This window comes from Gopherus flavomarginatus, chromosome 5, assembly GCF_025201925.1.
Source record: "Gopherus flavomarginatus isolate rGopFla2 chromosome 5, rGopFla2.mat.asm, whole genome shotgun sequence".
In the NCBI taxonomy this organism is placed as follows: domain Eukaryota; kingdom Metazoa; phylum Chordata; order Testudines; family Testudinidae; genus Gopherus; species Gopherus flavomarginatus.
Genome location: NC_066621.1, coordinates 132,440,691 through 132,584,869, shown reverse-complemented (window position 1 = coordinate 132,584,869; position 144,179 = coordinate 132,440,691). Strand labels below are relative to the sequence as shown.

At 41.9% G+C, this 144,179-nt stretch overlaps 1 protein-coding gene across 1 annotated transcript; it reads left to right on the top strand.

Moving 5' to 3' along the window:
• The first annotated feature begins 39,467 nt into the window (after positions 1-39,467).
• On the top strand, positions 39,468-139,535 carry CLMN (calmin). Its single transcript, XM_050954462.1, has 13 exons — positions 39,468-39,795; positions 107,360-107,421; positions 114,717-114,812; positions 117,059-117,142; positions 121,066-121,158; positions 125,566-125,756; positions 128,055-128,248; positions 129,140-129,222; positions 130,841-132,199; positions 133,398-133,579; positions 134,479-134,539; positions 135,698-135,765; positions 137,551-139,535. The coding sequence occupies exons 1-13, from the start codon at positions 39,714-39,716 to the stop codon at positions 137,702-137,704; spliced, it is 2,709 nt and encodes a 902-aa protein (XP_050810419.1). The 5' UTR covers positions 39,468-39,713; the 3' UTR covers positions 137,705-139,535.
• The last annotated feature ends 4,644 nt before the right edge of the window (positions 139,536-144,179 follow it).

Sequence of the window (144,179 nt, the reverse complement as noted above, 5' to 3'; positions counted from 1 at the left end):
AATTGAAAGCTCCACCCATAACACTTTTAAAGGAGGGGACCTTTTGGTTACCACAGAAGAGATTGTTGACTCTAACTAACCAAGTCTAATTATGGAGAAATAGAAACTTTATGTTTACCTTTGGTTTCTTTTATTTTTCCTTTTTAATTTAGGACTAGGTAGCGCAAACCTCGTTCTCCTTGGTGAGCGTGTATTTAGACTAATAATCACATTGACATCTCTGGGACTGCTCGTGTCACTAAGTACTCACCAACATGAGGAAGAGTTGTGCAACTGAGCCTTTGTTTATTCAGTGACATTGTTATGAATTGTTGTTGGTCTGGGTGCCAGAAGTGGCCTCTGTATTTGACCACTGTACCTTGAATTTCTCTGAAGAGCTCAACAGTAAACAAGAGCATGAGACACCTGCCAGAAAAACAAAAGAATCATTTCTAAGCTTACAGTAGCAAAGGCATGTTTGGCATATTAACTTCAGAGTTTAACTGCCTTTCCCTTTTTTGACAGTCATACAGGCAGAAAGAAGACCTTTTTGAAAACTGGTGAGGCAGTAACATTTTTCTGTTGTCCTAGGAAGAGAAGAAGGAACTTTTAAAAAGCCTCCCCAAAACAACCAGATCCTATGTCATGGGATGAGGGGACCCCCACATTACCTCTGGCAGGGATAAGTTATGTCAAGCCCCAGATGCCAACCATCCCTGCATTCCATTAGCTAGCAGGGATGAATTTGCATTCGATCCTCATTTGCAGCAGGCAGCTGATTTCCTAATCATTGGCCATCCACTGAAGGGGAAGATGTTATAGGAGACAGAGGGGCAGGGCTGTGTAGAGAACCAGTGGGAAGGGAAATTGGCTAATTCTTTTCCGGAACGTGGCTGATGTGAGCCTTATTTTATCTTTGCTTTGGGTTTGAAGTCAAGTCCCAGTTAAAAACCTTTAATTTGGACTATGGCTGAGGGAAGCCATCCGTACTATGTGTGTTTGGCCCTTATAGGGCCCAAGCAATCTTTATTTACTTTTCTATTCTACAATAAAAGCCCTACATCGCACATGTATATGAACTCCCTCATGTCATGCAGAACCCTTTCCATTCCAACTGGCCAGACACAGCTGCTATTTTTTTCTTTTCTTTTAAATAGCAAAACAAAACAAAAAATAGTATCGGAATGTTTTCTTTATAAGAATAAAAGATGTTGCAAATGATCTGTAGGATGGCGGTCTCATTTGCCATTTTCTGTGATATAAAAGAGCAAATGCAACTATGAGAACAGCTCTGTAGTATCTGACATCTTTCCCTCGCTTCTCTTGGTACCACAACAAATGAAATTAAGTCGCTCAACTCAGACATACAATTTTAGGCACATTTTATCATTACCAAAATTGAGGAAGAAGAGGGAGGAAGGAAATTTCTATATAAAAGAAGTGTGAAGGATTTAGAGATTCACAAGGGAATGAATCTGGAAACTGCAAGCAAGGAGAGATTTGTTACCTTCCCAAAGTGTGGGGATCTAGTTACTGCTTTTTCTTCATTATAAAACAACTATTGCAGAACTTTGATGACCTTGTAGACTTACTAGATATTCCTGCCAAAAGGATATCCATTATCAAGCAATACATTTTCTGCTTGTGTAGCTCCAATGTGCTCTTTGAACAATAATGGATTCCCTTTTTCCTTCCCTATCACATTTCAGGATGCATTTAGGCCAAGGAATCTGCTTATTTAGTATTTTGTGCAAAATCTACTCTAGTAGGCAGAAGTTGAAGTCCTTTTAGAACCACTTTCCTGTTCCAGAGTCAGAGGCCTTGGGTCTACTCCTGCTCCCAGCGGAATCAATGGGAAGTTTGCTATTGATTTCAGAACTATGGTCTCACCCTTACTACAATACACAAAATAAAACTTTCTGGGGGAGTTGCATTGTATGTAATAGAGGAGTATGACTGTTCAGAGCTCCGGTATGAAACTGCAGAAAAACCTGAGAGTCTCTGGATTAAGTTTAGAAGTGTGAGCAACAAGGGTGATGTTGTGGTGGGAGTCTGCTATAGACCACCAGACCAGGGGGATGAGGTGGGTGAGGCTTTCTTCCGGCAACTAGCAGAAGTTACTAGATCGCAGGCCCTGGTTCTCATGGGAGACTTTAATCACCCTGATATCTGTTGGGAGAGAAATACAGCAGTGCACAGACAATCAAGGAAGTTTTTGGAAAGTGTAGGGGACAATTTCCTGGTGCAAGTGCTGGAGAAACCAACTAGGTGCAGAGCTCTTCTAGACCTGCTGCTCACAAACAGGGACAAATTAGTAGAGGAAGCAAAAATGGATAGGAACTTGGGAGGCAGTGACCATGAGATGGTCGAGTTCAGGATCCTGACACAAGGAAGAAAGGCGAGCAGCATAATACAGACCCTGGACTTCAGAAAAGCAGACTTTGGCTCCCTCAGGGAATAAGGTGGAAAGGAGTCCACGAGAGCTGGCTGTATTTTAAAGAATCCTTATTGAGGTTGCAGGAAAAAACCATCCCGATGTGTAGGAAGAATAGTAAATATGGCAGATGACCAGCTTGGCTTACCAGTGAAATCCTTGCTGATCTTAAATGCAAAAAAAGGAAGCTTACAAGAAGTGGAAGATTGGACAAATGACCAGGGAGGAGTATAAAAATATTGCTTAGGCATGCAGGAGTGAAATCAGGAAAGGCAAATCATACTTGGAGTTGTAGCTAGCAAGACATGTTAAGAGTAACAAGACGGGTTTCTTCAGGTATGTTAGCAACAAGAGGAAAGTCAAGGAAAGTGTGGGCCCCTTACTGAATGAGGGTGGTAACCTAGTGTCAGAGGATGTGAAAAAAGCTAATGTACTCAATGATTTTTTTGCCTCTGTCTTCACAAACAAGGTCAGCCCCAAGACTGCTGCACTGGGCGGCACAGTATGGGGAGAAGGTGACCAGCCCTCTGTGGAGAAAGAAGTGGTTCAGGACTATTTAGAAAAACTGGTCTTGCACAAGTCCATGGGGCCGGATGCGCTGCATCCGAGGGTGCTAAAGGAGTTGGTGGATGTGATTGCAGAGCCATTGGCCATTATCTTTGAAAACTCATGGCAATCGGGGGAGGTCCCGGATGACTGGAAAAAGGCTAATGTAGTGCCCATCTTTAAAAAAGGGAAGAAGGAGGCTCCGGGGAACTACAGGCCAGTCAGCATCACCTCAGTCCCTGGAAAAATCATGGAGCAGGTCCTCAAGGAATCAATTCTGAAGCACTTAGAGGCAAGGAAAGTGATCAGGAACAGTCAACATGGATTCACCAAGGGCAAGTCATGCCTGACTAACCTAATTGCCTTCTATAAGGAGATAACTGGGTCCGTAGATGAGGGGAAAGCAGTGGATGTGTTATTCCTTGACTTTAGCAAAGCTTTTGATACTGTCTCCCACAGTATTCTTGCCAGCAAGTTAAAGAAGTATGGCCTGGATGAATGGACTATAAGGTGGATAGAAAGCTGGCTAGATCGTCGGGCTCAACAGGTAGTGATCAAAGGCTCCATGTCTAGTTGGCAGCCAGTTTCAAGCGGAGTGCCCCAAGGGTCGGTCCTGGGGCCAGTTTTGTTCAATATCTTCATTAATGATCTGGAAGATGGTGTGGACTGCTCCCTCAGCAAGTTTGCAGATGACACTAAACTGGGTGGAGAAGTAGATATGCTGGAGGGTAGGGATAGGATACAGAGGGACCTAGACAAATTAGAGGATTGGACCAAAAGAAACCTGATGAGGTTCAACAAGGACAAGTGCAGAGTCCTGCATTTAAGATGAAAGAATCCCATTCACTGTTACAGACTACAGGCTGAATAGCTAGGAAGCAGTTCTGCAGAAAAGGACCTAGGGGTTACAGTGGACAAGAAGCTGTATATGAGTCAACAGTGTGCCCTTGTTGCCAAGAAGGCTAACAGCATTTTGGGCTGTATAAGTAGGGGCATTGCCAGCAGATCGAGGGATGTGATCATTCCCCTCTATTCGTCATTGGTGAGGCCTCAACTGGAGTACTGTGTCCAGTTTTGGGCCCCACACTACAAGAAAGATGTGGACAAATTGAAAAGGGTCCAGCGGAGGGCAACAAAAATGATTAGGGGGCTGGAACACATGACTTATGAGGATAGGCTGACGGAATTGGGATTGTTTAGTCTGCAGAAGAGAAGAGTGAGGGGGGATTTGATAGCTGCTTTCAGCTACCTGAAAGGGGGTTCCGAAGAGGATGGATCTAGACTGTTCTCAGTAGTAGCAGATGACAGAACAAGGAATAATGGTCTCAAGTTGCAGTGGGGGAGGTTTAGGTTGGATATTAGGAAAAACTTTTTCACTAGGAGGGTGGTGAAGCATTGGAATGGGTTGCCTAGGGAGGTGGTGGAATCTCCTTCCTTAGAGGTTTTTAAGGTCAGGCTTGACAAAGCCGTGGCTGGGATGATTTAGTTGGGAATTTGTCCTGCTTTGAGCAGGGAGTTGGACTAGATGACCTCCTGAGGTCCCTTCCAACCCTGATATTCTATGATTCTATGATTCCAAGCCTCAATGGAGCAATGCTGATTTACCCTAATTGAGGATCTAGCCCCTTTGTCCAAGAAATCAGTAACAAAGACGAGGAAACCAGAGTCAATCTTTGGGGAAGAGGGCTAGAAGAATTAGAAACAACAAAGTGGATTTGTAAAACTCTTTTAAAGAAATCAAATAAATAAAAAAAATCATGACTAATTGTATAGCAATTCTGTTTTCTCCTCATGAAGCCCAACTCTCTAATAAGGGATGATTCTAGCATGCTGAGATGGCTTGTTTTTAAACAAACTTTTTATGAAGTACTGATTCACAGGTTTCAAATATAGGCAAATTTAGGGCCTTAGATAAATGGGCACTTACTGTAGGTGCTTAAATATCTGATGTAAGCACATAAATTGTCCATTGAGACATCTAAATATGGATTTAGGTGTTTCACTTTGGGTTAGTCGCATTTAAAATGTCACCTCTTTAGTGTTTTTACATGTCTGGAGAATTTCTTTGTCTACATTGTTATGGAATTATTGCCACTCCTGATATAGATTTATGGCTGCAACACCATAATGGCCTAAAGGGAAAGCTCTGCCATCATATTCAGACATGTTTATCTCTTAAAAACCATTTGCATAATTTCTTTCTGGCAAAAGGCTTTCTCTGGGAGCTCTGCCCATGAATCTCTTCATTTCTATTGGCACCTTTCAGCACTTAGCAGACCTCACCTGGAGTCCTCCTCCTCTGCCTGCCCTTCAATTTGGGTCTTGCAGCTCTAGCTGTGACTGTGCTTTGGAGATCCCAACTTTCTGTGGACTTGAGCAGTTCTAAACACATAGCTAGTCCCATATCTGGGGTGCATCTGTGAGTTCCCCATTTCTGTCTTGTTGATAAACTCCCTGGTTCCCCACATTGACACTTGAATATATGCAGATTACCATCCTACCAACACAACTGGACTCTGTGACACAGTTAGATGTACTGTTAAATAGCAGGGACAAATGAGATAGTCCAAGACATGGTGCCATGATGGATCATTAAACAGAAGACCCACACTAACCATTTATCGCACAATAGACAGTTATACAGCCATGGCAGGCTATCTATTAGGTCTGGATCACTGGAACCAATAGTTAGGTCTAATACTAAAAATACAACACAAAATAAAGGAATAAATTTCTACTGAAATCACAGCAACAAGACAAAATAACATATCAAGTGTTTCATAAGTTCAGTGACACTTTGTTTATACAATAATATTAAGCATTGCACCAGGAACAAACCACAGACACAAATGCATATAATATTGCCTACCAGAAGGCATTTCACTGGCAGGTATACTGCATACTCTGAAAGTAACAGGAAACCATCATAAAGTTAATGATATTTGAGAGGAAATTTGACAATGGCTCACCAGCCACTCTTCCACTTGGTACCTGTTGAGGTGTGACTATTTCAGTGATCATGCATAGTAATTTTCACCTGTATCCTTGCATAGGTTCAAGTTGAGAGGCAAATCTTTTGGAGATGTTAATGTGCAGAACCTAGGTACCTTTTCCCATTATGTAGCATGAGTTTCAGGGGAGACGGATGATACATTTCATAAGTTGCCAAGAAATGCGGTGGAGAATAATATAAAGAAAGTGGTGTATTCTGTTGATAGCCTATTATAAAATGGATGCCAGAGCCTCATGGATGTCAATGGAGCTCTGCCAGTTTGTCCTAGATGAAATGTGTCCAGAGTGTAGCACTTTTCTAACAATAGTCTGTTCAGGAAAAAAAATACTATTGACACCCAAATACAAAAGTAAATCCTACCCTAGAGAAACTTACAACTCTTGCCTCACCCTCAAAATAATAATAATATTAACTGTGGTGAAGGCATGAGCAATGTTACCACTGCAGTGACTCATCCTGGCCCCAGGAGCCTTTGTGGAGCCAGCACTGAGGGAATTGACACTTTCTCCTCTTCTCCATTCTCAATAGTCCCCTGGCTGCTGGGGAGGAGTGGAGATAGCAGGTGAGAGGGATGAAATGGCGTGAGGTACAGGGCCACAGGGGAATAGGGCTCAGTGGGAACAGGCTGTGGGACAGGAGTTCATAGGGGAACATTCCTGGGGGTAGAGGCTTGAAGTAGAATAGCCTGTGGAGACAGAATGAGAGGACAGGCTGTGGGGACAGAGGCCTGGGGGGCTTTGGGAGTAGTATCTCTTCTTGAGTCCCTACTCCTCCTTTATGTTGCCTCTTGAACCTCTGGTCCCCTGGCTGGGGAGATTTGCAGGTCACTCTCCAGTGTCAGTTTGGGTCATTCATTCTGCAGCTAGATGTGCTCTGTGCACTCAGCTCACTGAAATGTGGCTTGGTGAGACTGTTATAATTCCAGATGCTTTAGTATCCTCAGGTTTCATTAATAGTTGCCAGGTGTCTGCTTTTCAACTGGAAAGGCTGGTTGAAAAGAGGGCCTGGCTGCATCCTGTCAGCACCAGAGTAACTGCAATCAGGTTCCCTGCAGAGAGGTCAGGAAGAGCAGCAACTGCTGCTGGAGCCTGGAGGAGCTGCTCTCCGCTCAGCTGCTGAGGGATAGAAGTGGCAGGACGGCTCCTGGACACAGCTCCAACCTGTCCGGAAGTGCTGCCACCTCCCCTGCCCACCCCCTGGCTGTGCTCCCACCCCAGCCCCTCGCTCCAGGGACCAACCCCCACCACCACCCTGCTGTTCCCCTGCCCCAGCTCCTTGCTCCAGTGACCAACCCCCCCTCCCACTGTGCCTCCACCCCGGATCCTCACTTCGGGGACCGACCCCCTTCTGTGCCCCAATTCGGCAGGCAGGCAGGCTCCACATCAGCAGCTCCCAGCCCAGCTCTGCAGATGACAGAATATTGCAGTCTAGGGCACTGGAAGGTGAGGCCTGACCTATTTTTTTTTTTCTGTAGATCAATTCAAACATTTCTCCCTATTTGTAGTCAAGTATTAGTTATTATTGGCAAAATGGAAACTTTAAATCTATTGGAATGTCTTCCATTCTAGAAAGGCAACGTCTCAAAGAACGTAATTCCAGATGGTGGCCAACCTAATGAATCTGTATGGCCTTTGCTCAGAAATGGAGTCAAATAATTTCTGTCCACATGACACCAGTTCGCTTTGGACCAATTTGGCTGCTTCTGTGGTAGAAAAGCTCTAAGCCACTTGTAGGATAAATACATCATTTACGGTAGTATTGGGTAGTAGTTCAGCAACCCAGGGTTTCTCTCATGCTGAGTACAAAGTGTTTATTCTTCTTTGAATGTTTGCTCGTGTCGATTCTAATTAGGTGCGCGTGCGCTGCGTGCAGAGTAGCTGATAGGTTTTTCCCCTAGCAGTACTCGTCAGGTCAGCTAAGGTGACCCCAGGAGTCATGCCTCCATGGTGCTGTATATAAAATCCTTCAGTCCCAGTCTCGGTTTTGGTGAGTGCCCCCTGTCCAGCTTCTTCTTCTTGTGGGGGCACTGGGGACTGAGAATGATGCCGCATGCTGCCAAGCATGGAGCCTCTGCAGAGAACTCTGCCATTGCCAAGAGTCTCTATCCGAGTCCTTTCTCGGCCCCAAAGTTTCCTGTGTCAACATCAGAGCATTGCACACTGATGCTGAGGTGCTAGGCATCGGTTCGTCCAAACCCGGCTCCGAGTGGGGACGGAGGGTGGCCTCCATCAGAAGGATCTTCAAGCATTGGTCGAAGACCTGTGATGGAATCTCCTACAGATCTTGCAACAGTCCTTCTGGTTTGATTCCCCCAGACATTTCAAGCAGGAAGTGTGAGGGACGCTCCTGGGCATAGGCTTGTTACAAGCTGCTCAGGGTTTAAACCCCAGGGACCAAGGCATGCCTTGGGGTACCCCCAGAACAATTTCCTACCAGAATTCTAACTATATAATGACTAAACTAACTACAACTACTAACTATTGATCTAACTACAGAAAAAACAATCTGAAGACTTCTAAGGAGAATGCTTGCTGAAGCAAGAGAGAATGAGCATTCCAGCTAACCGTCACAGGTGGTAAGAAGGAATTGAAGTGGTGGCAGGTTGGCAGGGCCCTATATATGGTGCCATGGGTGTGCGACTCCAGGTGGCTCCTGAGCTGACCCAATGGGTACTGCTAGGGGAAAAAGCTAATTGGAATGGACATGAGCAACAGATCTTGAAAAACAACAGTTACAAAAGATAGATAACCATTTTTTCATTCATAGGTTCAGCACAATCGTCTGGGGCAGATTTTTAAAAGTATTTAGGTGCCTAAAGATGTCTCGGCTCAGATTTTTTTAAAAGTATTTAGAAGCCTAACTCCCACTGATTTTAAAATCTGGCCCCTAGCTATCAGCAATGATTACATCAACCCTGGCAACATGCCTCATTCTGGAGGAAGGATGGTCTTGTGGTTCAGGCAATAGACTAGCACTCAGAAGATAAAGGTTATAGTCTGTGTTCTCCCACCAATTTCCTGTGTGACTTAGAACAAGTCACATAATCTCTATCCCCATCCGTGAATCAGGGATATTAACACTTGCCTACCTCTGTGGGGTATTGTGAAGATAAATTAATTAATGTTTGTGAGACACACAGCTACTAAAATGATGAGCACCATAGAAAAGCCTATAACTAACTGATAAATACATTTTTTAAAAAGCCAAATAATAATAAAATCACCTTTAGAGACTGCTTCTAAGGTTGTGACAAAGGTCAGTCTCTATTCTTATTCAATATTTGGCCTGTCTGCTGAGGATAAACAAGGGTGCCAATTGATCCGTACTGTGGTGGTGTGTTTTTTTTAAATAATGTGGATACCAATCCAGTAGAAACTGATTGATACCCCCAATTGATTATATATCAGCCATCACATAGCTTTTAGAAATGAAAAATTTTCAGTTACTACTCTGCTTGGCTAGATTAAAATGGTCAAATCAGAGATGAAAGGCTGTCTGCCCAGAGTATTGCATTTGCCATCTACCCGCTAGGGATAGATAATAGATCAGAAAATGCCATAATACCACTATATAAATCCACAGTATGGCCACACCTTGAATCCCTCATGCTGTTCTGGTCACCTCATCGCAAAAAGATTATATTAGAATTGGGAAAAGTGCAGAGAAGGGCAACAAAAATTATTAGGTGTATGGAACAGTTTCTGTGCAAGGAAAGATTAAGAAGACTGGGACTGTTCAGCTTAGAAAAGAGATGACTAAGGGGGGGGATATTATAGAGGTCTATAAAATCATGACTAGTGTGGAGACAGTAAATAGGGAAGTGTTATTTGTCCCTTCACATAATAGAAGAACTAGGGGTCACCTGATGAAATTAATAGGCAGCTGATTTAAAGCAAACATAAGGAAGTGCTTCTTCACACAATGCAAAGTAAAACTGTGGAACTCATTGTCAGGGAATGTTATGAAGGCCAAAAGTATAACTTGGTTCAAAAAATAATGAGGTAAGTTCATGGAGGATAGGACCATCAATGGCTATTAGCCAAGATGATCAGGGATGCAGCCTCATACTCCAAGTGTCCCTAAACCTCCAACTGCCAGAATATCACATTTTATTTCTGATAGAGATGGGACCAAACTGAAATCCAGATCTGAATGCCTCTCAACTCTGTTGAATTTCGATTTGGATCTAGATCCAAATTTTGTGGCTCAAGCCTGCCTCTAAATGTTGAGAGCATGGGGTACGTCCAAGAAGAGTATTCTAATGTGAATGCTAGGCTAATCTGAGGTTTATCAATGCAAGATCTTCCTCTGAATATTAAAGCTGTCAGTTTATCAGATATTAAATCTGTCCTCTTTCTTTGCTACATGCACCCCTATGGAGCATGATGTAATTCTAGTGAAAGCCATCAGACTTACTTATCAAAGAGGTGAGTTTCCATGAGCATATTTATTATCTGCTTTTCTTTGCCTCCCTCAAATCTAGAACAAAAGCACCTAGGCTACCTCAACAACTAACAAAAGACCTGAACATGAGGGAAAAATCAAAGAAGCCAGGACATGTAGCTCAGCCAACTCAAACATGTAAGAAACTGTGCAAGAGAAACCAGATTGCTGTCAAAATAGCAGCATTAACATTGTGTCTGGAAGCACAGCTTCAATAAAATAGGTAAGGAAACCAGCTAAGGACCCCCAATGGCAAACACATATTTATTAAGAATTCAATAAAAGCCTCCGAACAAACAGCCTGAAGGACCTGTATATATAGCCTCTGCTGTAATAAAAATGCAATACAAGGCATCAGGGAAATGGTAAGGGGAAAGGACTGCTGCATGAGAAAATCAAACAAGGGTCCCAGAGCATAAAGCCTGGAGACACAGGCTGAGATGCAATAAAGTAACTGCCATTGGGGAGAGAGTAAGAAAAACAAAACATCTAACAAAAGCACAAAGAAGCCCCAGATACATAAACTAGTCTAGAAATTCAGCTCAGGTTGCCATAAAAGCACATGGGAAAATAGGAAAAGAATAATGACTGCAAAGCCATCAACTCCTGCAGGTACATAAAGAAAGCGTGTAGGAGAAAGTCCACAGGAAGCAATGTCAGCTGCAGTAAACTCCGAGGATACCTAAGAGACAAATCTGTAAAAGGTGACAAACTGAGGCCTCCCAGGGATCATGTGTGTATTAGAGAGAGAATTGTACTAATACAAAACCCCACATTGCTGACCTCTGATCTGTGTCTATGATGGGGATTTGTTTTTAGTTAGGCAACAAAGCAACTTTTCTAATAGGCGCAGAAAGAGATTAGAGAATTTCTGTTAAAAATGTGGCAGAAAAATTAATTACGGATGCAATCTGTATGCTTGTATTGCTGAATTTGTGCTTGGATAACGTGAATTTTAGCATATGGTAACAGCACCTAGGATGGCTTTTGATTATTGTTAAAAATTGGAACAAACAACAATAATAATAACAGAGAAATAAAGATCCTCCTTGCACTAAGGAGATGACACACAGGAATGCTGGTAAAAGGGTGAGCGTCATTTCTTGACCTCTATCATATGACCTGTGTCAGGGTTACAAGAGATTATATCGCTGACACTTGGCAGAAGTCAGTAATCAGTGATGTGACTGGCTACTGTAACATCTTCCCTTTTTTTGAAAATAAAATGCAAATATAATAATAACAACCAAATCTAGCAATCACAGAGCACATCACTGAGCACACTAATAATGTCTAGGATGGAGGAAGGGTATTTGGACATCTGACAGCAACTCGTGCACTTCAATGACTTTCTGATCACACAGCCACTTTTTGTTTTCAAAACGGCTCCATCTGCAGTGACTTCTTCTGGCTGTGTTTTGTCACTTGGCATCTGTAATTCCTGCTTCTGTTGTTTTTCGTTGTTCATAACTGGGTGGGCGTGTGCTAGTTCTGCCTCTGTGAGCTCTGTCAGTAGCATTATAGATAAGCAACAGGGTCCCTCTTGGTTTTGTTTAGATGTTTTCTGTTCCTCCTGAGAGCAGCCCCTCAGAGGTGGTAATAATATATACCATTGATAGAGATGGCATAGCTTTTACTTTGGCAAGTTGCCTGCCACCTTCTGTCTGAAATACAACGTTCTCTCCCCTTGGCAATTGGTCTGTTTGGCATTCTTGTCTACAGCTGTTTGAAAAAAGGGGTAATTGTGGGGGGGCGATGTCAAAATTGTTGAAAAAAATTGACATACCTCTGCTCTTGTCATAGTAGTTCTTGTAGTAAAATTCTCTTGTAACTATGACAGGGTGAATTTTATTTGGCTTGGAAATTTTTTAGAAGTTGGCAGTAAAGTTTTTATCCTTTTGCCTACAGCAGTGGTTCCCAAACTTGTTCTGTCACTTGTGCAGGGAAAGCCTCTGGTAGTTCGGGCTGGTTTGTGTACCTGCTACGTCCGCAGGTATGGCCGATCACAGCTCCCAGTGGCCGCAATTCGCTGCTCGAGGCCAATGGGAGCTGCTGGAAGATAAAAGCTTTACACAAACCAGCCTGAACCTTCAGGGGCTTTCCCTACACAAGTGGTGGAACAAGTCTGGGAACCACTGGACTACAGGTCTCTGAACTGGTGATTTCATAAAGCTATTGTGGTGGAGTGTCTGCCCTACACTGGCAGAAGAGGGTTAAAGCAGCCCAGGGAGGCTGCACAGGAGGTAGCTAATTAGGAAATGGCTTGTAGAGACAGCCAATAGGGAGAAGGTTTAGAGAGACAGCCAATCAGGGCCAGGTTGGGCCATATAAGAAAGGCTGCTGCACAGAGCCACTTGAGTCACTTCCTGGAGTTTGAGGAGGGAGGACTGGCTGCCCTGAAGGAGGGAGAAGAGCTAGCACCATGGTCTGAGCAGTGCTGGGTGGGGTGAGGGGAGCATGAGTAAGCTCCTGGCTGACTGCTGTCAGACTGAGGCCATGACACAAGGGTAGAGAAGGTGCTAGGGCTGGAGGTAAGTGGCCCAGGGAAACAGATGGTGGGGGCTGGATGCAGCGTGTGACTGATGATCCTATCTCCTCTTTATCCCCAGTCACCCTTGATGCAGGTGGCTAGACTCTGGACTGTAGCCTACCACTGAGGCAAGTGACTGGACAGAGGACTGCTGCCTCCTGGAAGTGGGGAGGGGAGAGAACTGAGTAGGGCACAGCTGGAGGGCTGTGTCCAGAAGAGGATACTGTGATTCTGAGGGTAACAGAGGTCCTGATGGCAGAAGCAATGGTGGTGAGCCACCACTAAATGAAGGCACAATGGTGAACCACAGCTAATTCCCAGGATGGCCAGCAGGCGGCACTGCAGTGGTGAGTTGCATGCCATCACAGCTGTGACTAGCATGTTGCAATGTTCTAACAATGCTAAGTAAGATCCCTTGAATCTACTTTTTTTTTCAAGTTATTTGCCTGATCAGATCTGTTTCTTGCAATAACCGTACTTTGACCCAGTGGTTAGTTACACTACACTAATTAGTCCATGTGTAACTGTTTAAAATCACATGGCTTCACTTTGTTAAGTTTGTTTGTAGCATAATGGTCAGTGGTGTCACCTTGCAAATGACTTCTTGAAAAGGAAATGTGACATGCTTGGTGGCTCACAGTATTTTTGAATTTGTTCATATTTCCTCTGAAATAGTCTGTAGCTTTTCAATGCCTCTGAGTCTGCCACATACAACAATGTGGAGGATTTTACCCTCTGCAATATTTCTGCAATACTACTTAGGTGTTGTCTATGTGGGGAATTATTCCAGAATAGGTATTCCTGATTAACTCCCTGTGCGGATACTCTTATTCTGGGATAAGAACAACTTTAGAAGTGACTTAAATTAATTTGGCAGTCTGATTCTAGAAAGAACATCCACACAGGGAGTTAATCAGGAATAGCTTTTCTGCTTTAAATTGACTCCCTACCTTAAACTGAAATCATTTCTCAGGGTAGTCAAAACTTTACTGTCTGGAAAAATGGAAGTGCTTCAACCTCCTTCTCCAGTTTTCTGCCATGTTCCCTCCTAGATTCAGGAGATTCTGGAGACTTATCTACATTTTGGCCATATATCTAGTTTTTATCTAACACCACATAGTAGCACCCAGAGGACATGCACATATAGTGGCGTCAACGGTATGTGGGGCAATGCATCTAGGGATACGAGAATGATTGACTGGAAAACATGATTTAGGGGTCCTGTCTGCACTCCAAAAAAAGCAGTGAATTGAACTGATTCCAGAAAGAGGATTGTTAGTCTGGGTCTCCAGCAGGTGTGAAGTATTATGAGCTGTAAGAGTTACTAACCGAGTTTTAACCAGGTAGCATGTGCACCAAAGCCAAGCTTAAAGCCAGCCATGCCATGTAGGACTAACAAAATCAGGTAAAGATTTCAACATGTGCAACATGCTTTTATCAAGTTAAGTTAAGTACATCTCCCTATATATCTAATAACTTATCTCATAGAACTGGAAAGGACCTTGAAAGGTCATCGAGTCCAGCCCCCTACTTTCACTAGCAGGACAAAGTACTGATTTTTGCCCCAGGTCCATAAGTGGCCCTTTCAAGGATGGAACTCACAACCCTGGATTTAGCATGGATGTTCTGTTTTCAGTTGGAATTCTTATATAATGTGTAATGGCCATGCCATCAAACTGACAGCTCAGGCAGATTGATATTTTTTTTTAATGTCAGCAAGAGGTTTCATTTAATCATAGGTGCTGAAACAGTTTGGTTCAATGGCTCTCTCCTGCTCTCCTCTAAAAACTGTTACAGCATCCCTGCATTTAATCATGTGATACTCCAGGAACACTAAACATGGAGCATCCTCCAACTGTGTCTCAGAGCCCTGAGTATTACCAGCTTTTTTCCATATTATCATCACTACCCCAAATCTGATGTTAACCTAACTCTCTGATAGGATATAGATACGTCCTTTGTATTGCTTTGAGCCCCTGTTGACATAAGAGTGAAAGTGAAGAATTAATTTTGAGTAGCCACCTCCAATCTCCTCTTGCAGAAGTGGCCAGATTTTCAAAGGTGGTAAACACCTGCAGCTCCTGTTGACGTCATTGGGAGCTATATGACATACTCAGCACCTTTGAAAACAAGGCTGGCTTCTATTTAGGTACTTAAATATGGATTTGGGAGCACAGTTTGAGGCACCTAGGTTGAACAATTTTGGCCAATAATAGCAATACTATATAGCAAAAGAACCCTTGCCAGGAAAAGATTCACAAGTTCCATTAGTGGAGTTAACTGAAAGTTTAGAATTCCAAAGGTACATTCAGGCTGAAAAGCTGTTACCCTCAGTACAAAGAAAGGTGAATAAATCTGTTCTCGACTAACAAGACAAATAACTTCATGGTAGGAAGTTTGATTTATACAAACCCACCTCTCATAGAAAATCAGTTTAAAGTTCTTATGACGCTGCAGCTCAACTGTATACAACCAACCCTGGTATTTATTTGTGCAATAATATGGAGAAGAACAATCAGTGTCTGCAGAATTATTAGTCTTCCAGTCAATGAAAATATTGATCAAGAAGGCACTTTTTCTACAGACTTCATCCTGTTTATAAAAAAAATAAACAAGTATAATCCATTAAGATGACTATTGATTTACCTTCAGATGTGTTTCGGGAAAAACCTTCTGATCATAAACCTCCTGGATGACCTTGGGTAAGTCATTTCACTACTCTATGCCTCAGTTTTCCCATCTGTAAAATGGGGATTATGATACCCACCTCCATAAAGTGCTTTGAGCTCTACTGTTGAAAAGTGTTCTGTAAGAAATAGGTATTATTATTATTACTAATTATTTATTATGCTGCAAGATTCCAAGCTATCAGAAATAAACTTTTGTCTACAGTATGTATCAGAGGTACCTTAAGGGATCAAGACAGGCTTCTTCAGCCTTCACTGCTGCAAAAAAGGTTTCACTGTAGTGAAGAGGCACTGAGAATACAACAAGCTCATTTATTTGTTGGTAACATGAGTTCTGAATGGACAGGCTGTTTTGAGCTCTCTTGTTTTCAACTTCTGGTAATAGATTTTACTGTTCCTTTCATTTTATTAAAGGAAGACAAGGCAATAATTTTTTTTAATTCTGACCTTTTGTGACAAACCAGAATAAAGAGAGCTTCATAAGGTACAGTGCAGTCTCCTTTGGTCAAAGGTGACATCCAAAACTAGTCAGTACAGTCTATAGTTTAGGGGTGCTCTTGGATTCCCCATGGACACTAAGCTCCCACGTAGCAGGATACGTGAGTAACACTTTCTATCACCTCGGGTAGGCAAGGAGACTCTGTCCCGTCCTGGCACACTGTGACCTGGCCTCAGTTATACATACCTTCATCACCTCCTGTTCAGCATAGACGCTGGCTTTTTCCTTTGCCCAGGGGTGCTCAACCCTCAGCTCAGTCATAGGCCCTGCCCCCACTCCACCCCTTCCCTCAAGGGCCTAGCCCTGCCCTACCTCTTCCCACCCAGTTTCACCCCTTCCCCGGAGCGTGTCCCATCCCCACTTCTCCCCCCTTCCTCCCAGCGCCTCGTGCACACCTATCATAACCTTAGTCCCAGATTTGGACCTTAGCGTCCAAAATATGGGGGTTAGCATGAAAACCTCCAAGCTTAGCTACCAGCTTGGACCTGGCACCTGCTGCCACCACCCAAAAAATTAGAGTGTTTTGGGGCACTCTGGTCCCCCTGAAAAACCTTCCCTGGGGACCCCAAGACCCAAATCCCTTGAGTCTCACAACAAAGGGAAATAATCCTTTTTCCCTTCCCCCCTCCAGGTGCTCCTGGAGAGATACACAGACACAAGCTCTGTGAATCCAAACAGAGTGACTCCCCCTCTCCGTTCCCAGTCCTGGAAACAAAAGCACTTTCCTCTTCACCCAGAGGAAATGCAAAATCAGGCTAGCAAATCCAACACACACAGATCTCCCCCTGATTTCTTCCTCCCACCAATTCCCTGGTGAGTACAGACTCAATTTCCCTGAAATTTCCCAGAAAAGAAAACTCCAACAGGTTTTAAAAGAAAGGAAAAATACATACAAATGGTCTCTCTGTATTAAGGTGACAAAATACAGGGTCAATTGCTTAAAAGAATATTGAATAAACAGCCTTATTCAAAAAGAATACAAATCAAAGCACTCCAGCACTTATATTCATGCAAATACCAAAGAAAAGAAACCATATAACTTACTATCTGATCTCTTTGTCCATACACTTAGAAACAGAAGATTAGAAAACAGAAACTACTTCTCCAAAGCTCAGAGACAGCAGGCAGACAGACAAAAGACTCAGACACAAACTTCCCTCCACCCAGAGTTGAAAAAATCCGGTTTCCTGATTGGTCCTCTGGTCAGGTGCTTCAGGTGAAAGAGACATTAACCCTTAGCTATCTGTTTATGACAACACCATAGAACAGCTGTTCCATGGTGTGCAGGAGGCACTGGGAGGGAGGGGGAGGAGTTGATTGCGGAGCTGCTGGTGGACAGGAGGCACTGGGGGGGCAGAGGGGAGCTGGGTGCCAATGGCTGCTAAGCATCTGCTAATTTTTTTCCATGGGTGCTCCAGCCCTGGAACACCAACGGAGTCTGCACCTATGCTGTTCATACTACAGCAGTATGATATACCTGGGCATGAAGCCATCAGCCCTTAGGAAACTCCAGTTAGCACAGAACACCACGGTGCATCTCTTCAACAACACAGTCTATGGCAAGAACATCTGGTGTGTCCTCCACTCTTTACACTGGCTTCCCATGGACTACTGAGTGAAGTTCAAGGTCCTGATCCTTATCTTCAAGGCACTCAATCCCTTTCCCCCAAGATACCTGAAAGATTACCTAAAGCTCCAGGATGAAGACCATGGTCAACAATTTCACTCCTCAGGCACAATGGAACTTTCTACCATATGGGAGCCCAGGAGAGAATCTGCAAAATAAACTCCCAAAAGATCTAAGGATCATCTCAAGCCTCACCACCTTCTGCTCCAAGTGCAAGGTGCACTTCTTTGACCTTGCCATTTCTAACATAGACAGTGCAGCATGTACATTTAAAAATCTGCCAAAACAAAACTCTGCACTGGATACACAAATCTTTCCTGGGGAGAGGATGAGAGACAGAGAACAGATCCAATGTGACAGATATTGGTCATGTCACTGAATGCACTACTGGAAAGTGCTCAGATACTACAGCGATGACGCAGTAACAGAATCTAGAACAGAATAGAATACTTAAGTAGGTTTATCTTACTCCTGAAGCTGACTGTGAAAACAGAGAATTACTATAGGTTAGGAACCTGATTCTGAGAGATGCCGAACATCACAATGAAGTCAGACTATTTACTATTTGTCATAGTCCTTGGAGGCCGCAGTCAAGACCAGGCCACAGTTGCACTAGGAACTATACAAACAGAGTAAAAACCAGTCCCTGCCTCCTTGCAAGAAGTCAACAATCTAAACAAAATCAACAGACAAATAGGTGCTCAGAAACTCTCAGGACCTTTCCTCATTTTCTTGTCATTGGAAACAAATCTGTAAATAATTTGGGGGCCTTGTCAGGAATGGGCTCAAATGGATTGCGTAGTGTCTCACAAGATTCCTGTATAATTTGGCAACCATCATGCACCTTGTTACCTTTCATTACAGTACACTGAATGCTCTTTTTTTTACAATTACTTTTCCATCTTTAATGACACGTTTTTTAATTTAAAAAAAAGCTAGTTTATTTCTTTAAGAATAACTTCAGTGCAAATTTCATTTAAAATTGCAACACCTGGAGAAAATCAACATCACATGACTTGTAAGCACTTCTAAACAGGAAATACTCCATTTATTTTTTTAGCTGTCTTGGTGTAATAAAGTTTAGCATCCAAGTGTGAGCAACACATTTTCTTGTTTTATTAAACAGCATGAAAGGATTTATTACTCCTCCACTGAATGCACTTCTGGCACTAAATGGAGCTGGATAATAATTGTCAGGCTCTGAGTTTAACATTATGAGAAAACACCTTTGGTGGAGTTCAGAGTTTAGTGGGTAATGAAAAATGCCCCTAGATGGGGAGGCTTCCTTTGAGACTTTGCTCGGTGAGTATAATCTCAGGTATTGCTGCTTAATAAATTGGATTCTTTTTGAAACAAAGGAGGATGAATGTGGTGTAATTTCAAAGATGGTTCTTTTTCTTGTCATCCTCCATCTATGTTAAGTTGTTTTAAAAGGAGTTGTACATTTAATGAATACTGACTTTTCTTCCTTTAGCAATAAGGGGCTGTCAAGATTCCCTGAAACAGGAGTGTTCCATATTTGGGGCATTTCTCCCACTCAGCCACCTGTAATCTCTCTCGACTGCACTAGCTCTCCCTACTCTTGCACTGTTTGCTACTACCTATTCCTCTCTTTTCTCCCGACTTCTGAAACCCAGGGCCGGAGAGCCAATTAAGGGAGTGTTGCTTTCTCTCAATCAGCACATGGCTCCATGCTCTGACTCCCTTGTGGATCAGGGCAGAGCAGGGAGCACTCGTGACTAGCCTGACTGAGGAAAAAGGGTGGCATGTCACTTGGCAGGTGTACAGCATTCCAGACCACCAGCAGAACTGGAGAGAGGTTTGGAATAGGGAGAGTCCAAAAACAAAAACAAATGATGTAAAGGGGGTGAAACAGAAGGTACAAACATGGAGGGCTCAGTTCTCCATTTCCCTGGACCTGGGTAGTCAACTGCATCAGTGCAAAGTGAGCATACAATGAGAATGGCAGAGTTTTACATTCATTTAGCAGTAGCACACATGACTGCACCAATTGCAGGACAAGGGAGAATCAGACCCCATATATCCCTGCAGATTGGTACTGGGAAATTCTCCCTGATGTCTCTCTGGAATTTGGCAGTTCTGAATATAGGATTAGTTTTCCATAGAGAGGAGGTTGGCAGCGTTATGTGCTAGGGGTTTCAAGTTAACTGCAGGAGTAGGGAAATGCTTCACCCCTTCACCAAATTAAGCTTTCTAAGCTGTGAAAAAGCCTTTCATTAAATGTGCTCAGATGTGAAAGACTCTAGGGTTTGAATGTATTCAGCTTGTCTTCTGCACGCCTCAGTTTATAGGATCCCCATCTAGACCTAGACTCCCCCAAAAATATTTGATTGCCTGGAGCAGTGCTGATTCATGCTCATCTCTAATTTACAGAGATGCTGTAAAGGTGCATTGATCAGAAAGTTACCTTACCCTTTTTTCTTACCTTTCGTTATTTGTAAATGACTAACCCATTTCATACGCTGGCAGCCATGTCTCTTAAAGCTATTAGTACATCCCTATGGGACTGTATTAATATAATGAATAATGTACTGCAGTTAAATGTTGGCAAAGATCATTCAAAGCAATTTGAGAGCAGGTCTAGTGATATATATTCCAACCAACAGAGGGCAGTGGTGCTCATAACTAAGGCAATTCATTTTTAAGGGATGTTCTGAGCATCCTCAGATTATCCTTGCGGTTACTTTGTTAGGGTCTGGCTGGAGTTGGATGGCATGGTGTTAGGAAGCAGGACTGACAAATCTGGCATTCTGCAACAGGAGTGTTATCTGCATAATCCATGAGGCCTGCATTTGTACTGGTGAATTTTTGCTGGATTAGGCTCTGTTTTCTTTGATGTGCGCTCTGAATATTAATCACTAACAATTTAGAAAGTATTAATAAAGGTGGGACTTCTGTGCTACAAGCTGCTCAGTAAAGGTCCATAGATTTTAATTTAGTTTTATTTTTTTTAAGGCTAGAAGGGGACAGCATGATCTAATCTGGTCTCTTGCCTAACATTAACATAAACCACAGATTGTCGTCACCATTCTTGGGGCTCTGTAGAAGCAGAGAGGTCTATCCATTCAGAGCAGCATACAGGATCAGAGCCTAAAACGGGGACATGACGATGAATGTTGTTGGGAAGATTGGCCAGGAATTTCTGTTCTTCCTGCCTCATATCACAAGAGCAAAGGGACATTCCATGAAATTGAAAGGTGGCAAATTCAAATTGTCGGACTAACCTGTAGCAAGCATTATGCGCAGCAATAAGAGTATGCAGGGTTGTGCCCATGATGACTATTTAATAAAGGTAAAGCAGCATTATAAAGCCCGTTATGTCAAACAACCCATTATGTCCAGCCATTGAGTGACCACTGAGGATAAGTTTCAATGTACTTGACTTTATAAGGGAAAAAATGGTAATGAAAACACAGGCAAATGTCTGGCTTTGGGCCCTGACGCGTTCAGTTTACTTTTTTATTTTAATTTTATATTTTAAGAATCGGCTCTGCCAAAGATATTCCTTAGAGCAAGAGAGCTGGAATTCTGCTGTTATTTATAATGCTTAAAGAGGCAGTGCCAGGTAGATTAGGCCCAAAAAACTTAGGTGTTGTGGGTCTTTTTTTTACACTTTTCATTTAAAAAAAACAAACTAGTGTTAATGGAAATGTTTTCAGAACCATTTATTTCAGGGACATTGGTTCTTTTACATGGATTTAAATATTCCCCTATAATGTTTGCAACCCCAGCATTGTGTTAATGCATGAGAATGCAAAGGTGAAACAGACTAGAAATTGGTTGTTAGTCTATCTATTGTCTAAGGGCTTGTCTACACTGGCAATTTACAGTGCTGCAATTTTCTTGCTCAGGGGTGTAACCCGCCCCCCACCCCCAGCGCAGCAAGTTTCAGAGCTGTAAAGCGCCAGTATAGACAGTGCACCAGCACTGGGAGAGCTCTCTCCCACACTCTGCCATGACTACACAAGCCACGTTAAAGCACTGCTGCAGCAGCACTCTAGCATTGCCAGTGTAGACAAGCCCTTAGCTGAAGGAAATGCAAAAAAAGCCAACAAAATATAATGTCAAGTAAGATAACTCTATAAATCTGTTTCAGTTCTAACAATCTAAGGCCCTGATCCTGCAAACTCCGACTCTCAGTTAACTTTATTACCCTGAGTAATCCTACTGGAATCGATGAAACACTCACTGTAGTAAAGTTAAGCATGTGCATGAGTGTTTGCAAGACTGGAGCCCAAGATATTAGCATTACCTCAATTCTACCAATAGTGGAGAAAGAGGGTATTGAATAAGCCTGGAGACTTGAGAGAATGTCCAACATAATAAACAGGTGTTGGGGCACACAACTATGCTCTGGGTAACGAAGTTCTAGCTGATGTCTATGCTGTGGAAATTTTCTAATTTTAAAATGATTTCAGCAAAAATAGAGCAGGTCACCTTAAACTACAAACCTGGATTTATGCTATGCCTCTAACTAGTTTTAAAATCAGTTTAGTTTTAAAACTGGTTCAAAAATTTACTAATGTAGACAGGTCCTTAAATCAATACGGTTGTACAGTGTATGATTTTAACCTGAATGAGTCCCTTTGAACTGTGATATCCAAGTTTAAAATGAGAACCCATCAAATCAAATGTAGGAAAGAAGAAAGGTGATCTGCTGAGTGCTTGTCATTAGACCTTGGCGACTGATCATCTATTTGATGTGTATATAAGAACTGGCTTTGGTTAATGTTCTGTGGTATCAATCTGAATGTAGCACAGCTGCTTTGTGACATCATCAGGCTTCTTTAAAGCTGCTTTGCAATTGGTTTATCACCCCCTCATAACACAGGCCTCTGCTGAGCAGGAAATAGGATTGCTGCAGCTGTTGGCCACGGAGGCTTTGCAAATTTTTGTCACATCACTTAGAGGGCTTAATAATCCTGACCCAAGACAGATCATAAATGTGAGCTTAGATTACAGGTGCTGGGTTCATTGATCCAGGGCATCGTGCTTTCATTTGGTTAGGAGACAATTCTCTTTGAGTACTATAATTACACAGAGATGTGTATACACTGTATGAGGTGCTTGTCCTTTGGAAAACATGTATCTGGAAGTAGAGCTGGTGTCTTATATTTAGAGTCACTCTGCTTTTGGTAATAGGCTTATATTGTATGATGCCAATGCTTACTTAAGGTGACCAGACAGCCCAGAATACCAAGGTTGTCCCAATCTGGAGGGACAATCCTGGTGCCCTAGCTGGTACTGGTGAAACTGAAGGTGTGCTATAAGAGTAAAAAACTCACTGTTTTCACCAAGCCTCAACACAAAAAATCCAAAGATTGGCATTTTCACCTCATTTTAATACATTGGACATTGTCTTATGTCTGAGGCCCCAAGTCAGCAAAGCACTTCTGTGTGATCTCTATCCTGTGCGCTTAAGTGCTTTGTTGAATCAGGGCTGGGTTGGGGAGAGGGATCGTGAAGTACAACATGATCTAGAGCAGTGACTTTTAGTCCAGGGATCATGACCCCCCCCCCTCCCTCGGGAGAGGGGTCACAGAAGGCAATAGGGGGGAGTTGTGAAGCATTGAAAATGTTATCAAATCTAAAGCAAAGAAACTTTTGCTCTCCCTGCTGCCCTCACACCCTTACCCTTCAAGGTCAAGTATTCTCTCTCAACCTCTGGAAATAAGCACATATATTCTGTAGGCTTCTCATTGGTACATTTACTCTTAGGTACGGGGGTTGTGATTTTTTTTTTTTAAACCTCAAATAAGAGACCACCAACCCGAAATGGTTGGGCGTTAGGAATGTCCAACTTTTAATCCTGCCTCAGGTAATGACTAGGTAAGTGGTTTCACCTCTCTGAAAGCTGAGGTGCAAAGGGCCAACAGCTGCTATTCCAGCCCAGAGGTTGCAATAGGAGCTCCAGAAGGTTTAAACTGCAGCCCTGTGCCTTGTCTGCAAATTGAAGGGATTAATTCCATCCTACTCCTACTCGCTGCTCTCAGAAAAGTCAGTTACTTGGGTTCTGTGCAGAGTAAATTTCTCTCTTTATCCTGACTGCCTGTTATTTTTGTTGTTTTTTTTAAATTGTGCTGGTCAAAGAGGCAGGCTTTAAATATTTGTGTAGGCTGCTTGGCAACAAATTGCATGTGATCTTTGTAAAAACAATGAGTTCTCATGGAATTTACATTTCATTTTAACAGGCTGCTAATGGCCACTGATCAATGCTCAATGGCTGTTTTGTCGGAAGAAATGTGCAGTGAGAGACATGTCATATTGTGCTTTGTTAGCGGCTTCTTCAATCTCTGGACAAAACTGAAATGTCAGAAGTTGAAGACCAGGACTTGAATAAAGCTTGTGCATTTTAAAATACAATATCTCTTCTGTGAAAGACTTGACACTATTTGGTTATAAATTTAGGGTCATTATGAGGAGTGTTTTCTCCCATAATCCAGTGTATGTTAATTTCAGGCATTTTGTATGCATTGTTTCTCTTACATTCATAAGAACACAAGAATGGCCGTACCGGGTCAGACCAAAGGTCCATCTAGCCCAGTATCCTGTCTACCGACAGTGGCCAATGCCAGGTGCCCCAAAGGGAGTGAAGCTAACAGGCAATGATCAAGTGATCTCTCTCCTACCATCCATCTCCATCCTCTGACAGACAGAGGCTAGGGACGCCATTCCTTACTCATCCTGGCTAATAGCCATTTATGGACTTAACCACCAAGAATTTATCCAGTTCCCTTTTAAATGCTGTTATAGTCCTAGCCTTCACAACCTCCTCAGGTAAGGAGTTCCACAAGTTGACTGTGCGCTGCATGAAGAAGAACTTCCTTTTATTTGTTTTACACCTGCTGCCTATTAATTTCATTTGGTGACCCCTAGTTCTTGTATTATGGGAATAAGTAAATAACTTTCTCCACATCACTCCAGAGGAATGAGATGCTCTTAATGTTTTTCATTCAAATAAAATCTAGTTATTTGTTAAAGCCACTGTTTTACTCAAATGCAGTGGTTCTTATCCTTTTCCATACTGGGATCCTCTCCTCATTCATCTGGGATTTAGCAGGCATCTCCCCTCTGATTCAGCAATATGGGAAGGGCAGGGGTGGAGGGTCACAGTATTGCCAGTTCCAAGTGTTCAAAAATCATGAGTGAAGACTCTCTAAAAAAAAAAAATAAAAAAATCATGATTTAAAAAAATATCTGGCTTATTTTCCCCACCTTCTGGTTTTGTAGACTCTAGGGTGCACCAAGTCTTGTTTTCTATCTATCCTCCCTCCGCCCCCTTAAGGGCTAGAAATGTACGTTTTAAAAAATTGAAAACAGACATTCTCATGGCTCCTATAGGTGGAGCTTTGAGAAAACATCAAATGTAGCAACCCTCATGATGGAATTGTGAGAAGTGACTACACCAGAGGTAGGCAACCTATGTCACGCATACCAAAGGTGGCACGCAATCTGATTTTTCAGTGGCACTCACACTGCCCAGGTCCTGGCCACCGGTCCAGACGGCTCTGCATTTTAATTTAATTTTAAATGAAGCTTCTTAAACATTTTAAAAACCTTATTTACTTTACTTACAACAATAGTTTAGTTATATATTATAGACTTACAGAAAGACCTTCTTAAAAACATTAAAATGTATTACTGGCACACAGAATCTTAAATTAGAGTGAATAAATGAAGACTCAGCACACCACTTGTGAAAGGTTGCCGACCCCTGGACTACATTGTCATTGTGACCTCCTGACCTGGAGGTCATGACCCCCATCAACCAGTGCTAATTGAATACAGTAGGATTAAGTAAATACTGTACACAGCGGATTCTAGAGGGAGTATGGAGAAGGGTTACAAGAAGGTGCAGCTATTATGTTTTAAATTTACTTAAATAAAGAATCCATGTAGTGACTACTACTTTAGTCAAAATCCAACAGTAACTTTGAATTTGCAGAGGTAATAATAATTGGCTCTCATGTAGCACATTCTATCTTGAGGACACATTAGTTTATTAAGCTTCACAATACCTCAGTCAAGTAGCTATCATAGAATCGTAGGACTGGAAGGGACCTTGAGAGGTCTTCTAGTCCAGTCCCTGCACTTAAGGCAGTATGGTAAGCAGTAATACCTTATTGTGTAATGGGGGAAACTTGAGTTCAGAGAAAATAAGTGACTTACCTGTGATCAAATACTTCTTTTCTTTTCTTTTTTTTTTTTAAAGCTTGGACTAGAATTCAGACCTTCTGAATCCCAGTCCAGTGCTCTATGGTAGACCACAGTGTCTCTTTCCCATAGGCTACTGTATATTGCAAAATATTTTCTTCAAAACATACCTGAAGATGCAGAGGGAGGCATATATGGCAGTTAGGTGCCTAATTTCCATTGGAAGTTAAACTGCCATATGTGCCTTTGAAAATCTCCCCACGCTGTATAGATACAGTCATAATATACTGATAAATCATAGAAATCAAGGACACGCTCTAGTAATTTTGAAGAAGTTCTACGGCTTGTGTTATACTTCAGACTAGATGATTACAGTGGTGCTGAATCTATGAATATGTATGACTTCACTGAAGTTATATCAAAGTTGAATCTGGACCAATAACCAGGACCAGTTGAAACAATGTTTACCATGACTTCTACACTGCCACCTACATTAGCTGCAAAGTCATGGTTAACATCATGTTAGTACGACCCCTCAAGATCATGCGCTAAAATGACAGCTTTCTGGTGAAAAGCCGTTTAAAAGCAAAATTCTCTATTAATTAGTTAGTTCTGTCTGAGGAGCAACTGCAGGATTTGTTCCCAGTTCTTTCTCTTTTTTAAAAAAAAAAAAATTGACACTGGTTTCCAGAAGAAAAGCTAAATTAAATACTGACTGAAATATAAGTATGGCTTGAAAATGCCTAACTCTGAAGGATATGGCGTCATTTCACAGTGTATCTTATGCTACAGAATCCCAATTTAGTAATATAGGTGTCAGAGTCCATCAGCTTTCACCTCTAACGTTCCTCACAAGACAGCACTGTTATCAGATAACGGGCACCTCCCGCAGCCATATCCGCATATATCATTGTTACAGGAACAGTTAATATTATGCTAATGGAAGAAAGAAGAAATTTTTCCTTACTCTTTTTTGCTCTTAAATGAATTGTTTTGACATTAGATGCAGAGTTGACCCCATATCTTGAAATAGAAATAACAAACAGGAGAGAGGTTTAGTTACTTCTGAAGTGAGATGAATGACAGGCAATTTGGAGAATATTTTACATTTTCAGTGTTGTTACAGAGGTCAGGCAGTTTAACAGGAACCTTCTTGTTTGTTTGCATACAATGCTATAGCATGCCAGTGCATGTTGCTGTATTACAATGAAGTGCCAAGCATAAATTACACACAACCTCCTTTCCTGCAGTCCGTTACTAAAATATACTGCGTTGTTTTCCATGACACAATATTGTTTCAGGGCTCATAGATTTTGTTTCAAACTGAATAAATGAAGAAATAGCACAAAACTGCAAGAAAAAGAAAGATTAGATTCTTTATGCCCTTTGAGATCTACTGACGAAAAGTGCTATATGTGCTATATATGAACTAGAGATTATTATTATTAGAATAGCATCTGCGGTTACACTAAACAGGTTATAAATTGTAATGCCTACCCACCCTCATGGATGAGATTGTAAGCTGTTCATGGAGGTCAGTAAGAAATACCCCATAAATGCATTGTGGGGCTTTTTCAGCATCCACGGAAGCATCCAGTTTTGGTCAGTGTTGGAGATTGGACTGTTCCAGCAGAACAAATCCTCTGATTTCATGAGTGACAATGAAGTTAAATATCTGGCTTGGTTTAAAAGATGACTAGAAACAGTATTTTCCAATGATACAGGTATTTCAGAGGCCTAAGTTACTGCTCTTCTCAGAAATATGAACCATAGCAAATCAAAAATATCTTTTTAAAATCCCTACTGTACGTTCTCTCTCCCACACCCCCACTTGTTTTCTATGTGTTGGTCACCCATTAGGCAGTCAAGGTTCTTTCACCTTCACACAGAGACAACATATAACTGCTGACAGTGGAGGGGCACTATTTAAAGGTTCTGATGGTATGCAGTGAGGTGCAGGGCATATAAACCCTGGCAGAAATCTGGGGGGACACAGTCATGTGCACTCTCCCGCCCATGCATTGCCTCTGTTTCCTCAATTATGTCAGCCTTCTGTTTTCTGCTGGGAGTGTCTCTGCCCCTTCAAGTTAAGATCAAGCAGGATAGATTAAGACATTGAAAATTACATGGTGGGAGCCAGTGGTTGAGGAATTTAAATATCACCTAGTAGACATCCAGCAACTCTCAAAATTGAGGCCTTATTTCCTATGCCTTTGTTATTTCTTGTGGATTTTAGGATAGCGGATAAGATATTATTCCTAAAAATATATATTTTAAAATGATCTCTCTTCCTTAAGCTTTGCAACCTTTGTCCTATTCCTAATGCCTATGCCATTCTAGAACATAAAGAAATAGACTTGCGGGTCATCAGGTCAGTCAGTCACATACGAGTGACAACAAAACTTAGGCCAAAGTTTAAACAGGTAAGTAAAGCCATTGTGTGGATCTGGCCAACTGCAGCTATCGCTAACAGATCCACAGGAAAAAAGGGTAATGGGCAAAATCCTGAACTCTTTAGACAGTTTTTATTCAGTCCAACTCTTGTTGAAGTCAGTGAGAAATTTTACCTAGGTAAAAGGTGCAGACTTCAGGATCTGGGCCAGTGAAAACAACTCCAGGTATATAGTGTTCAAATAAGTTTATACAACTAGCACTTATTGCCTTCCCCCTGTCCTCAAGTAACCTGAAAACTTCTGAGTATCAAAATAAACTGCATCCATGCTAGAGCAGAACTTCTTCCTCCCCATCACCCAGTGCTTTAAATAACACACACCTTAATGTAAATCACACCCAAAAGAAGATGAACCCTAGAGAAAGAACCAGCAGGAGAATGAGTAATAGCTGTAAAAAACACAGCCCTTATTCTAAACTCCAAGTTTGTCACCCCAGTCACATTTATGCATAATATCTGCAGAAATACCACCTTGCCCACATACAAGCCTGTTCAATAGGTCCTGTTATCCAGGTACAGAATATTTCCATCCGAAAATACTCAGTCCTGCAGCTGCTGCTGCCCACATGGGAGTTTAGCATTTGCTGTTAAATTGCTGCAAACTGGCTGTTTCTTTGCAGCAGTCTAGGAAGACAGGCACAGTTTTATATATTCAGAGTGGCAGCAACTCCTGACGCTTTTCTAGCAGTCCTGTAAAGAAACTTCCACATACACATGACAAGCAGAGACCTGTGGCAAACTCCACAAATGCTATCCAATTGTTATCAAACTAACAATTTGCATAAATGTTACCACAGTGTGGTTCATCCACATTGCCCGAATATTGAATTTCTGACCATGGGAGAAGGATGGTGGGATGGTGGAGTGGAATGGGGTGGAGACTAGATTCCACAAAGGGTTTGTGCCTTTCTACAGCATCATGTGGAGATGTGGGACAAAATATCATCCTGGGTGTAACTCCATTAACTTCTAAACTAAGGCACAGATCAGGAGAGGCCTTTGCTGCATTCAAGACCTGATGGGTATCTGTACTCACACAGAAGTTCCCCTTCAAGGATGTCATCGTTGCATGCTTGGCTTTGGCTGTAGGGGTATAACGGCCATCTTGCCTCACTTGGAAAAAAAGTCTTTAAAACATTTTTATTTCATAGCTCGTGTCAGGAATGAGGACTCCTGTGTCTGCCCTGTCTCCGGACAGTCTATGAGCACAGCTGAGCCACAGCAGGGACATCTGATTGACCACCACTCCTGAACTGGCCACGGAAACCAGCAAGTGTTCTCTAAAGCCCAACAATAACAACTGATCTTTTACTCGTCCACACACATGCCCACAGCTGTGATTTCTCTGTGTCTTGTCCGCTCCTAGGCTTGCTCTAGCCCTGCTCGGTTCCTTACTCTGGGTCTGACCCTTTGCTCTGGCTCCTGGTCCCTGACTCCAGCTCTGACCCCACTAGGCATGATTGCCTGTCTGTGACGTTGCTGTCCATATGATTTATGGAAATATGCTTATGAGTGTAAATATGATATAACTGGAATATGCTTTATGCAAAAGGTCTCTTGTAAGGTATCATAACAAAGGTTATAACCTACTGAATATATTCCTCCTGTTTGTATGCATGTGTCATTCTTGTATCTGAAACTAGAAATATGAAGTATAACGCTGAGGTCCTATTGTAATTATACAAAGTGTGGGATATTAATTGTGGTTTAGAATCTTGATGGCTCCCACTGACTAGGACAATTGGTTGTAAATGATTTATTTACCTGCAAGCCTTCCTGTGTATGTGTGGGCCAACTCAGGAAGAATGGAGACTAGGGGTCTTACAGTGACATGTACCCATGTCATCTGATAATGAAATCATTCTCAAAACTGGTACTTTTCCATTTAGAAGGAGGGATGGGGACCCAGCGAGACAAAAGATTTCCGCCTTGTGCCAAACCTATAAAAGGAGGTGAGCAGGACAAAGTGGGGCCAGTCATGAGAAAACCCCTGCTTACTACCTGAGAGGGCTGCTTGAACTAACAAGGACTGTATGAGGGGAAAGGATTGGGCCCAGACTAAGAAGGAGTCTAGTTTGTGAAAGAAGCTTATTGAAACATCTCTGAGGGTGCAATATTACCTGTAATCAGTTTCTTAATGTATTGGGCTTAGACCTGTGCGTTTTTGCTTTATTTTGCTTAGTGACTTACTTTGTTCTGTCTGTTACTACTTGAAACCACTTAAATCCTACTTTTTATACTTAAAGAAAAGTGATTTTATTATTAATAAACCTAGAATAAGTGATTAATACCTGGGGAAGCAAATAGCTGTGCATATCTCTCTATCAGTGATATAGAGAGCAAACAATTTATGAATTTACCCTGTATAAGCTTTATACAGAGTAAAATAGATTTAATTGGGGTTTGGATCCCATTGGGAACTGGATGTCTGGGTGCTCAAGATAGGTAACCTGCTGAGCTGTTTTCAGTTCAGTCTGCAGCTTTGGCGGCATGGACCAGACCTTGGGTCTGTGTTGCAGCAGGCTAGTGTGTCTGGCTCAACAAGATAGGATTCTGGAAGTCCCAAACTGGCAGGAAAAATGGGCTCAGAGGTAATTTCAGCACATTTTCGGCACAATTTCCAACCCCTAGGTCTGATCACCCAGATCCTAGTTCATGACAGTTTGAGCAGCCCAAAGAGACAGAAACAGGCTGTGCTGCTGGGATGGATCCATGAAGGTCAATGTCCCCATGACAGAGCTAGTGGAGGTTTTTCTGAGTCTGCAGACTCATATTAGTCCCTGTAGGCACAGACTGCAGCCTTGCATGTAAACGCCATACCACCAGCAGTACACACCCTTATGAACCAAAGCTCCTTATGCCTGACAAGTTTGATGGCAACTGCAGACATTTCTGTGGGTTATGAACCAATGCCAGCTCCTGTTCCTGCTGCATCCACAAACGTTCCCCACTGACTGTGCGAGGATGGCACTTATCTGTAGTCTGCTGTCTGGAGAAGCATTGCCATGTGCATCTCCTTTGCTTGAGAAGTCTAGTCTTCTCCTGGGACAGCTTGAGTTCATCCAGGCCATGTCAGTAGTTTTCGATGACCCAGACCATATGAAAACAGCCAAGCCCATAATCCTGACCTCGTAACGGGGAGTCCAGCTGGTGGCCAGCTATGCTGTGTTCTTTCGGCATTTTGTGGCAGATACCAAATGGAACAAGGCCACTCAGCGCTACCACTTCCAGCTTGGCCTGCATAAATACACCAACACAAGCTTGTGTGGGTAAAAACCCCACTAGCCTGGATGTGTTTATCGACCTATGCATTAAGATTGATGACTGGCTATCAGAGCAGTGGCAGGAAAGGAAGAGAAACACCCATTCTACACCTCTTCCCATGGCCTTGACCAGCTGACTGCCAGTATCCCCCACCTCCATAGCCTGAACCCATGCAGGTTGACGCAGCCTGGCCTCATCTCTTCAACAGTGAGAAGGCTCAGCACTGGGCATCAGGCATCTGTCTTTACTGTGGGGGGCCTTCTGTCTGGCAAATGGCCAGGTCTGCATCTTGGTCAGGAAACACCAGCTCACAGCCCGAATAGATGGGTCCAGCCTGGGCTGGTTATCTTCCCCTCAAGACCACATATGGTCTCCACATCTGTCCACTTGTACCCTAGCAGCAGCCCATCAACATCCAACACACCTTCTACTCCCTCTTTGTCTGTGATGTTCTGCCATGTCAGAGGTCCCTGACCTGGGCAAATCCATTGATGGGTCACTCCTGTTCTTGGGTCCTGTCATGCATGAGACAGCAAGAAACCCTGCAGTTTGGTCTGGTGCATCCCCACATTCTCTGGTCATCCTTGGGATCACCTGGCTTACCTCTCATGATTCATATCTTCTGTAAGGCTTGTGAGTTTGGTTCTGCTGATTGTTCTGCCAACAGTCCTGCCTCCCTGAACCCAGGTTCAAATTGGAAGCTATTCACAGTTTGATCCTGAGGATGCACTGCCCCTTTGGGGCTCTAGAATAATGGGAATAGACTGTGAAAACTCAAATATTGGCTACCCAAACAGTACCAGGAAATACCAGGACCTTGCAGGCATTTTTGACAAGGAGATCGTGGACATTTCCCCACTAACCCCTGTCGCTACGATTGCCTCATAGACCTCCAGCCAGGGCCCAAGATTCTATTTGGCTGTATTCACTCCCTATTGGGGCCCAAGTTGGAGGCACTTTGAGACTGAACTCTGAGGCATTCATTCGCACATCCCCACCCCACTCAGGTGCCCCAACTTTCTTCTCTGTTCCCTTGAGTGTACTGTCAAGCTCTGAATAAGGTTATCATTTGGAACCGATACACTTTGCCACTCACTAATGAACTTTTCACAAGACTTCATTCTGCAAGGATTTTCACCAAGCTGGACTTCTGTGGGGCCTACAACTTGCTCCGTACCCCAGTAGGGGATGAATGGAAGATGGCATTCCACAGCCTCTGTGGGCATTTTTAATACCTGGTGATGCCCTTTGATCTATGTAACACTCCAGCAACCTTTCAGCACTTTATCCACAATGCGTTTAGGGACACGTCAGACCAATTTGTAGTGATCTATCTAGATGACATTGGTATCTTTTCTGAGAGCCAGGTCCTTCATGACCAACATGTATGCTGGATTCTGGACGGGCTTTGCCAAAACCACCTCTATTGTAAATTAGAGAAATGTGAATTTGATCGTAACATGATTGAATTCCTTGAGTATGTAATATCTCCTTATGGGTAAACTATGGATCCATGGAAAGTGTCTGCCATCGTTGTTGCCTCAAACCCAGGCCCACAGGTCCCCAGGCAGCACACAGGCCATGACTGCCTGCCATCCAGCAGCTCACCTGAATAATCAGGAAAGGGTCCAGGGAGGGCTAGCGCAGAGAGCCCTCCCCCCCACTCCCCCAAGTTCCCGATTGGGAGGAAACATCCAGCCACTAGATTGGCTAAGGAGTACTATATAAACTATGAAGTAACAACAAGAAGTTGTCTGAGCAACTAGAGAAATCCTTGTCTGGATGCTATGGACCCCTCCTGCTTACCTGACTCTTGAGCCCTCCATTCCTGCTTGCTCCTGGATCCTGCTTCCCTGCCTATTCCTGGTTCCTATCCTCCCAGCCCATACCCCCATCTGCTCCCAGTTCCTGCTGTCCTGCCCTATTCCAGGCCCTTGCTCCTCCACTTTACCCCTGATGCTGTCTCCATCACTGAACTTCGATTTGGTACCTGATGGTGTCTCCATCTTTGACCCCTTGCTTGACACCTGACTTCACCTCAGCTCTGACCTTCAGCTTGGTACCTGATGCTGTCTTTGGTTTTGATCCTCTGCTCTGCCCATTAGGCCTGACTCCTGCTCCAGCCACTAGGCATGACCCCCGCCATGCCCTGGTCATTGCTGGTAGCTCCCATTACAGCAGTCCTCTGGAAGGGAAGCCAGTTCATCTGATCCCTGAGGCCCACTCCACCTTTGATCAGCTGAAGAAGGTCTTTACTACTGCTCCCATCCTGACCCTACCAAGCCTTTCATCATGAAGGCCAATGCACTGAACTTCAGTATAAGAGCAGTGTTATCCCAACAAGTGAGACCCAGTAGCCAGTTCCTCCCTTCTGCTTTCTAATCCAGAAAACTAAGCCAAGCCAAGTGGCACTATGGCATCTGGGGCAAGAAGCTGCTTGCAGTTAAGACAACTTTTGAGGAATAGCTTCATTTTTGTGAAGGAGCCCAATTTCCAGTCCAGGTCCTTATGTACCATAAAAATCTGGAGTACTTCCATATGGCCCAAAACCTAAACCAGTGGCAGACCTGATGTGATTTCATTGTGACCTACTGCCCAGGTGCAAGGAATAGCATGGTAGATGGCCTGTCACACAAGGATAAACTTGCTGACTCCTGCATGATACCATGTTCAACCATCTTTAAGCCATCTAACTTGAACAGTGGACATGGACCTAACTCATTCAATCCCTGCTGCCATGCGACCCTCACCACTCAAACCTGCCAGACCTTGGATGATGCAGACACCCAGCCTGCTTCGGAGTTTTCAAATGCGGGATGGAATTTTCCACCGTGAGAGTGCATTTATGTTCCAGATGGCCAGCCCAGACTCACAGTTCTCGAATAATGGCATAATTCCCAGCTTGCTGGCCATTTGGGCCAAACTAAAGCCAGGTCTCCTTTAGCTCCTATGCACCCCTTCTTACCCCGGTCTACTATAACCCGGGATTTCATAGTCAAACTACCTCACTCCTATGGATGTATAGTTGTTTTGGTCGCCGTCAATCTCTGACCAAGATGGCACACTTTATCCCCTCTTGCATCGTTCCCACTGCTCTGGAAACTGCCTGTTTCTTGAACATATCTTTCAGCTCCATGGACTACTGACTGGCATAGTGTTGGATTGAGGCCTAATGCTTGTCTCCCCTTTCTGGCAAGAGCTCTTCAAATTTTTGGAGGTAGAACTCCTCACCTCCTCTCCATATCATCCATAGACCAATAAGCAGGTGGATTCTCAAACAGTACATCCTGTGCTTCCTGAATTGCCACCAGGAGGACTGTGTCTCCCTGCTTCCATGTGCCAAATTCACTTACAACAAGGTGGTCCACAACCACACCTCCATTTGGCTGAGTCCATTCTGCCCAATTATGGCTTCCACCCTCTGCTGCCCACAAGCTCCTGGGGTTCCTGCATCAGTGGACCTCGTCACCCATATGTGTCACATACAACAGGAGCTCATAGAACACGCAGAAACCACTAAACAGCTCTATTAGCAGTCTGCAGACAAGCCACCTCCAAACTAGCTATCAGGGATATAGTCTGTATGTCAGCGAGGGAAGTGTACCAATACAAATATAGCGGTTTAACTATGCCAATATCATTCTATTGAAATAACTTTCCAAGTAAACAAGTGTTTAGACACCCCTGCCCCAGAGATGACTATATTACAGCAGGAGCTATAGAGCAGCCCAGAACTGGGAAGGCACAAAGGGGGTTTAAACCACCTTAGACCTCTCCCCCTTCTATACTCTGGGCTATGAGTTCTCTGCTTCTTTTTCCTTATCAGGCCACCTTTAAATATTGACAATTATCTTTAACTCAGAATATAATCCACCAATTCATCCACAGGTAACCGATATTAAGCAAATAAACTTTACAGATATCTGAATTATGCATAGATACAGACTGCAGAATAAATTGAAAAGAGGTTCTGTAACATCAGTTCACCTAGAACACCCTGTTGTTGTTGTTGTTGTTAATATTATTTATCATAGTTCCTAGGAGCCCCAGTCAGGGATCAGGCCCCCGTTGTGCAAGGTGCGGTACAAACTGATAGACTCCCCACCTTCCAGTGTGCCATCTTTTTTTAAAATAAACCTGACATTATCCTTCAGATTCTTCCCCGGGTGTTTACAGTGTTGCCCGGCCAATCAGCAAAAGCCAAGGGATTTAATTAAACAGTAAACTGTTACCTTTAAAAATCAAAAGGAAATCAAGCTTATTATCTAAAAACATCATCAGTTATTTGCCTAAAAGAAATATTCCAGTCCTTATTGCATGTTATCACTTTACTTGTTTAGTAAGCATGTAGTGCATTCATAGACTTTCTCTCCCACAAGTTCAATGATTTTGAGTGTGAGTCTCACAGTATTTGGAGTGGTAATTACGGAAGACACACTGCTTTTATATTTTTTAAAAAATAAGTGCAACACTGACCCACTCAGGGGAATCAGCAGTGGGGATCAAACCTGGGATCTTTGGAACTTAATGCACAAATCTCTACTGCATGAGCTAAAAGATGCATGAGTTATAAAATGCGTGTCTCTTAGCCAAAGCTGTAGCAGGCTCATAAATCTCTAGAGCAGGGGTTCTCAAACTGGGGGTCGTGACCCCTTGGGGTCGCAAGGTCATTACATGGGGGGTTGCGAGCAGTTAGCCTCCACCCCAAACTCCACGTAACCTCCAGCATTTATAAAAGTGTTAAATATTAAAAAATAATTTATAAGAGGGGTTCCACTGTGTGAAAGGGATCACCAGCACGAAAGTTTGAGAAACACTGCTCTAGAGAGCCTAGCCACCACTAGAGGGGGACGGAGTGCCACTTTGAGGAAGCAGGGGTTAAATAAGTTTCTAGCCCTCATGGTTGTTGGAGAAAATATGACCCTTAAAGGATTAAAAGCAAAAGGCAAATAAGAAGCCAACATTTTTTTTAATCTCATTATTTTTTTAAGCCTCTCTCACAATTTTTCGGGACCTGACTCATGATTTTTCAGTACTTGGGATTGGCAATACTGTTTTTTGTCTCCTATCTGAATGGAACATACTTTCTGGTGCTAAATATCAGGGTCTTTAGTGACCATGTTGCTCTGAATCTTGCTTCCCTGAGCTTCCATATCAGGAGTAAGTATCTTATCCTTGAAGACCCCACCTAGCTCTGACTCTTCCAATTTATCTGACCATGTCCCTTAATGTGTCACTCTCTATCCTCGCCCCGAACAATCTACTGCTCTCACAACCATCTCTGCTCCACTTTCAGTTGCATCCCTAACAGGGCTGCCCAGAGGATTCAGGGAGCCTGGGGCAAAGCAATTTTGGGGGCCTCTTCCATTAAAAAAAGTTGCAAAACTATAGAATATTATATTCTCATGGAGGCCCCTGCGGGGCCCGGGGCCTGGGGCAAATAGCCCCATTTCCGCCCCCTCCCTCCCTCCCTCCCTCCCTCCCACTGGGCGGCCCTGATCCCTAAACACTGTGTATTTTGCCAGAGCTGTTATGCCAGGCCACTACCATGATCCTTCCCGAAGAGCCCCTTCTGCCTGATGCCTACAAGAAATAAGTCAGATGTTTAATTAATTAAAAATGGAACTAACATAAGATATGTATCCCTTTCCCTATTACACTACTTCTGTTCTTTGTCCTTTTCATTTGTGAACTCCTCAGGGTAGGCTGTGTCATTACCAGGGGCGGCTCCAGGCACCAGCGCGCCAAGTGCGTGCTTGGGGCTGCAAGCCACTGGGGGCGCTCTGCCAGTTGCCGTGAGGGTTGCAGGCAGGCTGCTGTCGGCGGCATGCCTGCGGAGGGTCTGCTGGTCCCGCGGCTTCGGCGGACCTCCTGCAGGCATCCCTGCGGAGGGTCCGCCAGTGCCGCAGGACCAGCGGACCCTCCGACGGCAGCCTGCCTGCCGTGCTTGGGGCAGCAAAATGCCTAGAGCCGCCCCTGGTCTTTACTTACTCTAATCTAAATAATAATTATGCTAGTAGTCAGAGCTGATTCTAGGCCCAAGTGTTGAGTGATTTCTTGGTATTTTCTTGTGATAAATAGCTTGCTTACTGGTTGCTGTGCTCATAAGTTAGCTTCCCCCTTCTCCCCATCTGATTTTTACTTAGGATAGGAAAAGTTGTTAGACCGGCTCTGGGAACAGTATGAGTCCATTCCAGAACTGGGTGAAACAGCCTGAGAGCATGGCGTCAATTTCTATCTGGCATCTCACAAGCACTTTAAAGTATTAAGTGATACAACCTGCAGATCCCAGTTCAATTATACTTAAATTTGCAAGTTCCAATACACTGATATTAAAATTTACAGATCCCAAGTCATTTATTAGTCCAACTAATCATACTCTACTAGTAGTAATTGATTGTATTAGTAATTTCTTTTTTAAATTATTTAATGTGGATTTGCAAGGAAAGCATAATAATAAAAACAATTCAATGTACAGATTAAATAATATAAATATAAAGAAAATGTACCTGCTTTTACTATCTATTTAGGTTTTTATACAACAGCCATCACTGTGGTAATTAAACACCTCAATAATCCGAATGTCTCCTTGTCCAATAATTCAAATATGGGGCCACATGGCATGACAGGAAAAGACCATAAATGTCACAACAGACCACAAATAAAGCTCACCAGACTAGATGATAGAACACAAAAAATAAATTGTAATATTAATTATTTATTTTAATTTCTAGTGGTGATTATTTATTTAATACTGATCGGGAAAAATTTATTTTGCCTGACACTCCCACTCCCTTTTCTGCTGCAGATCTCTCCTGATTTGTGCAATTTACTTTAGAGGACTAGCCTCCCCACCATCTGAAACAGAAAAGAGCTTTACATTTCATCCAGGTCCCCTGCTGCCAGTGCAAGCAAACTGACTTTTGTAAAATGTCCAGTGCTGAGCGGGACCACAAATGATCGTACAAGGTCTTTTCCTTCTGGGGTGTGTGTAGGGGGGGGGAGGTGTGGGAAGGGGGGTAGTGGAGACTCAAGCGTTGTTCTTCAAGTAAATGGCACAGATCAAGACAATTTTTAGCAGAGGAGACAGCATGTGACCAGTGCACAGGGACTGTCCTGATGGCTATTCCCAGAGATGTCAGAAGAAGCCCTTTTGGCAGCACAGGCCAGTTGGGGTAACTACTGTTTCCCAGTGGCTGCTGTGCCCGATTCAGCCCTGGATGCGCAGTATCTACAGGTTGGAGGGTTACGCGTGTTCGCTCCTCCCCGATCCTTCCTGTCGGTGCTGTTTTTCCGGCACTGGTCGGCGATGCCCCGCAGGGGTTTATTTATCGTGGGTGTGTGAATATCAGCTCCCCGAGCCTGGGCTTTCACTTCCTTTTGCATTAGCAGTGCCCATTCCTAAGTAGCATCTGGCCGCCCAGGGAGGCGGGGGGAGCCCCTGGGGGCTGGAAGGTGTTTGTGTGAAGTCCGTGTACCACGCCTGCTTTGCTTTCCAGCAAATACTAACCAGGTGCCTCTTTCCGGGCGGGCATCTGCTTCCCACCGCTGCCCAACCTGCGGCTGCGTCAACACAGCGACACAAGGCGGCATCACAATATGCAACTTAGAGACCTCCGACTTCAGCGCGAGCCATAAAAACTTGATCCGGCCCCGGGGCTGCTCAGAGCGGACCGCCAGCCCGCCGGCCCCTTGCCGAGAGGGGCAGGGAGCGGCGTGGGCGCCTCGGCTGGGCTCCCTTCCACCCCCGTCTCCTGCTCCCCCCTCGCTGTGGGCTTGCGCCGCGCTCCCCTTTCCCTGCCCCTGTTCCGCGGGGGGGCTCTGCTGAGCTCCCCGGCCCCCTCCCCTGTGCGCAGGGGGCTCGGCTGGTCCCCGCGGCGCAGCGCCGTGTTGATCCCCTTGCCGGTCTCCCTGCCCCCCAGCCAGCGGCTGCTCCCCCGCCCCCAGCCTCTCCTCCGGCGCGTTTCTCTCTCCCGGCTCCAGACCCCGGCTGTGCGTGTGTCTGGGGGGGGGATCCCCGTTTCCCAAGCAGCGCTGTGTCCGCCCCCACCCGCCTGCTCCTCCATGGCAGGGCACGAGTGGGACTGGTTTCAGCGAGAGGAGCTGATCGGGCAGATTAGCGACATCCGAGTGCAAAACCTCCAAGGTAAATATCCCTATATTGCCCCCCCCCCATGTTGTGCTCTCAGCTGGATTCAATCTGGGGCGGAGAAAACTCCTGTTCCGTCTCCCTCTCCCTCTCCCTCCTGCCTGCTCAGTTCAGGCTGTGCGCTGACCTCACCGTTTCCTTTGATCTGGCTTGGGAGACAAACGTGTGTGTGGCATTTGTGCATTGGATCGGGGCGCGCACGGGGCTCCCTCGGGGGCTGGGCAGGGAGGGGAGGGGTGATTGCTGGGCGGGTGTGGTGGTGGGGTCAGTTTTGTATTTAATTTTCTTTCCTGCTTTGCTTGGGACCTGCAGAAGGAACCTCTGTATTGGCGGGGAGAAGGGGACGGTACAAAAGGGGGCAGTGTTATGGCACCCATGGCAGTGGTGAGATCTCAAGGGTGGAGAAGTTTCTGCAGTAGGGTGCAGGGGGCACCTAGCCTGGCGCTGTGATTGAGGGATCTCCCTAAACCGAAAGACAGCCTGGACAAAAATCACAGCAAGAAATGATCAGGCTTTTCACTAGGGGAAGGAAACAAGCGAGAAAGGGAGGGCAGTGTGTGTACGGTAGAAAGGGGGCTGGGAAAGTTGCTGAGGTGTTACAGTAGGTTGTTACTTTCAAGCAGTGCTTCCTTCACTACCCAGTCACATTCCTGAAGGAGTCACAGCTGGCTAATGTCCTCTTCCTTTGGGGAGAACCTACATTTTGGGAGGGCTAGAAGTCTCAGTCTGCCAAGGTTTCAAACCGGGGGGTAAAGACCCAAAAGGAGAGGCCCACATTCTGAACTGCAGAAGGATAACAGGGAATCACTCTGACAGAATGCTGGGGCTCTTTTGTTTGAACTCTGGATAAAAATAGCCATAACCTTAATGTAAAGTCATTCATTTAGATAATAATTTATAAACAGTGAGCTAACACTGTGTTTTGGGAGGACAGAGATCGTAACACAAAATCTGATTCTGCATTGTTAGGGTATGTGGGAACTTTGCCTTTGACTTCAATTGGAGTGTATTCAAAGTGTTTTTGGGGCAAATTCTGCTTGGTTGCCCTGGTGTAAAATTTGGAGTAACTCAGCTGAAGTCAATACTGTCGCTTCTGATTTACACTAGTGTAACAGTACAGAATTTAGCCCACCATCTGATAAAAAAAGGTGACATACCTCCTTTTTAGCTACTGTTAAATAAGCATAGGCAGAGCTGATACACCGACTATCAGATACTTTTGCTATCTTTCTGTGGGACATACTAGCTAAACTGAGATATAACTATTACCGTTAAATAGTACAGCCCCGATAAACTGTTTTCTCCAAAGTTATGTTTGCCCCTTTCCAACTACCCATGGTTGGCAGAGATTATGTAAACTGATGTAACAATAAAGAACAGCATTAAACTGAGATATAAACTCTATCTTGGTTTGTAGGCCATTATTTCTTGCTGTTGATGCCTAATGATATGAAAGTAACACATGTTGGAAGAGACATTGCATTTGCTGGAAGGTGGTTTATTACATAATATACTGTATTTAATCTACCTGGGAGGAGACCAAAATCAGCCTTTCTGTTAACTGTCCATTTGTGGAAGTGCAGGTGAATTTTAATTAGAGATGGACTCTTCACAAAATGGTGATCTGCATCTTGAACACTCCAATATTCAGATTTTGAATTTATTCAAACTTTGGGGGGTTGTGGTTGAATCAGTCTCTAGTTTTAGCAATCCTTCATTACAACATAATTGCAGTATTTCACCCACTCTTGGTCATCTCTCTTCCACTGACGATTAACATGGACTGTCTGAACCCATTCCCCAAAAATCCCCCGAATGACCCAACTTTATAACTATCCGCTGATTATATACAGCAAGATTTTACCCTAAAATTCACTGGTGTATTTTTGAGAAAAAGATTCCATAAAAGAAAATTAATTAAAAATGTATCATCCCTTCTTTTCTTTACCTCTTAATCATTTGTTCAAGAATGAATTAAATTTCATTACCCTCCGTGAAACTTGAAGATACAGAGACACACTGTTCTAGAGAGCCTCTCTCTTAAAATTCCTACAGTCCTGCAGAGGAATAGCCTATCCCGCAGGGCAAATTTCATTGGATAACACTGAGTTCATGAAAAACCACATTCCCTTCTTACAATATAAGAGGAATTCTGAATATTAGTTATCATCTCACTGCATGTACCACTATAAGATATTTGAAATACATGTCTTACCTTAGCTATTAAAGGGGGAAAAGGCATCAGATGAGGATATGTACAATGTTGTAGTTCTAGAATAAATAATAACACCTAGCACTTATATGTTACTTTTTAATCATAGATCTCATAAAACTTTATAAAAGTGAATAAGAATTATTCTGTAAAAGCAGCAAAGAATCCTGTGGCACCTTATAGACTAACAGACATTTTGAAGCATGAGCTTTCGTGGGTGAATACCCACTTCCTCAGATGCATGAATTATTCTCTACATTTTACAGATGGGGGGAACCTGGCACTCAGAGAGTTTAAGAGACTTGCTCAGCATCACCCAGGAACTCAGTGGCAGATCCAGGAATAAAGCCCAAGGCCTGGACTCTCAGAGATACTTAGGTGCCTACATTACATTGATTTCAATGGGAATTAGGTGCCTAAATAATTTTGAGGATCAGAACCTGAGTCTCCTGCCTTTCAGTCTAGTGCAGGGGTTGACAACCTTTCAGAAGTGCTGTGCCGAGTCTTCATTTATTCACTCTAATTTAAGGTTTCGTGTGCCAGTAATATATTTTAATGTTTTTAGAAGGTCTCTTTCTACAAGTCTATAATATATAACTAAACTATTGTTGTATGTAAAGTAAATAAGGTTTTTAAAATGTTTAAGAAGCTTCATTTAAAATTAAATTAAAATGCAGAGCCCCCTGGACCGGTGGCCAGGACCCGGGCAGTGTGAGTGCCACTGAAAATCAGCTCCCGTGCTGCCTTTGGCATGGGTGCCATAGGTTGCCTACCCCTGGTCTAGTGCAATGTCCACTGTAACATGCTGCCGAGCTGAGAATACATTTTTTTTAAAAAGGGCAAGATGCTGATTTGAGTTTCAGGGGTCTGAGAAGAGAATTTGGCCCTCCGTTTATAAATCTCAGTTCTGTCCAAATCTAAAATTTTTATAAAGCACCAGTACTATTTTAGTTGCAGAACCTATAAAGACTCCTATCAGTATTCTGAAGAGTTTATGAATATATTTATAAATATTTGTGGAGTAGATACACTGTTTCAATCTGTATTGATACATATATTGTTTATTTAAGTAGGCTCTATCTTTTTTTCACATTGGGATGCATGCTTTTATTGTAGCAAGGCTTAAAAATGATTTGAAATATTTTGTGCCCAATCTTGGCTTCACTGAAGTGAGTGGGAGTTTAGCCCATAACTTCAAATGCCCTCTCATGCTGTTTCACTGCTGAAGAGTTATTTTCTTTTTTTAAATAGCTAATGTAATTCTTGCAATTCAACTTTATTTTGAACCTTTGTAGTTCTGATGTAACTAAACTGTGAGATTTTGATCTCACAAACTATCTGAACTCTGCTCTTATAGTTCATGATTTCATCAGAATCTCTCTCTCTCTCTCTGGTTTTATAATGCGCTGTAATGTAATTTACATGTTACAAATCCCTGTGTAAATTAAAATTGCTTGTAGGCCAAGCAGTGCTTAATCTGTAATTAAAAGGATGTTGGGGTCCAAGCAATTTTTTTACTTTCATAGATGCAGCAAGCCCAGAGGTACCGGGGCTATGAACTGCCAAGCCTAGAGGTGCTGGGGCTATGAACTGCCAAGGCTAGAGATGCCGGGGCTTAGCCCTGGCATAAATTAAGCACTGAGGTCTTGCCAGTTACTGGAATTGATCTGCTCTCCTTTTATGAAACTTTCTAGTGTTGTGGTTCCAAAATTACTCTCAATTTATACATTGGTATGAGAGCAGAATTAGGCCTGATAACTTTACACTTCTATTAAAAATTGATTGGCGTAGATTATAGTGTGTTAACATTCTTGCTTTTTTACTAAAAGATTAAAACTAACACAGCCATTGGTGAAAGCTGCTAACTACTGTGACTACTGAAACATGGTATATAAGAAAATAAATGCCAGTTTTAAAAATGGAATCGCCAGCTGGATGTTTAGACATGGTCATATGCTGATGGGTTTTTACTTTCCCTTTTTATTAAAAACTCCTATTTTCAATGTTTTAAAATAGGAAGTAATAGTAAAAGGCCATCTCAGGTAAATGCTGCTAAAAGCTACAAGAACATTTTCCATTTTAGATAAGAGAACCAGGAGTGATTTCAGGGCATAGACTCAGAAAAGTGACCATCTAAGGGAAAGAAAAAAATGTGGAATAGCTACCAGGCTTGTTGACATAGAAATCACTGAAGCATCTCTCTCCTTTTTTTTTTTTTTTTTTAATGACGCAGCTAGGTGCCTTTGATATATTTATATCCTTGTGCTATTTGCTTGGTTCATAAATTTTCTGTACCATATTCCTCTAAACACCAAAAAGAAAAGAAAAAAATGCACTGAATGTCTGAGTACATCATAAAGCGGTGGAATGCTCAACAATTAATTTTCAGCCAAGAGAAGAAGATTATTTTTATCACAATAACAGCAAGAACATTTTGTTACAACATATGAATTTTTTAACATCTTCCCAACAGGAAGGTTAGTTTAGGCATATTCAAAAATGGCCATATGAGTGAGTGTGCTCATTTGCCTAGCTTTATTCACTAGAATGAAGCAACATCTGTTAAAGAAAACAATTCCTGAAAGAATATTTTTTACTGTGATCCAGTGCTCTGTAATAGTCTGAGTAATATATATTATACTGTACACTTCTTTCCCTACATTAGCTAGAGTGATATACGTAGAGAAGGACACTTCTGTAGTCAGAGGTTTTATGCACCTTTAGGAAGTTAGTCCTATAGCAGTTATTGAAAACTGTGCTCTTCATTTCTTGTGATTTTAACACTCTGTACGACTCCGGGGTAGTAGAGTTCTACGGTTGTTAAGATGTGAGATGAGTGTACCAGAATCAGAATGCATGGGTCCTTTTCCTCACTGTGCCACTGATTCAGGTCCTGATTCAATTGAAATCCATGGGAATCTTTCTGTTGATTTCAGTAGGCTTTGGGTCAGGCCCTCAGTGTCTAATTTTGGGAAAGTCATTTAGAGCCATGTTTTCAAGGGTCCACTAATTTTGGGTGTCTCATGTTTTGAGTACTCAACTTAAGACCTAGGACCTGCTTTTCAGAAGTGTTGCACACCCACAATCCCAGTTTTAGCCAATATGAGCTTCAAATGACCAGCACTTCTAAATAATGCGGCCATATGTGTGTCTCAAGTCAGAAACCTAAAAAGAGAGATTTTCAGAATTAGTGGATTGTTTTTTAAAATGTTGACCTCTCTGTCTCTTTGTTTACCAATATGTATATTGAGTATAATAATACTTACAATGGTCACCATTAAAAATTGTTGCCTTTTTGTAGTTATTACTATTATAGCAGTGTGCATTTCAGATATAGGGAATATATCTCAAACAGATTGAAATCAAGTTACTCAATTTGGAAAAGTTCTAAGTAACTGCTTGCAGAGTAAAGCACTCAGTGGGAGTGAGAAATCTGGGACTTAATGTTTGTAAAGTGCATTGGAAACCATGGATGAAAAGTGCTGTATAACTGTGAATTAATTTGGTTTTTGTATGGACTAACAATGTTAAGATGCACCTCTTAACCTGTGAAGGCCTAAATGTGGAACATAGTGTCTGACAAAGACCCAAATTGAGAGATTAAAAATAAGTTAATGCAGGAAACATAGAGTTTAGCGGATTAATTCCTGTATTGTAAATATCTCTGTATCCTCAATTTCTTAGTTTCAGCTGTAAACATGAAGGAAGAGCACATCTGTATGGAATGTAGGAAACTATGGCATTAAAAAGAGTGAAGTCTCTCAAAATGAGAGACAAATAAGCAGTGGGAGTTAAGAGAAAGGTAAAATTGCACGTTTAATTACTCATTAGCCAGGAATTGACAAAATCCAGACCTCTTTGTTCCAAGTAATCCAAAAGACAGAGGGCCTGATTCTCCATTCAGTTACATGTAAAACTGGTGTCCTGTCTTCTGTACTGGGCCATGGATTCAATATTTATTCACAAGGAGGAATGTGACCTGCTTAGGCACCAGTTCCACAAGGTACATAAGGATGTGGCTAACTTTTTGCATGAGACTATTCAGCTGATGATAGTCCCCAACACCATGTCCTATTTCTTTCCATGTAGATTTTTCATACAAATTTTGACAAGGCCCAGCCCCACTCACTTGTCTAATGAGACCTGATGAGGTCACGCACCTAGGTAGTTTGGCTGTAGTTAAAAGGACAGTTTGAAAGTCACATTTTTAAACAACAAATGTTGTTACAAAGCTCAAAGCACCATATTAAAACTGAAAGAGATTTAGAAAGCTAATTTACTTGTCACTCTTTCTGCTATTTTGATTTTTTTTTTTTTTACATTTCTAGTTAACTTGGACAAAAATGCAGACCAGTGAATTTCAATTACATTTAAAGACAACTGCGAGGCTACTTTACTTTCTTGTTCTCAAAAACAACGCTACATTATTTGTATTTGCAAACACTAAAAAGGAACGTTTAAAAAAATCCTTTCAGTTGGAATTAAGGGAAAGCCCCAAAATTTGGTGCTTTATTTGACCTAAAATTGTCCTTTCAAATACCAGTGTGATTATGTGCAATGATGATCAAAGTTACAACTATTATAGGGCAGATGTTAAGGGCAAATCAGAAGAAGGAATGGGAGGGAAAAAAGAGCCACAGAATATTATCTTTCACTTCATTTATAAGTCAAATGGATTTTCAAAATTCACATATTATGGAGAAAAAATACCAGATAAGCAGTCACATATGTATCAAGGAGAGTGTGGTAAATGATGTCACTGGAACATTTAGATAAGTAACAGACATATGATATACGGTTGCTTATCTCCAGGTAAATACTGTGAATGCAGATTACTATAATGATCACTGGAATTGTAGAATGGATTTGACTTCATCATAATTGTTGCATATTTCTTTACAAACAGCTGAGCTACATTGTAGAGCTCAGTTTGAGGATTTAAAGTAACAGTCACAACTTTAATCATCCTCTTCCAATGCTGCTCATAACAGCAAAAGCCAGGATTTCTGCAGAATGAGAGCTTATGAGGGTGTAATTCTGGAAGCAGACAGGATTTCTGATTCCACAGTCAGAAAACCTATCAGTGATCCTGCTGAACCTGAAAAGATGTGATCAATAATATTTAATGGGGATTGCGATCTCTGCACACAATACCAATTGATGGTAGGACTCAAGATGTAATCATTAAAATAGTATAGTGCTTAGGGAATGCTCCTAGCTGGGCTGAACTAATATTGACATACACAAACAATATTAAGGGCCTGATTCTGGCTTCACAAGGCTTTTACAGGAGTTCCTCCTGATTTACATTAGTATAGTTCAGAGCATAAGAAGACCCAGTGACTCTATGAAGAATGTTGAATTCATTTCTATACCCTTCATATTACAGTCTTGCAGATCTATTTATAAAATATCTGCATAACCTCTCCCTCACAAGATTATGATCAAATTGAAATATTTGTATTTCAAGATGGGTATTTTTCTTTTTAAGGTGGCTTGTTTGTGGATAACCTGGATCTCAGATCTGGTCAGCTGCCAAAAATACTGTATATACTCGAACATAAGCTTGTTTGTTTATAAGCCGACCTCCCTTCCCCCAAGATGGATAAGTAAAAATGGCAAATTTTTATGACCCATTCATAAGCCAACCCTATAATTCAGGGGTCAGCAAACTTTGCCTCCTGGCCCATCAGGATAAGCCACTGACAGGCCGAGACTGTCTGTTTACCTCGAGCGTCAGCAGGCATGGAGGTAAACCTAAGTAAACAAAATGTCCCAGCGCACCACCTGCTTACCCTGATGGGCCAGAACAGCAACTGAAGGGGAAATTTGAGGGGGAGAAGCTGGGGGTCAGGGGAATAACCCCTGTGACCACCCCCCACATGACCCCAACCCTAACCTGGGACTTCCCCACATGACCCCTCCCCGTGTAACCCCTTCCTGCCCCACTCCTAGCCTGGGACCCCCACACTCTCCCCATTCCATCCCTTCCCACCTTACTTGGGGTGGGCTGGGGAGGATGTCTCTGGCCCGGCTGGAGCTGCTCTGGCAGGCTGTGGCCACGCCACCCAGCCTGCCAGCCCCAGAGCTGCAGCTGCTTTGGAGGCTGGGGGAGAGCAGCGTGGCCAAAGAGGAGAGACTGTGGCCCCGCCTCTTTTCTTCTGTCTCTGCTGGCTGTGCTGCCTCTCCTTACCCCTTCTGTTGGGGCGGGGGGCTGAGTCCCACTTGTCCTCCCCATACCTGTTCATAAGCCCACCCCCTTCTCTGACACTTCCCTTTTTTACTAAAATAATTCGGCTTATGAACGAGTATATACGGTATATTGTTGTCCCAGTTTTTTATCTTGACATAATTAACCATGTGAGTGGAGGAGGAACTTTGCAAACTAGCAGATTGGGCAGGCAAATCCTTCGCTTCTGCTCCTTAGTATCATTTACAAAGAAAGTAAGGTGGAACACCTGTTTTACATGGAGCCTCTGGTGAATTTCCTGGTTAGTCAGGCCCCAGTCCTACAATTTGATCCAGGTGTGTGGATTCTGGTACATGTGACGAGCCTCACTGATTTCAATGGGACTCCACACGTATCAGTCACAGGCATAGGACCCTGCTGAGGTAGATTGTAGCAGTGAGGCTTCAATATGCACAGGGATTTTAAATACAAGATCAATACCTTGTCTGGTGGGCAGTTAGGAGTCTAACTTGTTGGAGCATTCAGCCCCAAGTTATTATATTTCCCTTGTCCGTACCAGGCCGGTGGTTGTGCCAGGCAGTAAAATTCTTCAGCTTTTGACACTTTGAATACTGGGGGCCTGGTTCAATGTCCTTGTTGCAGGCTAGCTGCACTTCTTTGTCTTCCTGGTCTGTCTGAGTGCACTCCCTCTGGGGTCAGGCCTTGTGCCTTTTCTATCCTGTGATAGAATTCCATAGTTCTGTCACTCTTAGACCAGGCTCTGGGTCACGGTACCCTTTGTATTGACAATGCTTACTGAGTTCTAGCACCTGTGGTTCTTCCTTGCAGGAGTCTGTAACTAGCGGTGAATATAGTGATCGGACAGCCTTCTTAAACCAAAATATTGTTTATCTTGTAGTTGGAACAAAGTATTTGAAAACAACCAATGGTTGACATGGGTGTCTACCTTACCCAAAGGCTTCCCATCCCCTCTTGCTGGTAACCTAGCTTCTTCAGACACTACAGCAGAGTGTTGAGTGTCTCCAGCTGGTTCTCCTGAATAACTCCCGCACCCTCTTGAGAAAATGTTCTTTTTTTTTTTTTAATCTGCCATAGTTATTTTGATATCCAGTGTGCATGGGCCTTTTCCTATCCTGCTGTCTCTTAACAACTCTCTACTGTTGCTAAGTGATGGTTTAGTTTTTGCCATTCCTTTTCCTTCATGCCTGTTTTTTCCCCTATGGTCCTATATTAGGAAAAACCATATATTCATTCAGTAAACATCCCAATGGCCAGGTCAACATACAGGATTCATCAATTAATTACTACAGAGCAGCTCCAATTCAGTCACAGCAGCTACTTCCATTGATTTCAAGGGGCTTTTGATTAAGCTTTGTGTGTGCAACCAAAGTGTAGCTACTGCATGGATTCTATTCATTTTGTGCACTGAAGGGTACATATAACCCTATGCCATTTCCATCTTGGTCATTGTAAAGAAACTCCCTACTGATATCAGTGGGTGTTCTGCAGATGAAGTGAGGGTAGAATATGTTTAGGGCCCAATTCTCCTCTCACACTGGTGTAAAGATGGAGTGATTCCACTATCAGTTGGGTTACACCAATGGAAAATCAGTGTGAGTGAGAGGAGAACCAGGTCCCCAATGTTCAAAGTCCTTTAAAAATTAAAGTATCCATTGGTGCATGGTTAATTCTGTTAAAAAACTGACTCCCTGTTAGAATGGTCCTTAATACACAGTGCTTTCTAGCTTTTATTGGCATTCGTTATAAATTCTTTCTTATTGACATGAACTGTGGTTATAATATTTTATTTATAAACGTTATATATTTATTAATTTATAAAGTCCCCACTTCAGAAATAGTATCTGGGATTCTGCATATAAGGATCAAAAATTAAATCTATTTAGGCTGAGTGCCCAGAGACAGTAGCAAGACAAGCAAAGTGGGCAAGCAGGAAAAAATGTTCTTAAAGGGAAGAGCCACTGCAAAGAGGAGGGACACCAAAATGCCCTAACCTATACTGACTCCAACAGGGAGACCTCCTCAGTCACAGGCTTGAAGACAGTTCAACACCTTCACTTCCATAGACGGGGTATTTGAACCGAAAAGACCCTGCCCACTTCAGCTAGAACTCTGGGACAGTGAGGATGGATAACCCACTGACCTGGGGTGGCTTTTAGGGAGAAAAGGAGATTTTGGAAGTTAATACTTAAGTACCTCTGGCTTAGGCTATTAAAATAATATCCAAAATATCTCTGGTTTTCTGAGATGGTGCAGAGTGTAGTGGATTAAGCACAAGCTAGGGAGTCAGGAGAGCTTCTTGGGGCCTTGCCCAGGTTCTGCTGTGACTTGCTGTGTGGCCTTGGGTACCTGTCTGGCTCAGTTTCCCCATCTGCAATATGATTATTATAATTTCCTGCCTCATAGAGGTTTTGTAAGGATTAGTTAGTTAATATTTGTAAACGTGTTGAAGATATAAGGCACTGCACTAAGTGTTATTCCTTGGAGAATTTGGTGAGTGGTGCAAAGTGTAAACTCTGATATTCTAGTAGAACATTATCTGCTAACTGCAGTATAACCCCTGGAGACTTAAAATTCCACCTGTCCAGCAGGGGATTTCCTGCCCTTAAGGTTCCACCTGTTGGGCCAGGGATTTACCGGGCCTGTTTCTATTGTAAATCCTGAGAGGCTTCAGTGGAGTAAGTTGGAATTTACACCACTGTAACTAGGAGCAGAATCTGGCCTCTGCCCTTAAAATGCCATCTGTCAGCAGGGGATTTCCTATCCTTGATGGTGAATTACATTGAATAATATTCAGTTCTTGTTTTTTTCTTTATAAAAGACCCTTCCTTATGGCAGGACAAGGCATCATTTTGATACGTTGGGACTCTTGCATGAGCTGTTCCTTTTTTCTCAGTTTTTGAAACACATTTGTTTAGAAGGACATAAAGTTGGAAGGTTAAAAAGAGTTTTTGTTCTGTTCCCTTATAGGAGTTGATACAGTTATTGACCTTGGCTGAGACAGGATTGAGTATGAATTTTTGCTTGGTAGGCTGAATTTCTTCTTCCTATGACAGACAGTGCTTTGAAGTGTTTAATTCTGGCCTCTGAAAACTTGCAAATACTATGGATTTATCAGAAGGATCAAAAGAAAAAGGAGATCTAATTGTCTTCAAAAAATGTGTATCAAAAGGAGGCACCGTGTTTTGGTTGCTAATACAACTAGGCAGCACTGTTAAATGTCTACTGTGTAATGCTTCACTTGATGGTAGAAATGTCACTTTATCATAAATATATTGTAGTTTCAGAATCTCAAGGTTGCATCAGTTCCATTACTGTAAGTCACGAAATAAACATGCCCCAGGGATGATATCCTGTATCTAAAAAGAAAGGATAGCACTGCAAAAATAGTGCTCTATACTCCACAACATGACCAGGAGGGACCAGCTCTTGAGACCTGCAAAGTCAGTTTCCGTGTGTCTCCTGACTTTTGAGCAGGGCCGCCCAGAGAATTCAGGGGGCCTAGGGCAAAGCAATTTTGGGGGCCCCTTCCATAACAAAAAGTTTCAATACTATAGAATGCTATATTCTCGTGGGGGCCCCTGACCCACTTGCCCCTCCACCCCCAGGCGGCCCTGCTTTTGAGTTCTTTGCATATGTGGTGGCATTAGAGTGGTGGCCTTGGGGAAAACCACATGGAAAAACAAGGGACAATGCTTTATTTTAAGGGATATTTTAGGGAAACACCATTTCCCTTAACTTACCGTGTATTTTTCTCTCAAGTGTACATTTCTACTGCACTCAGGTATACAATGCAATTATGATAAGCTTCAGTTTAATGTTTATAATGCTACTTATCAGTTTTAATACATTTCATTCCATCTTTGTTTTTTAAAATCAATTAATAAAACTCTTTACGTGTACAATTGAAATTGACTTTAATTTGAAGCTCAGCCTTAACAGAATCAATAATTAGCTGGGTTCTGCAATCTGTTCAAGGTCTGTTTACACAAGGAAAATAAATTTTGTGACCATGACTCCTACGGTGACCAACCCTCACTTATTTTGAGGGGTGTCTCTTGACTCACTTCATTCATTGATTTGTTGCATAAGTGAGGGAAGGTTGAATCTAACCTGTGCAGAGCAGTACTAAGCAATGTAAATGTTGATGAAAACTTATTTTCGAGTGTAGAATTCAGCCTGAAGAAACATAGTGTTTTGACAAAAACTAACCACAAAACTAAAAAAATTAAGAGTTCTCCTGTGCACTGAATTGCACACCTGAAATAAAAATCATGGATGTGGTTACTTTGCTTGTTAAAACATCATGTTAAATATTCAGAAGTTTTTGCACCCCAGGCCTCTGTTTTTGCAATTGTAACACAGGTAAGGAAATGCTAGGAGGAATTTAGAAAACTTCTGGAAAGGGAAAGGTTCACTAATGGCTAAGTAAACTGCAAACGTTTGCCACATATGGGCACTGATATATTGTATTGCAATGAAGGGTCAGTGAGTTCTGTGTACAAGGGAAAGAGTTTCAGAGTAGTAGCCATGTTAGTCTGTATCTGCAAAAGGAACAGAAGTACTTGTGGCACCTTAGAGACTAACAAATTTATTTGAGCATAAGTTTTTGTGGGCTACAGCCCACTTCATCAGAAGGAATGAGGCTTTGAAACATGGTAGCCAACTTCTTCTCACAATTTCTTAAAACTTGTGGAATTTATTATGTTCATTCCTCCCTCAAATGCAGAAATGGAAATAATATTGTCATCCTGGTTCATTCAAAGACTTTGCTTCAGCAGCTCAGGCTGCGTCAGCTGCTATGCTTGGGGACCTGTTAAGTCCTTGACTGTTCTCTGATATTTTTGGTGAGCCCAAAGAATCATCTTGCTGCCTATCCTACAGCTAGCTGTTGAGTGGGTTGTTTTCCATGCATATTCAATCCTTGGTCTTTATGCTGAAAATGCCAATTAGTGCCTGTTGCAGAAGTCGTTATTGTGGTGTAAGCACCTGTTTACAAAGAACTGGGCTGAGACCATTAAGTGTTATCACTCTGGACACCAAGCAGCCTGGAGAGATGGGTGCTCAGTCTGAGCCCGGAACACCCAACCCCACTCCAGAGCCAGCCCCCCCAGCTGGAGCCCTCACCCCCTCCCACACCCCAAACCCCAATTTCATGAGCATTCACGGCCTGCCATACAATTTCCATAACCAGATGTGGCCCTCGGGCCAAGAAGTTTGCCCACCCCTGGTTTAAAGGTTAGAAGATGTTAATTGAGTGTCACAGATCCACAAAGTCTGGTCTATGCCCCAGCCTATAACCAGTCCATTGGGACTGACCCTTTTCTTGTGCTGGGCCCCAAGGACCCACACAGTTCTACGGGGGCAGGCCTGTGGCCTCCAAGTATTTGTCTACACAGCAATTAAACACCCATGGCTGGCCCAGGTCAGCTGACTCAGGTTTGCGGGGCTTGGGCTGCAGGGCTGTAAATTGCTGTGTAGACGTTCAGGCTAGGACTGGAGCCTGTGCTCTGGGACCCTGTGAGGCGGGAGGGTCCCAGAGCCCAGGCTCCTGCCTGAGCCTGAATGTCTCCACAGCAGTTTTTAGCCCCACAGCCCAAGCCTCACGAGCCTGCGTCAGCAGACCTGGGCCAGCCATGTGTTGTTTATTCTACTGTAGATGTACCCCAAGACTCCGAGACCAGCAATCCCCCTCTCTCTCTCTGTGGCTCTCTGCAGCAAACCCAGCCAAGCAAGACTCCCATGGGAGGCTTGTACTGTACTCCAGGGTACAATGCTCCCAGTGAGTATTTGCAGTGACACAGGCAGCCTTTTCCAAGGAGTTAACAATTTATTAGTCACTTGGGATTCAGAACCTGAAAATGCTTCAGTTAGCAGTGAGAATCAAAGGTTATGCCATAGCCATCCTGGCCAAGCCAGAGCAATCAGCCAGCCAAGCTGGTATGGACCCCATTTCTGTCTCTTTCTCCATGTCTGTCTGTCCTTAGTCCCGGTGAGAGCCCTCAGTCCCTCCAGGGACAGCTCTTATTCTTATACCTACCACTAGACTCCTTTCCTCCCTCCCCCCGACCCCCACACTTTGTTCTCCAGCTCAGTTCACATATTCTGCCAGATGAGGTTTCCTGCTTTTAGGTGTTGATTGTTCAGTGGGGAAAGAGGAGTTGTCATTGTTGTTCTGGATTTTGGTGGGTTTCAACCAGTTCTTTAACAACACAGTCATTCCACCCAGACAGTCAGGTGACAGGCAGACCTCATGTCTCCTGGGCAGTTGCAGGGGCAGTGTTAACCCTTTTGCATACACTGGGTAGCAATGCAAAATACAGAAGGAAACTTAGGCACGCATAGGGTTCATAAAAATATTACAGAAAATGCTCACATTGACACATTCTAACAGTGCTTTTAATATGTACTAGTTAGTTGAGTTCTGGCTATCTAAGGCACTTATCAGGGTGTATTGAGAAATCACCAGTTTTAATAATGATTTAAATCAGCAAGCAGGAAATCTTGATTTAAATAATCAATGTTAAATTTATTTTGCATTTGTACTCCTTAATTATTTTCCTAAAGAAAGGTTGATTCTTATTGATCAGTAACTATTAAAACAAATAAATTTGTTAGTCTCTAAGGTGCCACAAGTACTCCTGTTCTTTTTGCAGATACAGACTAACATGGGTGCTACTCTGAAACCTATTAAAACATGGTGATTTGCAACCAAATATAGCCTTTACACTAAATTTGGTACTTCTTTTTGTTAGCTAGGATGATACACTATATCCATACACATTTATTAAAGCAATTATATATATTCATTCATATTCTTATTTTTTTACATTTTTCTAGTATATCAGAAAATGGTGAATAATGCATTTCTTATTTACTAGATAATTAATTTTTTTTACTTGTGACATATGTCAAGCTCTATTGGATACAAATTGGAATTCAATTAAAATGCATGAAAACAGCTTTTTAAAATTGTTTTTTATTAGTTAAATAAAACTACCTTAAATGGATATATAAGAAAAGGAAATGTTTATCAAAATCTGTTTTGCATTTAAAACTGATTTATTAAACAAAGGAAGTATTATCTGTAATTAGTGAAATGAACGGTTTCTGGTCACCATGATCTTCAGGACTTTAGAACTAGTAGATCTTATCCCCTCACACATCATTTTTATTCATATAGTGGAAGAGGAAATCAAACTTTCCTGCTTTTTCAGCTCTCCATCAGTTTCTTAACTTTGAATGAACTAATCATTGAGCTGAACTATTTGAATAAACAAATTAAGAAAATATTCTCTCTGTATCTGCAGAAGAGGCTACCACTGTTAAGAGCAGTTTTAGCATTTAGCCAGTCACTTCCACCAGGTCAGTGGTTTTTACTTTCTTTAAAACTTCAGCATTTACTTTAATATTTAATTTTAAATAAGATTATTATTATTATTATTATTATTATTATTATTTTAGTTTAAAATAAGACCCTGATTTAAATAAAAATATGATTTTTCTTTTCTTTGTGTTTCAAGTAATTGATTTTTATCTGCCCTGATACTTATGTGGCTCCCATTACCGTAGCATCTGAGCATCTCACGATGTTTAATGTATTTATTATCACAACATTCCTGTGAGGTTGTGAAGTTATCCCCATTTTACAGAAGGGTAACAGAGGCACAGAGAGTGGATATCCACAAAGGGACTTAGGCATTGCAATTCTGAGCATCACGGCTTCTAACTTTTAGGTACATAGAAAAATCACAGGAACACCATTGCAGTTAGGGTGACCAGATAGCAAGTGTGAAAAATCGGGATAAGGGGTGGTTATAGGCACCTATATAAGACAAAGCCATGAATATAGGGACTGTCCCTATAAAATTGGGACATCTGATCACCTTGGCTGCAATCCACAAGGCCAAGTTAGGTGCCTAGGTTCCCTGTGCAATGAATGGGGAGAAACAGGTACCTGAGAATGCAATACGCAAAAGCCAGAATGCTAGGTGGAGAGCCTCCTAAGCTAGCCAATGGGAGATGCTGATGAGAGAGGTGTGTGCTATGCGTTGGCCCTTTCTCAGAGTTTGGCACCGAAGTTTGGGCTGTAGGGCAGTGCCTGTCTCTGCTTAATGATGTGCAAATGGGAACCAGGTGGCTAAAGTGTTTCTTGTGGGACTGAGTTAGGTGGTTGCCACGTTCTACACACTTTGAGTGTGGAATGTTATGTGGTGCTGGAAAGGTGACGGCACATAAGTATCCTGCAGGACCACTTCCTCACTCTCCATTAGATTTACTTCCATGCAGTAGTGTGGACATACTGTCCAAATATAGAGCGAAGCTCAGTAGGCAGAGATAAGAATTAGGCTGTTAGTGGGGAAACAAATATGTGAAATTCTTCTAACTCAAGCCATTTCTCATTATTAATAAGAAAAAACTCAGATTTTTATGTGTAGAAAGTTTGAGGTATTTTTTTGGTACCATCTGGACACACACATTTGTGCAACAAATCACCATTAATGTAATGACTACAGTATATAATACTGTCTTCCCCTAGTCCATTTCTCATTAACATAGATTTTCTGCACAGAGGGTTGATTTGCCATCTGGATATGTATTATTTGTACAACAAGATCATGCCTAATGTTATAACTGCATTTTGTGCTGCCGTTGCAGTGGACCAGCAAACTATACTTTATGAAATGACTCATCTGCCCCTATCAACTCAGTAAAACATAAGATAGGAATCTAGAATTGCTAGCTAGTGCATTTTCTTCTTGGAATTAGCTGATGCACCCTGACTGCTTGTCTAACGCTTTATTTATGTGTCCCAGTTGTACTTACTGTAGCCGTAGGTAGTTTGTAGGTTAGTCCTCTGTCTACAAAGAAATTCCATCCGTGAAAAGAATAAATGGTGGAACTAACAACATATATGCCAAACATAATTTCTTAATTTGATGTTGCTCTCATCCTTTCCATTCATTGTCTGTAACATGCCTGCTTTGATTGAATACCCCTCATGGCAGTGAACTGTTATCTTGAACATCTATAAAGTGAAAAACATAGTTTTGGTCCTATGCAAATAAGTGCTTTGCCAATTTAATTAAAGTGGGAGATATTCAGATACTATGGTGAGGTAACAAAATTCTGAGAAAGCTGAATAAATAGATAACTTATTTTAGGCCTTGTTGCTCCAGTATTAGACATTAGTTCAAATACCCTTATAACATCTGTTTTCAAAGCATAAAAACCAGTCTCCTCCTCTCCAGGAAGTAGATTACTTTGATTCTAATCTTACTGAATAACTAAGCAAAAAGAACGAGGAGTATTTGTGGCACCTTGGAGACTGGAGAAATTTATCTGAGAATAAGCTTTCATGAGCTAAAACCCACTTCATCGGATGCATGCAGTGGAAGATACAGTAGGAAGATATATATACACAGAGGACATGAAAAATGGGTGTTGCCATACTAACCATAACAAGAGTAATCAGTTAAGGTGGGCTATTAGCAGCAGGAGGAAAAAAACTTTTATAGTGATAATCAGGATGGCCCATTTTTTCATGTCCTCTGTGTATATATATAGGTTCCTACTGTATTTTCCACTGCATGCATCTGATGAAGTGGGTTTTAGCCCACGAAAGCTTATGCTCAAATAAATGTGTTAGTCTCTAAGGTGCCACAAGTACTCCTCATTCTTTTTGCTAATACAGACTAACACGGCTACCACTCTGAAACCTGAATAATTAAGGTGTCTCAGCTTCTCTTCCTCTTCCTACTGCTGTCTCATTATGTGACCTTGGGCTAGTCACTGAATCCTCTACCTCAATTTATCAAATGTCAGTAACACAAAGGGGTAGTAGTGAGACTTAGCTAATTGTTTGTAAAATGCATGAAGATTTTTTGGATAGGACACAACAGTGCAAAGCATTATTAGTTTATTTTCTGTCTCTTTCCCGTAGTGTGACCAGAACTCCACAAGGCATTCAGGGTGTGGCTCTACTTGTCTTTCTGTCCTGGAATAATTTCTCCCCTCACATTTGATAGCTCTAGTTATGCCTCCAAATATTATGTGCCATGTGGATTCCACCTGAGCTGGTTGTCTTTAATTCTCAGAAGTTCTCTTGTTCACCTGTCCTGTAGTGCCCTGTGTCTTTCAGTTTTTTTTCTTTTTGACCCTTGGAAATGAACAGTCTGCCTGCATTTGATGTTTGTCTCCTGTCTGCTTTGTAAATAGTGTGGTCAAAATGTAACCTAATTGTATAAGGCAGGGGTCGGCAACCTTTCAGCAATGGTGTGCCGTGTCTTAATATATACACTCTAATTTAAGGTTTCGCGTGCTGGTAATACATTTTAACGTTTTTTAGAAGATCTCTCTATAAGTCTCTAATACATAACCAAACTACTGTTATATGTAAAGGAAAGAAGGTTTTCAAAATGTTTCAGAAGCTTTATTTAAAATTAAATTAAAATGCCGATCTTATTAGTTTAGTGTGATCCTTGCCCTTGCTTTTCCTTGCTGAGTTTTCCAACGTCTGGTGGCATGTATTTGGACACAGGCTTTTGAGTGATCAGTTGATAACCGACTGGTAGGAGGTCAGTGGCTGGAACCCCAGATCAGCAGCTGAGGTGAGTGGAGCTAGTAGCTGGTAGGGCTGAACAGGGCTGGAAGCCTGGACCCTGTCTGGCAGGGGGCCTGTGCTGGAACTCCAACTGGAAGCAAGGTGAGTGGGGCTGCGGAGAGGGCCCTGGATGACAAGGGGCCAGCAGCGGGAACCCCAGAGTGGCAGCGGGCTGAGCGGGTCAGCCCGCCCAGCTCTGGGGTTTCAGCCACTGGCTCCTGCCAGCTGGGGTCTCAGCCCACTGCCAGCCTGGGGTTCCTTCACATAGGCCAGCAGCGGGCACTGAGTGGGACCAGTAGCGGGACCCCGGCTGGCATGGGGCCAGCAGCAGGAACCCCAGAGCAGAGCACAGCCCGCCCCGCTCTGGGGTTTCGGCCACCGGCTCCTGCCAGCCGGGGTCCTGCCGCTGGTCCCACTCAGCATCTGCTGCCAGCCTGGGGGAAGAAACCCCAGACTGGCAGTGGGCTGTGACCCCAGCTGGCAGGAGCCAGCAGCCGAAACCCTAGAGTTCAGCCTGCCCCACGTGCCATCAAAAATCGGCTTGCGTGCTGTAGGTTGCTGACCCCAATATAAGCAATGTAATCCTTCTGTCTTGCCTGCTTCACTAACGTCTTGCTCCTTGTATGAGGTAACATGACATAAAACAGTGGTCCCCAGACTTTTCAGGGTCACTCCCCCTTACCTCTGTCTGCCCCCCCCGCCCCCAGGGGAAGGAGCGAGGCCACAACTCTGGGCGGGGGACACAGACAGGAGTAAGGGGGCTGAGGCTGGGGACACACCTGGAGACGGGACCCCAGGAGCAGAGCCCTGGACATGGGTTGGCAGCTGGGGCCAGGAGTGGAGCTGCGTGGTGCTCTCTCCCTGCCCCACATGGGGGCTGGCCTGGGCCACAGCCCTGTCCCCCTGAACATTGCTCCACACCCTTGGTGGGTGCATCCCACAGTTTGGGGACCTCTGACATGGAGGCTGAGTTCTGCCCTCATTTTGCCCCTTTGCACAATAGCCTTATCTAAGGGAATTTCTGAAAATTTCCCACCATTGCTAACAGTGTTGTTAACAGTGCTGGCAACCCTAATGTGGCTTACGCGCTCACAGCATCAGTCCTTTATCACTGTTAGAAATGGTGGAAATTTTTTAGAAAGTCCCCAAATGTAGACAGGGCTGAATTCCCAAGTGTAGATGGGCCTAAGGCATTGGTTCTAACACTGCCGTGATGAATGTGGGATAAGAACTGGAATAAAATAGCATGGGGAATTTTTTAGACAATCACCACATTGTCTGAAGGAGAGGTTTGTTTTGTTTTGTATTTTTCCAAATTTGCTAGGTTAAAATAGCTCCCTTTTGGACAAGATTGTGCTGCTTCAACACTGCTCTGCACTGGGAGTGGTGTGGGAGATCCAAGAAGCGCATTGTGTCTTAGCACCTCAGCCCATGTGGGAGCATGCCAACTGTTTACACCTTCTTAAGAGATTCATAGATTCCAAGGCCAGAAAGGCCCATTGTGATTGTCTAGCCTGACCTCCTGTAAAACACAGGCCAGAGACCTCTCCCAAAATAATTCCTAGAGCAGATCTTTTAGAATTACATCCAATCTTGATTTAAAAATTGCCAAGTGCCCTCTTACAAACCTGTTCCTTGGTGGGGAGGGATATCTCAGTGGTTTGAGTGTTGGCCTGCTAAACCTAGGGTTGCAAGTTCAATTGTTGAGGGGCCACTTAAGGGTCTGGGGCAAAAATCTATCTGGGGTTGGTCCTGCTTTGAGCAGGGTGTTGGACTAGATGACCTCCTGAGGTCCCTTCCAACCCTGGTACTCTATGTTCCAGTGATGGAGAATCCACTAGGACCCTTAGTAAATTGTTCCAGTGGTTAATTACTCTCACTGTTGACAATTTACACCTTATTTCCAGTCTGAATTTGTCTAGCTTCAACTTCCAGCCATTGGATCATATTATATATTTCTCTTCTATATTGAAAAACCCTTTATTAAATATTTGTTCTGTATGAACTGTAAGTCACCCCTCAACCTTCTCTTTGTTACGCTCAATAGAGTGAACTCCTTGAGTCTCTCACTATGAGGCAGGTTTTCTAATCCTCATCATTCTCATGGCTCTTCTTTGAACCCTCTCAAATGTATTAACATTCTTCTTGGATTGCGGACACCAGAACTGGACACAATATTCCAGCAGTGGTCATACCAGTGCCAAATAGAGAGGTAAAGTAACCTCTCTGCTACTACTGGAGATTCCCCTATTTATGCATCCCAGGATCGTGTTCACTTTTTGGCCACAGCATCACATTGGGAGCTCATGTTTAGCCGATGATCTACCATGACCCCCAAATCTTTTTGAGAGTCGCTGAAGAGGACGTATGTGCTCCCCCGTATGGCCGTCTCTCAGGTTCTGTTGGCAGGTGTGGAGAGAGAAGGTTGTTCCTCTGCCACTTTTGAGGTGGTTGTGATGTTAGTTCTGCACAGTCCTTGTGCTCACTTAGGTGCAATATCTGCAGTTTGTTCTTGGGCCCTGAATGGGAAAGCAAAGTAGGATGAGACTTTCCCTCCACTATCCTCTTCCAGTTTGCACACCCGTATAAAGGGTGTGTATAATCTGGCTCTTTATTAGCAAGACAGCCTCAGACAGATTAGCTCTAACTCGTGTGTGTGTGTGTGTGTGTGTGTGTGTGTGTGTGTGTGTGTGTGTGTGTGTGTGTGTGTGTGTGTAGAGGAGTGGAGAAGAGGCTGTAGGAGACAAGGGTAGTGATTTTGAAATGACAAGCCAAACATGTTCTTATAACTGGATTGAATACGTTTGGAGGAGGGTTAAGGAAGGTACAGGCACTACAACTGGAAACTCTGCTGGGGAAAGCAACAGAGAGAGAAACACTTTGGCTTGGGATGCTGAGCACAGAGCTGTGTCTTGCTGGAGCTCAGGAAGGAGGACTATATCTGTGTATAAGCTTTTACTGCTGCTTATGCTCAAGGCAACAGCAGAACAATGTGTATACTGTAAATAAAAATAGACTAGGAAAGAAAATCCAGTGTGTTTCCTCTCATTTCTGTCATAACAAGGAATTAACCCAATCTGGAAGTCTGAGCCCTTCTTAACACTTGGCAGCTGCACGAGCTATTGAATAAGCTTCATTTCTGTGTATATAAATTTGCCTGGATGAGCTGATAATAGGTACTGTTATGCCCCCAGCTTCGAAAAATTCCTCTGGTGTCTGACTCCACAGAAGAGGTCTGCAGAATAATTAAGACTGAGAGGCTTAGTCTACAGTTAAAACGGAGGTCAACATAGCTGCCTCACTGTGGAGTGTGAAAAATCCAGACCTGGGAGTGCCATAGCTCTACTGACCCTAACCCCCAGTGTAGATGCAGTGAGGGCGGCAGAAGAAAGTTTCTTGACAACCTAGCTACCATCATTCGGGGGGTGGAGTTTCACAGCACTGGAAAAACTCCTTCTGTCACTGTAGGTTGCATTTCCACTATAGAGTTACAGCAGCAGAGCTGTGGTGCTGCAATCACAGTAGTATCGACATGGCCTTAGTTTCTCAGTCCCATTTCTAGTCACAGTAGAGAGACAGATGATTTAATGGGTCGTGCAGATGGAGGTCATACTGTAGAGACTCTCCATAGTTGACAGTGCTAAGGCATATCGCTGGTACTGTAGTGTGGGGGGGGAGTTTGCAGAATTATTCTTATGCTGCACTGTAGAGCTTCAATGCCATTAGTCGAGCACTGGGAGTGTTCTTTTCTTTTTTGGTCCATCCTTTCTAAAAATCACTAGACTGTTTTACAGTAACAGTCCAACACAATGTAGCTAGCCCATGGTTACTAGAAGGTTTGGAAATACTGTAGGATTTTCTTCTTTTTATAATGGTTATGATTTAATAGGCTTTGTTACTTTAAATATACTTATGGAGATTTCTGGAGAGATGGTAAACACGTATTCTATAGTATGCCCTTCTCTGAACAAATGCATCTATAGAAATCAGTGAATTTGGCTCAGAAAATACAGTGTGAATGGTCACATTTCCAGAAGCTATAAACTGTGAAGCTAACAAATTTCAGGGTCATTTTTAAAGTTTAAGATTATGTACTCCCTTAAATTAGTAGCACAGTATTGAACCTTATTGCTTTTGTTTTCTGGTCAACTATCCCAATATAGTTGGAACATGTTCAGCTTTATATATTTACCAGAGAAGATTTTGTGTGTTTAATCTCTTAATGAAGCTTCAGCCTCATGATATCAAATATACTATATCACTGAAGATAACATGTAAAGAAACTACATATGCCATTTTTAACCAGACAGCTGGGTCTTAATAGTTTTTCAGAACGGGATGAAAGTAACTTAAAGGACTTACCGGTACTCCGGAGTCCTTGAGAGGGGAAGGGGCCTCAGCCTGAAAAGGAGTGGCCTCTACCGGAAGAGTTGGGGCCTTTAAATCCCCAGGCAGTTTAAATCAGGATTTAAAGGGCCTGGGGTTGGGGCTGTGGTAGCAGCAGCTGGGAGCCCCGGGCCCTTTAAATCACCCCCGGAGCTACCAGCTGCAGAGGCATCTGGGAGCCCTGGGAGTGATTTAAAGGGCCCAGAGCTCCAGCTGCTGCTACTGCAGTGGAGCTCCGGGCCCTTTAAATCACCATCGGAGGGGGCCCCAGCCTCTGACAGAGTTTTAAAGGGCCCGGGGCTCCACTGTAGTAGCAGCAGGGAGCCCCTGGCCCTTTAAATCACCAGCAGAGCCCCGTGGCTGCTACACCAGGGCTCCAGCAGCGGGGCTCGGGTGGCAATTTAAAGGGTCCCGGAGGGTAGCGGCAGTGGGAGACCCAAGCCCTTTAAATTGCCACCCAAGCTGTGCTGCCGGAGCCCCGGGGTAGCAGCGGCAGCCAGGGACTTGGGTGATGATTTAAAAGGCCCAGGGCTCCGGCTGCTGCTACCACCCCGAGCCCTTTAAATCGTCCCCGGAGCCCTGCTGCCAGAGCCTTGGGGGTAGCTGGCGGCTATTTTAAGGGCCGGGTTGGTAGTGGTGGCCGAGCCCTTGGCCCTTTAAATAGCTGCCGGAGCCCTGCCGCCACTACCCCAGGGCTCTGGCAGGCTCCGGGGATGATTTAAAGGGCCCGAGGTGGTAGCGGCTACCGGAGTCCCAGACCCTTTAAATCATCCGCAGAACCCTGCTGCTGGAGCCCTGGGGAGGCGGCGGCAGGGCTCCAGCAGCTATTTGAAGGGCTGGGGAGGTAGCGGCTGTCGCAGCCCCGGATCCTTTAAATAGCCACTGGAGCTCTGCTGCGGCTACCCTAGGGCTCCGGGGACGATTTAAAGGGCCCGGGGCGGTAGCTGCGGCAGGTGCCCCAGGCCCTTTAAATCATTGCCCAAGCCCTGCTGCCATTTCCCCAGGGCTCCAGCAGCAGGGCTCTGGCAGCAGTTTAAAGGGCCCGGGGCTCTTGCCAGTACGCCGTACTGGGGCGTACTGGCTTACTTTCACTTCTGGGTTAGAATGATAAAACTGAATAGATTTGTCTAAGAGGTCAGAGGCAGGACGTTCTTAGCTAGAAATGCCGCTGTATTCTGGATCTTCGGCAGTCTGTCTGATTTCTGGGTAAAGAAGTTACAGAGATAATTTACATTAAGCAAAGCAGTTTATTCTCGATGAGGCTGCAGAATTTACACGCACAATTTATACAAATATGTGTAATATGCCAAAATCAGTGTCATTGCTTTAGTGTAAACTAAACAGACTATCCAAATATCTCGTCTGGCTTATCTGACTACGTAGGGTGTTTGTTATTTGAAGTCCTTTGTAGCTTAATTTATTTAGGCATGAAAATCTTGGAAAGGCATTCCAAATAGCAGTGAAGACTGAGAGACATTTTTGAGACTTCTACTTCCCTATCACTAGTTGCAGTGTTAACTTTATCATAGTGGGATTGTATATCCTCAGAAGCAGTTGCATTGTGCAGTGTTGCATTTACTTTTTGTGTGTACTTATGAAGAATAATGGAATGGAAACCTTGGATCTTCCATTTCTAAATTCACAGGCCAGCTCCACTTCATTGTGAATGGTGGGAAGTTGTTTGGGCTGCTAACTAGAGATGCGTTCCTGTAATTCTTTCCTCAAAGTAGTCCTTACATTATGCAGGTAGTCACTGGGACTGCTCACATGGGTAGGGGCTTACAAGATCCAGCATTGGCTTAGTTCTCATTAAAGCTATGTGTTTGCCATGGCCATCACTTTAATGACAGACCTTTGACTTTTAGGGCTTTTTCATAACATGTAACCTCAGCCACTCTACTATCTCTCAGGACTCCCCTGAACTTTTACAGTTTGGTTCTATAAAGGACCAATGTTGTGGATTTGTGAGTCTTCCAGTTTTTAAGTGATTTAAATGCTAGTTAATTAAGCAGTGTAAAATGACTTATTGGAAAATAAAGGATATTTTGCTTACAATAATATGACCCTACACTTTTAAAAATTTTTTTTGCAGTGTCAAATGAACAGCCTTAGCCATGATACGTCAATTACTTTGGAGAGTAAGAGGTATCGTTAAGATACTGGTTAGAGCAGAGAATTTGGTGTCAGGACTGCTGAGTTCTTTTCACAGATCTGCCACTGTCTCTCTGCAATATTTTAGACAAGTATCTAAGACCAACATTTTGCAACTTGAGGATTTAGGTACCTGCTTTTAGCCACACAAGGTGGAAAATTTTGCTCTAAATATATGCGTCTTCCATATCCATAACATTTTACAGTATTTGTAAAGTGTAAATTTATTCTGCACAGAACTTGTGTGAGAATAATTTGATGTTTGTGAAATGGTCTGAGGTCTTAGACTAAAAGATGTTTAGAAGTGCAGAATATTACTGCATATCAATATTACACATAAAAACTACATTAAAAGGATGCTATTAAGGATGCAAAGTCAAGCACTCAAAAGTTAGGAATTGCCAAAATTAGCATTGTCTGTCTTTAATTACACGATAACATGCTATTTTTTCCACATGACTCCTTATAAGACTTACAGTTTGGGCAGATTTTCACAGGCATGTCAAAAGGCACATCCCCTGACACAAAAGGAATCCTGTGCTAAATTTCAAGTTCCTGCTCCAAAGGATGCGGAAACTAGAGCTTTTCAACACAGGCAATACATATTTTTCTCTAGCCTCATTCTCAGAAATGATTGACCCATTTTGTCTGAAATGAAAATGAAACAAAATATCTAGGGCTGTCAAGTGATTAAAAAAATTAATCGTGATTAATCACTCTGTTAAACAACAATAGAATACCATTTATTTTAAATATTTTTGGATGTTTACTACATTTTCAAATGTATTAATTTCAATACAACACAGAATACAAAGTGTACGGTGCTCACTTTATATTTATTTTTGGTTACAAATATTTGCACTGTAAAAAAAAAGGAATTTTTCAATTCACCTCATACAAATACTGTAGTGCAATCTCTTTATAATGAAAATTGAACTTCCAAATGTAGAATTATGTACCAAAAAAACTGCACTCAAAAATAAAACAACGTAAAACTTTAGAGCCTACAAGTCCACTCAGTCCTACTCCTTGGTCAGCCAATCACTCAGACAAACAAGGTTGGTTACAATTTACAGGAGATAATGTTGCCTGCTTCTTGTTTACAGTGTCACCTGAAAGTGAGAACAGGTGTTTGCATGGCACTGTTGTAGCCGGCGTTGCAAGATATTTATGTGCAAGATGCACTGAAGATTAATATGTCCCTTCTTGCTTTATCCACCATTCCAGAGGATATGCTTCCATTCTGATGATGGGTTCTGCTTGATGAAGATCCAAAGCAGTGCGGACAGACACATGTTCAGATGCCACCAGTAGAAGGTTCATTTTCTATTTTGGTGGTTTGGGTTCTCTAGTTTTTGCATCAGAGTGTTGATCTTTTAAGACTTCTAAAAGCATTCTCCGCACCTCATCCCTCTCAGATTTTGGATGGCACTTCAGATTCTTAAACCTTGGGTCGAGTGCTGTATCTATTTTTAGAAATCTCACATTGGTACCTTCTTTGCATTTTGTCAAATCTGCTGTGAATGTGTTCTTAAAATGAACATGTGCTGGGTCATCATCTGAGACTGCTATAACATGAAATATAAGCAGAATGTGGTTAAAACGGAACAGGAGACATACAGTTCTCTGCCCAAGGAGTACTGCCACTAATTTAATTGACACATTATTTTTTTAATGAGCATCATCAGCATGGATGAATGTCCTCTGGAATGGTGTCCGAAGCTTGGAAGGGGCATACGAATGTTTAGCATATCTGGCATGTAAATACCTTGCAACACTGGCTACAAAAGTGCCGTGCGAACACCTTTTCTCACTTGCAGGTGACATTGTAAATAAGAAGCAGGCAGCAGTATCTCCTGTCAATGTAAACAAACCTGTTTGTCTTAGTGATTGGCAGAATAAGAAGTAGGACTGAGTGGATTTGTATGTTCTAAAGTTTTACACTGTTTTGTTTTTGAGTGCAGTTATGTAACCAAAAAATAAAAATGAAAATCAGCATTTGTAAGTTACACTTTCACGATACAGAGATTGCATTTCAGTACTTGTATGAGGTGAATTGAAAAAAAACTTTCTTTTTGTTTATCATTTTTACAGTGCATATATTTGTAATAAAAATAATAATATAAATTGAGCATGGTGCACTTTGTATTCTGTGTTGTAATTGAAATCAATATTTTGCATTGTTGAATAAATGGTGATACAAGTGCATGCATATAGGTCAAATTCTGGTATATAGTCAAAGTAACTGGGAAAGAACAGAATAAAGTGTATACATTTTCTGTTCTAGCGGGCTAACGATGGGGTCAAATGCTGATTTCAGTTACGCCAATATAAATTTGGTGTAACTTGGGGGAAAACAATGAAGTTAGCTTGGATTCACACCAGCGTAAGTGAGCTAAGAATCCAGCTCAAATCCTTGAAGTAGCTGTTGGTGGACGGGGCAACGTATAAGGAAGCACTCTTTAAATTTTAATCAGCTTATCTGAGGGAGATAAAATTTAGAAATGGAAAAATGCATTTTTGTGAAACTAATTCTCAGTCTGATCTTCCTCCAGTTGAAACTGATGGAAGTTTTTTGCTATTAACTTCATGGGAGCACAGGAGCAGGCCCTTGGTGTCTTGAGTGAGTGAGGAAAGCAAAAGACCAAGAAAGACAAATGGAAAGGAGTGAAGGGTGAGAAGACTGATTTAGAAATGGGACCTAATTCTCTTATTTACAGCAGTGTAACTCCACTGATTTGAGTGGGAGTTCTCCAGATTTACACCAGTGTAACAGAGAGGAAAATCAGACCCATTGACTTAAACACTTATAGCTAAGGCTTAAGCCCTGCTGCTTCTGGGGGTGGGAAGGCAAAGGTCATTTTGCTTTTCTTTTGCTGGTGACAAAGTTGGCAGATGCTAATCCCTTTCTGTCAAACGAAAGCTGCCCCCCTTCCATGGGGAGCACTTAGTCAGCCTGTGTTTATGTACAGTATGCAATGTGCAAACAAATAAAGAGCGGAATGTTCTGGGCTGGACCTAACCCCACTATATACAAATGCAGCCTTGTTTAGGCAGTTTTGCTATTTATTTGTGTTTCATTTTAGCTGCTTAAATTCCTGACCCTTCTGTGGCATTTATAAAAGATGATATGGTCCATGTATTAATCATATGGGGTCCAAGCTCACTATGTCTGCACTGGAAGCTTCCTGTGTGCATGGTTTTTGGAGGCTTGTGACATGTACACGTGACTGAAACAGAGAACTTCCCTTTTTTCATATGTTCCAACATTTTTTTCTGAAGTTCTGTGTTCTCCGTTTGTTTTCATTGCATTTTAGTTCCTTAACTTCTTGCCAAATCTTTGTTTCAGTACCAAATGTCTATAAACTTTTAAAGCTGTGCTTATTAGAATCAGGTCAGCTGGCTTTATGCGTCAGCCTTGTTTATTTTTGGGGCTGATTCCTTTGCAAGCTGCCTAAATGGACTTTGAAACTATATTTTCATTTGCAGGGAGCGGCTTCCAATCTATGACACCCATCCTTACTAGGGGTTAAATGTGTTTGCCAACCAGTGTCCTATGTATTCTCCATCCGGTAGAAGGGAAACCAGTTGGAAGTATTAGCTGTATAATGATTATACATTTATTCAGATGGGTTAACTTTCCTACTGCTTTTTTCACTTGTAGACCTCAAGTAGAGGGGAAACCAGTTGGAAGTATTAGCTGTATAGTGGTTATACATTTATTCAGATGGGTTAACTTTCCTACTGCTTTTTTCACTTGTAGACCTCAAAACACGTTATAAGGGTGAGTGCACATTATTATCCCAATTTTACAGTTTACCTGAGTCCAGAGATTTGAGCTGTTTTGCACGAGGGACAGTCTCTTCTACTGACAAGAAGTGCCTCTGCCTTCTCAGACATCAACATTCTCTTCCCACCTCTGTTACAGACCTCTTCGGGAACAGTTACAAAGTGACTTAAACTCTGTTTCTCATTTACTCCATTTGGTAAACTACCTATGGACATTCCTCCTGGTAGACCAATGAGCATTCTGCTGTAGGGAATGGAGGAGGGGGAGTTTCCAAATGCTGGAGTTTCCTCTTATTTGTGACAAATAGCCAGTTTGAATGTCATCTGAAGCTATTCTCTGATGCTAGTTTCCCTTCCAATTTGAGAGCATAAATTTTGTATTTTTTTAAAAAAGTACAAAAGCTATCAAAATCAGCCTTACTACGGGACTATGTTTGCAACCTTAACCTTGGAGAAGCTAACTCTACTACATAGTAAAACACACAGAAGAGAGCTTGGATGCACGAACTGACACAGGCTTCTAGCATCTGAGATAAAGAAAATTCTCTTAGGCCAGGTCTACTCTATAAACTTACACTGATATAACTATGTTCATAGAATCATCGAATATCAGGATTGGAAGGGACCTCAGGAGGTCATCTAGTCCAACCCCCTCCTCAAAGCAGGACCAATCCCCAATGTTGCTCAGGGGTGTGAAAAATCCACACTCCTGAGTGACACAGTTACACCGATCTATCCACTGGTGTAAACAGTGCTACGTCAACAGGAAAGCTTCTCCCGTCGACATAGTTACCCCTTCTCGTGGACAGGGGTGGCTCTAGATATTTTGCCTCCCCAAGCACAGCAGGCAGGCTGCCTTCGGCGGCTTGCCTGCGGGAGGTCCCCGGTCCCGTGGATTTGGCGGCACGCCCATGGGAGGTCCGCCGAAGCCGTGGGACCAGTGGACCCTCCGCAGGCATGCCGCCGAAGGCAACCTGCCTGCCGCCCTCACGGCGACCAGCAGAGTGCCCCCTGTGGCTTGCCGTCCCAGGCATGCGCTTGGTGTGTTGGTGCCTGGAGCTGCCCCTGCTCGTGGAGATGGATTAACTATGCCAACAGCAGAAGCTCTCCCATTGGCATAGTAGCATGTTCACTGAAGCGCTACAGGAGCACTGGGACAGCTGTGCCGCTGCAGCGTATTAAGTGTAGACCTGCCCTTAGACCTGTGTAGACCTGCCCAGTTTAGACCTGCCCTTAGACAAAACTTGGGTAATTCGCAAAACAAACACTGTGTTACAAAATTAGTTAAGATTGTAAGCTGCCTGGAGCAGAGGCTTTGTACACTTACTTGTAATTGTTAAACTCAGTATTGGCCCTAAACCTCAATTATTATTAACCCTTAGATCGGGGTCGGCAACCTTCAGCACGTGGCCCATCAGGTAATCCACTGGCAGGCCGCGAGATGTTTTGTTTATGTTGACCGTCCGCAGGCACATCTCCTGCAGCTCCCAGTGTCCACAGTTCACTGTTCCCAGCCAATGGGAGCTGCGGGAAGCAACGCAGGCCACCGGTAGATGCTGGCCGCTGCTTCCCACAGCTCCCATTGGCTGGGAACAGCAAACCACGGCCACTGGGAGCTGTAGGAGGTCGTGCCCGCGGACGGTCAACGTAAACAAAATGTTTCGTGGCTGCCCGTGGATTACCTGATGGGCCGCGTGCCAAAGCTTGCCAACCTGTGTCTTAGATTGTAGCACCCTTCGAGCACAACAGAGTTCATGGTGCACTCCAGGATTTCCACTATTCCAGTTGCAAGGGATTAGGCTTATAACATAAGTAGGGCTTCTGATTTTACATTGGAACCAGTAAACACAGATAAAACATCCTCGGTTAAAAACAAACAAATAAATAAATAAATAAAAGGGAAAAAGAAATAGGTGTTTATCCAGTAAACAGTATAAATAGTTACTTGTATCTAAGGGCTTGTCTACACAGAGCAGTAATTGTGATTTCTAAAGTGCACTAATGTGGTGCACATTAGTTGATCCATGTAGACCCTGCTGGTGCACACTAAGATGCTCTTTAATGGAGTGCTGTTTGGAAGAGTAATATGTTAAGGGCACTGGGGAACATTTATAAAGAGATTCCTCATTACAGTATATTTTACTGTAATGAGTAATGTATAAGACATTATTCATTGCAATATATACAAGGAGAAAGCCTGAAAAAAAACAATTTTTGGACATCTACGTAAAACTCAAATTGCTGAAAATAGCTCTAAACATATGTTAGGACCAGAAGTGTGGAGCACTCAGGAGTTTGCTGGTGGCTACTAAAATATTTATGTGATAAGAGTCGATCACTTCACCGTGTTCTGTCTCTAACAATACAGTTTTCCAAAATGAATGCTTAAATCTTCTGTCTTATGATCTGTTACATGCAGCTATATAAGCAGAGCAGTTGTTAGGTTCTCTAAGTTTCTAATCATTATTACGTTTCAAACTCAGATCAGATTTATAACATTTTTAGCAACAGGCGCACAGTTATTTCTATTAACACTTTGGCAGGATACGCAGAAAATATGGCTAATGAGCACATGATAGAAATTAATGTAATTTTGCTTTAAATCATCATCTGTTCTTATATTTCTTATTGAATGGCTATTTCCTTTCCCTAATTATATTCCCTCACTGAATTGGCAGCGTTTTGTCTGCAATGACGCATGTTGGGAGCAGCAGGCAGCAATGCCACTGCTTACTTTTAACCGGTGGCTCTGTGATTGAGCTATCCAATTAGTGTCTCTATCTGGTGGACAAAACACACTAGTTTTCTTTACAAGATAACGTTTATATTCAGAAATTAAAGCAAGCCAGCAGAAGGGGAAAAAAAGCAGTAAGAGAGAGCTCCCCCACCTTGGAATTTGACCTTGTGCTATAACCCTAGATCTTCCTTCACAGACACTCTCTCCTGTCTGTCTCCCAAGCAGTAAGACCTTCACCTGAGTGCAGAGGGAGGGGGAAATTGAGCTGCAGTTAGTCTTTTGTTTCCAGGCAACCAGGTAGTCCTCTCCACCCCATCCCTAGAGGGAAATTCCTTTCTGTTTCTTGCACCTTGAGCCTGGTCTACACTATGCGTTTAAACCGAATTTAGCAGCGTTAAACCGATTTAACCCTGCACCCATCCACACAACGAGGCCCTTTATATTGATATAAAGGGCTCTTTAAACCGATTTCTGTACTCCTCCTCGATGAGAGGAGTAGCGCTGAAATCGGTATTGCCATGTCGGATTAGGGTTAGTGTGGCCACAAATCGACGATATTGGCCTCTGAGCGGTATCCCACAGTGCACCATTGTGACCGCTCTGGACAGCAATCTGAACTTGGATGCACTGGCCAGGTAGACAGGAAAAGCCCCGTGAAACTTTTGAATTGCATTTCCTGTTTGACTAGTGTGGAGCTCTGATCAGCATGGGTGGCGATGCAGTCCTAAATCCAAAAAGAGCTCCAGCATGGACCGTACGGGAGATACTGGATCTGATCGCTGTATGGGGAGACAAATCTGTTCTATCAGAGCTCCGCTACAGAAGACAAAATACCAAAGCATTTGAAAAAATCTCCAGGCTATGATAGACAGAGGCCACAGCACAGTGCTGTGTGACAAGCCTAACGGAAAGCCAAAGAATCAAATGGACTCTCATGGAGGGAGGGAGGGGGTACTGAGGACTCCAGCTATCCCACAGTCTCCGAAAAGCATTTGCATTCTTGGCTGAGCTCCCAATGCCTGAAAGGTCAAAAACATTTTCGCGGGTGTTTCAGGGTATATGTCATCAATTTACACCCTTCGCCCCCCCTCCCCCCGAAAGAAAAGGGAAAAAAAACATATCCCGCCTTTTTTCAGTGCCACCCTATGTCTACTGCATGCTGCTGGTAGATGGGGTGCTGCAGCGCTGAACACCAGCATCCCCTTCCCGGTGGCAGATGGTACAATATGACTGCTATCCATCGTCATCATCAGCCCGTGAGTGCTCCTGGTTGGCCTCAATGAGGTTGGCTGGAGGCACCTGAGTAAAAATGGGAATGACTCCCAGTCATTCCCGGCAGATGGTACAGAACGGCTGGTAACCATCCTCATCATAGCAACGGGGGGCTGAACTCCATCAGCCCCCCCCCTTCATGTCTAAAGAAAAAATTCTGTACTGCCTGTCATAGCAGCGGGAGGCTGGGTTTCTCTCCCCCTTCCACTTTAATGTCCTGCCTGAACTATCATAGCAGCTGGAGGCTTCCTTTCCCTCATTTTATCTCACTAAAAAGTCAGTGTTTCTTATTCCTGCATTCTTTATTACTTCATCACGCAAATGGGGGGACACTGCCACGGTAGCCTAGGAGGACTGGGAGAGGAGGGAAGCAATGGGTGGGGTTGTTGCAGGGGCACCCCCTAGAATGGCATGTAGCTCATCATTTCTGCAGGATCTCTGGGGCTCTACACGGAGTGGCTGTGCTCTCTGGTTCTCTAGTACACTTGCCCCATATTCTAGGCAGGACTGACTCTATTTTTAGATAAAACATAACAGAGGGAATGACCTGGGGCGTCATTCCCATTTTTGTCCATGCGGCCCTGGCTAACCTCAGCGACGCCAGCCAGGAGCACACATGACAGCAGCAGACGGTACAGAACGACTGATAACCGTCATCTCATCACCAGTTTACAATGGCATGGCAGATGGTGCAATAGGGATGGTAACCGTCTCTGCTACCTTGCAAAGGCAAGTGAATGCTGCTGTATAGCACTGCAGTACCGCGTCTGTCAGCAACATCCAGTACACATACGGTGACAGTGACAAAAGGCAAAACGGGCTCCATGGTTGCCATGCTATGGCGTCTGCCAGGGCAATCCAGGGAAAAAGGGCGCAAAATGATTGTCTGCTGTTGCTTTCCCAGAGGAAGGATTGAGTGATGACATTTACCCAGAATCACCTGCGACACTATTTTTGCATTGGGATCTCAACCCAGAATTCCAATGGGCAGGGGAGACTGCAGGAACTATGGGATACCTATGGAATAGCTACCCACAGTGCAACGCTCCGGAAATCGACGCTAGCCTCGGTACATGGACGCACACCACCGAATTAATGTGCTTAGTGTGGCCGCGTGCACTCGACTTTATACAATCTGTTTTACAAAACTGGTTTATGTAAAATCGGAATAATCCCGTAGTGTAGACATACCCTTGGTGTCAGTTGCTCTGAAGGACCTGTTCTTCCATTCTGGCTTTTCCAACTCCCAGTGCAGTGGAATCTGCTTATAATGAATTCTGAGATAATACCTATACTGTAAAATGTTTATTATTCCCAGTGCTGTATGGGAGAGGTGGGGAATAACAAAAACACCACTGTGAAGCAAGTTAGTAGGTATTAGCTTCCATATCTGTACAATGGGGAAGTTGAGAGAAAGCGGTTAAATGATGTGCCCATGGCTACATTGTAAATCAGTGGCAGAGCTGGTATTAGCACTCAAGAGTGCTTGGATTCCAAAAGTGTAAATGCCCTGAATTGTTTTTTTGCCCTGCAAAGTACGAATTCGAGTTACAGCGATTCTCCCTGTTTAGAGTGACTTTGTTTTATCAGAGATGGCAAAGGAGTTCATCACTACAGATATCTGCAGGACTTTATGGTTCAAGGTGATTCTTAAAATTAATTCTTTTAGGAAGGAGCTGGGTCTTGGAACTTCATTCACTGGGGTGTCAAACTTCAGGTGAGGGAAAGCAGAAAAGAGACAACAAAAGATTTCCAAGTAGATCACAGAGCTTCTGTCCTTTATCATAAGAACCAGGGTGCATGGTTGGAAGCCCGGGGCAACTAGTTTGGAACTGGAACTATGACAGTCCCATTTTAAGGAATCCAAGTGATCCTGTCTTGTAGATCACTTACCGTGTTAGGGCTCACGCCTGCTCACATTGACTAATAAAGGCAACGTGTGTAGAACCTAGAAGCAGATCTCTTTGTCGTCCATAAACATTAACTAAAGTTCCCATCAAAATACTGTTATTTATTACTTGTGTTTATTATGGTAGTGACTGGAGCCTAACCAAAAATGGGGCCCCATTGTGCTAGGCCCTGTACAGACACAGAGTAGTAGCCAGTCCCTGCCCTGAAGAGTTTACAGTCTTAATATAAGATACAATGCTGAATGAGATTTGCACAACTTGGTAGGCTAACCAAATGTGTTCCCCATTCGTTCCTATGATATTGTTGGCCACCAATATTTTCACAGAGTATATCTGGCCACAGTATGGAGCATAGCCAGGAAGTGTTGCACTCGGGCCTGTGACAAGAGCAATGTCTTTTCATGAAGAATTAGAATTGATAAGCTTTTGATGGCATCACTTCCCAGAAAACAAAGAGCTAATATATATTTTTAAAAAAAAACCTTGCTTTCCTCTGATTGGATTATATTTGGATAAAATCCGTAGTCAAAACCTTGCTGCCCAAACTTGGGGCCTGATCCTGCAAAATGGAAGGCTGACTCACAGGATCAGTCCCTTGCATAACAAACAAAGGGTCTCTGTTACAGACTCATCCTGGAATTGCACTAGGCTGAAACTTTCCTAAGGGAAGTAATTGTGTTCTCATAAGCTTGATTTCTGTTCTGTCGCTCGTATTTCAAGAGAGTACAAGACTCAGCTAGGCGAACTGCACCATGCTTTTCCATTCTGTTTGTCACAGAGAGCTCTGCTCAGAAAGGGCATTTGGTTTGCTGTGGCCAATGACAATAAGCTTGCCTTGGAATTTCCATAAGTATGTAAGAGAGAACAGAAACCAGGACTAGATTGAACTGGGCAGTTCTAATTTTAAGTCAGGAAACACTGTCAGGGTAGATTAATCGAAATCAGCAGGAAGTTTTCCAGGGAAAGGTCTGGGTCTGGATATGTTTAATTTATCTGTTCATATTATTGTGAAATGCACAGATCTCATACACAGTATATTTCACATACTTCTAACTTAAACTTGATTGGGAATTTAATGTGCATTGGTTGCTGTGCAATTACACAGGGCTACATGCAAATAGCAAGGGCTAGCTTCTGGCTAGTTCCTGACGGGGTGTGAAGGAGAGGGCCGGATTTCCAATTAGGCACAGTAGACATGTGCCTAGGTGTGCCGGTGTTCTAGGGGCGCCTAAAAGTGGGTTAAAAGTTCAAAATTTAATACAGCTCCCCTGCGGGCAGGCGGTCTCCTGGCACGGGTTGGTGGCCGCCCAGAGTCTGGGGCTGGAGTAGAGTGAGCATCCGAGTCAGCCCATCTGGGGGTGCTGTGAGCCATGTCCAGGCAAGGTGGCTGCTGACAGTGCTGGGAGCATCTCAGCCCCTTCCTTATCTTGGCCGCCCTGCTGCTTCTGCCCCGTGTTGGAGAGGAACGGGCATGGCCGGCGCCCCATTCACTTGCACAGGCAGAGCTGGAGCGTGGCTGCCACACCGGGCTGCAGGAGGGACAGAAGACACCCGGGAACCGCTTGCCATGGAGAGTGATGTAGTCCCTCCCCCTTGTGCCTCGCCTGGGGTGGGTGGGCTGCGTCCCATCTCAGGCTGGAAGCGCTGTATGTGAGGGAGGGTCTTGGGCTTTCCCAGGGAGGCTGCATTTATATTTCTTTTCATTTAATTTTTTACAGAAAACATGAAGGTCAGCTGTAGGCGGGGGGGGAGGGGGGATGAAGATGCTGTGTTTAGGGGCACGTAAGGTGTAAATCTGGCCCTGGTGAAGGATGGTAGAAAGCACAAGAGACTTGTTTCTCTCTTGCACCCTTGTTCAAGATCTGGCCATTGGGGGTGCATGAGGAGTAGTCTCTACTATCCCCTTGTGGGACACTAAAGTCCTGTAAGGCGATAAGGAGGTGCTTGCAAAGGCAAGGATGATGTAGCTGCTGCAGTTCTGTCTGGGAGTCTCTTGAAGGAATTCTGATGGTCTCAGTCTGCTGTATGGTTCTGTTGCACGCTCTCTAAAGCATATGTTGGTGTCTAGAGACAGTCCGGGTGGGTGACAACACACCATATATTTACATGACTTGAGGAATGACAACTCCCCCCACCTGCTTGGCAAGTTCTTATTATTCTCTAATAGTTCTGTTTTAATTCTGCCTGTTTACGCTTCCAAAGGGAGCGTGAATGAATATTAATATTCTAAGACAGGAAAAACTTAATGAGTAGTTATTGATAGTTCAGACAATGGCTTTTCTTTCTATATAACAGCACAGTGAGCTCAGTGTTGGTAGATAGCCATCTTAACCCTTCAAAAGAACTAGAGGAGTAAATAGAAGTGACCTTCTGGCCACCTGCCTTCATTGTCTCAATATTGCTTCATGACTAACCTGATGTTCAGTGGATGAGTAACTCTGCAGGTGATTTTCACTTCCTGAAAGGAAGCCGTGAGCAGTCACAGAAACAACTTAAGAAACAGAATGATAACGTTACAAACAAAACTGGGTAAATAAATTTAAAAAAAATTGGAGGCTTGAATGGAAACCAAAAATTCCAACAAAATTTGGTGAATCAAAGAAGTCAACACAAATTTGTTTCAGGTCAAACTAAATGTTCAGTTTGCACTGAAACAAATCATTTAAAAAATAAAAGCAAAGGAATAAGCTATATTCACACAATAGCCAGAGTAGAAGCAGATCAGGACCTGTTACTTAACAGCAACCTTTGCAACTTTATTGAGGAGGGCTTCTGATTGATACACCAGTCCTGAAAATGTCAGCCATCAAAAAAAGTTTTGTAGACATTAAGAATCTTAGCTCTGCTTCCATTATAGAGTGAACGGCAAGACTATCCAGTCATTTGAAAGACTGGGGTTTATTGTTAGTTTCAACATTGATGGCATCTGTTGTGATAACTCGGCCTACAGATGTACCTAACTGCGAGCTCAACTGTAAAAAGTATGTGAAAGTTCATAAGATATCATAACAATAAATGTTGAAGAAAAAAGGTACAAAAGGGAAACAGGATGAATTAGTACAAACAAAAGGCCTCCTAATATAAATCCAGGACTGTGTTAAGATCATGCTTGGTAAACAAGAAGAGTGTAGAACCAGAAATCAGTGAACCAAAACTGGTGTGTTGGAAATTAGGCCTAATTGGTGGGCAAAATAATGAGGGAATGGGCTATTCCACCCATCACTCCCTTTTGGGATCCTTATAGAAAGAAACTTTGGGAGAAAAATTTGCTAATGAAACAAGCTTCATAATCATAGCTAGCACCCCACCATCTCCTGGGACCTGGGCCCTTCATCATCCTGATCCTGAGAGATGTCCTGACCAGACCAAGCCACAGAGAGGGACCATGATGACATTGCTACCTCTACTAGCTCCAGCTGAATCCCAAAAACCACCTGGGATGAAACAGGATTGAACTTTAAAATCACCACAGCTTCAGCCCATCTCAACTGACTTCTCTTTTCCCCATAAGGATACTTATTACCATCTTTGATACCATCTAAGAGACTATCAAACAATGTTTTTTTTTCCAAAAACTGTCTCCAGCTAAAGGAAGAGGGAACAAGGGGTATTGTTGAAATGAAAGCCTGACTTAATACTTCACATTTCAGATGCTTTAATTGTTTTTCCGTCTTTTCTTTGTCTTTAATAAAAGATTAAAAGGATTTTTAATGGTGTGTTTACCAAGTACTAAGCAGGCTGAAGTCTCTGTATACCCAGTCCCAAACCTTGTTCAACATAGTTTAATATTGGACAGTGACTGGGTTATGTTAACACCTTTGGCCCATTTGTTTCATCTCAGTTAGTAGAACACAAATTACAGCTGAGACAATAATTTTAAAAAAATAGAACTTTGAGCAGCCTCTAAATTGATGTAGTGTATTTGCTTCTGGAAAATCTTAGAACTCTTCCTAATGTTCAACTGCAATAGAATCTTCAACCACCAATGAAACACAACCATCTTAAATGAAACACGGCTGCTGTTTCATAGCAACGCTGCGTAACAGCATTGGACAGTGGATGAAGAGCATCTCATCTAATTCATATTCCCTGATCAGTAATTCAGGACTATCTAACATGTGGTTGGGACATGGGACCTCATACCACCAGAGTAGGAGTATCCTGAGAGAAGGAGAGCTACTAGACAGTGTTTTGTGTATAGGTCTGAATATTTTTTTTCTCTAAAGTATGTTTAGTTTACAATTGTGTTAGAAGTCAAGGGCCAGACAAACTCGTATACAGAAGGCTTGTTCTGTTACACTCAATTCTGCTCCTATTTGAAGATCTGATTGAAGTAGAAGTCTTACCTGTTCGTTATGGGGCTAGTCTTGAACTCTTTATTCTGCCTTTTATTAATCCTTACAAAGGCAAGGCTCTCATTGAAATCCATAGCTGCTTGGGCTATAGACCTCAGGCTTTGACCCTGGTTTGGAGAGCACTGAAAACTCTGTGTTTCAGCTTCTAATAGTCTGAAGGATTTTAAGCTTGGAAAAAGAATTCTCAGTTGCTATATCTAATGGATTTCAATCTATTTTTTGTATTTGTACATTCTACCTGGTTCATTAAATTATTCATCTTTTTATCCCTTCAGCCCTTCCAATAATCAATGTACAGGATCCTTTGATGCTTGAGCAACTTACAGGATACATTGTATTCAAAGACCTCGGTCCCTTGTGATGCTGCTTTTTAATGAGTGTGCAGGGACCAAATCCTGTTACCAAGCAGCCTGAGGTACTGCATCAGCTGCTGCTGGGTGACATAATGGTTAGGTGCCTGAGGGACAGTCTTTGTCCTGATTGAAGTGTCACAGCTGAAGTGATTTGAAATAGATAATCCCCCTTCTACTGCATCTGGGTCTCAGAGCAGCATTAGAACTATGAATAATTATCAATTTCCAGCGGATTGTCTGCTAGGGTCTTGTGAGGACTACTTAGCGTGACACCGAACTCTGCAGCTTCTGGGCAAAGGGATCTAAGCAATGGGAAGAAAAATGGGTACAGAGACAGAAATTGAAACAAACAAGGCTATGTGGGGCGGGGGGAGGAGAAGAGATCAAAGACTGAGGCAGAAATTAATTAGTACACAGGAAAATGGACATAGTAAATGGAAAGAGAGAGAATAACAGTGAAAGATCTTAATCCTTTTCCAGGTAAAGTCATTAGAAAAAGCGCCATTGATTCTGGGGAAGTAGGATTGGGCCCAGAATCTAAGGAAATAAAACTATAATTAATTTTAAAAAATGAAAGACACAACATCCTTGTTTCAGTCATTGTTCCTTTTCTATATTGTATTTTAACACAATGTTAATAAAATGAAAGGAAAAAAAATCAGAGAAAGGAATAAGTTGAAACAGAAAAGAATGAGTAATGTAAAATCGAATAGAGGTCATTTATCCCTTTGTACTTATGCATAGTCCCAATTAGTAGCTAAATGCGTACACCCAGGGGAGATTCTATCCTTAAGCCACTATGCTTTGCTAATTTTTTTGTGTGTGTTACAATTGCATTTTATATTTTAGATACTTTTTGAGTAGTTGGCTGTTAAATAAAATATCAGATGGTTTTCTCCTTGGACGTTTGAGACTGAATAGAGTAAATCAAGGATTCCAAATCTTTCTGTTCCTGGAAGCTTGGCCCACTTTAGTCCTTTCACTGCTCTTGAATGTTAAGCAAATCTCTGCACAAAGGATATCTGCGTGCCCTCTGATGGTATGTGAATTGCAGTGATATAGTGATAGAACTAGAAAAGAACATATGGCATTGTAGATCCAGGCTAGTCATATGGTGCTAAAAGGCTTAATACAAAGCATATGTCTAAGTTCTCATTCTAGCAGTCCATGGTGAAGCATTTTTTCACTCTCCCCGTAAGGTGTTGATTCATATTCTGGTTAGCCTTTTGCAGTTGTGAAATGAACAGATTATGTTGATGGTGAAGCATGTTACAGGTGGTTAATATTTTTAGTTATAGCATGTGCCTGCTTCAAGGCTTACCTCAAGAGTGAAGATTTTGAAGTCCATCTACATTAACAAAGGAGCCTATAAAAAGGGATTTAATGTGCTGACTAGTAGTAACTAAGAGGCCACTGCATCAAAGACAGGATCAGCATATGAGAAAATGAGGCATAAAACTGGTAAAAGGACACTACCTGGTTAAAAATAAGATTCCTGATTCTCTGTTGCTAAAAATGTCTTTACACTGCTCTGGCAACACAAACAGAGTGGAATTCCTGGAACTGGACCCCTAAGAATACTCCCTGCTCAGGGGCCCTCCCCAGCCAGCATACAACTCATGTATGGACTGTAGCCTTCTTCCAGCGCCTGGCACACGGGGTGCATCAGGGGCAAGGAGTTGAAGATAGAAGGAAAGCCAGGATTATGGCCGGAATCGGCTGTACTAAGACTATTCTTTGCTTCCAGTCCCCCTCCAGGCACCACAGGGAACATTGTAAGAGAAGCTCTAACTTACCCTGGGGGCTGGGCAAGCCTCACCTGTCTCAGAACACAGGAAGTGCAAAGGTGACTTATGCTAACTTTGTTCCTCCCTTTGGGCCCTGAACTGATGTAGTAATGGGGTAACTGACAATAATGGCTGCTATATTTAAAAGAATCTTAATTTCCTGGGTAACCACACTAATATCTTAGTTTGTTGAAATTGAAAGAATTTTAAAACCTTGAATTTACTTTTTGCTTAATTACTTTTTGCATGTTTTCCCCACTTGGATAACGAAAATGGCCTAGTCTGGTGTTCTCAAACTTCATTGCACCATGACCCCCTCTGACAACAAAGTTACCACATAACACTGAGAGTGGGGGGCGGAGGCCGAACCCTGCTGTCTCGGGTCGGGGGAATGAGGGTTGAAGCCTGAGCCCCACCACCCCAGCTGGGGGTGGAGTTCAGCTTCTGCACTGGGTCCCAGCAAGTCTAGCGCTGGCCCTGGTGACCCCATTAAAATGGAGTCGCAAGCCATTTTGGGGCCCCAACCCACAGTTTGAGAACTGCTGGACTAGTCAGTTTCACCCTTAATTAATTTCACTTTGTAAACTCTTCAGGAGACTGATTTCAGCTGAGGCAATTTTTCTAACCAATGAACAAACATTCATGAGAATATTTGTAATTGTTTTAGTGTATGAAAAGTCTTATTTTACAAAATCTACATTTTTGGACCAAAATTAACTAGATATTTTCTCTCCAATCACATAGGTACATTTTTTTTTTTTTTGCAAGGACTCAATTTTATGCTGTTTCTGTTTGTCTTTTCTTGTGCTGTAGAGTAAGGAAAGGTCTGGGAGATAAGCAGTGTAAATGATATGTGTGTGGTAAGGGCAGGGATATACTTTAAAGAAAGTTCTGCAAATACTCTGGCTATTGTTGAAACCTGGCATAGGGAGTAACTGGAGTAATGTGAAGTTAAGGATAAAGGTTCGTCATACAAATCCTACCATCTTCCTCCTGCCACCCTGGAAATGCCAGCAGATTGCTGGGAAAGAGTTTCCAGTAAGTCATTTGAGCACGAGGTTGGACTAGATGACCTCCTGAGGTCTTTTCCAACCCTGATATTCTATGATTCCATCAGTTTGGGATTTACTGCTCACAACACAGGCAAATGGCATAGCCTCCTAACCTGAAATCCATGGGTAATTCCCGTGGACATCCACAGATGGAAGTACAGTACATTCACACAAAGACTCAATAGCTGTGCTAGTCCTTGAGCACCTACAAACCTTGTGGCATTATGGCTCCCATATTCCTATTGCTTTCCTATCTGTGCCAGAACACCTCATTGAAATGGATGGGGCAATTCCCAACTTTCTCAGAGCTACTTTTTCAAGCTGTCTGCAGATTCAGGCAGATATCACTGGTTTGGTTTACACTCCACTCAGATTTTTAGTATTACCTTCACAAGCAGGAGGATTAGAGACTTAATTTTTTTTTGTAATGAAAGCTTAGATTGTGGAGCACAAGATACATTGGCATTTGCTTACACTGTGACTCATGGTAAGGCTGTTACAATGCCTGAAGAGTTTACACTTCATAATTGGCAGGGCATTTTCAGTATGGAAGGCCTTGCCTTTGGGATTGGTTCTCCTTGGCCATCTACGTTTGTGTGTGTGTGTGTCAACCTTCAGGGCAGGATACAATACCTATTTATTTGCTTTAGCTTTTATGTTCATTATTTTTGTTGTTTTTGTTTCTTGCTACCTTTCCACAGCTTGGTTGTCAACATAGCTCAGCAATGACAATTTCACTTAAAGACAACCCTTTGTAAATATTGCCTGGTTTGTCAGATTATTTATCAGTTATTACCATAGCACCCACAAGCCCTAGTCGTGGACTAGGACCCCGTTGTGCTAGATGCTGTACAAACAGAACAGAAAGACTCAATCTCTCCCCCAAAAGCTTAGAATGTAAGTATAAGACAAGACAACAGATGGATACAGACAGAGGGAGCAGTACAGGAAACACTGAGATTATGTTGGTCAGCGTGCTGGTGTGATCGCTGCTGGAATACTGTGTCCAGTTTCGGTGCCCACAATTCAAGAAGGATGTTGATAAATTGGAGTGGGTTCAGAGAAGAGACACGAGAATGGATTGACTGGTTAGAAAATATGTCTCACAGTGACAGGGTATGTCTACACAGGAAAAAAAACAACAACCCTGCAGCAGCCAGTCTCAGAACCCAGGTCAACTGACTCAGGCTTGTGGGGCTCGAGCTGCGGGGCTAAAATAGCAGTGTAGACTTCCTGGCCTGGGCTCCGAAACCCAGAGAGGGGGATCGGTCTCAGAGCCTGGGCTCTTGTCCAGATTCAAATATCTACCCTGTTCTTTTTAGCTCCCACAACGTGAGCCCAAGTCAGTTGACCTGGGCTCTGACTCGCTGCCGTGGGGTTTTTTGGTGTGTAGAGATACAGACTCAAAAGACCTCAGTCTATTTATCTTAATAAAAAGAAGGTTAAGGGGTGACTTGATTGCAGTCTAAAAGTATCTACATAGGGAACAAATATTTAACAATGGGCTTTTCAGTCTAGCAGACAAAGGTGTAACACAATCCAATGGCTGGAAGTTGAAGTTAGACAAATTCAGACTGGAAATGAGATGTAAATGTTTAACAGTGAAAGTTATTAACCATTGGAATAACTCACCGAGGGTTGTGGTGGATTCTCCATCACTGACAATTTTTAAATCCAGATTAGATCTTTTTCTAAAAGAGATGCTCCAGGAATTAGTTTGGGGAAGGTCTATGGCCTGTGTTATACAGGAGGTCAGGCTAGATGATCATAATAGTCCCTTCTGGCCTTGCAGTCTATGAAACTTAACGTACATCACCTCTGCTATTTCCATCCTGTACCCTCCCACAGCTCTTGTAATGCATTTCAATCCTGATTGGCGGTACCCCGCTATTTCTGTCCTGGACTCCCACGCAGCTTTGCCAGTGCATCTCAGTTCTGGCAGGCAGCACCTTTGGGCCTTTTCTGAGAAGAATGCCAGTTGAATTGCATACCATCATAATGTAGAGTGGTTTTATCACATGAAAAAATATACATTCAGGATGAGAATTCTGAAACCTACGAAGATGAAAACAAATTCAGTTCACTTGTGGCCTAAGCTAGGTCAAACTTTAGAAGTGTGTTCAGATGTGGCTTAGGTCATACTTCTTTACTTTCTGTTTTTCTACATCTAGCAATTAAAATAAACAGACCCAGAGTATTCTGTGTTCTGAAGGACAGTGGGATTTGGTTGCAGAAGGCAAATCTGGGGATTTGAGCTCAGTCTTTGCATTTTCTGAACAAATTGTTAGTACAAGATATGAATAAAGCAACTCGATTTAGAAACATGTTTCCAGGGAAACATTAGTTGCTTTGGAAGTTAACCATGGGGCATGGTTTTTATGTGGCTCTTGGGACAAATGTAAGTCTGAAGTTTTTCTTTCCTTTTTATAGAAAGAACATTCTTCTGGGGTTTTGGTTTGGTTTGGTTTTTACTGTAAATTTTGAAGCAAATAAACAAATATGGGGCGCCACTAAGAAAAGGGCTTAAAGTATTTGGAATTCAGCATCCTTGTCCCTTTATATAGGTTTGGAAGACACTTGTTTGATTCATTTGTTATCTTCCTCCATATTGTAAATAAGATACAGAAAGTGTGATTTATGGACTAAGAGTTAGGACTCCTAATTCCATTCCTAGCTTTGTCCTCAGTTTGTTGTGTGACTTAGGCAAGTCGGTTAACCTCTCTGTACCTCATGTTACTCCTCTGTAAAATGAATACCGTGATATTTACCTACCTCCCTGAGCTGAGGAGTAATTCATTAATATACGTAAAGTGGGTTGAGATTCTAAGATAAAAGATCAGTATAAAAGTTTTCTCTTTGATTTAATTTCTGACTGAAATCTGAAATCTAAGGCAAAATTTGCTTGTTAGACACTTGGTACGAGTCCCTCACAATAAGAACTTACCCACAGAATGTTTGTTTATATTTAGGGCCTTACCAAATTCATAGTCCATTTTGGTCCATTTCACGGTCATAGGATTTTAAAAATCATAAATTTCATGATTTCAACTATTTAAATCTGAAACTTCAGGTGTTGTAATTGTAGGTTATCGTAGGAGGGATTGCAGTATTGCTGCCCTTACTTCTGCGCTGGGGGAAGCACTGCCTTCAGAGCTGGGCAGCTGGAGAGCGGCGGCTGCGGGCTGGGATCCCAGTTCTGAAGGCAGAGCCACCGCCAGCAGCAGCGCAGAAGTAAGGATGGCATGGTACAGTATTGCCATGCTTACTTCTGTGTTGTTGCCTGCACAGCTGGGTCTTCAATCAGCAGTCACCTCTCTCTGGCCGCCCAGCTCTGAAGGCAAAAGCACAGAAGTCAGGGTGGCATGGTATGGTATTGCCACCCTGACTTCTGCGCTGCGTCTGGCGGGGCGCTGCCTTCAGAGCTGGGCTCCTGCCCAACAGCTGCTGCTCTTCGGCCACCCAGCTCTGAAGACAGTGCAAACACAGCTCTGAAAGCAGTGCAGAAGTAACGGTGGCAATACCCCGAAAATAACCTTGCAACCCCTTTGCAACTCCCTTTTGGGTCAGAACCCCCAATCTGAGAAATGCTGGCCTCCTCCATGAAATCTGTACGGCAGTGTTTCTCAAACTAGGGCTGTCGCTTGTTCAGAGAAAGTCACTGGCGGGCTGGGCCAGTTTGTTTGCCTGCCGCTCCAGGCCAATGGGGCTGCAGGAAGGGTGGCCAGCTCATCCCTCGGTCCGTGCCGCTTCCTGCAGCCCCCATTGGCCTGGAGCGGCAAACCGCAGCCAGTGGGAGCCGCGATCAGCCGAACCTGTGGACACAGCAGGTAAACAAACCTGCCCAACTCGCCAGGGGCTTTCCCTGAACAGGTGGCGGCCCTGGTTTGAGAACCACTGCTGTACAGTATAGGGTAAAGGCACACAGAAGACCAGATTCCACAGGGGGAGACCAGATTTCACTGTCAGTGACGTGTTTTTCATGGCCATGAATTTGGTAGGACCTTATTAATATTTCAGTGAGCAGAGATGATGGTCTTCAGCAATAAATATTTGTTAAAATTGCTAATGTGCATTTGTAAGGAATACTGTAATTATCTAGTCGTAATTTTCTTATTCACAAATTCCAAGTTCTTTTCAGTCATTGACAAGAAAAAGACGTGTCAATCCCATTAAAAACACTTATATAAGGGCGTGGGATTGTATTTTTTTGATGGTATTGAAGTGTTATAAATGTCACAATTTACTAGACTTTATACTATGCAGTATGTTGACAGTTGCCAAAAGCAGCAGAAATCAATGGAGCAGTGGCTTTCTCACACAAACAAGTGCGCTAGGTAGACCTTGTATCTATTAAAGTCTGTTCCTAGGCTCTCCATTTTTAGGACATCAGTTCAAGTAGGAGGAGGTGGGGGGATCTATATTTGGTTTGTTTGAATTAAACTACATTTTCAAAGGAGAGCGGAAAACCTTTTAATGTTACTAGTTTAATGTGACAGTCTGTGTTCACAGGTGTTTTTTTTAAAAGGTACTCTTTGGACTTGACAAAAAAAAAATCTCACAAGCATCCAAAAACATCTTTTAAACCTTGTAGTTAGATGTCAAACAAATTGATTAGGCACTGTGCTCCTGTCTGCAAGAAAAATGACTGTGGGACATATCTGTTTGCTTTAACCACTCAAGTGAGTAAGGTGAACAGGATTTGGCCCTACCTCTACTTGTGGGACTTATCAAAGGAAAAGGCCTGCCCTTGAGCACATATGCTCTCTCTCTCTCTCACTCTCTGGGCCAAACTCTGCAAGCAGCTGAGTGCAGTCTGAGATATCAGTAGAAGCTGAGGGCACTCAGCACCACACAGGGGATGCTCAGCACCTTGTAGTATCAAAGCATCAAATCCTGCTCCTTGGGATTTTCTGGGAGGCTTTTGCCACATTATAAAGCCTGGATAAAAATGATCTGGCGTCTGTGTATCGTTTGGTAAATGATTGCATTATTTTTTATTGGTCCAGAATTTCCTAAGCTGTAGTCACTGACCCACAGTATACCAAGGCTAGCAAGAATCCCTCTCTGAAGACTTAGTCTCCAGTTTGATAGTTCCTACTTACCTTTAACTTAACACTTTGCTCAGCACTGGATTGCATGTGTGCGTGAGGATATTGCTGGTATTGCTATTACTGACCATTTAAAAACAAGCAAATGAGTGAAACCAATGGGGCTTGTGGCCAAGCACAGCTGTAGGCAATGGTGTGATTTGAATGGCAGTAAAGTAACATGGGATGAAGTTATTTTTCAATCAAATTAGGCTTTACTTTACTAATCCAGTGAAACTGGAAAGGAGTTTTCAGTAAACTCATCACTTTATTAAATGGGAGGGAAAGACAAGGCAAATCCATTTAAAAAAAATTAAAATAATATGACTATGCAGCTATGGAAATAAATTGAAGCAAACTGGGTATATTTTCAAAGTCATGATTGCAGCTAAATTGCAGACATTCTTATTAATGGTGAAATTAACTAATAAGAAAAACACCACCAAAATGTACAAATGTGGGAAGTTTCGCATCTTTCCAAAGTTGCACAATTCTATATGGGAACAAAAATTCCCACCCAGTTTCTGTGATGATCTGTTTGCAGATATTTACTCATGTGAAGGGAATAATGGTCTGTTTTTAGAGTTCATTTTAAGAATTTTTTGTCTGTCTATTATTTAAGCTTGATCTATTTCTTGCAGTATATACAGGGGGAAAGGGTATTGCAGCCATTTACTGCTAAAGCACAGTGCAGTGGTAGGGCAGCCAAAACTGTACGTAATTATTTTTTAAAAAGATAGTTGAGGAATGCAGAGTGCATTCCCCAAGTCTTACTAGGTCAAGGTATTGAGAGACATTCCAATAATGTGGAGAAGTAGTGATGATTATCACAGAAGCAACACCAGAAATATCACAGAAACAACCATCAGATGGATTATAGCCTGGCTTCTATCAATTTTGCTGGCATCAGGATCAGGCCAGAGTTGTCACTGCAAGGTCTGACTGAGTGCCTTCCAAGTCTTTGTGGATTTAATCTCACGACATGCATGACCGACATGAATTATCCCCCCGTTAAAGATAGGGAAACAGAAACACAGAGAGACCATATGACTTGCCTGAGGTCACCCAGGGAATCTGTAGCACAGCTATGAATCAAAACTAGATATTCTGAGCCCCAGTCCGATGCTTTAACCCAAGATCATTACCTTTAACTAAAAGAGAAGAGGATATTCCACTGCAAACTTTAGAGACAAAAAACTCTCAACAGTTAGGCTTCTGGTATGCTAAGGCCATTGCCTATCTGCTGATCAACACTGTCTCAGTGTTTCCTGTATTCCCCCCTCTGTCTTTGTGTATCTGTTGTCTTGTGTGATACTTAAGCCAGACTGTAAACACTTTGGGACAGAGACAGACTTTTAGTTCTGTTTGTACAGCACCTAGCGCAATGGAGCCTGAGACTTAGGCTCCTAGGCCTATGATAATACAACTAATAATAATTCCAGAATAAGAGCGTCCACACATGTAGTTAATCAGGAATGGTTAGGCTGCTTTAAATTTGCATCCTACTCTATTCTGGATTAACTCTCAAAACAAACGCTACACTTTTATTTAAAAACAAAACAAAACAACACAAAAGCCTACATTATTATGAAGATAACCTTGAAAACATCAGCCCAGGGTAAACTGATGCTGTATTGAGTCAGCTGTAGACCATGAGCTTCCTATGCTGTGCTTGTCTGCTGCAGATATGGTCTGAAACTCTGGCTGTAAAAGAGGTGTAAACACCACCCCTACACCCATATTAATCTATTTGGGTCACTAGCTGAGAAAGATGGAAGATTATTTACTTGTTAATACTTCGCTGGTGAGCAGTTTAACAAAAACATCTAGAAAATGGGCTGTCTCACAATCCCTGTCAAAAGCCCCTCCCAGCTGCACTATTTTCAACACGAAGCATTTAAAAATCATGAGATGGGACCCCAAAATCATGAGATTGGATTAAATATCATGTGATTTTTTAAAAAAAAAACCCCATACTTCATTTTTAAAGTAGCTTTCTGGTTTTTGAATATTTTATGGTGCATTTGCATCACAGTTTCAAGATTTTCTCTGCACTCATGGGATATGAACATTGGCCTGGTCTCCACTGTGGGGGGTGAGGGTGGGGGGGATTGATCTAAGATATGCAACTTCAGCTACGAGAATGGGTGAGGTCAATTTGAGTGACACATGCTGGAGACCTCATGCTGCTAGCACTAAAACATTCTTGGAATTTCTAAACATTATAGATGACAATTTCTTAACACAAAAAGAGTTGCAGCCAATATGAGGGAATTCTGTATAAGACCTTGTCCTAACAGATAGAGGAACTGATCACAGAAATAAAAGTTAATGGTAGCTCAAGAACAAGTGATCATAACTTGATCACATTTATAATGTGCAAGCAGAATAAAGTCCAGACAAACAATAAAACAAAATCTTGGTGCTTTAAAAGGGCCAGTTTCACAAAGATGAAAATAATTATGACCCAAATCAGCTTGGAGGAAGAATTTAATCAGAAAAATATGAATGATAATTGGGAATCACTTAAGAATGCTTTACTAGTTGCCCAAAAAGCCACAATCCCACAGCTGAGGAGGAAGACTGATATATATATTTTATTAAACCAGGAAGTGAAGGCAGGTGTCAAAAATAAACAAATGGAAGAAAGGTGAAGTTGAGACTAATTAATATAAATCAGAAGTTAGGAATTGTAGAAAACTGATAAGGGAAACCAAGGGACACAAGGCAAAACCCATGGCCAGTAGTATTAAGGACAAGAAGGAGTTTTTTCAGTATATTAGGAACAAAAATAATCTATTACTATATGGAAATGGTAGACTTATCAATAATAATGCAGAAAAAGCAGCAGTAGTCAGTAAATATTTCTGTCCAATATTTGGGGGGAAAACAGAGATGAAGTCTCATTATCTGATGATGATAGCACTCTTTCCATTCCATTAGTATCTCAGGAGGATATTAAACAGAAGCTGCTAATGCTAGACATTTTTTAAATCAGCAGGTCCACATAACTTGCATCCAAAAGTTTTAAAAGAGCTGGCTAAGGAGGTCACTAGCCCATTAATGTTGATTTTTCAGTAAATCTTGGAGCACTGGGGCATTTCCTGAGGACTGGAAGAAAGCTAATGTTTTTCCAATTTTCAAAAAGGGAAATGGGATGACACAGATAATTATAGGCCTGTCAGCCTGACATTAATCCTAGGCAAGATAATGGAGCAGATGATACAGGACTCAATTAATAAAGAACAAAAGGGGGTAATGTAACTAATGCAAATCAATATGGTTTATTGAAAATAGATCCTGTCAAATTAACTTTGGTTTTTTTTATAAGATCACAAGTTTAGTTGATAAAGATGATAGTGTTGACATAACATACTTAGATTTCTGTAAGGTATTTGATTTATACAGCATGACATTCTGATAAAAAAAACTTCAGTGATGTAGAATCAACATGGCACACACAAAACTGGTTAAATAATAGGTCTCCAAATGTAACTGTAAATGGGGAATTGTCAAGTGGGGTCCCGCAAGGATCAGTTCTTGGCTATCTGCTATTTAATATTTTTATCAATGATCTGGAAGAAAACATAAAATCATCACTGATAAAGTTTGCAGATGACACAAAATTTCTGGGATTTGTAAATAATTAAGAGGACAGATCACTGACTGAGGGATCTAGATTGCTTTGTAAAGTAGACATAAGCAAACAATATACATTTTAATATGGCTAAACGTACATATATACATCTGGGAACAAAGAATGTAGGCCATAGTTACAGGATCGAGGACTCTGAAAAAGATTTGGGAGTTGTGGTGGATAATCAGGTGAAATGAGCTTCCAGTGTGACTCTGCTGAAAACAGCTAATGTCATTCTGGGATGCATAAACAGGGGAATCTTGAATAGGAATAGAGAAGTGTTTTTTTTACAACTGTATTTGGCATTGGTGTCACTGCTGCTGGCATACTGTGTCCAGTTGGTGTGCACAATTCAAGAAGGATGCTGATAAATTGGAGAGGGTTCAGAGAGGAGCCACGAGAATGATTAAAGGATTAGAAAACAGGCCTTAGAATGGTAGACTCAAAGAGCTCAATATTTTGAGCTTAACAAAGAGAAGGTTAATGGGTGACTTGATTACAGTCAGAAAGTAACTATATGGGGCAACAAAGTATTTAATAATGGGCTTGTTAGTCGGGCAGAGAAAGGTGTAACACGATCCAGTGACTGAAAGTTGAAACTAGACAAATTCAGACTGCAAATAAGACATACATTTTTAACAGTGAGAGTAATTAGCCATTAGAGCAAGTTATCATGGTGGATTCTCCCTCACTGACAATTTTTAAATCAAGATGGATTTTTTTCTAAAAGATCTGCTCTAGGAATTGTTTTGGGTAAGGTCTGTGGATACTGGTTATACAGAAGGTCAGACTAGATGATCACAGTGATCCCTTCTGACCTTAGAGTCTATGACATCATGATCCAAATGCAGTGTAACATCAACAAAATACCAGTACTATCTGCATTATTCATTTTCATATTTAATTCATTAAAAAACCTCTGTTTTAACTTAAATAAGATGCTTCTGAATTTCCAGGGACTGTGCCTCAGGTTTTTAGGTACAGCTTGCTGCTGAGTCTATGAAGCCATAACTGTTCTTGTCCAAAATCTGAATGAGGGTGCTTTTGCTTTGGCTTTTGGCAAAGATCAGCTACTTCTTCTGTAGGTCGACTATAACTTGCATTTTCAAAGACATAGACTTAATTAGATCTCTTTTTTGTCTTTAGCACTGCACTAAAATGTAACTCTATGATATTTTTATGAACTGCATTCTGTTCACATTTTTACCCATGCAACTTCTTTGCGATCTGTTGGGTCTACAGTTTAACTGGTAGCATGGCCCCTTGTATCCTAATGCTCTCTGATTATTATTATTATCATAATACTCAAAGTCCCCCTGTTAAATTGTTGATAAACTGACTTTTCACACAGGATTCTCTCATGATTTGACACTGAGCATGGGCCCCTCTTTGTAAAATCCATGAGCCACATTGGGTTGGGAAGCTACTGGTAAGAAGCTTTGGCATTATACTCCAAAAACACTGCTAGGTGACTCAGTGGTGGATTAACAAATTTGCCGCCCCTAGTGCCACTGAAAGTCAGCTCGCATGCCACTGAGTGCCACTGAAAATCAGCTCGCATGCCACCTTCGGCATGCGTGCGATAGGTTGCCTACCCCTGCCCTAAATAATTATTATTTGTTCCCAACAGTTACCCCCGTTCTTCTTTGCTTATGCAGTACTTTGTTCCTAAGTCTGCACATGGAATAAATATTTTTTTACTCTGATTTTTTTTTTCAGAAATACCTTTTCCTGTGGGAATGGTCATTGAAATTGACACATTTTTCAGAGTGTTTTGATTTAAACAAAAATGGCATTTTCCATATATAAAGTTTGGACAAACGGTTTCTGACCAGCATTGGTGAGGGCATCTAGAACCTCACATTAGAAATATTTTTTATTATTTAATTCTATGTTTATAAATATATAAAAACAGCAAGTGGTCTATTCTAGCAGTAGTACAGCATGTTACCACATAAGGATCCAGGTTTGAGACTCAAACTTATAACCCAGTTTTGCCCACTTGACCCATGTGAGGGAAGAATTGAGCTCTTATCTGTTTTGATGAGTTGGTCACTTCTAGGAGCTCTGCAGAGGCAGTGCTCCCAATATCTATGGAAGGATTCCCCTGCTGCATGAATGATCTCTCTACTCATGTTGGCATGCACCATAGTGAACCTAGGGTATTCCTGGTCTGTATAAGCAAATCAGTAATCTGTCAGAAGGGTTTGCCTCTATATGGATAAAAATAATAATAGTTTGTACTTGCATAGTGCTTTTCATCTGGGTATCTCCCTTTCAGTTTAAAACATTATCTCATCTAACTCCTGAGAGTTATGGGAACAGTATTACCCCCATTTTGCAGAAAAATAAGCTGAGGTCCAGAGAAAGTAAATGACTCGCTGTGTTGCCTCTGACAAATCAGTTGCTCAGCTGAGAATAATAGTCAGGATTACTGACTCCCAGTTCCATGCTCTGTCCACTAAGTAATGCTTTCTTTTTCTAATGTATGCAACTTTTTCTGCAGTGTCCACTTACCTTAGTCTTTACAGTATTCCCTGAATTTGTGCAGGGGAATACTGCAAAAAATCAGATCATGTCATATAAGGAAACTGGCAGATTTTTAAAGCATAACTACTGGGTTCCATTAGATTTTTACCTATACATTAATACATTTGATGATGGGCCATTGCTATAGTTCAGCTTATGGTGGTGATTCAGCTATATCACTCCAGTGTACAATAGAGTTTCATAAGTTTTAAAATAGTACTTGCAACTGTTATTGATGCTATTGGCTTGCCCTTTTTCCCATTGCAGATCAGACTATAGCTCAAATCTTAGAGCCCTTGATTTTTCTCTTTCTGTCATGACCTGCAGCTCGTTATCTCATATTACATGTTTATCCCGTGATGCACAAAACATTTGCTTATTCTCTAAAGCTGCAGGATTTTGTTCTAATCTCAGTAAATCTCTCAAGCTTTTATTTTAGAATTGCATGTACTTTTACATGCTTTTAATGTTAATTTGTCTTCATGCTTTTTCTCCTCCCTTGGAATTGTGTAGTAGTTTTGGGAAAGGCCATTAAAGTCAGTTCAAGAGACAGGAGAAAACATGGAAACCGTGGTAATTGTGTAGCTCAGCCATTGTGCAGTGCAGTCGTAGCTTTGAAGCCTCTTCCTTAAATTTGTTGACCGAGCACATTAGCAGTGGCAGCTCCAGGTCGGGGCCCTAGGCATTTAATGAATTTAGACAGCCAGCTTTTAATACTGGACCTATAGTAGTGTACATACACAGGGCCAACTCTGGCTTTTTTGCCGCTCCAAGCCAAAAACAACAACAACAAACAAACCTGCGAGGCAGCCAGAGCAGCAGAGCAAGAAGAACCGTGCAGGGTGGCTGGAGCGTGGGTGCAGGGAGACTCCTGGCGCTGCAGGCGTGCCCTGGGCAGTGGGGGAGGAGGGAACGCAGGGAGAGAGAGAAGGGGGGCTGCCAGAGCTTCCGCTGCGCCACCTGCCGGGAGGGCTTCGCGGAGCTCCAGTCAGTGGAGAGGGAAGGATGCGGGCTGCCCTGCTGGGCTTGCTACAGACCTGGCACCGGCTGGGGCAGACAGAGGGCGCAGCCTGCTCCCAGCAGGGCGCTCCCCTCCTCCTCCGCGCCACCGCCTCCTATAGGGCGGCTGTGTCAATAACCTAATCCCAGATTTGGACCTTAGCATCCAAAATATGGGGGTTAGCATGAAAACCTCCAAGCTTAGTTACCAGCTTGGACCTGGTACTGCTGCCACCACCCAAAAAATTAGAGTGTTTTGGGGCACTCTGGTCCCCCCAAAAAGCGTCCCTGGGGACCCCAAGACCCAAATCCCTTGAGTCTCACAACAAAGGGAAATAACTCTTTTCCCTTCCCCCTCCTGGTGCTCCTGGAGAGATACACAGAAGCAACCTCCGTGAATCTAAACAGAGGAAGTCCACCCTCTCTATTTCCAGTCCTGGAAACAAAAGCACTTCCCTCTTCACCCAGAGGGAATGCAAAGTCAGGCTAGTAAATCTAACACACCCAGATTTCCCCCCTGACTTCTTCCTCCCACCAATTCCTTGGTGAGCTGCAGACTCAATTTCCTGAAGTTCCCCACTAAAGAAAAACTCCAACAGGTCTTAAAAGAAAGCTTTATATAAAAAGAAAGAAAAATACATAAAACTGGTCTCTCTGTATTAAGGTGACAAATACAGGGTCAATTGCTTAAAAGAATATTGAATAAACAGCCTTATTCAAAAAGAATACAATTCAAAGCACTCCAGCAACTATAGACATGTAAATACAAAAGAAAAAAAACATATAACTCACTATTTGATCTCTTTGTACTTACAACTGGGAAACAGAAGATTAGAAAAGCAGGAAATAGAAAAATCCTTCTCTAGCTGAGAGAGATTCAGGCAGAAGACAAAGAACTCAGACACAAACTTCCCTCCACCCAGAGTTGAAAAAATCTGGTTTTCTGATTGGTCCTCTGGTCAGGTGCTTCAGGTGAAAGAGACATTAACCCTTAGCTATCTGTTTATGACAGGCTGGAGCGGCGAACCAAAAAGAAAAAAGAAAAAAATCTGCAAGGCGGCTGAAGTGAGAAAAAAAAAAAGATTCGATGGAATGGTGCCCCATAGAATCTGCCGCCCCAAGCACGAGCTTTCTCGGCTGGTGCCTGGAGCCGGCCCTGTACGTACATAACTTGGCTTGGCTTTGCTTGCGCCTTTCATTTCTGTAAATTTCCCCTGGTGTTGAGATGTTGTTCTAAGTTGTACCATAAACATTTTATCTGCCTTATACATCAGCTGGGTGATGCTTTTTGTTTCTGCTGTCTTTCATAGTGAAAAATAATTTTGGCTGGGACACCCTAGCTTTTTTGACAGGCTCAGAAAAGTAACTCCCTGTCACTCCCATCCTGTGGATACTTTTCTTTACCTGACTTACTGTATGGTCAGAAAACAGAACTGCAGTTTCTTGAGCAGAGGACTCCTGTACACAAAAGGCAAAGACCGAGCTATATTTTATGCCTCTTGGACAATCGTCCCATGGACCTGGCATTGTATCTTGAAGCTACTGCTCTAGGCAAAAGAAGCCAAACAAATTCTGCTTTTAAATCTGGGCTTCATACTAACATCTGAAATTCACCTCAGAAAGCTGTCATGTAGTTTTATTTATGTAATCATATCAGATACATGCTGGGCACACAAACGCTGTCGCTCATATTATTGAACTGTATCATTTACAGTGTGTATTTATATATAAAAATGCATCTAGTCACAATGATGATTTCATCAGCTTTGCTAAGATAAGAGTTGTAGCAAACGTAAGCGCGTGGAGTAATTCTCAACTGTCTTTTAATGTCAAGAGAAATGTCCCTGATTTTTTTCATCAGCAGTTTTTTTCCTTCTTAGATTTGTGGCTTGCTTTTATTAAGGACTGGGATTTAAAAGCCCATCAGTGTCATGCTTGATTGAGAGAGCAGAGTTTTTTTTAAAATGCTTTATTTAACCCAAGTGGCTTCAATATTCAGCTTTTTGTCTCTTTGTTATCCTTCTGTTCAGATAGCCTCTCTGATTTTGCTGCTTTGTCTCCAATTGTTCGATTTTTAACATGGCTGTCGCTGTGTTCCTTCTCAGAGAGCGGATGCACAGTATTCAGGAGAGTATCTTATTGCATTTCAGGTTTTAGTGTGTCTATAACCTTGGTCAGCTAAAAGATAGGTCCCCCCCCCATGGGATAGTATTATTATACACCTCTACCCTGATATAATGCTGTCCTTGTTAGGTGAGCTTTGAATGAAGAGCAGGTGGTGATTTGGTATACAGGTGTTGGGATGTATGTCCATGCAAGGAGGCACAGAGCTGTGAACAGGAGGGAAAGTGAAATGAAGCTATTGCCTCATGGGATAGTAGCATAGAAGTGTTTAGTCTGAGGTGAGTCCAATGCCATTGTTTTAATTATTGGAAGGGGGGGGGGGGTAAGAAGTTTCTCCCTGGTGAATGTACATCATGGCCTGATTGTACATTCATAGAGACTGACATAATTCCATTGCCTTCAGTTGAATTACTCCTGATCTACCCTGGAGTGAGAGGAGAATCAGGCCCCATACCTTTGAATGGGTAGAAAAGTTTTTATGGAGGGGATGGTATGATGGGATAGCCTAATTTTGGCAATTAATTTGACAATGGATCTTTGATTATCGGCAGGTAAGTATGCCCAGTGGTCTGGGATGGGATGTTAGATGGGGTGGGATCTGAGTTACTATAGAGCATTCTTTCCTGGGTGCTGGCTGGTGAGTCTTGCCCACATGCTTAGGGTTTAACTGATCGCCATATATGGGGTCGGAAAGGAATTTTCCTCCAGGGCAGATTGACAGAGGCCCTGGAGGTTTTTTGCCTTCCTCTGCAGCATGGGGCATGGGTCACTCACTAGTGGATTCTCTGCAGCTTGAAGTCTTCAAACCACAATTTGAGGACTTCAATAACTCAGACATGGGTTAGGGGTTTGTTACAGGAGTGGATGGGTGAGATTCTGTGGCCTGCATTGTGCAGGAGGTCAAACTAGATGATCATAATGGTCCCTTCTGACCTTAAAGTCTATGAGTCTATGAGAAAAGGTTCAGGGGGATCCTGGAGTAGAAGAGTTCAGCTTTGTCCTCCAAAGGAGTGTGCAGCGCTATTTCATGGGAGCTGCTGAGGAGATCATGAGCCTCAGACATACTGAGGACTAAAAAAATGTTGAGAAAATTGTCTGGGAATCTCAGATTCATCCTTCAACATCTGAAAGGAATATCTGATTACTTATTTGCAGATTCGGCCCTAACCAAAAACTGCACTCTGTCTAAAAAATGTACTTTCATGTAATGAAAATCCAGTTCTGTGAGAGACCTCTGGGTGTCTGTACTCTGTACAGCAGTAATACCAGCCTGAGCGTTAAGAATTTCTGCAATAAGGTTTTTAACTCTGCAACTTTCCTTGAAACAAAAGAACCTCAAATGTTCAACACCTGCCATAGAAGTTTAATAAGTAGCCCAGTAAGTGGGTCATTTTCAACAAACAATTAATTTAACGACTTCATCTGGAAGTTCAGTGGCACTATTTCAGAGTAAGTAACTTGAGATTGGTTTCTACATGTATATGCTGAAGTTCATATTTCCTGTATAAACCCATAGTTTTAAGGATTTAATATTTCATGTGCTCTAAATCTCATCAAGCTGAAAAAGTTTCTAGCCGAGATGTATTTCAAAAAGAAAATTGATATTAATGCTTTAAGCAGTTATGAGTTCTCAAGCACACACACACAAAATACAATTCTCAGGCATTCTGAAGCCTATAAAAATGAATTTTGTGGGCAGTTTGAATAAAACTCTCACCTGGGTTTTTGGCTCCGCTGCTCAAATCTGCATACTTACCTACAGTACATGTAGCTGTTGTTCATGTCAGTGGGAGAGCTACACATTGAAGGAGGACAGAATATTAGGGTTGGACTCCACTAAGGAGATTGGAGGGGAGAATTTTACCTATATATTGTCACGTGAGTTAGTTGTTTACAACAATTTTAAAGACGGATGTATAACAGAGCTGCAATCCAGGGGTGGAGAGTGCCAATGTGTTAGTACAATAATCTGTAGCTCAAGAGTACTATGTTCAAATGTGATTGGATCACAAGGGAAAATAAATGCAATATCCGAGGCCTAGTCACTACTTTACCCTCCCGTCATCCAATCTTTCTTCATCACTCCCTTCATCAACTCCTCCCACGCTTGCCTTTGTAACCTCTTTCATGCTGCTTTCTACAGCTTTTATCTGTCTTCCAGGCCTGCTCTACACTACGCGTTTAAACCGATTTTAGCAGTATTAATCTGATTTAACGCTGCACCCATCCACACAACGAGGCCCTTTATATCAATATAAAGGGCTCTTTAAACCGGTTTCTGTACTCCTCCCTGATGAGAGGAGTAGCGCTGAAATCGGTATTACCATATCGGATTATGGTTAGTGTGGCTGTAAATAGACGGTATTGGCCTCCGGGCGGTATCCCACAGTGCAGCACTGTGACCGCTCTGGACAGCAATCTGAACTTGGATGCACTGGCCAGGTAGACAGGAAAAGCCCCACGAACTTTTGAATTTCATTTCCTGTTTGCCCAGCGTGGAGCTCTGATCAGCACGGGTGGCGATGCAGTCCCAAATCCAAAAAGAGCTCCAGCATGGACCGTGCGGGAGATACTGGATCTGACCGGTGTATGGGGAGACAAATCTGTTCTATCAGAGCTCCGTTACAAAAGACAAAATGCCAAAGCATTTGAAAAAAATCTCCAGGCTATGATACAGAGTCCACAGCACAGTGCTGCGTTACAAGCATAATGGAAAGCCAAAGAATCAAATAGACGTTCATGGAGGGAGGGAGGGGGTACTGAGGACTCCAGCTATCCCACAGTCCCCAGCAGTCTCCGAAAAGTATTTGCATTCTTAGCTGAGCTCCCAATGCCTGTAGGGTCAAACACATTGTCCGAGGTGGTTCAGGGTATAGCTTGTTAATTTACCCCCCTCCCCGCCCCGTGAAAGAAAAGGGAAAAAAATCATTTCTTGACTTTTTTCAATGTCACCCTATGTCTACTGTATTCTGCTGGTAGACACGATGCTGCGGCAGTGAACAGCAGTATCATCTCCCCTCCCCTCCCCGTTGGCAGACTGTACAGTGCAGTAGGACTAGTAGCCGTCCTCGTCATCAGCCCGTGAGTGCTCCTGGCTGGCCTCAGATGAGGTTGGCCGATGGCGCCTGGGTAAAAATAGGAATGACTCCCAGTCATTCCCAGTCAATGGTACAGAATGGCTGGTAAGCGTCTTCATCATAGCAACTGGGGGCTGAGCTCCATCAGCCCCCTCCCTTTCATGTGTAAAGAAAAGATTCTGTACTGCCTGAACTATCATAGCAGCGGGGTGCTGGGCTCCTCTCCCTCGCACCGTTTAATGTCCTGCCTGGACTATCATAGCAGCTGCAGGCTGCCTCCCCCTCATTTTATCTCACTAACAAGTCAGTGTTTCTTATTCCTGCATTCTTTATTACTGCATCACACAAATGGGGGGACACTGCAACGGTAGCCTAGGAGGGTTGGGGGAAGAGGGAAGCAATGGGTGGGATTGTTGCAGGGGCACCCCCTAGAATGGCATGTAGCTCATCATTTCTGCGGGATCTAACACGGAGTGGCTGTGCTCTCTGGCTCTCTGGTACACTGGTTCTCTAGTACATTTGCACCATATTCTAGGCAGGACTGACTCTATTTTTAGATACCATAAAGGAGGGATTGACTCGGGGAGTCATTCCCATTTCTGTCTTTGCGCCCCTGGCCAACCTCAGCCAGGGGCACCCATGACAGCAGCAGATGGTACAGAACGACTGATAACCGTCATCTTATCGCCAATTTACAATGGCATGGCAGACAGTACAGAAAAACTGATAACTGTCTCTGCTATCTTGCAAGGGCAAATGAATGCTGCTGTGCAGCGCTGCAGTACCGCGTCCATTAGCAACATCCAGTAGACATACGGTGACAGTAAAAAAAGGCTGAACGGGCTCCATGATTGCCGTGCTATGGCGTCTCCCAGGGCAATCCAGGGAAGAAGGGCGTGAAATGATTGTCTGCCTTTGCTTTCACGGAGGAAGGAATGAGTGACGACATTTACCTAGAATCACCCACGACACTGTTTTTGCACCATCATGCATTGGGGTCTCAACCCAGAATTCCAGTGGGTGGGGGAGACGTGGGAACTATGGGATAGCTACGGGATAGCTACCCACAGTGCAATGCTCCGGAAATCGACGCTAGCCTCGGACCATGGATGCGCACCACCGAATTAATGTGCTTAGTGTGGCCCCGTGCACTCGACTTTATACAGTCTGTTTTACAAAACCGGTTTATGTAAAATCAGAATAATCCCGTAGTATAGACATACCCCCACTCTCCATGTCCCCTCCTTCTCTTTTCCTTTAAATCCTTCCTGAAAAAGATACTTTTTTCACGGATCCTTCCCACACCGATCTAGTTCTTGCATATGCGTTTTGGTTCTGTAAAGCATCATATAAGACACCACTACCTAAAAAACCAATAATCCTAGTCAACACTTAGTGTGTGGATGTGTGTGCATGTGTTGGAAGAGGTTGCAGACTTGGCACAATTTTTTTTTAAATCACGCCATGTCTTTGAGATTTTAAGTGCTGCCTTACCTAGGCTGCTGCTCCCAGATCAAGATAAATTCCCCCCATACATACAATATACTGTTTTCAGTCCACTTTTCGTGTTGCTCCTAGTCCTCATTTGCCCAGATGACAAAACATGGAGAGAAGCCCTCGAGTAGAACTGCATGGAGTGTAACAAGTTAGGAGTCAGGTGTGCTGACTGCTCTGCACAGGGAAAGTTTACTGAAGCCAGTTCTTAGTCGGAAGTTCACTCACAGACATTATAAAACACAGGAAAGAAAAGAGTTTCAAAGAAACAGATATAGCTACTGAGGGTGAGTGAGATTCAGTGTTGTTGCTTTGTGTTTAATGCTTGTATAACCATCAACCCATTCCTGACTACTTCACCTGAATTGAGAGTGCATATTATATTAAAATATGCCATTAAGGTGGAAATAATCAAGGCCAGGTTATGAAATGATGTCAATCCATGGTCATCATGCTACCATTCCAAAAAAAAAAAAAAGAAAAGGGAAAAAAAACCCAAAGGAAATTAAATACATGCAGCTAGAGCATATTAAAACCATGTTACAACTCTACCTTAAATCCATTAAAGGGTGGAAGTTGAGGTGAAGCTCCCACAGCCCCCTTAACCAGACCTTATTGGGTAGGGTATTCTCTGTTTATACAAACAAACACAAAGTCTTTTTCATTAGTACTGCCATTTCCATTTTTTAATTTTATTTCCCAAGTGAAACAGTATAAAATCCACAAAATGAAAGTATACCTGAGCAGAGCTTGAGGGAGTAGGTGAGTTCAGAATAATGGGATCCTTTCAGCTCTAGTTTGCTGATTCAGCTACAGCTCAGATTGATAATTAAAAGTTGTTGTGACCCAATGGCTGCTTGGTGCCTTCAGTCCTGTTCTTAGTGACTTTCTCACTTGGCCCTCTGGGCTTCCTAATGTACAATTGGACATGTAATTAGTCTTATAGAAGAATATGATTTCTAATTACATCTAAAAGCTTTTAGCTCTCAAATCAGAGGGTCTGGTATTTCTCCATCTTTCACAACTCATCAATGTGCCCAACCCATTGATACCATATATCAAAGGGCTGTTTACAGCTGGCTTTACCATAACAGAAGGAAGACTTTAAAACAAATAAAAACCCGCTATCTCCAAGTGCCACTCAATGTCGCCACCATTAGTGTGTGAATTTTTTGTAGGCATCACAGCAGAGGTAGGTCCTGAAGAGGGATTTGAATGAGGAGAAAGTAGTGGCCTCAAAGATTAGTAAACGAATAGATTCAAAGCTGGAATCCTTGATGGAGACGATGAGGATAGGGACGGTGCCATTAACAGACAAGGGGAACCAGAAAAATTGCATTGATTGATCCAGTAGGACTCAAGATTTAACCCCCAGAATGCAGTTTAGTCAGCAAAAGGAAAATGCCCATCTGTTTGACAGATATCACCATAGTAGCCTGTGTTTTCTGGCTCTGAGTAGCAGGAGATGCAACCTTTTTCTAATAATTAACATACACTTAATATCTCTGATCCAGTTCCTGCCATCCTCTAGGATGTAGCTCTAGGCCAGGGAGGGATTCCCAAAGTTGCAATAATGCCACCGTTTCTCTGTAGCCTCTAGGGACTTTCTTTCCCTTTCAGTTATTACACATAATATTTGCACCAAGTCTGTGTACTGGGGTGTGGTATTAGAGTACAGCATTTGTCTCTGAGTACTCACTTGGGCACATCTCCCATTAAGTTGAATAGAACTCTTACCTGAGAAAAGACTCAAGATTTGGCTCTCTGAAAACAGCAGTCACTGCCTTGTGAGGGTCAAAGTTTCACATCTTGAATTTTTGTTTGTCTTTTATGATAAGGTCAAAGCTGAGCTTGACCCCTGAAACTCAAATGTTAAACCAAAACCAGAATGCTGTAGCTTTACTACCATCTAACATTATGTCCCTAAATTCAGCACTCACAGCAGGCATTCTTCCTTTTCAGCATTTGCACTCGATCTGTGTGCAGGCTGGCCATATGGTGTGTGTAATTATTCTTTTCTAATGCTGTTATTGCTCTCTAGTTGCCCAGTAAACCCAGCACAATTTCAGTAAACTGTGTACATCAGGGTAGAAATCTTAGACTTTACTGATTTTCTGCACCTTTATGCAATGGTAGGTGCACAGAAGAAAGGTTCCTTTTGATTTATGGAAACTGCATACAATTTATAGAGTCTCTACAACCCTCACAAATGAAGAAGGTTTGTAGAGAGGGGAGGCTGCATCAAAACTGGGAGGTCCACAAAACTAGGAGAAAAATACTTGAGGCACATGTCAGTAAATACCTTTGTGGAACTTTCTCCCATTAATTCTCCAGATCAGCATATGGACTGCATAAGCTGTTATATTCTTTTCCTAGTCCAATTACTGCTACGCTGTAGCACTGGAATATCACATAGGTGATTAGTGTGTCTCTGTCAGGGTCACTGTTCTTCCTCGTAGCAGTTTTGTGCCCAGTGATTCTTCTCTGTAGAAATTAGGTGGGTAATTTTCATATGGTTGTGAGCAAAAGCATGAGCATGCCTAAGTATGTAAATCATCTGATGTACAAGCTGGATTTGTGTGCACACATCTGCATATGTATATGCAACCCAGACTTGCGTGCATCGCAGGATTTATATAGCTAAATTAGGTGTATGCCATACTGTATGCTGACTTTTGCAGGTACCCATTTGTAACATGCAGCCTGCAGAATATCTTTTATTTACCCTAGAAATAGTAATGCACAAACTGATTGGGATAAAATAGAAACTGAGCTAAATTAGACCTCTTCTGAGTTAGAAAATGTTAACTTCCCTTCTTCCATCTCTGACTTTTGTATGCTTCTGGACTACCTGGTTTCACCTGGGGCAGAAATTCCAGAATACTGTTCTGACAGTATTTTCTTCCTAACTAGAATTGAAAAACACTAATCTAGTCTCTTGATATCTTCAGTCTTTTTCTAAACCAAAAAAGATATACCCCCCTCGCTATGTAGGACAGCCAGCACATAGCCTGGGTACACTCAGTTTCCTGATCAGATATAATGCCATTTCTGGTGCTTGACTGGCTGTCAAAAGGGGGGCAGGTGCTGGAAGCATGTGCCATTGTCCATACTTTATATTGAGACCTGCAGGTAATAGATGATACTTTTTTATTAATATTCTAATGCCATAAATGTGACCTTTCAGTTTCATGTGTAAGGAGCTTTTTAAAATCTGTGCACATACTTTCTGAAATATTTTGGGGAAAAAAAAGCCAATAGCAATAATTGGTTTGGCATTTTTTGTGATTTCAAAAGCACTTAATGGGTAATTAATTTCTTTTATTCAGTCCTACATAAAATCAGATTTTACAGAAATGAGCTGATTTAAAAGGCTTAAATGGCTGACAGTGACAGATACAATTCACACTGAAAGCTCAATTCCTATACATCATAATAAAAAAAAATTGTATGTGTCATTAGAGGTTGCTGACCCTTGAATTAAAATGATCAAAAAGCACAATATTAAAATGTGATTTACGGAAGCTACTGCTTAACCCATTATTAGGCTGACCAATAAAAACAATTTAGACTTCTCCAGGACCTGATTACCCAGGAGGTAGGTTAGCTATTATTTTCTTATTGCTAAAGAAACAAAATAATTTAAATATATTTGTGATATGCTTTTCAAGTAAGTTGAAACACAGCATGACTAGTTTAATATGGTATTTTTCTTAGCAAGTTGTCAAATTTCCTTCATTTAAGTGAAAGCTGAGAACCACTTGAGAATAACTGTATACCTGAAATGAAAATATTTTCTCTTTAATCTCTTTCATTTAAAAGAAATATGGGTGTTACTTTTTATAATAGTAGGTAAATAGAAACCAGGCAGAAGTATGACTTTTTTTTTTATGCTGTCCCTTTTGTTGAATAGGGAAATGTATCATTTGCTGAGTCCTTTTACATTAGGTTGTAAACTCTTTTTGTGGTGAGGACTGTGTCTTCCTAAGTACTTGTACAACACCTAGCATAATGGGGCACTAGTCCTAACTGGAGCCTGTCAGTGTTATCACAATAGAAATAATAATAAATTCTTTGAGGGAAGTTGGCATTTTGATGCAAAATACAATAGCTCAGAGGGTAGGAAGATGAGAGTCTTATCTAATGGTTTAAATCAAGATGGGAACATTTCCCTAAAAGGTATGTAAATCACACTCTTTATAATGAAACTCATGCCTATCATGACTCATACCTATCATGGTGACTGATATTGTTTCTTTATACTCTCCCATCAGCTATCCCTTGTTTTATACTTAAATTATAAGCTCCTGGGGGCAAGAACCATCATTTTGTTCTGTTTCTACATTGCTTAGCACAATGGAGTCCTGGTCCATGGCTTGGACTCCTAGGTACTATTACTACTACTACTATTAGTTTTTGGCCAAACCCACAACTGATGTCAATTAATATAGCTCAGTTGAAGCCAGTGGTGCTATGCTGATTCACACCAGCTGGCTCTTTATCTTTATTCCTGCTAACTTTAGCCACTAAAATTTGCTTTTATCTTAATGGAAATAGATTTAGTTCATGTTGTTAATTTAGGTTTTAAATATATAAAGTTAATAAAATCCAGACTACTTAGTCTTCTAGTATTTAGAAATGGAAAACACTTGTTAGGTAATCAAGAACATCTCTCAGTGAATGCAGGATTTAGTATCCTAATATCAGATAATAAACTCATACTACAGTAGATCTTAGCCTGAGCCTGTCTCTAAAGCATCTTTAAAGGGGTAAAGGCTTCATTTTAATTCTTTCATTACCAAAACCAAAAATTCACTGTTCATAGCAACTACATGTATTCTTATTTTTAAAACAGTTTAGCTCATAACTGAAGTAGCAATGGCTAGTCTTTCACTTAATCCCATGCATGAAAGCTTAAAATGGAGAGAAACTAATATTCTTCATCTTGGAACCTTTTCCACAACTCCCATTTGTCACTCATATAAAGTGTCTAGACAGCCTATATTCACTGCACCCATTTTAGGCTGACATTGTACTCCTAGCAGCAGGCAACATCTCATCATGGCAATAATAGAAAAATACATCATCATAATAGGCTGTAGTGTTTTTCATCCATAGATCTAACATAATTATCCTTACACTTTTTATTGATGGGGAGACAGAGGTTTAGCACTATTATTTTCAAAATCGCATGCAAACACCGTGGAGCATCATGCCACCCTGAGTGTGTCCGGGTCCTGATTATGCCACAAGTTGATCTGTGTGAGTGGAACTGTGCTTGTGCAGAGCCCTATTAACTGGAATAGAGCTCTGTGCACACAGAAGGGTTTACCTTTATGAATCAGCTGCTAGAATCTGGGTCTCTGTGGTTTTACACCCATACACTTCAGAATGTAGCCGTAAGTGGTTTGCCAAGTGTCACATGCTGAGTCCATGATATTCATGCTGAGTGGCAGGAGGGGTAGCTTTCCCACGCCTACCATCTCAAATGGCTATGTATTCACAGTGGCTAGCCCCTCATCCCACTGCAGTGACACTCTGTTTTGAGCATGCTAGTTGGATCAGAGCTAGCACAGATATGCCTCGAGCTGGGAATTACACCCCCAACTCAAAGTGTAGACATACCCCATGTCAGAGCCAGGAATCAAACCAAGGTCTCTTGATTCACAGTACTGTGTATGATCCACTGGCCACACAACTTCTTTATTGTATGGGATTTGATTATTTTTTTAATGCATTAGAAACTGCTGTGAATTTTTCCTCTTCTGAAAAATAAATCGTCTTCTTTTTTATTTGTAGTGGAGAGGGAAAATGTGCAGAAGAGAACCTTTACCAGGTGGATAAATCTACATTTGGAGAAGGTAAGGCCAACAAATACTTTTGTCCATTTGTAAAAATAAAAACTGTTCATACATCTTCCATAAATACCTCCATACTAAGATATATATATACACATACCTGTCTGCTGAAAACATAACTTCTGCCTTACCCAGGCATATTTCTTGATTTCATGTTATTTATATATATACTATTACTGTAAAGAGTTTTAGAATACAGTGTGCCTATATAAAATATAGGCCTGATCCCACTACCTTCCTTTTGCTGGACTGGTTCCTTAGGTTATACTATACTGGAGCCTTGAAAAGAATGATTCTCCAGAAAAGAAAATGGTTGTCAACAAAAGAAGAGTTAAAGCTAAAATTACACATCTGTGGTGTGAAGGAAAAGTGGAAACTGGCTATATACTGATATGTAAGGACAACACAATGTGAAAAGAGTTTTAAAAGTGTCAGAATAAAGACTCTGGAAATTCAGGATTTTTCATATTTTAAAAGAAAATAAATAGCGAAGTTGAAATGTTTCTTTATGTTGTGGGGAAGGTTGAGGGCATGTTCCTGTGTGGGTGAAAGGCGCTTCTCTGTTGCTCTGATTCATTGACTGACTGAGTTTATTTGTTACATGTGTATGATTATTTAATGCTGCGGGGTGCTCATTATGTGATTAAATGTAATTAATTGTTAGCGTTACGGCACACGGAAATTTTTGCATAGATTTTTATTGCCTTTTTAAATCTAAAGAAATAACAGAAATAAATGTGTGTGATTTGGTTGCTCTGGGCATCACATTGGGAAATACATAATAGAAATTTGACAGTGTCCTTTTCAAATTGGTTGAGCAAGTCAGAGTTCTAAATGTCAGGTTCAAGATACATGCGTTCCTTGGAACATGGCTCAACCCTTCATCTCAGGTTGATAATTTACGTTCCTTGTGTTTTATTATTTGTGGGTTGGTAAGATGAGACCTTAAAAATGAGGTCTTTTCTGCCCTCTGTAGATATTAAAGACCCCATGGTATTTTTCATAATGAGTCATTTGTCTCAATCTCCTCTGTATCTCCCCCCGTCCTCCCCCCCCCACACACACACTGTGCTTTGGATCTGATTCTGCAACTCCTACTCACATTGAGTAGTAGTTTCTTGCTTGAGTAGTCCCACTGAGTCAGACTACTCTCAGGATTAAGCGCTACTCCATGTGGGAAGGTTGCAGAAAAGGAAATTATTATTACTAATTGGACAACAGTGTGCTCAGTACAGCACAAAACACACAACTAAGTCTCTGTCCTGAAGAATCTTCTGTCTGAGGGGGCTAATCCTACTCCCATTGGAGTCAATGGCCAAGCTTCAGGAAGTGCGGGATTGTGCTGTATTTGTGTACAGTTTTTGGTCTAGTTGCCACAATTCCTGACAGAGGTGGCTGCATTTCAGTGGTGGTGTGTAAAGAGCTTTCAAATAAAAGTCACTAAAATATATTATTTCTTAAGAGTTTTGCAGTGTATGTTACTGAAAAGATGAAAGGATCTTCTTAAATCTCATTGGAAATACAGAATAAGATTAGCAGTGATGTTTTGACCGAAAGACCTTTGGGAACAATCCACATTATAAATAGAAAATGTGTAATTCCTTTGTGAATTAGACTTCAGGATTTTAAACTAACTGCAATTTGAAGGCTGTCAGAAATGCTTGCTGAGCATCTGGCTTCTGAAAAAGTTCTTTAATTTACAAAAGGAATTAGATCATGAAAAGGCTGCGGGGTGCTGTTAATTCTGCCATACCAAGCACATGAAGTCTTAGGAACGTTATGGGCATGTGGAGTGTTTTCTCTGGATTACTTACAATTTTTTTTTCTCCCCTGCTGCAACAAAGCAAAATGCTCTTTGACAACAGCCAATGTCTGCTGTTGATGACGCTAGGTTTGCTGAAACTGTCAAAGTAAACATATTGAACTGAATGACAGCATTGCCAGAACACTTCATGATGATGGTGAGATTTCCTGAAGCTGGGGATATGAGTAAAGGATGAGTATTTTGTTGCTTTGCTTTTACAGATACAAAACACTTCTTTCAAGTGTCTTCTGTGACTTGGTGTGTCCTTATTTTCCACAGTGCAGATTCATAGACTTTAAGGTCAGAAGGGATCATCATGATCATATTGTCTGACCTCCTGCACATTGCAGGCCACAGAACCTCAGCCTACCACTTCAGACCCTTAACCACTGACTGAGTTAGTGAAGTCCTCAAATCATGGTTTAAAGAACATAACATAACGTAAGAACATAAGAACGGCCGTACCGGCCATACCAAAGGTCCATCTAGCCCAGTACCAACAGTGGCCAATGCCAGGTGCCCCAGAGGGAGTGAAGCTAACAGGCAATGAACAAGTGATCTCTCTCCTGCCATACATCTCCATCCTCTGATGAACAGAGGCTAGGGACACCATTCTTTACCCGTCCTGGCTAATAGCCATTTATGGACTTAGCCAGCATGAATTTATCCAGTTCCCTTTTAAACATTGTTATAGTCCCAGCCTTCACAACCTCCTCAGGTAAGGAGTTCCACAAGTTGTTCCACAAGGAGTTCCACAAGGCATGCATCTGACGAAGTGGGTATTCACCCATGAAAGCTCATGCTCCAAAACGTCTGTTAGTCTATAAGGTGCCACAGGATTCTTTGCTGCTTTTACAAGTTGACTGTGTGCTGTGTGACGAAGAACTTCCTTTTATTTGTTTTAAACCTGCTACCTATTAATTTCATTTGGTGACCCCTAGTTCTTGTATTATGGGAATAAGTAAATAACTTTTCCTTATCCACTTTCTCCACAACACTCATGATTTTATATACCTCTATCATATCCCCCCTTAGTCTCCTCTTTTCCAAGCTGAAGAGTCCTAGCCTCTTTAATCTTTCCTCGTATGGGACCCTCTCCAAACCCCTAATGATTTTAGTTGCCCTTTTCTGAACCTTTTCTAGTGCTAGAATATCTTTTTTGAGGTGAGGAGACCACATCTGTACACAATATTTGAGATGTGGGCGTACCATGGATTTATATAAGGGCAATAATATATTCTCAGTCTTATTCTCTATCCCCTTTTTAATGATTCCTAACATCCTGTTTGCTTTTTTGACCACTTCTGCACACTGCGTGGACATCTTCAGAGAACTATCCACAATGACTCCAAGATCTTTTTCCTGACTCATCGTAGCTAAATTAGCCCCCATCATATTGTATGTATAGTTGGGGTTATTTTTTCCAATGTGCATTACTTTGCATTTATCCACATTAAATTTCATTTGCCATTTTGTTGCCCAATCACTCAGTTTTGTGAGATCTTTTTGAAGTTCTTCACAATCTGCTTTGGTCTTAACTATCTTGAATAGTTTAGTATCATCTGCAAACTTTGCCACCCCACTGTTTACCCCTTTCTCCAGATCATTTATGAATAAATTGAATAGGATTGGTCCTAGGACTGACCCGTGGGGAACACCACTAGTTACCCCCCTCCATTCTGAGAATTTACCATTAATTCCTACCCTTTGTTCCCTGTCTTTTAACCAGTTCTCAATCCATGAAAGGACCTTCCCTTTTATCCCATGACAACTTAATTTACTTAAGAGCCTTTGGTGAGGGACCTTGTCAAAGGCTTTCTGGAAATCTAAGTACATTATGTCCACTGGATCACCCTTGTCCACATGTTTTTTGACCCCTTCAAAGAACTCTAATAGTTTAGTGAGACACGATTTCCCTTTACAGAAACCATGTTGACTATTGCTCAACAGTTTATGTTTTTCTATGTGTCTGACAATTTTATTCTTAACTATTGTTTTGACTAATTTGCCCGGTACTGACGTTAGACTTTCCAGTCTGTAATTGCCAGGATCACCTCTAGAGCCCTTTTAAAATATTGGCGTTACATTCGCTAACTTCCAGTCACTGGGTACTGAAGCCGATTTAAAGGACAGGTTACAGACCTTAGTTAATTGTTCTGCAACTTCACATTTGAGTTCTTTCAGAACTCTTGGGTGAATGCCATCTGGTCCCGGTGACTTGTTAATGTTGAATTTATCAATTAATTCCAAAACCTCCTCTAGTGACACTTTAATCTGTGACAGTTCCTCAGATTTGTCACCTACAAAAGCCAGCTCAGGTTTGGGAATCTCCCTAACATCCTCAGCCGTGAAGACTGAAGCAAAGAATCCATTTAGTTTCTCTGCAATGACTTTATCGTCTTTAACCGCTCCTTTTGTATTTTGATCGTCAAGGGGCCCCACTGGTTGTTTAGCAGGCTTCCTGCTTCTGATGTACTTAAAAAACATTTTGTTATTACCTTTGGAGTTTTTGGCTAGCCGTTCTTCAAACTCCTCTTTGGCTTTTCTTATTACACGCTTGCACTTAAGCTGGCAGTGTTTGTGCTCCATTCTATTTACCTCACTAGGATTTGACTTCCACTTTTTAAAGGAAGTCTTTTTATCTCTCACTGCTTCTTTTACGTGGTTGTTAAGCCACAATGGCTCTTTTTTAGTTCTTTTACTGTGTTTCTTAATTTGGGGTATACATTGAAGTTTGTCCTCTATTATGGTGTCTTTAAAAAGGGCCCATGCAACTTGCAGGGATTTCACTTTAGTCACTGTACCTTTTAACTTTTGTTTAACTAACCCCCTAATTTTTGTATAGTTCCCTCCTTTGAAATTAAATGCCACAGTGTTGGGCTGTTGAGGTGTTCTTCCCCCCACAGGGATGCTGAATGCTATTGTATTATGGTCACTATTTCCAAGCGGTCCTGCTAGAGTTACTTCTTGGATCAGTTCTTGCGCTCCACTCATGATTAAATCTAGAGTTGCCTCTCCCCTTGTGGGTTCCCGTACCGGCTGCTCCATGAAGCAGTCATTTAAAGTATCGAGAAATTTTATTTCTGCATTTTGTCCTGAAGTGAAATGTTCCCAGTCAATATGGGGATAATTGAAATTCCCCTCTTCAAGTTACAGAGAATCTACCATTTACGCTAGTTTAAACCTGCAAGTGACCCATGCCCAGTATTGCAGAGGAAGGCAAAAATACCCCAAGGTCTCCTCTGTCAATCTGACTCAGGGAAAAATTCCTTCCCAACCCCAACTGTGGTGATCAGTTAGCCCTGAGCATGTGGGCAAGACCCACCAGCTAGTCACCTGGGAAAGAATTCTCTGTGGTAACTCAGAGCCCACCCCCTCTAGTGTCCCATCACTGGCTGTTGGAGATATTTACTGCTATCAGTTGCAGATCAGCTATATGCCACAATGAGCAGTCTCATCGTATCACCCCTCCATAAACTTAGCAAGATCAGTCTTGAAGTGACTTAAATGTTTTGCCCCCCACTGCTCCCCTTGGTATGTGCCCAGTTTTGGGAGCAGCTGGTTACTCACAACTCCCATAATGAAGGAGTTGGGGATGCTCCGCACATTGCAGGTTTCGGTCCTTCTTGTGTTGGAAGTTATAAAAGAAGTTTTTGGTTCAAAGTGGGTTATTGCTTTAGAAACTAATATCTTTCTCAGACCTGTGGGTAGTGTTGAATAATAGTTTTTGGCTGCATGGGAGGAAGACTATTCACAAAAAGGCCCAGTTCCAAATTGCCAGAAGTTGTGCTTAATCAAACAGTAGTATGCAGTCCAGCCAAAGAAGTAAAGAAGTGTCTCCTTAGGGATGAATGAGCAAGTGACGCCCAAACGTAAGGTAATTTCTGCAGCTGGGACTGACACTGGAGGAGTGAGCAGATTTGGCCATGTGCCTCACAATGCACACATCATGAGACACCTCTGTGGGTGGAGGAGATGGTTCTCTTCAGAGGGCTTTGCAGGAAAAGGAGAGCTGCTATATATGAAATTGCCATGTCATTTTAAATATATTCAGTATATTTGGAAGTATAATGGCACCAAGGGAAACTTTACAGCATAAGCAACCGAATACTGACATTGACCTGGACTGTAATCTTCCTTATCCCAAGGTAAAGCAGGAGTAACAGCACTGATGTCTATTAGAATGACACTGCCGTAAGAGATTAGAATCTGGCCCTTGGCCTATCCAATACTTACATAGGGCCAAGCCCAGAAGTCTATATGACTAGAGTCTGGTTTCTGTTACATTGATGTAAATCTGAAATAACTCTATTTAGACTCCAACATACTGGTGTAATGAGATCAGAATCTGGCCCTCAGTTTTAGTTCAGTCTTTACTTGGGCAAAACTTCCACAGAGGCTAATAAGAGTTTTGACTGAGAAGTGGAGGAAGAACTTCAGAGTAGAGCCCACAGTGGATAGAAATATATCATATTTATAAGTTTGTGGACAATACCAAGCTGGGAGTGGTTGCAAGTGCTTTGGAGGATAGGATTAAAATTAAAAATGATCTGGACAAACTGGAGAAATGGTCTGAAGTAAATAGGATGAAATTCAATAAGGACAAATGCAAAGTACTCCATTTAGGAAGGAACAAGCAGTTGCACACATACAAAATGGGAAATGACTGCCTAGGAAGGAGTGATGTGGAAAGGGATCTGGGGGTCATAGTGGATCACAAGTTAGATATGAGTCAGCAGTGTAACACTGTTGTAGAAAAAGCAGACATCATTCTGGGATGTATTAGCAGGAGTGGTGTAAGTAAGACCCAAGAAGTAATTCTTCCGCTCTACTGTGCGCTGATTAGGACTCAACTGGAGTGCCACATTTCAGGAAAGATGTGGACAAATTGGAGAAAGTCCAGAGAAGAGCAACAAAAATGATTAAAGGTCTAGAAAACCTGACCTATGAGGGAAGATTGAAAAAATTGGGGTTGTTTAGTCTGGAGAAGAGAAGACTGAGACATGGTAACAGTTTTCAAGTACATAAAAGGCTCTTACAAGACGGAGGGAGCAAAATTGTTCTTAATCTCTGAGGATAGGACAAGACACAATGGGTGTAAATTGCAGCGAGGGTTGTTCAGATTGAGCGTTAGGAAAAACTTCCTGACTGTCAGGGTATTTAAGCACTGGAATACATTGCCTAGAGAGGTCAGTGGAGATTTTTAAGGGCAGGTTAGACAAACACTTCTTTTGGATGAGCTAGATAATACTTAGTCCTGCCTTGAGTGCAGGGGACTGGACTAGATGACCTCTCGAGGTCCCTTCCAGTCCTATGATTCTGTGATTCCAGGAAGCCTCATCGTGCTACAGTAATGCAAATAGTAAAGAAGAAGCAGCATCCCTGTTTTGTAAAGTTCCACTTATTTCCTTCAAAAATAATGATGATTTATCAAGTCCTGCTTTTAAAAGATTATCCAGCACTGTCCGGATAACACTGCTTCCTTTCCCCACAGTGCAATCCTCCTCTGGAAGTGAAAGATTTGTTTCTTGATATTCAAGATGGGAAAATCTTGATGGCTTTGCTGGAGGTCCTGTCGGGGCAAAATCTGGTATGTATACAAGGATGAAAAACCTGTACATAGTATGGAATTATCCTTGTGTAGGTACATGTGTGAACGTGTAATAGGCCAGATTCTCCCTCGCACAGCAGAGTAGGGGAGAGGGTCACATCAGTGAGCCCAGTATAGTTCCCTTATCTACGGGTTGGCCTCCTGTGGTCTAACTTAACCCCACTGTCGTGTGGTCCTTACAGGACCTTACACTGGTGAGGAACCAACATAAACTCCTTTACCTCACAGGAGTTTTGTGAAGCTTTTATTAATGTTTGTAAAGTGCCTTGAGACCTTCTTCAAATGGAGAGTTCTGTGGAAGGGGCAAAGTATTTTTGGTAGCTCTGTATCTTTTATTTATAAACTATAGTTTTATTTTTTGGTAAATTTCACTAAACCAAAAGATCTATGGCTTAATGCATGTGATTTATTTTCTGAAGTAGCCCTTGGTTTCAGTCCTGATACCTTGGTTCAGATTAGTTCAATCCCTCTGGTATGTGGAGCTATGTGTTTCCAGATTTTGACCTTGCTGGCATTCATTACCTTGAAAAACTGTGTACAAAGTTCCCAGTGCCTGGAAAATAGAAACGTCTGCTATAGACATGAGCAATCAATTACAGATGATAATCGTCTGCCCATTTTAACTGCTTGGTATGTCTTTTTGTTCATACTTGCTAAGTACCAGATTTGCTCCTTTTATGTAGATGTAACCCTGCTTTGTAAGTAAGAGTAGAAATTGGCCCCATGATCCGCTCCACATTACAGGTGTAATTGTGTTCTCATAATCAGCTGGTGAAACTTCCATCTAAATTGGTTACTTTCTGCATGAGAGTTGTCTGCACACTGCAGTTTTTGTGTGTCACCAATTTTGTGTGTCCATACCTACCATCCTGTCTAACTGGGTATATATTAGTGCAGCCTGGGGAAATCTGTGCTGCTCTCTCACACTGACTCAGCAGGTGATAGAGGTCCTCAGGGCATGCACACAGAATGGCATGAGCAACCTGTGTAGCAATGCATCCTGGAATGTCCTACTGCACAGGTAGCCTGGAGGAAAGCGAATTGGCCAAACTGGTTACCCAGGCAGAAGTCTAGCTACGTAACAAAAAACAGTACACCAAACTGGAGTTACAAGGCCATGGGGCAGCTAGCAGCTTGTCTTCGCACTTCACTGCTAAGAAAGGTGCGTTTTTTACCTTGTGGTAACTGATGTGCATGAGCTATACTGAGGTAAAAATACAATGAAGACAAGGCATTTAGTTTTATCATGAGATAAATGTGCCAAGGTCAACCCCTGTCTGTTTACCTCATGGTAAAACTACAGTGCTGGTCTTCATGTGTTTTACCTAGGGCTAGCTCATGCTCCTTAGTTACCTTGAGGTAAAAAGTAGGGTATTTTTAGCAGTGAAAACAAACCCTAGATCTCGGGCAAGGGTGAAATGCTGTTAATTGCGATGATTATTAACTAAATCTTGACCATATCATGTGCAGACAAAACCTATGTGGAACCGGTTATGCCACTAGCTAATTATAAACTTGGTTAAAAGATATAGTGTAGACCAGTTTTTCTCAATATTTTTTGATACCGGGGACTGGCTTACTGCCTTCCTAAACTGTGTCAGAGAGATAGCAGGGACTGGCTCTAGTCCACTAACGGGTCACGGAGAAACACTGGTGCAGACAAAGCCTAAATCAGGGGTCCCCAGTGCGGTGCCCATGGGTGCCATGGCGCCCGCCGGGGCGTCGAAGTGCTCCCGCGTACTGGCCGGCGGATGAGTATCTGCTGAAATGCCGCCGACAAGTTGCATCATCCAGAGGCATCGCCACCGAAATGCCGCTGATTTTCGGTGGCATTTCGGCGGTGACGCCTCTGGATGACGCTACTTGTCGGCGGCATTTCGGTGGATGCTCGTCCACCGCCACAGTCCTCCACCAGATGAAAAAGGTTGGGGACTACTGGCCTAAATGAGTAACTCACTAAGCTATGCACTGGCCCTTTTTCATGATTCTATCACTTTGCTAGCCACTGAAGTGGAGACAGTGGGGATGTGGGGGAAGGGTGAGGGTGGTGGTTATGTTTTTTTACACGTGCACAATGTCGTAGAGATTCTTAGATTCTGAGACCAGAAGGAACTATTATGATCTGCTCTGTGCTTTTTTTATTCGTGTTGAACAAATCACTTAAATAATCCAAAATATTCTTCACTAGTCTGCATTTTAAAATAATATGTATTTCTGTTTTCTAGCTGCATGAATATAAGTCCTCAACTCATCGTATTTTTCGGTTGAACAACATAGCTAAAGCGCTGAAGTTTTTGGAAGATAGTAATGTAAGTAATTCCAAAGCTCAGTCTCAGTTTCGTACTTTCCTCAGTATCTGTTGCAAAGATAATTGCACCTAATTTTCTACACAGAATGCTCATAAGAGAAGTGCACTGACTGAAAAAAGTTGTGCTGTGTTTAACAGCAAGGCTAAAATACCACACAAAAATGTAGAAGAACACCTACAGAGTCTAAAAAACAAGGATTATGTTTTCATTTTATAACGTAAGGATTAAAGGATCAGGAGACCAATATTAAAAGAAAATAACTAGAAATTCAAGTAATCTGTACTGAATTGATTCTAAGTGCCTTGATTTCAGTTACTTTGAAGGTAATAATTGACTTCTTTCTTTTTTCCTTTTATTAAAAGTATTTTAAATATCACAAGTTCTGCATTTGTCTACTTAATTGCAGCAGCAGCTGATCATGAGTCCAAGGCAGGAGAAAATTAAATCTGGAAAAATTAGATAATAAATATATAACTTTTGCAGTCAAAACAGTTTAAGAGTGAACTTTCTTCTCGTGCCACTTTTTACACTAGTGCAATATCACTGATTTAAGTGGAGCTACTAATTTACATTATTGGCCCAGTATTTTAAAATGAAATAATCCACAAAGATTTTTTTTCCTCCAGATTTTTTTTACGTTCAGGTGTTATGGATGTTTTATGAAAATATTCTCTACAGCTTATAAGATACAACATGGCAGAGAGATATTGGAAGTGATGGTGGAAATGTCCAAGTCCCATGCTACACTTTCTCTGTCATGATTCCTGTATATCACATATCCCAACTCTTTTTAATAGGTAAATAAGCCCTATAATAGTGAGACTCCCTTTGAAGTGTCTCATGGTGAGATGGAAGGGTGGCAGCATTCTCATCATACTGCAGACCTTTCTTTCTTCAACTCAGCTAAATCTGCAGCTCCTCAAATGCTGCACCTATTGGCCATTGTACAGCTCCAGCCCTGTGGTAGCTGTCTAGCACAGATACAGCCACTAACTTTATGCTGGAAGCCAGTCGCTACTTGTCTACAGTCCGACCACCAACCTAACTCTCCTTGCTGTTCTGTGTCTGTGCCCTCCCAGATACGGTGTCTCTTCTGTTCCACTCCACTGCTGCCCAGGATCCATTTCCCTAGACCTTCCATTCCTACATATTGGGCCAAATTTTGCTGTCATCTATGCTGGTGTAACCCCATTGATTTAAAAATATATTCTACTCCAAATTTAGGGCAGTATAATCAGGCTCTGTATATTTAAAAACAACACATTAGTAGCATGTGCAATAGGTTTCATTAAAAAAAATTAAACAGAAATTGCCTTGTCACACTGTCTCCCGTGTTACTCTCTTCCAGTGACTATATGCACAGAGTAGTAGGCATGAGATGAGACAAATTAATATGGAGTTATGTGGCCCCCTATTAAGTGGTGGAACACAGAGGATTACCCCATAGTGTTAAAGAGCTCTTGACAATCAGTGTGTATGCAAGAAGAGTGAAATAATAGAAGCCTGTACAACAGGTTTCTTAAAACAAATACTGTTTTTAAACAGTAAATTCAGTGCCCTAATTCTTCTGTGTTTAATGTATGTTATGCACACCACAGAATGTGACTAGGTTAAAAAAGAGAGAGGCCAAATCATGCAGTCCTTAGTCCTTATTAAGGCAAAATCCTATTTCTTTAGTGGGATTCGTTGCCCATGAGTATTTTGCCTCAGTAAGGACTGCTGGATCTGCAGACCATCTGCTCCACTTCCATGAATGGAGAGAATCTGGGCTGTGGGAGAAAACACTACTTCTGCAGTATATTCCTTTGTCACTGACCTCATGGCAGCTCCTCGGTGGCCTCTCTGCAGGGTTAAGCTTTGTGGATACAGAGAGGGCTGACTCAGGAGATGACCCATCTTTGTGAAGTCACCCCCCTCCAGCTTTGCAATAAATACACAAGTAAGCCCATCCTGGCTGACAATTCAGTCACAAAGCCAGTCAACACCCAGGGGCAGACTGAAAACACCTCTCTTCCCATGTTGCTCCACCCACTGATAGCACTAAATTCTACATATGCTGCTGTCATCAGAGTCTACACTAACCCTGTTGCTAAGGGCTGTTCTATGTCATAGTCTGTAACCCACTTACAGAATCTAAAGGCAGAACAGAGTGGGTAGAGTTTTCCTGAGGCACAATCAGCCTTTTAACTGTCAATTTGACAGACAAATCTTGTTGATTGTTTCCATAAGAGCGTAGGTGGCTAAAACCTTATAACTGAATATCATCTGTACGGGGATGGGTTGACAAAGGTAAGCAGCAATGACAGACAACAGCTGATACTGGAGGGAGGCCAACAATAACTTCCAGCTGAGAGCTCCCACCTTAGACAAACTGGCATTTAAAAAATGCAATAGGCCTAAAAAATTATCCCATACCATCTATTTTGTTAGAAAATTTGAATCTTGAAGTATGCCAGCTAGAGGAGTCCTCTTGCTGGGATAGCAAACTATTCCGTAAAACACAGGTTACAATGCTATTTTAATCTTATTTCAGTTCAAACCAAACTGGGAGTGAAGGGTGGTGATGAAAATGTTGGCAAAATGCCTTGGCTACATGGAGCTAGAAGTTTATTTATTAAACCACAAATGGGGTGGAACCTGTCACAGTCTGCAGTTCTGTAGGGTAGTGGGATAAAGTGATTCACATAAATGACATTTCTGAGTGATAAATACAGACTATATACCTGGCTTTAGCTCAGTCAGAAGGTCATTTGCAATATTGACAACTTCCTTGCTTTCTGCTCTGCTACTTTGCCAACAACAAGGCAGCATTGTCTAAATGAATAATATCCTGGTGGTGTTATGTGAAAGAAACCACAATGTGGGAACTTTGGGGTCTGCTAAGATTAGGCAAACCCAGCAATTATTCTAATTGATCTTGTCAGAGATCAGCGATAAACTCTTTAAGAAGCCATAAGGTAAAGTGTGGGGAAGGGAGATGCATGTTAAAAAGAAAAGTGAAGTCTTGGGAAGCTTTATTTTCCTTTGCACAGAAAGCGATTTCAGATCACATTACCCTTTCCTCGAGTATACTGTATTTAATCCAAACTGTCTGAATTTTGAAGTGGTCTCATTCCTCACTATAAGTGTAGAAAGTGTAATGAGATATGCAGACCCTTTGAGGCTTACAAGTGGAATCCTTCTGAGCCAGAACAAGCCTGTTCCAAGTTTGTATGGAAGAAATACCAGTATGAGAGGGAAGGAGATGCTGACGCTGATGGGGAGGAAGTAAAGTCTCAGGGAAGTGGTATTGCATTTACATTTGCTCTGCTGGCCCTGGCTATAGGGACTGAGGCTGGAAATGAGCAGCATGGGCTAGGACTTACCCATTTCCTTCATGATGAGAGACAAGGTTGAGTTTTGGTAGGTCCAAGCTCTCCTCTGTCTCTGAGATCCGTGAAAACAGGGTGGGGCTCCGAACAGTCATGTATATAACCCTAATTCCTGGTAAAGCTTGCTGGGAAATAGGGAGTGTATAAAAACAGCATCTTCCTTGCAGATAAGAGAAATCTGGTAGTCCAAGTGTTCTTTAAAGAAAGTAGTAGGCCAGTAAATATATATATTCCTTATGATGTCTAACTTTTGCAGTCATTTTCCTTGTAATGACTTTAGGACAGATGCCTCTGAAGAGTGTCCAGAACAGCTCTGGAGATTGTGTGCAACTTTTGATGCCTTTATGGACTGGTTTAAAAAAAAATGTTACCCAGTCAAGGACAATTTTTTGTTAGCTCATTCCAAGAACTAACTCTTTCTTGGGATGTAGAAGGGTTCTGTGACTGTCCTATGTCTGGGTTTGAGCTGATGCATTTACTACATTTAAACTGTGTTTCTTATGTAATCCGTATAAACAGATCCTCTTAAGCTTATAACCTACTTTTCTATAGGTAAAACTGGTTAGCATTGATGCAGCAGAAATAGTGGATGGAAACTCTTCTCTGGTACTTGGACTAATATGGAATATAATCCTGTTTTTTCAGGTAAAACCATTTATATGCTGTAATCACAAGAGAACTACGTCTATAAAATCACTCAGTTCCAGCAGAATATTGACCTCTATCCACAGAGACAGAGTAGATTCTGTGGCCTGCATTGTGCAGGAGGTCAGACTAGATGATCATAATGGTCCCTTCTGACTTTAAAGTCTATAATTCTATAAAGCACAGGGGGATTGATCGTCCTCTAACTTATATCAGTTTTATACCTAGTATCTCAACCCTGATCTAGAGGTGTCACCTGTAGTAGTGATCTACAAGTCTAGGAGCCTGACTTCTTCTTCCAAGATGCACCGTGGTCTCTCCCTGTGGCTGAGCATTGTGGGATGCATTGCAGAAGCTCAGCTACAGAGAGGAATTGGTGCATCACAGAAGATGTAGCCTAACCAGGGGGTTGGGCCCAGAGGGAAGAATGGGGGTTGAGGGACCTTGAACTACAAGTACAGTGAAGCAACACAGTTGCTAAGGACTTGTTTACACTACGGGGGCTACATCGGCATACACCTCGCTGAGTGACAGTAACTAGGTCAACGTCAACATTCTTCCATAGACCTAGCTGTGTCTTATACCAGGGGTTAGATCAACACAGTTGCAGTACTTAGCATTGTGATTCACACCCCAGTGACGTAGCTTTGTTGATCTACATTTTTAGTGTAGATCAGGCCCAAGGCAGATGGTAAAGTTAATGTTGACCCAAAATGAAACACTTTGTTCTGCTTGAGTGATTTTTCTCTGTGTAGTGCATTTCAGGTTGTGCATGTGCTCCAAGCACCCAGAACTGGACATTTTTCCCTAGCAGTATTCATCTGGTCTACACAGGCACCCCCACTCTCCTTCTGCTCTACAATGGAGGGACAAAGAGGCTGCTGGAGTACTGCCATCTTAGTTCCTTCTCGCCTCTTGTGATCTGAGATGGAATTTCAGTGTCCATGCTGACTTCTTCAGGTTCTCTCTGTAAATAGTTTCTTTAAAAAAAGTCTATGTTCAGTTTGTTCTTTAATATAGTTACTTAGGATAGTTTTAGGGGTTTGGTTCCCTAGTTTGGAATCCTCCACACCAGGATGTATCTCTTCCCCCACATTCCCAATCCAAGGAGAACCAGATTGCAGGACATATGCCAAAGATCCCCGGCTTTAAAACTACGATATGTGCCACAAGCCCTTCCGAGTCACAGACCATCACAACACCTGTCTCTACTGCCTGGAGGAAGCGCACATCCCATCCACGTACAGTACCTCCAGGGTGTTCCCAAGTAGGACTAAACTCTGAAGATTCCTCCTGGAGGTGAGAACAGCCTCTGACCGTACAGATTGCCTGTATATTGGCCTGAAGAAGGTAGGAGAGGCCCCATTCTTCAGTCCTGGGTGGTTCCAAGACTTCCACCCCTCTTTTGGGTCAGAGACTCTGGAGAGCAGAGCCAGGACAGACAAGTAGGAGGGAAAAACACAGGGGCTTCCCCAATAGCAAGAGGAAAAGTTCCTCCCCCACAAGCCCTCTGAGAAGAGGCAGAAGTCCACATTCCAAACCAAGTCATTGGAGCTTCATGCTCCAGAGCGGGATGGTGTGTTACTGGGAAGGGCCGTACTGGGATTTCTTTGAAGGGCAAGACTTCAGCTCCTTCCAGTGCCAGTTCCAGTGCCCAAGTTCCCAGTGCCTTGGAACTTGGGCACCAAAATATACAAAATCAGTGCTGCTGGTGCGATCTTCCTCAGTGACTTGGGTTACAGAAATGACTTCATTGACTTTGGCTTGTTTCTTGGCTTCAGATGATCTCTTGGTATTCCTGGAACCAGAATCCTCTCAGCTTTCCAGAGCCCTGCACCAAGTACTGGGACTTCAGCTGGTACTGAGCTCCCTATGGTATCTCTCTTCACCCCCAACCTTGACTCATAGGCTCATAGACTCTAGGACTGGAAGGGACCTCGAGAGGTCATCAAGTCCAGTCCTCTGCCCTCATGGCAGGACCAAAAACTGTCTAGACCATCCCTAATAGACATTTATCTAACCTACTCTTAAATATCTCCAGAGATGGAGATTCCACAACTTCCCTAGGCAATTTATTCCAGTGTTTAACTACCCTGACAGTTAGGAACTTTTTCCTAATGTCCAACCTAAATCTCCCTTGCTGCAGTTTAAGCCCATTGCTTCTTGTTCTTGAGTAACAGTTAAGCCAGACTTGCACCAGTACCATCAACTAGCTGTGGCAGATTGTGGCAACCTCCTCCAGTATCCAGAGCTCCTCCACTGGATCTGCAGTCCAAATCCTCAAGTTGGAAAAGACTATGACTGATGCCCATCTCCAGAATATGCCCTGAAGGGTTCCAAGAGATTGTCAGACAATATGTCAGGAATCTTCAGCATATTTCACCTTTTAACTGAGAATTAGGGAAAGATTTACCACACCAACCCAGTCATGCTTCATCTGAGGGCATGGTGTTTGGATGGAAGTTGGAGTTAGAAAAGCCTATTTGGCTGATGTCCAGGGAATCCTGAGCAGTAGTAGGAAGGACTCTACCAGGAAATGTTATGAAGCAAAGTGGAAAAGATTTGTTTTGGTATGACCAATGAGGAGTTTCCCCTTATAGGCAAAGAGTCTGAATTTATTGGATTACCTGCTGTCCTTAAAATCCATGGTGCTGTCTATTAGTTCCCCCAGAATACACCTGCCAGCCATCAGCACCTTTCATCCAGCAGTAGTTACCTATTCTGTTTTTTCTCATCCTGTCATTTTCCACTTCTTGAAGAGTATGATTAGGCCTTCCCTTTAGTGGTTAAACCTGTACCAGCCTGGAACTTTAACTTCGTTTTATCATCCCTGGCTAAATTGCCATTCAAGCCTCTAGATTCCTGTCTGCTACATCTCTCTATGAAGGTAGCATTTTCAGTTGCTATCACGTTGGCCAGAAGAGCTAGGGAATATGGGGAGCCCTCCCAATACAGTTTTTCTCAAGGATGAGGTATCCATGACACTGCATCCAAAGTTCTTTCTGAAGGTGGTGTTGAACTTTCATCTTAACCAAAGTATCCACCTACTGGTGTTTTACCCTAAACCTCACTTTAGCGGGGAAGAAGTGGTGTGGCTTTCAATGGACATGGCTAGAACTCTTGCCTTTTATTTCCAAAGGACAAAATCATTTCAAAAGTCTCCTAGGCTGTCTGTTTCATTGGTGGAACAAATGAAAAGAGAGGCCATTTTCTCCCTGAGGCATCATAATGGATCTCAGGATGCATCCTACTCTGCTATGAGATGAACAATGTCCCTCTCCAAAGCAATGTGGGAGCACATTCAACAAGAGCTCGGGCAGCATGGTAGTTTACCCTAGAGATGTCCCTACTGACATCTACAGAGCAGCAGCTTGGAGTTCTGTTCACAGCTTTGGTAGACAATATGCACTGGTGGAAGCAGCAGTTTCTGATACTACTTTGGGCAGAGCAGTTCAGTCTGCAATCTGAGATTTCAGTGCCTGAAATCTTATGACACAACAGATTGCAGACTGAACTGCCTTGAAAGAGACGCTCTTTATGCACTGCACATAGGAACAATCACTTGAAGGTGACTCAACTTGCAGCAGCCTGAGTTCTTTGACATTTGCAGTGCACTACCCACCCTCTTTCTCCACTACCTGGTCATCCTCTACCTAGAACTGGTGGTAGAGAGGGAACTAAGATGGCAGTGGTATGTCAGCCCCCTTCATCTCCTTGGTGTGGAGTGTAGGGAGGCCATGCGTGGCCCAGATGAACACTGCTAGAGAAAAATTTCTGGCTCTGGATGCATGGAGCACATGCACAACCTGAAGTGCACTATTATGCATATGGACAGCACATCTCAAAGAACTCGTTATTAAAAGGCGAAGTAACCCATCCCCTCTGGTTAGCATTTCATTTAGATTTTCCCAACAGGAAATTCTACCAAAATCTATCTTTTCCAAGAGAAATCTTTGATTTCAATTAAAACCCATTTTCCCACGGGACAATTTTTTTGTTCTAAAATTTTCAACCAGGCCTGTAAACTAATATCTATATCCTTGCCAGATCTGAGCTTTGTATAATCTTGAAAGCTTGTCTCTCGGGCCAACAGAAGTTGCTGAAATAAAAGATACTATCTCACCCACTTTGTCTCTCTAATACCAACATGGCTATAACAACACTGCATGTATCCTTGCCCATCAGTCTGGACATCTCTGTTGAGACTGCCAACAAGGGTGCTGCTAGTTAGGTCTATTCTGGTCGGTATAGTTGTTGCTGAATTCTTTAATGCACAGACCTGTAATTAGACTGTTAACTGAATTTCTGAGGAAACAAAAGAGTTACTTTTCTTGAAATCAGGGTTTATGGATGATTGAATGTCTGTATCAAATTAAAATACCTTGCGTTTTACCTTTTTCAACACAGATTAAAGAACTGACAGGCAATCTCAATAGGAACTCCTCCTCTTCCAGCCTGTCATCTGGGCCCAGCGGGGCTGACTCAGACACATCTCATCCGAGCACTCCTAATATAGAGAGAAGCATGTCTCTTTCAGTGAAGGATCAGCGGAAAGCAATCAGAGCCCTTTTAACCTGGGTTCAAAGGAAAACCAGAAAGTAAGCGAACCTCCTTTTGGTAGCTTAGAAGAGTCTCCATTTTACCAGCTGTGAATGGGTTTCTTTCTGAGGTTGAAATTAATTTCCCTCTGTAGTCCATGGGAGGAATCTATGTTCAAGTTTTAGAGTGAGCAGTTTATATTTTTGCATATTTTGGATGAGATCCTCAGGTAGTTTAAATTGATTGATTGACTTAAACTGGCAGAATATCAGGCCCTGTATCTTCCTTATTTCACTCAGAGGTAGATTAGGATGTTATGGGGCCCTGGTCCAGAGCAAGTGGGGGCCCCTTACTACCCTTTCTACCTGCAGTCTCCCAGCATCCCCCCACGCTCCAGCCAGAAAGCAGGGTTGAGGTGCGGGGACTTGCCCCGCTCTGCCTGTCCGATGCTCCTGCCACTCCCAGGCAGGAGCACCAGGTGAGCGGAGCAGGGCAAGCCCTGTGTCCAACCCTGCATCCCCTCGGGAGCGCTGGGTGGGGGGATGGAGCGAGGCAAGCCCCGTGTTCTGACCCCGCTCCCTGGCTGGAGTGGCGGGAAGTTGCAGAGTGGGGCAAGCCCCCAAGTCCTGACCCTGCTTCCCAGCTGGAACGCTGGAGGGGGCAGAGTGCAGGGGTGCCCATTTTTCAGGGGGCCCTGAATTGGCTGGGGCCCCTGGTGGCCCAGTGGCTAATCTGCCACTTATTTCACAATATTGTGCATTATATGTTAACTGCAATCACTATGCTTGGCAGTATGCAAGACACAGATGCAGACTCACCCCTGTCCTGAGGTGTTTGCAATCTATTGAGTGTTTTGTGTAAATCACAAAAGATTAGATATAAATGAAGGATTTGAATCTGCTAATAATTAATATCAAAATATTTTGATTGCATTTAAGATAATTGTTATCATTGTTTTCCTCTTTGGATTGCTCTATTCATTCTAAAGAATCAGACCTGTCCCTGCATAAGAACTGCCATTTCATGTGTTATTCAACAAGAGGTGGGCTTCAATAGGAACACTGGGTTAAAAACTCCTTGAAACTTTGGTGAAATTTGCGTCTTAATCTGACTTTTGGATCTCAAGATACTCTGTAATAAAACCAGGTTATGATTTAAAATGAAACATTACTGACAGGGACACTGTCAAGTAGTTTAGGCCAAAATATTAGTTAGCATAAAATTGTTGTAGAGCAGAGGTCTCTTCTGGATTTTTCATATAGTCCCATTGAATCATAATGAAGAAGAAATGATAAAGAAAAAGCGAGAGTTTATATGAGGCATATGGGTCAAAATTCACTTACCCAAATTAATGTATTAGGGATTGACATGTACAAATCTTTGCTGTACACAAGAGAACACTTGGACCCACATTGAAAATGCAAAATTAAAAGGTCATTTCTAAAACTCTCCATTGGACCGCATCCATCTCTGGTGAAACTCTGGTGAAATCAGTGGAATTGAAAAACCAGGGATGAATTTGGCCTTTTGTTTCATGATCAGCTGCTTCAAATCCGGACAGCAGAGTAAGAACAAGTTAATGAATAAATCCTATTTCTAGAACTTTGACACTGACCAATACGATTGATAACTGTGGAATACCAATAAGGAAATGATAAACAAGGCAATCAAAGGCCATTGTGTTTTCAGTGCCACTCAGAAATACAGTTTGGAAGAAAATCAATGGTTGGGAAATGAATCATTTTGTAGCTTCTACTGAAAGAACAAACAAAGTACCAGGATAGTGAAAACTTGGCTGTAGTGTTTTAAACCATGAAACTTTCAGAACTCTGTCTTTCATTTTCATTCTTGTAAAAATGCAAAAGTTGTCAAATATGGATTTTTTTTTGTATCCTGCATGGTATAAATTTCTATATTTAATGCCAAGTGTACACAGAATGTGACTCATTTATGATAGGTTTTAACATGCTTATGTGTTGGCCTCTTTCCCATTCTATGGCATTAAAACACTATAGCAAAGTAAAATCAGTAATTACTCAGACATTCGGTTTTGTAAATGTTAAATACGGTTGCTAAGTACTTGTGGGTTTTGTTTTCATTAAGTACTTCCTATAACCAGGGTTGATCTCAGTTGGTAGCCAAACTGTTGGCTCAACTTACAGTGAATTTTTATATTGTATAAAAGCGTTTTCTACTGTCCTAGAGCCAAGAATCTCTCTCCTGTAATGACTACAGCCAGATAACTTTACTTATAGTTCAGGAGTTTTAGATGGTGGCGCTGCTTTTGTTGTGGGATGGTGGTTATCATTTTTAATATATATTTCTACAGTATATATTTGTTGTTGTTTTTAATTTAGATATGGTGTTGCAGTTCAAGATTTTGCCAGCAGTTGGCGGAGTGGCCTTGCTTTCTTAGCTATAATAAAAGCAATAGATTCCAACTTGGTAGACATGAAGCAAGCTTTGGAGAAGTCAGCTCGGGAAAACTTAGAGGATGCTTTCAGCATAGCACAAGATCATCTTGGTGTTCCTAGACTTCTGGAGCCAGAAGGTAACACATTCACAGCAGTCTTCCTTGGTGCATCTGTCAAATAATTAAAAATTTGTGACTCTTTATTTTTTATTGCAATAGTTCCCATTAGCTTCAGTCAGTATCGGGTCCCCATTGTGCTGGGTAGTGTACAAAATCAGTCCTTGTCCCAAAGTACTTATAATCTAAAAAGACAAAATGAGCAAAGGGTGGGTACATGAGCAAAATGATCAGGTGGATGGTAGGCATATGTCTTGCTAGCTCCAGTTATTTTCTCTCTGTTCCTTTTTTAAAATTGTCCTTGCTTATTCTAAAATTCCTTTTTTTCCTTTTTGCCTGTTTTGAATTGTCTTAAATTTAGTTTTAAATTTTCCTTGCCTCTTACATTTTTTTTTCTACTTGAGTAAATGAAATTTCTGCTGTAATATCTGTCCCTACTCTGATTCAAGCCTAAATTGAAGCTGGGCCTCGATCCTGCAATTGATGGCAAGTGGGCAGATGGCTGCATGCAAGTGGTACCCATTTACAGGCATAGGATATCCCTGGCTTTCCCACTGGAAATGAATCACTGCCTGTCACTCAACGGAACCACTAGCTGGTGAAAGAGCAGCACTGTCAGGCTATGATGGGAATATCCTAAGGAGGGTGACCCTGACCTAGGACTTGTTTGAGTTTGGGGAGTGGGGGAAGGGTATTAAGGTGGAGGAGACTGAGGGATCCTCTGGGTTCCATCAATGTTTAAGAGGATTCTGCATTCTCTCCTCAAAAATAAAATAAAATAAGAAGTCTGGGTTTTCATAAGAATGTTTCTACCTTGAATCACAAAAGTAGGATAAGCCTCTGAAGGCCCATTTCTGTGCAAGTCCTCTTTCAGTATTTAAGAGCCCAGTGCTTTGTGTTTTTTCTCCATAGATGTAATGGTTGAGTCACCTGATGAACAATCAATTATGACGTATGTGGCACAATTTCTGGAGCATTTCCAAGAGATAGAAGGGGTACGCTTTTCTTTCATAAAGTAATATTTTCATAATTTGTCATGGCATCCTTGAGGAAGTCAGATATGTGTTCTCATTTTTACCTTCAGAATTATTACAAACAATTTATTCTAAGTGGTTTAAAAGCCATATCATATTTCAGTGATTCATGTTGTGTTTGTCTGATCCAATACCTTAGGTTTTGAGTTGGGGCCATTAAACTGCTTTGGAGAAAATAAGACTCAATCCAAACATTAAACCCAAAGCTGTTTTACAAAAGTTAGGATCAATTCAAATAAGTACTACTCCACTCCTCTTTCATCCCTGAACCTTCATAGGCTTTCTCCTTGTGCTAAAATCTGCCCCCAGATTTCAGACAGTTTGGCAGACTTTGTTGGACTGGTTTCTGTCTTCAAATCTCATGAGATTTGAGCTCAGATTGGTGATGTTGTTCAAAGACATAGTACCAGATTCAAGACCGCAGAGGTGAAATCATGGTCTCACTGAAGTCAGTGGAAAAAACTTCAATTGAGTTAAATGTGGCCAGGATTCACTACAGACCTTACCTTTGATAAGGGACCAGTTTGGGATTTATGAGAAAGAGCTGGTAGATAACCAAACTTCATGTCGGGGATGGAGAGGGCCTTCTGGGGCTCTGGTAGAGGAGTTTGTTGTAGAACAGAGAACGGAAAATAAAGGGAAGGAGACATTCAAAGAGCTGAAGAGAATGAGAGTGAAGTAGGAACTGGAGAGATCACATTTAAATCTGTATAAGCAGCCAGACATTTCAGGGCTTATCTGAACCTCAGACCTCTTGAGGTTGGTCATCACTAATTTAAATTACACCTTTTTGGTATGAAAAGGAGATTCCAAGGATGTTTGTTCCCCAGGAGAAGCAGGACGATAGTTTTCTTGTTCTTCCTCAAGTAGCAGATTAAAAACACAGCTCTTACACATTCAAGTTATTTTGATACTAGTTTTCTTCAGATTTATGTTTAATAATGTCTACAGTTGCATTATTCATGCTACCTGTGTGTTACAGCATCAATTTATAAGGTTCATTAATTGTATTTTATAAGTGAGAAAAAACTCAAATTTCTTCCTACTTTTCAGATAAGCTGCCCAGCTCAGGTTGTAAATAAAAAAAATCAGACTAGCAGAGCAATATGATCTACAGTAGATTTAGTGGACTCTTGGGTTTATTTTACTCCAGTTTCTGTGTTTAATATATATTTAAAGCAGATATCCCCATAAAGGCCATATGGAGAGGTGAATTGAATTAATGATTGAGAACTGGGATTAGGGTGACCAGACAGCAAATGTGAAAAATCGGGATGGGGGTGGGGAGTAATAGGAGTCTATATAAGACCCAAAAATCGGGACTGACCCTTTAAAATCAGGACATCTGGTCACCCTAACTGGGATCTCCAAATTTGAATCTGGCTGTGGCAGGGACTTGCTGTGTGGCCTTGTACAGTTTAATCTCGTTAATTCAGTTTTCTGACTTACAGAATGGGACAATCATTACGTGACTAGTTCAAAGGATGATGTAAGGGTTGATTAATGACTCTTTCTATAGCAATTTGAAAATGTAAAGTGATATGTAAATTACTGTTTAATGCTATATCATCCTTTACAGGAAGATTTTTCAGATCCTGATAAGAAAATCCCAATTGAAACCACATATGTCCATATCAAAGACGCACCTTCAGAACAAGAGGGCAAGATCTTGATATTGAATGAAAATGGAGAACGTACATACACTGTTAGCCATGAAAGGAGCCACTCTCCTCCTACAAGGGTTTGTGTCCATGATTTGCCCGAGAAGCTCCAGTCAGAAACTGCAGATGAAGAATTTAATGACAAATTGAATCAACTGTTATCAGATAATTCACAAAGAGTCTCAGAAGAGTCATTGGTTTTGTTGTCTGCAGAAGAACCTCAGAGGCCTACCTCTTTGCAGATTACAGGATCTGTCAGTTTTGAATCCAGTTCCTCTTGGGAAGTTCTTAGTGATAAACTGATTCAGAATGAAGGGAGCATATCTGATGATCAACTGAAACAGAATGATGACCTTTCAGCAACTATTTTACCTGATCAGAAAAATGCTGTTGACACAGTTGATTCAGAATCATCTTCTGAAGAAGAGATGTCTCCTGAATGCAACAATGAAATCAAGGACTCACTAGTCAACAAAACATGGGATAGTTGTTCTTTGAGCCCATTATCTCAGACTTCAGATGCACATACAAATGAACCAACAAATCTAGTAGAAAACACTGAACCCATAACTTCAACTTTTCTACAGGAAAATGCTTCCAAAGAAGAGGATATACGTAAATATGTTTTGTGTCTACTAGATGAAGAAATGTCTAAAAAACTTCCAGATGAGTATGAACATCCAAAACAATCACCTGTTTTTCAGACAGTACAAGATACCAATTGTTCATCCAAGGATTCTGATCTCAAAGGTCAAATGGAAATATCTTTGTCTTGCAAATCTGAAAATTCAACCCCTCCAGTTACAAAAATTCCTGAGAATCTCGATAGTCCTAGTGAAGATGGATCTTCAGCTAAAATGTCACCAAATTCTTTGAAAGTTTCTGTAATTCCCCACGATCTTTTCTACTACCCACATTACAATGTTCCCATATCAGCAGTTTTGGAAGCTTTTGCTAAGCCTAGTGCTGCCTCTTATGTTTCTGAAAACAGCAAAATCTGTGGTGAGCTACCAATGAATTATTTGCATGAAGAGGAGCCATTGGTACTAAACAATGAAAGAGACATTCTGGACCCAGGTGTGCAAACCAACCTGAGTGTCTCTCCAGCAGAATTAGTTGCTGAGGACATAGAAGAGGAGAAAGTAGGTCCTGACAGTCCCACTAAGTCCTCCTCTGAAAAAGTACAGGCTGCCCGAATAAGAAAGAATGTGGAACTCAAGGAAGATAGCAGCATATTCACAAACTCTCAAGATTCTACAAATCCAGAAAATCTTGAGGTACTCATCTTGATTTTTAAATTTCAGCCATCTACTTGCTTGTATAAGTTGGCCCCAACGCCTTAATTTCATTACAAGACTTTTGAATAATTGTATTAAATATGATATGTCTATTCTCCCAAAACATTGTTTACCACTGCCCTCTGCTGGATGGAATGTCAGATTGGCTCGTGTGATAATGTTGTTCTCAGAACAGCTGCAGGCAATATAATATGAGCCCTAATACTACTACCCAAATGAGACTTTTTCATGGGATATCACTAGCATTTAAAATAGCTGTCTAATGTCTGTGTAGCTGACATTGTGATCATATTGGCTTATAAACCTTCTGTCATGGGGATAGCTCCTAGGTATTACAGCTGTTGCCCTTAAGGGCCAACAGCATGCTTGCTATACAAAACATACAAGCGAAGACAATTCCTGCCCTAAAGAGTGTAAATCTAAGGACCTGCACCTGCAAACACTCACAAACTTGAGTCACTTTACTCACACAAGTAGTCATATTAACTTGAATGGGACTAATCGCACAAGTAAAGTTAAGGCTTGTACCAGCTATACTGTTATAATTACACTGGTATAGTTAAAGTGATATGCCAGTCTAATTCACTATGTGGGCACACTTATGTTGGAATAAGAGTGTCTTTTCAGTTTAGCTTAAACCTCTTCCAAAATGACATAAGATAAACTGGAATGGGGCATTTTTATTCTGTAATAATTGTGTTCACCTGGGGAGTTACACTGGTATAACTACATCAGTTTAAATTCAAACTTTACCGTATTCTGCTAGAACTTTCATGTGTAGCCAGACTTTTATATAGATTATCTGAACTAAAACTACTACAGAGTACAGGCTGTTTGCTTTTATCAGAGATGTGTTAGAATATTCTGAAGTGATCCTTTCCAGGGGCCATGTTGTGCCATTAATTCTTATACAGAATTCCACTTTGAAAGAAACAAAGAGTTTTATTTAAGAACTGGTGGCATGATGTAGCCCTGTGTGCCCAATTCAACCTGTAAGCAACAACTTGCTTACTAAGAAACACTATTATTTTTTATCCTCTTCAGTGAGATCTTTATGCATTAAATGCAATTCACTGCTATGGAGCGCAGACTAGACATTAGACATCTGAAAGCTGGGTCATGGCAAAGCTGTATTATTTTTGTCATTGTCTGATGAAAAATCTCTCTTTTTAAACAGGTCATGGTAGATCAGTTGGAGGATATAGCATCAGCAATGTTGAGATCAGAAATAAGCAGTAAAAGGAAGGAAAAAAAGAAAAATGTGATCCAAGCAGAAAACTTTCAGACTTCAGAAACTGGGACTACACAGTTACCTGATAAACAAAAAGAAGAAATCATTGATTATCAGGAGTTTTCCAGGTAATTAATTAACTTTTATAGAGTTTTCAATATGCCTTGATGTGAAACTGTTTTTCAGTAGTATGTTTCTGAACAAATCTCATTTAGCTAGTACATGTTATCCCCATTGGGCTTCTCTATGTTATAGTCACAAACATATTGGGGGAACCAGTAACAATGTGACATTGTCATAACACAGCTGGATTTGTCTACACGTGCAAAGCCAAACAGATTCCTAAACATGTTTAACACACAACAGTGCTGTACTTATAGTGGAGAGAAAACCACTGACACAGTGTCCACTGTACTACTTTAATGGTTGATGTCCCCTATTATATGTATACATATATGATTGAAACATTCAGCTAACTTTCACTCCTGTTACTGTTGAATATTAGTTCAGTTGCAGGGGAATATATTTGAACAAAAATGGCTTTGTGCTCATTTTGATGAAGAGTTTAATCAGAGCTGCAACAAACTCAATAGAAATTCACTTCCAGAATCCCATTAACTCAGTATCTCCAAGCTTCCTATACATTAACCACCATTCTAATACCTTTCATGATTAAATAAGTTCAAAAAAGAAAACAGAGCACAAATGGTAACAGTTTGGAGATATAGTCTCACTTCGGTCTATTGGGGTGTGTGCACCTTCAACACCTATCAAGATATTGCTTTTCAGGAATTATTCAAAGTGGGATGTTGCTAGTTTTTCATATCGTGGCCAGATTTTCCAAAGCAGCTTCTGAAATTGCACCTGAACATTTTGTATGCATAAAAACATGGATTTGAATGTGTATTTGAGGCTTTGCATATCTTGAAGATGATGTACATAAAATTGCAGGGGCATTTGTTGAGGTTAAAGCCCCTATCAAAATTCGGCTCTGTGAACTCAAAGTTTATTTTTATTTACTTTTCAGGGTTAGCTACAGTGACTCTAGTGTTTACCTCCGAAAAAGGATTTCTAATCCCAGTGAAAAGGTTAGTATGTGGAAAAATTTAGTGTCTCCCATTCATTATCTCTAATTATCTCCTAAAATCACAGGCCTCATAAGTGGTAGACTGCTAATTGTAAAAAGTAATTATATGTGATTGCTAAAACACAACCAAATATAAACCTATTGATTCAATGAAAGTCATAGAATTTCTGGTTTAAGCACTAAGACATTAGGAATAAATAAAAGCTTTAAAGGAAAATACAAACAATTTTAAATCAAACCTTTTGTCGTTAAGTATATCCCCAAAGGAATGTTTAATCATGCAATTATACAAACTATAATTTGGGGAGTACCTTGTAAGTTCAATATTTCTGTAGCAGTCAGTGACTTGACACTTCACCGAGGCTACCATTCTTTGCATAGCGAGTTTTCTTTAATTCTACAATGACACTTTCTGCTCTCAGTAAATAGCAAGAACATGATATATGTTCTGTATTTGATGTGCAGTAGCCTCCCAAAAATGACCCATCCTGCAAATTGCTGAGCATTTCACAAGTACCTCACAGGATTGGGGTTTATTGCCTCAAACCTGCACTGGTTGTTGCATCATGCCACTTGACTAATGGCTCAGTCCTATGCCACTGAAATTAACAGCACAATAGAACACAGTGGCAGACGTGGTTTGTCTTGTTCTCTCAAGAGGTGTTATTACCTTACTGGGCCCTAGATTGATGTATGTAGCACAGAGAGGCAATAGGTGATGATGTAGCTGCATTCCACCTCTTTGGGTTGAGACTGTGGTTCTCCCAAACACAAGGTGAAATCCAGACCTCCCTGAAGTCAATAGGAATTTTGCATTGATTTCAGTGGAGCCAGGATTTAATGCACACACACTTCATCCATAAAGCTCAGCTACTCAGAGTGTATGCAAGGAACGAGAATGTCACCCACTGGGAATAAAAAATATTGGAAGCAGCAATGTCTGTGGCTGCTTGTGTTTCACTATTGTTGATATCAGACTGAGGTGTTATATGCAAGGGGAATGTATTAGAAGCCAGATCTTATTTTGTTGGAGTAAAATTTAGGAAGATTTTTGTACATAACTTAAAATCAGCTGCTATCTTTGTCGCTGTCTTTGATGCTTGTTTAAAGGCCATTTGACTCTTTTCATTGTATTTTTTTAATAAATATGTAATTTTAGGAACACGTTAGTGAAAACAAACAGAAGAACATAGACATGGATGAAAGCACAAATCTGTTAATTATCAGGTGGGTAGTGTCTTTTTCATGGCATCCAAGACTTCTAAAATCTTGTACAAGTGTTCTAAAGTGAGATTCAGAATTATTCTGCGGTGGTTGAGACTGATGTATACTTTAGAAAATTATAGGCACTGGCATGGAATAGGATTCAGCCCAACTCCTCACAGGTCTGAAGTACAAAATTTGGTAGGTATAGATATATAGTGGCAGGTTATCAGCTTGGCTAGATCTTCCTTGCACATAGCAAGGGAGACTTAGAGCTGTGTTAACTGGGCTGCTAGGATTCCCCCAGGAGCCAACAGCATACCACACTTGATGGAGGGGACATTCCAGGGCAAGGAAAGAATGGGAGAGGGTGGAATTAAAATGTGATGTGCTCCAATGATCCTGGGCCAGTGGCCCCTAGGAGACTGTTCCAGCCAGTGCATGGCCTTGTCTATCCTGGGGCTTTTTTTGCAGGAGTGCAGCTACAGTGTAGATAAGGCCTCTACTTGAGGCCAAAGGGGGTTTTGCACTGACTTGAGTGGAGCCAGAATTTGGCTCTTAATTAGTGGTCACAGGAGTTAATTACGGAAAACATACAAAAATGCTATTGGAAACAGGAGTGTCCAGTTCTCACTTACATAATTGATTGTGCCAGACTTTCTGAAAACTGTATAAACAACGTATCACATTATGACTGTTTGCGAAACTCTAGCATGAAACTCACTACCTTTGATATCTAGTCAGATTTTCAGTAAGAAGAATGAAAGCAAATCTGCAGAGTTACTCTGAAACCAAAAGAGAACATAGGGATATATTTCACTGAAAAACTGGCAAATTTATTCAAAGCTAAAATTTAAAAAGAGCCACACTGAAGAAGATGCTGTGTTCACATTAGTAAAATGTGGATGGTTTGCTGTCCTGGGTCATCACGTGTCATTTAAAATGTGCTCCTGAGGTCTCTCCTGATTTATTTATGGCACTCTGAAGAAGGAAAGCTCTATCTAAGTGCCAAGTGGTGGTTGTGTTTTTGCATTACAGGACCCAATGAAATTTAGTCCTTAAATTTAGTCCTTAAATTTCATGGTCAAAGACTTTTGAGAACTTTGACCAAATAGCATCAGAGAATCCACCCACCCTCAAGAAAAGATTTCCAATGTATGCTATCGATGTATAATTAAATTATTCAAAACCCCCATCTGGGCAAGAACTTTCAAAGTAAATGGCTTCATTACTCAAGTATTTGAGACCCTTTTCAGAGAGCATTTTCAGAAGTGACTAGTGATTTGTGAGTGCCCATCTTGAGAAACCTGAATAGGATCTGATTTTCAAAAAGTGCTGCAGGTCCACCCTGTGAAAATGAAGTGCCATTAAGATATCTCAAGTTGGACACCCAATATCTCTAACAATTTTTGATAATCTTAGCTTTGTTTCAATTAAAAATCCATATTTGAACATTGCCCAATATTCATAGGTGTTTACAGTTAGGGGTGGAACCTCAACTGATATAAATTGGCATAACTCCATTGACTTCAGTGGGAGTTGAACTGATTGATGCTCCCTGAAAATCAGCCCGAAGTTGTCAGAAGCTTAAAACAGTTGTGTGCATTGGCTCCTATGAAGTGATACTTCACAACCCCCTTGTGTGCCTCACAGTTCTGACTCGCTGCCTAGCTGGCTGGACTATAAGACTAATTGAGCTACTGCCTCATAGTTCTGCCCATCTTTCCATCAACAACTTCAATCAATCCACTGCACATTTACAGTTGTTTTCCTCCCCCAACCCAACCTCTCTCTCATCCATTTTTGCAGGAAGAAAAAAGATTTGGAGGCTCCGGAGAATGCTATTCCACCTCTTGAGCCTCCATGTGTAGAGCAACCCGAGTTATTTTACTTCATTGTTTTCCTCTGGGTGCTGGTCTACTGCCTGTTGCTCCTTCCGCATCTTGTTAGCAACAAATTTTGATCTCTGTGAGTGTGGGAATAATAAAAGACAGTGGCTTGATTTTTTTCATGTGTATGCATATAAATCGGTTCCTTCAGGTGAAGCACAGATAAATATAGGGTCTGATTTTAAAGCTGATACGAAGATTAGTCTTAAGTTACTGTTGTGCTATTTATAATGTTGTAGCACATTTTATATTGTGACATTGTGTAGATATATATATAGATATACATATGGAAATGGGATGATTTAATAATCACAATTTTTGTACATTTGTGCCTTGCTTTATAAAATGCTAAATAAAATTGATAATTGTTAGTAGAGATATAGATGATTTAGAGCTCCACTCTTCAAAAATGGTTCTTCAAAAATTGTTCCTCTGGCTACACTTATTTACCTAGGGCCATGTAGCTGTGAAAGAAGGGTAATGTGTGACTTCATGTCAAAGCTTGGTCATCCACGTTGGCAGGGCTTGAAATAAGCTCTTTTCTGTATTTCCCAGTGGAAATATTTTGGTAGAAGAAGCTTAACCTTCCTCAATCAATTATTCTTCCATCGTGTGTTTTGTTTTCAGTTGAAAGGACTTTTCAAACACATGGGAGCAGATTCTGATCTCAGTTGCTCCTATAACTTCATTGACTTCAGTGGAATTGCATCAGTATTACACCAGTGTAACTGAGATCAAAATTTGACCCGTATTGTTACTGTGTCTTGGCAGAAGAATTGCAAATATAAATCTTGCTGTATTTAATAAAAACCTAAAATGCTACCAAAACAAGATACTCTATTGCACACACTTCTCCTGGGAATAATATGAGAGAACAAATAGTACATGACAGTCATGCATTACTGGAAGGCACTCAGAATCTGTGGTCATGGGCAAGTTTTTCTGTTGTATATAGATTCTTACTCCTTGCTCAAGTCTGGAGTGAAGGAGAAGCTTATACGTTTCCATTAGTGAAATACAAGGAAACATTATGCTGAGCCTTGGTACAAGTGAAGTGATGATAATGAAGTTTGTCTTTTCTGCAAGTTTTCCTTTGAATTCAGATTTATTGCTGTCCTCTCTTCTTTGAATATTCTACCCTCTATATTAGCAAATTGGCTGTGAAAAAAGAAAGATTAGGGTAGCTGCTTACCAGAAGAGATTTAAAGGAAGGAAAGGAGAGCCTGGTATAGAGACTTTAATAGAGGATACCTCAGGAAACATTGACATTTCTTCTTTTTATATACCACTGACAAAGAGGCCACCATCTAAAATATCTTTTAAGGTGCATCTCTCTAAAATAAATGATTAATCATTCACTCCAAAGCAGATTTTTACAGAAGGAAAACATCAGTTTGGATCTCTTGCCTCTTCTGCTATGTTATCTACTTCCTTGTCCTTTACCATTCAGCCTCTGGATCAGGTGCATCAGTGGATTGCACTTATCAGATCATATGAAGACTCTGCCTTTGAAGACACCAAAAATCATAAAAAACCCAGCTTATCACCTTCTGAGGTGGAGGTGCAACACAAGAGGATTATAAGCACTGAGATCAATAGTGGAAGAAATGACTACTGGAGAAATAGATCCAGAAAAATGTCAGCAGTCTATATTTCTTCTGTCTGAAAATCTCGAGTACATATGAAGGGACTTCTATCGCCAGACAAATAGCAAAGATCTTGGCTTGCATTTGGTCGGATGCTTTTGATCAAAAACAGCATAGAAATGGGACAGTAAAAGTGTGAAGACGTTAGTGATTACTTTATAGCTTATACTGAGCTTTTAGCCAGAATGGGAATCAGGTATAAGCTTGGAGTTGCCTACTTGGCAATAGCAATAACTTCTACCCATGGTGTTTCTGGTATAGTCATAGAATCATAGAATCATAGACTATTAGGGTTGGAAGGGACCTCAGGAGGTCATCTAGTCCAACCCCCTGCTCCAAGCAGGACCAATCCCCAGATTTTTACCCCCGTTCCCTTAATGGCCCCCTCAGGGATTGAACTCACAACCCTGGGTTTAGTAGGCCAATGCTCAAACCCCTGAGCTATCCCTCCCCCCACAGGCACATTTTGACTTCACGATGCCCTCATGAGGACATGTAACGTTGCTGGTTCAATTTAAACATCCATACATCAGACCACAAAGCGCCTTATTAAAAAAAGAGGTGTTTTGTGGGCTTGCACTCAACTTTGTTAGAATAAAAGGTATTTATAATAAGAGGCTGTATGTTTAAGATTCCCTTTCAGTACGCTATTTGTCGTGCTCATCTTAAATAAAAGCTTTTTGAAGACAGGACATATATATGTACCCCAATATAATGCAACTCAATATCATAACATGAATTCGGCTATAACACGGTAAAATAGTGCTGCAGGGGGGCAGGGCTGCGCACTCCAGTGGATCAAAGCAAGTTCGATATAACACAGTTTCACTTATAACACGGTAACATTGTTTGGCTCCTGAGGACAGCGTTATATTGGGGTAGAGATGTACTTGAATGTTAAGCACTTCATTTGCACATGCTTCAAAGTTGTTAAAGGCTTGCTATCTGCTGAGTATTTCCTTCCTTGCACACTGCACTAAATTATTGTATAAATTCTTGATATTAGCTTGTTATTACCTTTCAGTAACACCTCATATTGGAGGTGCAATTAGGATTAGAGGACAATGCTGCATAGGATGATAGTTTAAACACTTGGGGTGAAATCCTGGTCCATTTAAGTCAATAAGAATATTGCCACTGATATCACTAAAGCCAGGATTTCACCCCTGGGCTCTTTCCATATGTCCGTTATAAGGATCTTCTAGTCCTTGGCCAACATCAGACGAGAGTAGAGATGGGTCCAAGCCATAGATTTGAGAAGCAGATTCAGATCTGTTCTTCACCCAAAGTTTGAGGGGAAGTAGGCCCAAGGTTTTGGTTCAGGCCTATCTCTAGAAGAGAGATGACAGAATTGAGAAAAGTCTCCACATAACTGGCACTTCTCTGGAGGAACTCTAGGTGATCCTGGATAAAGTCTCACTGCCTCTGTTAAAAAGGAAAAAAAGTACCACAAACCAGACACTGAGCTGAGTACACTTTTTGTTCATCGGACAACTGGCCGATAAGTGATTTTTGCATTGTGACATTTACTTCATGCAGCTATCACTGAAGTCTGACGGGTTATTTTATAACTAGTGGCCAAAAGCCTGTGCTCTTGCATGGTTATGGCAAGTGGGCTAACTAATCCATCATCTGTGCAATCTCCCTATACAACCAATCAAATTGTTGGATGCAACTTAGCTGTAGTGTAAGGGCAGTGATTGGTTGAGTTACCTCTGATATCACAATGGACCAGGAGTCTTGGCATGGCATAGATACAGTAACACCTCACTTAATGTCCCAGTTAATGTTGTTTCATTGTTACGTTGCTGATCAATTAGAGAACATGCTCGTTTAAAGTTGTGCAATGTTCCCAGGGAGCTTGCTGGCAGTAGCTGCTGTCTCGACTTGCTGATCTACTTAAAAAGGCAGTGTACTTAGAGTGAGGTCAGCATATTTAAAGGTACAATGCACAAAGGGTATGTGTCTCTGTCTGCCATGCTGTCTCCCCTCCCCTCCATTTGTGCTGCCTTGTAGAGTGTGAGGCTACATTAACAACATGTTAACCCTTGAGGGCTCAGCCAAGTGCTAGTTCATCATTTAGCAGTAAGGCATTCCCTGGGAAATATTCCACCCTCTTTTACCCTCTGACTTCACTACCTCAACCAAGCTTCACAATCATCATTGATGTGTACTGTATTAAATTGTACTGAAATAAAAATTTCCCTGAAACCTAACCCCCCTATTTACATCAATTCTTATGGGGAAATTGGATTCGCTTAACATCGTTTTGCTTAAAGTCGCATTTTTCAGGAACATAACTACAGCGTTAAGCGAGAAGTTACTGTACATGCCTTACTGTAGCTGTACACTGCACGAATGTAATTTGTGAAGTCAAAATGGCTGAATACTCAAAAAAATAGACAATAAGAGGCCACCAATTCCAGTGATGGTTGAACCTGGTGATAGTCTGAACAAGAAAAATTCATAGCCATGCTTGAAGCTGTTTCCATCACTTCGCACTGACTCAAACATTTTAGGTTTCAGTGACACACACAATGACAATTCTGGAAACTTCATATTTAGATAAATATCTTGTGTTGAACTTGTGCCTTTTCTCCCAGAGGATCCCTTTGCAAAACATAATACGAGAATCACTGCACCCACTTCTGAAGTGCAGTCAACCCTGCAAGATCAAGCCCTTAATTCCACATGCAGCAACTTAAAATGTACCACGGCATTTAACCTGTAATCAGACTTTGTGTACACTATTGGTATGTTGCAGCCTGGGAGCCTGATCCTGCAGTCTTTACTTCGGAAAAACTCCCATTTAAGTTCATGAGAGTTTTGCCTAAAGAATGCAGGACTAGTCATGGGTATGTGATGTTTTAAGAGCTGATGGACAATGTCAGCAGCAATAAGAATGTAGCTTGACAGAAATGAGGAGAAATTAAAAGTGGGTGATTAGAGCAGAGGACTGGGATTCTTCAGTTCTGTTCCTAACTGTGTAACATTGCTCTAGTCACTGAGGCCAAAGTTGTTAATCTGAGTGTCTAAAGTTAAACACACAAATCCATATTTAGGCACTTAATTAAGCCCTGATTCAGGGAAGCACTTAAGCATACACTTAAATGTAGGCATGTACTTACTTAAGTGCCCTTCCTGAATAGGGATGCGTTCCTGAATTGGGGCCTCAGTTTTTGACTCATAGGTGCCTAAATCCCTTTTGCAAATGATATGTAGGCTCCTAAATCAATTAGGCATTGTGACGCTGAGTGCAGCAATGCCTAATTACCTTTAATAATCTGGGCCTATGTCAAAAAGGGTCTAATGTTTCAGGAGGAAATTTCCTATGAATGATCTGGCAGATTCTTACTCCGTTTTCAGCTGCAAAATTAGGCAAGGATATAATCAAACTGAAAATTAATGCAGCCCTTGCCAAATAGATGATAATGGGTCAGCACAGTGGGTGTGACCCATACAAGTTTCATTTGTGTAGCCTTAAAAAATACAGTCCCATTTTAAATACTATCAATATTTTTGATAGATTGAGCTCTAAAACTTATTTTAGTGGAATTTCTACAGTGTAATTGAAGTGTCTATAGAATCGTATTGAAAGCTTAAAATTCAGAAAAGCTAAGAAAAACTGTTTTAAAGATTAAATACTATTTTGTATCACAATGATTTATCTATATTTGAAAGCTATAAAAACATTTTAAGAGTATGTATAATTGTATGAATGTTATACTTATGAATCATTGTAAATCATGAGAAAACTAATATCAAATAAGTAATGCAATTTCATGCATAATTTGCAGACATGACAAAATAACTGCAAATATGAGTCAGGTGAGTCAATGAACCATGGTCTTGAAAAATATGGTGAATGATCATATAAAATTGTATGCAATACAACCTTTAAAATAGATGCTTTACAGCTTTTGTTTTGTGGTGAAACTTGTAGTTAAGTTTGCAAAATAGGTTAAGTGATAACCCACTTTTCCTCACTGCATCCTTAGCTTTTTATAAAACTCATTTTAGGGGCTGAAATTTTCCATTCATTGCTCAAAATACTGCTCTCATCTAAAGAAATGTAAGTCCAGAATAACTCTGTTGATGTCAATGAATTTATTCTGATTTTATACAGATGTAACAGGTGTACAGTGCCCCATTGATTTCAGTGGGACTTCACGCAGGCGCAGGAGTTCACCTGCTCTGATCCAATTGTAGGACCAGAACCTTAAAGAAATGGGGTCTTTCATAAGTGAGCACTTAGCAATGTAATCTAATACTCAGTTAATCTGTGCCAGTTTTAAGGATTTAGGGCTAAATCTGCCAAGGCATTGAGTATGTCTATGAGATCTAAGTGTCCTCAACTTCCATTGAAGTCAATAGGACGTATTGGCACTCAGTAACTTGCAAGATCAGAACCTTATGGTGGCTTTAAATCAACTTAAGCACGTACACCATAAGGCAGACTAAGAGCACCTGCCTCTTTAAGAGCTAGCTCACCTAGGTCCTTATTCACTTAATAGTCCCATTCACTTCATTGAGTCTCCCGATGTGAACAAGATGATTTATTTGCATGAATAAGAGTTGCAGGATCAGAAGCTGTCTTTCAAGCAAGTTAATGGTACTGATGTTATGATGCTCACCTTCTGTTCCTCATTTTCTTAAGGGCTAGATTGTGAGATAGGTATTTGGACAGAGGCTATATCTACACTACAGACGCTACCATGGCACAGTTGCAGGACTGTAGCTACACCTTTGAGGCACAGTAATGTAGTTGCTTCCTACGTCATCATAAGGGGTTTTTCCATCCATTTAGTTAGTCCACCTCTCTGAAAGGGGATAGAAAAATTCTGTCAACCTAACTGTATCTGCCCTGGGGATTAGATCAACCTAATTATGGTGCTCAAGGCAT

Coding starts and splice junctions, on each gene's coding strand:
- CLMN (XM_050954462.1), top strand. CDS start 39,714: ATGGCAGGGCACGAGTGGGACTGGTTTCAGCGAGAGGAGCTGATCGGG. Junction 125,757..128,054: donor GTTCAAAGGAAAACCAGAAA/GTAAGCGAACCT, acceptor TTTTTAATTTAG/ATATGGTGTTGCAGTTCAAG. Junction 128,249..129,139: donor TAGACTTCTGGAGCCAGAAG/GTAACACATTCA, acceptor TTTTCTCCATAG/ATGTAATGGTTGAGTCACCT.